This window comes from Sciurus vulgaris (assembly GCF_902686455.1).
Source record: "Sciurus vulgaris genome assembly, chromosome: 11".
Lineage (NCBI taxonomy): Eukaryota > Metazoa > Chordata > Mammalia > Rodentia > Sciuridae > Sciurus > Sciurus vulgaris.
Genome location: NC_136472.1, coordinates 23,352,587 through 23,475,933, shown reverse-complemented (window position 1 = coordinate 23,475,933; position 123,347 = coordinate 23,352,587). Strand labels below are relative to the sequence as shown.

General features: G+C 35.7%; 4 protein-coding genes and 5 pseudogenes across 10 annotated transcripts; 2 read left to right on the top strand and 7 right to left on the bottom strand.

The window, feature by feature from the left end:
* Positions 1-6,227: 6,227 nt before the first annotated feature.
* LOC306638893 (olfactory receptor 1165-like) lies at positions 6,228-7,911 on the bottom strand (annotated as a pseudogene). Its single transcript has 2 exons — positions 6,878-7,911; positions 6,228-6,476 (listed from the first exon to the last, which is right to left on the bottom strand). The product of its transcript is annotated as an olfactory receptor 1165-like (transcript).
* An 8,261-nt stretch (positions 7,912-16,172) lies between these two features.
* Positions 16,173-17,014, bottom strand: LOC306639787 (olfactory receptor 5D13-like; annotated as a pseudogene). Its single transcript has one exon. The product of its transcript is annotated as an olfactory receptor 5D13-like (transcript).
* A 7,739-nt stretch (positions 17,015-24,753) lies between these two features.
* Positions 24,754-26,106, bottom strand: LOC306639786 (olfactory receptor 5D13-like; the record flags this gene model as incomplete). Its single annotated transcript, XM_079103521.1, has 2 exons — positions 24,754-25,693; positions 26,045-26,106. The coding sequence occupies 2 exons, from the start codon at positions 26,104-26,106 to the stop codon at positions 24,754-24,756; spliced, it is 1,002 nt and encodes a 333-aa protein (XP_078959647.1).
* A 5,488-nt stretch (positions 26,107-31,594) lies between these two features.
* LOC306638886 (WW domain binding protein 1-like) lies at positions 31,595-34,135 on the top strand (annotated as a pseudogene). The gene is made up of 2 exons (XR_013766802.1): positions 31,595-31,737; positions 32,017-34,135. The product of XR_013766802.1 is annotated as a WW domain binding protein 1-like (transcript).
* Positions 34,136-47,670: 13,535 nt separating this feature from the next.
* LOC306638894 (olfactory receptor 4P4-like) lies at positions 47,671-54,450 on the top strand. 2 transcript variants are annotated; one of them, XM_079102343.1, is made up of 3 exons: positions 47,671-47,915; positions 50,593-50,698; positions 52,544-54,450. In XM_079102343.1, exons 2-3 carry the CDS (start codon positions 50,692-50,694, stop codon positions 53,533-53,535), a joined length of 999 nt encoding a protein of 332 aa, XP_078958469.1. In that variant the 5' UTR covers positions 47,671-47,915; positions 50,593-50,691; the 3' UTR covers positions 53,536-54,450. The 2 variants fall into 2 exon arrangements, with proteins under 2 accessions (XP_078958469.1, XP_078958470.1); XM_079102344.1 differs by lacking the exon at positions 50,593-50,698.
* Positions 54,451-60,500: 6,050 nt separating this feature from the next.
* Positions 60,501-61,448, bottom strand: LOC306639785 (olfactory receptor 4P4-like; the record flags this gene model as incomplete). The annotated part of the gene is made up of 1 exon (XM_079103520.1): positions 60,501-61,448. Exon 1 carries the CDS (start codon positions 61,434-61,436, stop codon positions 60,501-60,503), a length of 936 nt encoding a protein of 311 aa, XP_078959646.1. The 5' UTR covers positions 61,437-61,448.
* Positions 61,449-108,578: 47,130 nt separating this feature from the next.
* Positions 108,579-109,549, bottom strand: LOC306639144 (olfactory receptor 4C46-like; annotated as a pseudogene). The gene has a single exon. The product of its transcript is annotated as an olfactory receptor 4C46-like (transcript).
* Positions 109,550-113,177: 3,628 nt separating this feature from the next.
* LOC306639784 (olfactory receptor 4C46-like) lies at positions 113,178-114,124 on the bottom strand (annotated as a pseudogene). The gene has a single exon. The product of its transcript is annotated as an olfactory receptor 4C46-like (transcript).
* Positions 114,125-121,708: 7,584 nt separating this feature from the next.
* LOC306639071 (olfactory receptor 4C46-like) lies at positions 121,709-122,638 on the bottom strand (the record flags this gene model as incomplete). The annotated part of the gene is made up of 1 exon (XM_079102509.1): positions 121,709-122,638. The coding sequence occupies one exon, from the start codon at positions 122,636-122,638 to the stop codon at positions 121,709-121,711; it is 930 nt and encodes a 309-aa protein (XP_078958635.1).
* Positions 122,639-123,347: the final 709 nt, after the last annotated feature.

Sequence of the window (123,347 nt, the reverse complement as noted above, 5' to 3'; positions counted from 1 at the left end):
GATGTTTTAAAAAGAGTTAGCATAATTCACAAAATACATTCTAGAATCAAGGCAGTGAAGAAAAACAGTGATTCCACAGATTGACACATTAAAACACCATGAGACTGGTGACTGACCATGAAACCTTGAGAGATGCACATATTTATAAGCATTTTGAAATAAAACATGCAAATATTAATTGTACAAATTGAATCATCTGGTGCAGGTAATTTATATTATCCAGTATAGGTATGCTAAAATTAAGCATCAAAAAAATGTTTTCCGGGCTGGGGAGATAACTCAGTTGGTAGAGTGCTTGCCTTGCATGCACAAGGCCCTGGGTTCGATCCCCAGCACTGCAAAAAAAATAAATAAATAAAAATAAAAATAAAAAATGCTTTCATTAACAAGTGTGAATTTTTTAAAGACCATGGCTAGGAAAAATTAAATATTAGATTTGGATGCTTGAATACCAGACCAACACCCATACCTTTGGTCTGTATTTCAGTTGAAGCCATGGCAGAGATTACATCAATGAGAACCACCTTTAAAGTCTAAACAAAGGATTACTTTAAAACCAATCCTTAAGAAAAAACTGCATTTTATTTTCATTTTTACTTTTCTTTCTATTTAACACATTGTTTGTATGACATATAAACTAAAAGTAAAAGAACAAAGGTAGGTGGAATTTATGTGGGCAGAACAGCAATTGTACAAGTTCTATTTCTGAAATCATTATGTTATGTCCAGCAATGAATATACCACAGTGAATTTTGCTTTTATAGATAAGTGTCAATGGTACAATTTTTCCAGAATGATGTGCAGGTTTTGGTTAGGGAATCTGGGTATATGGCTTTAACTTCTTTTCATCATCCAATATATGGTTTTCTTACGGTTTTAATTCATCACTTAAATAAACTATGAGCATGCTTTTAGATTCCAAAACCCACTCACTGGCTGTATTAATATAGAAGTAGGATAGTGTGTATCACATAAACAGATGGGAAGTACAGATCTAAACTGTGGATTACATGTCCTCTGCTCAAGTTAAAATGTAGAAATATCTCAATGAGATTCCGTATAATTGATGATAAGATTTATTTAAAAGAAAGATGTCATCTGGTGAGGTGGTTCACATGCATATAACCAAATCTGGAGGCAGAGGGATGAGGATTGCACGTTGGAGTCAAGTCGTGGTAACTTCGGGTGATCCTGTCTCAAAATGAAAAATGAAAACCTCACTGTAGATTAGTAGTAGATCGCCCTTGAAAAAAGATGTCACGCAACCAATAGAAAACGGACTTGGTCATACTATGTGTTGTTTTCATTCCCACAGTAAATATAGAAAATAAGTGAGTAAATAAATAAATGACAGTTTACTAAATATATATATGTTATATAATTATATAAGTATATATTTATATTATATACATATAAATATATTATATATATATATATGTATAATGTAGCCAGATGTGGTGGCTCACACCTGTAATCCAACAGTTCAGGAGGCTGAGGCAGGAGGAGCGAGAGTTCAAAGCCAACTTTAGCAAAAGCGAGGTGCTAAGCAACTCAGTGAGACCCTGTCTCTAAATAAAATACAAAATAGGGCTGGGGATGTGGCTCAGTGGTCAAGTGCCCCTGAGTTCAATCCCAGGCCTTCCCCTCCTCCCCCCAAAATGAAGAAATATGATCCAGGAAGTATGATTCAAATTATAAGAAAGTTTAAATGGACCCAGTCTTATTGATAAAAATATTAGAACAATAGAAAACAATTTTCAAAAGGAAGAAAATATTTGTTTAAGAAGTAGATTTGCCCCCAGTGAAAAGGACTCTAATGAAATAAAATATGAAAGTAGACTTGAATAATAAATCTAGTACACTCAGTCTCAAGAACATGTGATCCATATCTTCTTGGATTTTCAATAAGTTTTCCATGACAATAATATTATCAATCAATTAGTGTTAACTTACACACCACTAAATCCAAATAGATTGAGATTGTAAAGACATGTGATATTAATATTTTCTGAAAGTATTCTTTTAAAAATATAACAGCAATCCATGTAGAAATTTCTTCAGTTAAAAAGATAAGAAGTGCCTCAATTTGATAAAGGATATTCACATGAAAACTAAAACTGTTTTCATGAAACTTCATATAATTTTGAAATTATAATGAGATATTATTATCATTTTTTTCATATTGGCTCACATAAATTTTAAGATGTATAGCTGGTAATGCATACATACATTTAAACAAATGATGTGGAGGGAGATGCTTTATAAGTAGATAAATGTATCATCATCAGAAGACATGACTTTTTACACAAAAAAAACCACATAGAATGTACAGACTAATGTTATACAAATGTTTGAAGTGGAGAATACTGTAAATGCATGAATTTGACCACTATGTTAAATACATGTGTATTGAAAAACACTACTACTCTATAAATTTGTAAAATTATACACAATTAGATATAAAAATTTCAAAAATCTTTAATAAAATATGTACACTCACCTATGTATTTTATAATCTAATACACTGGAAATTAAATTGTAATCCATGGTTGACTGAAAATTAAAATTTGAGGTGATTATTTTTAATATTGCAATATTCAATAAGTGTTGAATATACCTAAATGGTAAGTTGTATAAGGCATGTGTTTTGAGATAGTGTTATAGGAAGATTTTTTTCAAGTTTTATTTGGTTGAACAAAGAAATCTTAGGGAAAAACAGGTGTCTCCTAATAGGTTAGAGTGAACCTGTGATGTATGCGTATGTTCCCTGTTCTCTATGCTACATGGTGGTCAAGAAACAAAGACAAGAGAAGTTCTTATATTTTATCTCAATGAGCCATTAAGTGAAGGCAATCAAGTGAACTAAAAAATAATAGAAAACTTCAGTAAATCAAGTTACATTCATGGGTTATCTTTTATACATACTAAGGCATCTGGCACTATTAAGAAAGAATATGTTGAGTTATACTAATTTTCATGAATTTGGAGATATTGAGTCTAATTCCTCACTCCTACCAGTACCCTGACCGATGACATATAACTTTCTATTTCTATAAGAGGGGATATTACTTTCTCTCCACTTGATTTTTGACTTAACCATGTTATTTGTTCAGACTCATAAAATTTATCACTGGAGAGTCAATCAGCAACTTACAGTATTTTATTATTGGCAAAGTCTATTGTAACTTTTACTATGAACAAATACAAGTAGGCAAATGGTCCAAGGAAGATGACAGACAGACCTAAGTTGAAGGTGACCTGAACAAGTCAGCTCCTTCTCAAGCCAAAACAGCTCAATTCATATATTCAGAACTACCTCGGTCATTGATCTAGTAGTTAAAGACTGCATATTACACTTTTCATCTAAAAGTAGCTGATGACTGAATAATGTGTGTGTGTTACCTCAACATTCTTGTTTCACAAGAAGATTATGAAATAAATGGGGTGAAATAATTGAGATTGCTACATTTTTTTCACAAATGAAAATTCATCTAAAATTATTCTACTCAAATTTTCAAAATTGTTAGGATTTGAAAAAAGAAGAATGTTTATACATTTTTGGGGGAACTGAAAATTGGTGCAACCACTCTGGAAAGCAGGATAAAGATTCCTCAAAATCTAGGAATAAAACCACCATCTTATCAAGTTATACCACTCCTTGGTAGTATATGCAAAGAAGTTAAAATCAGCAAACTACAGTGACACAGCCACATCAATGTTCATAGCAGCTCAATTCACAATAGGTAAGCTACCAACCCAGGTGTCCAATAAATGAATGCATAAGGAAAATGTGGTGTATGTATACACAATTGAATATTATTCATTCATAAAGAAAAACGCCTTTATGACATTTGCTGGTAGATGGATGAATCTGGAGACTGTCATGCTAAGTGAATTGAGCCAATCCCAAAACCAAAGATCTAATGTTCTCTCTGATATGTGTATGCAAACACGCAACAGGATGGGGAGAGGGGGAGAATAGAAGTTCAGTGGATTAGACAAAGGGGAATGAAGGGAAGGAAAGGGGGATAGAATTAGGAAAGACTATAGGATGAATCTGACATAACTGCCCTGTATTCATATGCCACAGTGAATGTCAACATCATGTACACCCACAATACTGGAATACTAGTTAGAATAAAATATACTCTTCGTTTGTATAAATATGTCCATATAGACTTTACTGGCATGTATAACTAAAAAGAACAAAAATAAATACATAAAATGCCAAATAAAATTTGACTACTTAAAAATCTGAAGTTTTAAAGATAGGTAAGATTTTGTTTTTGTTTGCCTCCAAAAGGTTCAATGCCAACAACCCATGTGGAAATAAATGTGAATAATTTTAGAGGTTTCATCTTTTATGATAAGCAGCTCTTTGCTTACTAGTTTTGCACTATGTGGTACATGTCCTTATGCAAATTATAATTTTTGATGATATCCCCCAAAACTAATATTTCCCAAGATTTTAAATTGAACTTAATATTGACCTGACAATGACATGGTATAGTAAAACAGAAACGTTCAATATGACATCTAAATAAAAGATTTGATATAAATCTTCTGAGACTTTAAGCAAGATAATTTTAGTTTTTGAAAGTTACTGTACTAAAGAGTAGGGCGAACAGACATCAGGATCCTGCTTGGAGATTTATCACAGATTCATGTGCTGATTTTTTGTGGAACAATAGTGCTACTAGTCTCAGAAGTAATTGGTATCACTAAAGTTATGGTGTAACAATTGGGTTTTGGTAATCTTTCTGATGCCTCAATTCACATCTTGCTCCTGAGGCTATAGATGGTGGGCAGAGCATGGGATGGCCACTCTATGATAGGCAGGCCACTTTGGCAACAAGTCATTGCATTTTAGAAGTAAGAACACAGCAAAGAAAAGAACTGTGCCATGAACATAGCAATGACAGTATGATAAAGACTCATGTAGAGGAGGTTTGTAGCACCCACAGTTGAAAGCATTTTCATGATCAAAATGAAACATGGGACACACAATGATCAAAAGCCTGCATATTTCATTAGAAAAGGCAAATGCAAAAGTACTGTTCTGCATTAGGTAGGGGACAGAGCAGGAAAAGCATCAACAGGACTATGCTCACAAAGTTATATGTCGACATAGTTGCACCAAAGACAAAGCCAACCACAAGTACATGGATAATAAGGAACTGATGAAAGCCCTAGAGTATGTCACAGTCGATAGAAAGGTGAGAGCTTTAGAACATTGTAACTGTGTGGAAAGGAGGGTTACAAACTGCTACAAACCACTCCTAACACACCACTGCCAATATGACTATATCTGCCCCCAAGAGAATGCACACAAAAAATTGCTCAATGCATCCTGAGAAAGACATGATTTCTTCTTCTACAAACAAGTTTTCTAACAATTTGGAAATAACTCAATTAGATTAACAGAAATCCACAGAAGGCAGACCTCCAAAACAATGTTCATAGAAGCACAATAAGAGACTAAAAAGGAAACAATGCCAAATAAAAATAAACAGTAGTATGAATAAACTAATTTATGACTTAAACATAGTTGTGAACAAAATCCTGAAAAACAACACCAGATAAAATGGAATGTATATGTCAAGATTTAGTTTAAATGCATTTCAAATGCAGAAAAAAATAAAATGTGCATGTTCAAAACCTATATGAACAGATTGAACTGTAAAGAGAAAGGTTATGGATATCACAATATCAAGACAGAGCACACAAAGGGCGTGGGAAGGTGCTTATGTGCCAACTAAATAGTGTTGCTTGTGTTCTGCCTTCGCTTTGTTGGAGGAACACACGGAGAATCATTATTAGAAAGTTCTTGTGTGTAAGGATGCCACATTGGGAGAGAGAATGACAGAACACTGAAAATGCAGAAAGGAAATGAAGTGTGAGAAGGGGAAGAGAGTGAAGAGGAAGGGAAGGTTGAAACAAAAGATAAATACTTAAGCTCTAAAATATCGATTGTGGACATCATAGAGGACCATGGTTTAGCCTACTACATTTTAGTTGAGGCAAAAGCAGGATTACTTTTCTCTTTTTTCCCCTTCACTCATAAGTGATTTAAAGTATAACTTGATTTGACAATCAATATATATCTCAATCTCACAAATTCTCTAAACAATGTCATAGCATTATTTGAAGAGACAATTGAAAACAATGCAATGTTGAATCCAAGTTATTTTGAAGTTGGAAGAGAAACACATGTATGTGTGTAACTATCATGAGTGAGAAAGTATATTAAAGTGCACTAACTTTCTCAAGCTCTCCTTGACATCTTTATTTCTTAGGCTGTAGATAAGGGGGTTTAGCATGGGGATGACCATGCTGTACAACACCATGGAATATTTGACGAGGAGCAAGGAGCTTTTAGATTTGAGAACACAGTAGAGAAAGAGGATGACCCCATGGCAGAAGCAGATGGCAGCCAGGTGGGAGCCACAGGTGGAGAAGGCTTTTCTTAGGCCACCCTTAGAAGGGATCTTTTTTTTTTTTTTTTTTTTTTATTGTAAACAAATGGGATACATGTTGTTTCTCTGTTTGTACATGGCATAAAGAGAAATGCAAATCAAAACCACCCTAAGATTCCATCTCACCCCATTTAGAATGGCGATTATCAAGAATACGAGCAACAACAGGTGTTGGCGAGGACGTGGGGAGAAAGGTACACTCATACATTGCTGGTGGGGCTGCAAATTAGTGCAGCCACTCTGGAAAGCAGTGTGGAGATTCCTTAGAAAACTTGGAATGGACCCTCCATTTGACCCAGCTATCCCACTCCTTGGCCTATACCCAAAGGACTTAAAATCAGCATACTACAGAGATACAGCCACATCAATGTTCATAGCTGCTCAATTCACAATAGCCAGACTGTAGAAGGGATCTTGATGACTGTAATGACTATGATGACATAGGAGGTAAGGATGATCAGCAGGCTGCAAACCTCGTTGAACATACAGATGACTAAACATGCCAGCTGGCTGATGGAGGAATCCAAGCAGGATGCGGAGATGATGGCAGAGTACTCACAGCAAAAGTGATTGATGATTCCAGAGCCACAGTAAGATAGTGCCAGGAGAAAATACGTGAGCGTGGAGGAACAGATTCCACCCCATATGTAACTTCCAGCCACCAGGAGAGCGCACAGCTTTCGCGACATAGCAACCATGTAGAGCAGGGGGTTACAAACAGCCACAAACCGGTCATAGGCCATCACTGCCAAAATAAATGTTTGTGTAATGACACACGTGCAGCCAAAGAAAAACCGTGCTATGCATCCTTTGAAGGACATGCTTCTGTCCTCCACAATCAAGAGGTCCAAAAGTTTGGGTGTAATTGTGGTGGTGTAGCAAAAATCAACAAAGGATAAATGGCTGAGGAAAAAGTACATGGGAGTGTGGAGTTTGGGGTTGATCCTGATAATCAATATCATGTCGAGGTTTTCCAGCACAGAAATTGTGTAGATGATCAAGAACACCAGGGAAGGGGCACCTGGAGCTTTGGATATTCTGAGAAGCCCAAGAAGACAAAGGTGAAGACTGCACTCTGGTTCCTGTCCTGCATCCGGCTCTTGTTGGAGGAAATCTGAGAGTTCATCCTGAGCGGCTGAAAGAGCAGAGAGACTGGTGTCATGAAAGGAAAGCAGAGGAGCATGTCTCAGGACATTGCAGAGCCGAGGTGGCTAAGCACGCCTGCCAGTGGGGATCCTCGCAGAGGGTTTCGCCAGATATTCCTTGTTTTTAATCCAGTCAGGGAAGAGGGCAGATAAACATTCCTGCAGCTTCATTGGTACTGAGCAGTTCTTTATGGATATTTTAGTTTTACTATTCCTAGAAACATCCTGTAATCAAAGTTGCTTAGAATCTCCTTTGGTCATTAGAAACTGATCCATGTTCTCTAATAACATTGACACATGTTTCTCAGTGATGTTGTTACCCTTTGACCATCTGAAAAAGCTCTGGTATCTAAATGATTTCACCTCTGAGGAAAAATGTTAAGCTGTCTTTTAATTTTCAGAAAATTATCATCTTGTTTATGATGGTGTAGTACTTCATTTCACTTCATATGTCTATTTATCTGTCTTTCTGCCAGTCTTTCTCTCTCCCCCCCATATATATATATACACACATATATACTATACATTTTATTATATATATCATATATTTATTGAATATATATTTATTATATATTTTTAAAATGAAAATGATATCATATTTCCCAGAAATTCATACCAATAAAATGTGCATTAACAAAAACCATAGAAATTATATAATCTCTTGTATACAAAGAAATTATATACATAAACTACATATAAAACATTGTATACATGAGGCACAGGGTTCAATCTGCAGTACCACATAAAAATAAATTGCGGGGGCGTCTGGAATTCCATCCAGTGCTTGACAAAGATCCTCTGGAGGATGTTTGCAAAGGCTCATCCTAAAAGGAACTGCCGGATGCTTTCCTCCGGAGCATGGTGATTTTTCTGCTGTGTTTTTCTGATAATATATTACTCATTTCAGTCTGAATGGATTGCTTAAGGGGATGAGGGGAATATAACAAAAATTCCAGAAAATATTACCTACAATCTGAAAGACAATGGGTCTTTACCACTAACAAAGTTAAAAATAATTTTGCAACCGTGCAATGAGTCCCTGAAAGCCTCTGGAGAAAATAGATACAGATCTGCCTTTGTCTCCAACAAGCTGGTTAAATTCTAATGATGGTTTTGTTTATGTGTGGTGGTGAGGTAAGAGAATAAGGTTTCACAACATTCCTTCCTTCCTACAAAGAATAGGTCACCCCTATAATAAATGCTGGTACACAATAACCATTGGGACCACTGACCTCCTGTAGCCCTTAACTCAGCAATTTAGATATTAACCAGATGGACCTAGTAGAAATGGTCACCTGAGATTACTTGTCTATCCCGTTAACCGCAAGAGTAATAATAATAGTCTTAGGTCACATAGAGTTTAGATATTAAGGAAATAAACATTGTATTAGCTCATTGATGTAGTTAGATATACTTAAAACAATTGTGATTAGGTAAGGATGATCTGTAAGGTTACTGTTTTCTCATAATCTTTTAGTTCCTTGTTAAGAACAATTCCTGCCTGTGCTTTGGAAAATTTCTTTAATTTCATTAACCACAAGACTGTCATTATAGCCTGAAGAAAAATGTATATAAACCCAGCCTTTCCCAGAATAAAGTGGGATTGATTGCACCAGAACTAGAGTCTGTGTCTTTCATTCTCCATCCATCGCCGACACTGTCTCCTCATGTCCTGTTTACCTGTGTGGAACCCATGGACTCCTGCTAGGGCTGGACCCCAGCAATAAATAAAGGTACTGTGTTCATCTACAACTAAAAATAACTCTTAAAAATTCCAATTAACAAGCAACTTTTGATATTGGTTATGAAATACTATTATATAAACACATGTAATAAGGATTGAAGATTATACCAGAGTTTGGATTCACAAGCAGAAATAATTCTAACATTTTTACACATGAAAGATGGAGCACTATTTAGTCTGAACTGTAAAAAAGCAATTTCCATGGACTTTTCTCAGTTGTACAAAATCATGACCTTCTCAATATTTAACCATGGCTAATTCACCCTACAAACAGTGCACCCATATCAAGGGCATGGAGTCATTGGGTTGGCTCATTTTCAACTTCCTGTATTGCTCATGTGGTTGAACAAATAGTTCTTTTCAAATATAGAAATGATTTGCTTTGTTTGGGGAATCCTTGCAGATTTGGATTTTGAGATATAAATCACTATTTCTATCAGAAATCCCAGAAATGTAGACCAATTTATGAGATCAACACATGATGTATAACTTGAGTTTGATTTTTATGGGTGTGATGTAATAAAGCAAGTCAAGCAGTTGAAATCTGTGGAACAAGATTGGGAACCACACCAAGGTAGGTGGAAACACAATAATCCTTCTGTGTTAACATCATCAGTAATATTTTCCCTTTGTTTCTTAAAGTTCACATCTGCAGAGTTCGATTTGGGCTTTGTTCTGTCCATTGGGATGTTTTAGAAAAGACCTACACCTACACATGGTAAGTCCCCATGTATCTAATTCCAAGAGCGAGTATTTGTTGCTCTCACCTTTTCCTGGCTAAGGGTGCCTAGATTACTCAGGGGCTCCTCACAAGTCCATATCTCCAGACTCTTTCATACTAACTGTCTCTATTTCCTTTAAACTCTTAATAATGTACTGTGCTTTGACCTTTTGGAATAACAAAGCAACTCTCAAAACTAAAGATATTCTTCCTCAGTAAAGCACACTTGAAATCAACTGCGAGTATTAGATAATGTAATTAGATAGCCCTAAGCCTGTTTATTGAATTGTCTGTAAAGGGACAAATCCAGCACATATGCACCACTTTCATAATATTTTAGAGGTGAACATTTATACCCACTGTGTATAAAGCACTGTCTGAATCTTCAAATCTACCTGAACTATGTCCCCTTTGTTTCTTCAAGTATGCTTCCTTTTAGTTGGTCAAATAATCCTGACATCCTTCTGACAGATTACCAGTATTTCAAATATTGGTAATGATTTTGTTGATTAGTCAAACCTTTTTAATACGTCATTTACTGGATCTTCTTGAAAATATGTACACCTTTGTAAAAAATCTTAGACTTCAGATCAGATCCCCCTACTTGGAAATTCTGCCTCAGCAGCCTATGTGCATCTGGCTCTGAGAAGCTGTTCATGTTCTCTGCACCTCTTCTCCTTATCTATACAAACACAGAATCTACAAGCATTAGATTATCCTTATTATTATTACTACTGTCACTGCCTCATTTACATGATAAAATGATATATATGGGATATCATAAATTAGAAAATGAAGTTAAAACACCCAAGGGTGTATTCTACATTGTAGAGACTGTCCCCAGGACTCAGTTTCTTTTTTCTATTTTTGTAAAGTTGTCTTTTTAAATTTATTCATAATTTTTAATGAATGAAGAAAAATTCTATAATATAGAGCCAGATATCATTTCAGAAATCAGTGTACACCAGTAGGGAACAAGAAGTAGAAAATTTTGGCAGAGTTTTTGTAAAAGCAGTACTCTTTGTTGATTTCATTCTGAGAGCTCCTTTGGTCTTATTTACAAATTTAATCCAGGATCTCCAACCTTCATACCTAGTTTCTTATTCAATTAATAAAAATAATATTACAAAGAACAGGAAAAAAATAAACTAAGTTCTGGGGACATTCTCTAAATGTGGAATAGTCCTGGATGTTTTCACATCATTTTCTAATTTGAGATGCCCCCTATACATTATGATATCATATAAATGTAGTCATGACACTAATACTAATAATGATAATAATAATAACAAAAATATTAATAATAATTCAATGCCTGTGGGACTATTTTATTTGCATATTTAAGGAGAAGAGTTCAGAGAGCACTAATAACTTCCAGAGTCACATATGAAAAGGCAGCTGAGTCAGAATTTCCACTTAGGTTGACCTAATACAAAGTCTAATCATTATTTTCTCTTTTATTCCCCCCTCCTGTCTTTTCTCTGATTCCCTCCAGCTCCCTTTTCATCTTGGCTTCAGGCTAAGAAAAACAACTTAGCCTGAAAAGCAAATGAAAGACCTCAAAATGTGCTCTCAAGGTAATGCCTACATCACATATAATCACCTAGATAACAAGGAATCCTCAGAGGACCAGTCTACTCCCACCCTGTATGATTAAATTTCAATTTTACATTACTGTGGTGCTCAAATCCTTAAACATTTACAAAACGATCTTTTCACAAAACACCTGTAATCTAAGAACTTCTGTGTGATGACCCATAATCTCTACAGTAGCTTCACACCCATAGGCTACTGCAGTTCCTTCTTTCTACCCAACATTTTCAATCCCTGATACATGAACTTTTTTATGATTCAACATCTTCACCAAAATATTTCTTCCAAATAAGACAACAAATTTTCCCTCAAATTCTAAGAACAATCACCATCATCAGATTCCAGAGTACACTCTTCCAGAAAACATCCATAATAAATAGGAACTTCTCAGTTAAACTGTTCAAATTTGCTTCCACCCAAATGGCTTCAAAGTAAAGAAATTATACACAAAGCACATTATTTTTCTCTTCAGTGTTATAATCTTTTTAAAATCTCCATCTTAAACATTTTAAAAAATTGGGAATGGGTAATTAGCATTACATTAATATCTGTCAGAGTTATTAAACATTATTAAAGAACACAAACTAAGTTTAAGACAAGATCATGCGTAGGTCTTAAAGATGTAGGAAAGAGAGTTCAATACCTTGTATTCTTATTCTCAGTTGAAGGAAATAGATACAACTGTCACTAGGCTAAAAATGTGTTCCACTGACCAAAAAAAAAAAAAAATTATACTATTCATTTATAGAATTTCCCTCATCAAAATCATAATATAACACATAGACTAAATAATTCAATAGAATCCAGACTTATTTATTGAAGTCTTCTTTTATTTAAGAAATTACTAAAAATTATTTCTCAAAAAAGTAGCTATTTTACAAATTGTTCTAGTTTATAATTAGGCAATGAGAATTTTATTCAAAATATATACCATGGAAGGTACAAAGAATATAAAAAGTCTCTTATGATAAACAAACCTGGACATCATAGAGTCTCTAGGTGGGTGAGTCAGTCTCAGAAGTCACATTCAGGTCTCATGTTTGGTCTTTTATGAGGAACTGCCTGAGCTTGGGGGATCATACCCTAGAGAATCTTAACCAGGTGTCCTGGGGACATGGACCCTAGAGAATCCTGACTATTGTGAAGAACTAAAACTAAAAGCAGAAAAATTAGAGAAAATTCCTCTTCTATTATGTAGAGTACGATTTCTTCTAAATAGGTAATATGTTGATTGATGTGCCTTAAAAACACCTGAATTCTATATGGAGGTTAAAACTGTGACAATCACAAAAACATCAATGTAAAAGCAGGATCATAACTATTGCAATAACCCCAATATCATTATATGCTATAAGCATTTTTGGACTTAGTGTACAAGTATTTAGACAGAACTCTATTTAGTATTATACATCTTTTTATATGCAACCATAGTGTGGGGTTAATATTGTATTCTGAATATGCCTTCAGCTAGGGGGTGCACAAAATTGGCATATGTTAACTATCAGGTCTTTCACATAGACCTAGCTATATTCTTCAGAACAGCCCTGTAGATCATAGCGCTAATATTTAATCCGTCTTTTATAATTGCTGCATTTTCTCTTGTAGGGTGCATGACAGAGTAAAAAAGATAGTAGTATCAAAGACTTACCCATAGACATACCACCCACACTAATGACTAACTAAAAAATCTTGAGAAATGCACATCTGCATTGGCATTTGAAAAAAGACTTTCATTTTCCCTTTCTATTTTACTTTTATATCTCAGTATAGCATATGCAACAAAACTAAAAGAATAAAGATACCTGAAGTCAAGTGTGCACTAAAGCAATTATACAATTAGTTCTACTTTTAAAAACTATTAATTCTCTATATTATTAAGTTGACAAAAGGTACATATACTTTCCAAAATGGCATGCAGGTTTTGGTTAAGGAATCTGTGTATCTGATACTAACCATTTTATCATCTCATATGTAGTCTCCTTAGGCTTTTAAGGCATTATTTCCTGAGCTGTGGACATGATGTTTTGATCCATAAACTAAACTGTGGTTGTATCAACATAGAAGTGATATTTGCAATATATAAACAGATAAGAAGCGTACTCCTTAATTGTGGTGATGTGTACCCTTGATTTAAAACATAGATGTATCTCAATAAAAGTGTGCATAATCAAAGATAAAGTTTTAATCAAAGATAAAGTTTGTTCAGAAGAAAGATGTCAAATATTCTCAGTCATGTAAACAATGAAAAGATGGATATGGTTCTATAGCTTTTTTTCATTTTTACTACCACAGCAAATATAGCCACTATATTGTTGTATGCCAATATAAGAGAAATAAAATACCTGAGTGACTAGTTATCAGAACATAGTTTTAAAGAAAGTGTGCTGTGATGCAAATTGGGAAAGTTTATTATTTGTTTGGGACATGAGAGTTGACTGTATTTGACTGTATTTTCATCCTCAGAGGATGAAAGAAGCAATTGTCAAGGCAGCCTGGAATGGAAGAGCCAAGGGATGCAAGTTTAGGAAAGGTTTAAGCAATGTAAACTTTAGGAAAACTGTTCTATGATAGCAATAGTTAGTAACAGACTAGTGGTAGTTTAAACACTTTCAAACACTAGTTGATTTCAAGAGTAATTCACATAATGTTGTAAACATTTTTGAAGACCTATTTATTTTAAATTTTAATATCAACACATGTACATATTCTTGATCCAAGGAAATGAAAAGTGATTAACTTGATAACAGAGATTCACATAACAACTACAGAAGGAAGATACATAATGTTTAAAAAAATAAAACACATATTTCTTCCTTTAACAAGATAGTATTTTCCCAGATTTAATGTGCTTAAAATATCACTATTAAAGAAAAAACTAACTAGATTACCAAATTTAAAGATAAAAACATCAAAACGAATATGTAAATATAACATTCCAACTTATAACCTAGTAACTTGTTGAATATACAAGTGTTCTATGGTGCATGCTCAAATTTCTTAAATCTTTTTTATAAGTATCTTTATTCAACTGAAAACATACTTTTGCACACACATACATACACAGGAACTGGAATGGGGCATTTGATGATTGCCCCTCCCTTATTAATCAACAACTAAAATTAAAGTAGCATATTAATATCACTATTTAGTATGCTCCAATAGTATCCAACTGAGGAATCCAAGAATAGCAAGAAGAGTAAGTAAGACACACTTTATCAACAGAATACAGAACAAAAATCATATGGTCATCTCAATAAATGCAGAAAGGGCATTCAATAAGAGTCAACCTTCATTCATGATAAATAGCACTGAACTAATTGGTGTGGACAGAACACACAATTACATAATAAAAATCATGAGTAATAAACCCACAGCTGACATGGTTCAGAATGAGGAAAGCTGAAAGCCTTCTCTCTCAGATCTGGAAGAAGCAGGTAATATTCTCACCCTTGAATTTTGGTGTTAGCTATGTGATTTACTCTGAGTCAGAGATGTCAACACATGATAACCAGGCAAGCTTCAAGTATGTTTTATGGATAGTAAATTCAGTCATGACTCAAAAAGTTCAGGGAAGATGACAGACATGTAGGCATTGGGGCTGAAGATTAATTAGTCAAATTAATTCACTCTTGCAGCCCAAAGAGCTCAGCTGATAGTAGCAGAGATATTTAAGTCATTGACACAATTACTTAGTGCATATGACTACAGTTTATGATTGCTTCTATATCATCAGCAAATAACTGATGCCTAAATAACATCTGTTTGTTACATCCATATCAGTATCGTACATTGTATTTTCATGGGAGAAACTGGGGAAAAATAATGAGATTTCTCTATGTTGTTTTTTTACAGACAAAATGAATTTAAACTTACCTCAAATATTTAACAAAAAATATTTGAAGAAACACATGAACATGAAGTGATAGACTATAAATGATGACCAATATTTGCAAAATTTATAATTTCCTTTTGCAGATACATAATAAAATATATGTATGAATTAGGAAATAAAACTTACATACACTATATTCTAATCTTTGGAAAAATTTGCATAATTTATTTTGATCTATTTTCTTAATCTGGATGAATATGGTGCAGAGTCACATTGATAGTATAATCCTACATGTATATAGGGTGATAATGTCCATCTCATTCCACTGTCCTTCCATCCCCACACTCGCTTTTCTCCCCTCACTCCCCTCTGCACAATCCAAAGTTCCTTCATTCTTCCCTACCCACCCCTCATTATGGATTAGCATCTGCTTATCAAAGAAAATATTCAGCCTTTGGTGTTTTGTGTTTGGCTTGTTTCAAAGAGCATGATGTTCTCCAGGTCCATCTATTTACCTGTAGATGCCATAATTTCATTTAAAGTCCACTTTATTAGAGTGAACAGATGTTGAAATGTTAGGTGAAGGAAGCTTAAAGATACATGTACTGATTTATTGGTAAAAAGGAAACCAGCATGCTGAGGAACAAAAAGGGTTCTGAAATCATATTTTAGAACAAAATAATTGGGTGTTGATTAACTTCCTAATTGCCTCCTTCACATCTTTTTTCCTGAGGCTGTAGATCAGAGGGTTAAGCATAGGGAGGACCACTGTGTAAAAGATAGAGGCAACCTTGACCATGAGCCACGAATTTTTGGTGGTGGGGACAGAGTAGAGAAAAAGGTTGGTCCCATGGAAGATAGTAATGGCGGTCAGATGGGAGGCACACGTGGAGGAGACTTTGTGGCACCCCCATTTGAAAGCATTTTCATGACAGTGATGAAAATGAAAACATAGGAAGCAAGAATGATCACCAGGCTGCTTATTTCATTCAATGTGGCAAAGACGAAAAGGATCTTCTGGCTAACAGAGGGGTCAGAGCAGGACACAGAAACAATAGCAGCATGTTCACAGACAAAATTATTTATAAACTTAGTCCCACAAAAAGACAAGGTCAACAAAAAGTATGTGAATGTTAAAGAACAGACTATACTCCAAGAATATGATGTGGCCACCAACAAAGAACATAGCTTCTGGGACATTGCCACCCTGTAGAGGAGAGGATTGCACACGCCCACAAATCAGTCATAGTCCATCACTGCCAACATGAACGTCTCTGTCATCACAAAAATGCATGCAAAGAAGAACTGCAGGATGCAGCCTGGGAAGGAGATGGTTCTCTCTTCCACCACCAAGTTTTCTAAGAGTTTGGGAGTCACCACGGTAGAGTAGCAGAAATCAATGAAGGACAAGTGACTGAGGAAAAAGTACATGGGGGTGTGGAGTTTGGGGTTTACCCTGATGACCAGGATCATGCCTGTGTTGCCCAGCACAGTGACTGTGTAGATGGTCAGGAAGAGCAGGAACAGGGACACCTAGAGCTCTGGGTACTCTGAGAAACCCAGGAGGATGAATGTCACTCCAGCAGTCTGGTTTTCTTGGGTTCTGTGGATACAATGGGAAAGTTGATCCAAAGAAGTGAGACTCAATAATCACAGTTGGAAAGGTTAGGAAGAAACGTGGGGAAGTGTAATTAGTCTCGTTAAAAAGTGTTGCTGAAAACATTGGGTTAATGCTGCTACAACATTTTAAAAATCAGTGTTTACTTATATCATGTCTTCACAGCAAATTATTTTGAAATTTAAATGGTTGAAAACAAAGACAGGAAGAATGAAAATAGAATATATTCTTCTATATTCAAAAAATAAGAATAACTATTACAGTAGACAGAAGGTTTCCTGAGAACAGCTACTAAATTTTTGCCTGAATCTGTGGTTAGTAAACATAATTCAACAGGAAGAACACATGTAACAAGTTTCTATAGCTTCCTCACTGCCTTACCTCTTAATATCTGATGGAATTAGCTTAAAACTGTTCAAAAAATTATAAAGTGTTAACCTCCTTGTAAAATAATGAATTTAAAATTTTATTCTTCCTTTTGTTTTCCTCTTCACTGTCTTGTAACTCCAAGTCACTCCACATTTTAACACATTCTGGAGTTGTGCTGTGGTAATATACTAAACATTTCCATTCATGTTGAACTAGTTTTGAAAACTTCAAAAACTTCTTTTTCACAGAATTTTGTATTACTCAGTAAAATGTGATTACAGCATAATAAAATTTGTGCAGTTATAAAATAGTGAAAGTTTCAATGACTCAAAATCTATTTGTTTTCCAATATGGTAAATTTCAGAAGATGGTTAAGCGAGAAACAATAGAAACTGTGAAAATGCTAGAAATTCATATTATTTTAAGTCATGGAAAAATACATCTGCTATTTTGACTCAAGCTTAAAGCCTTGTCAAAAATAAGTATCAGAATACAGACTCATTACCAACAGGACACCATAATTATTCCTCAATGCTGCAGTCATTTCAACAACACTCAAAGGAGAAAATTAAAACTGTAATATTTAAATCACTAGGGATGAAAGTAGAAACTTGTGTAACCAATTTAAAGCATATACATCATGGTGTGATGCATAGCAGATGGGCAACACTATATTCATTACAACATGAGCAGGTAGTGTGGTTTAAAAACTGTATTGAGTTGTGAAAATCAGACCCAAGGAGTGGCAACTGTCCACAGGTGGGCACATTTGGAAATGAAATGTAGAATTATTTTTTCATCCCTGAACCCACACAACAGAAGCACTGCAGGATTTCACTTGGGCACTTAATCTAAGTACACAGCTGTCTTTCTGTCATCCTAGGTAGGTAGTTGCCCATCACACTCTCTTCACTTGCAAAGGCTCCTTCCTGTAGGAAAGATGTTTCACACAAAGTCTGATTGCTCACCAAACCTTTGCAATAAAGATATTACATCTTTGCAACAAATGCTAGTCTTATGGCTATACATCCCTGCTATAGTCCTATCAATCTAAATATTTTATGGAGCATGGTGAGAATAATTTTCCCCAATGATTTTAACCTCACGGTAGTGACTTAAAGAATTCAAATATGATTATCAATGAAAGCATAGAATTTTTTAACTAAAGTGGCTCAGATCTAGATAGCCAATCTCATAACCACTAGCTTAACACATTCTTCTCTAATGCTATACTTATCAACCTGTCAAATAGCACACATTTGTTTGCACAAAGTATGTTTTCCAATCCTGTTCTCACTTTTATAATGCATTATTGTTCCACTTTCATTGTAAACTACACTCACTTTTTCTTCTCTCCTGTGTACAGGTAAACACTAAAGTTTTTAATTGACAGTTATCAATGACTGAAACCTATCATTTATATAGGTGTTACTCTTACCTCCTCAGAGATTGTGGATATTGTAAAGGTGATTTTTTATTACTCCCTATTTACCAAAATACTGATTTCATTCATGTACAAATTCCTGAGAAAACTAGATAAATTCTGGTTATTCAGCCATGGGTTTTGTCTTAGTGAAATGAATTGGATCTGGGGGCCCTGGGACTGATAAATCACTTTGTCTCCTATGAATACTACTATAACTCAACATTTTCCCACTAATGGGAAATAAAAGAACTGAGTGAACTCGCCTATATACAGAAGCTCCTGAGTGGTGCATTTACTGAAGAATCTTTTGCTAAGACCAAGAAAATTCAAAAATCCTCCGTATTTAATTAATAGAACAGACCCTAAACAGTAGAGTCCAAAGTGTATTTCATTAAATGTTTAAAATGTTGATTTATGTCCCAACCTTTGAAGGAAACTGAGAGATACCAGAAAACTTGTTACACCAAATACTTTATCCTAGTACCAAAAGTGTTACAAATATTTATCATTAACCATGGGGATCTGGAACTAGAGAATATCACTGACGTGTTGCCAAGGAGTTCCAATTTGAGCAATTAACTATAACAATCACTGTTCCCTGTGGGATCTTGATTGTATATTACTTTTTTAAACCCCTGGGGTATTCCTGATATCAACCTAACTCATTAAACACAATAATGACTAGATCTTGACTTTATGTGAATATAAAACACAGACATGTACAAGGAGAAATAGCTATAAAAATAATTCAGAGGTTGCTATTACTAATTTATTTTGAATTTATTCTTCTATCTTTTATCACAAAGGTTTACTTATGTAGCTCTGTGTCTGCATGTAGAATTCCCTACATAATAACTTTTATTGCTAATGCTTCATTTGTTAATTAACAATTCATTTATATTCTTATCCACATCATTCATTTTATTAATAGAAAATAATTTTTGGCCAAAGATGTTTATATACACTATTTTGTCTGAAATAATTGATTTTTGTATTTCTAGTACAGGAAAATCTGCTTATGTAAAGGATAATACACTCACTAATAGACTTTAAATACACTGAATTTTATTGCCATCCCACAAGAGTTATTGAAGGAGTTTTCAGTTTTACCACATATAAGATCATATTATCATTCTCTACATTTTGAATGCATGTTATTTCTTTCTTTTCTCCAATTTCTCTGGATAGGACTTCCAGAACTATTTCGAACAAGAGTGTTGCAAGTGAGCATCTTTTTTTTTTTTTTTTTTCTATCTTAGGTAAAATGTTTTTATCTTTTCCCTATTCAGTAATATGTGGTTCTGTTATACCTATAGACTGTGTCAAGGTATGTTCCATTTATACATAATCTCTTAAGAATTTTAATAATGAAGGGATGTTGAATTTCATTGAATGCTTTTTATGCACCTGTTAAGTTATTACGGATTGTTTTCCTCACTTTATTGAGGTTATTTGTTGTAAATATTAACTTGCATATGTTGAATCATCCTCAATTCCCTGGGATAATTCCCACTTGATCAAGATAAATGATTGTAGTTTGCCATTGGATTCAGTTTGCAATTTTTGTGGAGAAATTTTGCCTCTCTATTTAGCAGGAACACCTGTTTAGTTTTGTGATTGTTGTTATACCCACTACTGATTTTGATATCAGTATAATAATGTTTCACATAATTAGTTTAAAAGAATAACTTTCCATTCAATTTATTAGAATTATTACAGAAAAATTAATGTTACTTCTTTATATCTTTGATAAATTAAGCAGTGAAGTGACCCAGTATTGGGGTTTTCTTTATGGGGTAATTTGGACTACTGACTCAATTTTCTTAGTCATTGTTGGTTTAATTAGTTTTTATATCTCTTCAAAGTTCAGTGATAGTAGGTTGTAAGTGCCTGAAGTTGTCAATTTCTTCTAGTTTTTCAAATTTTTTGGCATAAAGTTGTTCATAAGAGTTCCTAATGACCCTTTGTATTTCTATGGTATCAGTTATGTCTCTGTCTCTCTTTTTGTTAATGCCAACATTTTTTTAGGTCTTCTCTAGTTTTTTTCATAAACTAACTCTACACTTCAATTACAATAATCTGCATAACTTTTTTAATCTTTATGTATACCCTCAGAAAATATTCTGCCACACATCTTAGAAGGGGAAAAAAAACCGCTCACATTTATTCATCCTATATCCAAAAGTTTTATAGAAGAATATCAAACGTTCATTTGTAATAAAAATAGCTTATAGCCACCACTTAATCCAATGTTAATGATGTAAATTGTTACTTTAAATGCATTGAGCTTTACAGTTAAAATTTATACTCTTAACATTAAAAGTAAAATTTGAGAATTTTCTGGAAAAAAAATGTGTTTCATTTCTGTAAATAAGTTGCTCATTCCCAAGTATTTACCAAAATGAAAGTGCATCCCGCTTTAAAGGAGTTTTAATGTGTCATTTGTAGCTTTACATTTTTTTCTCGCTTGCTTTTCTTTCCCACTAAAAGACAGAAGATTAATTGGATGGCCAAATCACAAAGTATATAAGATTAACATCAATATATAAAAATTATGCATTCCAAGTTTTACCCTAGTGGCCCTATTGAATGTACCAAATGTTGTATGATGCATGCTCAAAATCTCTAAATAACTCTTTGTGTTTAAACATCTTATTGAGATTTTCTGAGAAGATATCAGATCCATATGGCAGGGTAGGTCTCCCCAACCATCACCCCTACTCAGAAACATTAATTTGAAAAAAGTATCCATGTAAAAATATACTTTAAAAAAAGCTAAAATCCCAGAATCAGAGATCATGGTATCTTCTTTTAGCAGAATAAGAAAAAAAAAATCATCGAAGAGATCTTGAAGTGCAGTCTCACCTTGCCTCCATTCTTCTCCCCCAGTCCCAGATACCATAGTATGGAGAAAGGTGCCATAGGCTTTAGGGAAGAAAGGGGAGTGGGTGGGGTACTTTGCTTTAGACCTCAGCACTAGGTCCAGAGTAAATCTTGGAACTTGTCAGAAGCTCATGTTTTCTGATTCCGAGTTGCTCCCTCTGATGGAACCCTTGCTCTAGTGACCAGCTAGAATCTGTCATCCCTATCTGGAATCCCAGAAGGTACAGCAAGGAGAGAAGCAGTGTCTCCTTGGGGGAAGAAGAGGGAAGTTGGGTGGAGGTCTTTGATTTGTAATCAAGTACTAGGGCCACAGTAGTAAAACTGACCATTGGGGAAAACACCACGGTACTTCATCTTAGGCTGCAATCTATTGGTGGAGCTCTTAGACCTGTCCCAGCATGAGAAGGACATCTGCCACTCTGGTGGGACATATTTGTGTTCTGGTGCATACAATTGCAGGGTAACTACAGAAGTCTTGGTCCCCAAATGGACCTTTGTGGCAGGCAGATGGTAATGACCTTGGGTCTACCTAATGATGCTACGTAAGGGGTATAGCATTTTCCTTTGAGGCAACAAAAGTAGTTTGGAATGAGGCAGCGTTATAAATTGCACAACACAATGTATCAGAGAAACTGAATTTTTATATTAAAATTTTTATATTTTACATTAAAATAGTTTATTTTAGGCTAAAAGAACTTTGCTTCAATAAAAAAGAAACCAGCTTTCAAAAGATGATGATATTTGCTCCTATTAAAGACTAAACCTGATTATGAAATTTTACATTTTCTTGATGTGCTGCACGTTCATCATAAGAACATTCCTCCACCAAGGCACTGCTAATACTATGTGTTCGCCCTTTAGTCTGGTGAATATTTTCACCAACAGTCTTGTCATAGGACCATAGAAACAAACCAAAAAGGTGCCCCTGTCTAAACCACTGAGAATTTGAAGAAAGAATTATAGATAATTCATACTCAGAAACAACTAACCCAACACCATTACTTTTTAGAACACACAAGGAATTTACATGCTTGAAAAACCACATCTTTATCATGCACAATGTGCATATGCAGGTTCAAATCATAACTTTGAAATTATTAGACAATTTCTGTATCATATTTGCATAATTAAATATCCACTCGTTCATAGCATTTTCAAAATAAACAGTCTATTCTAAAGGGGTTTGTAAATATCCAGTTATTTTTCTTTTGAGTTTTATCTAGCATTGAGTTTTATCGTCTTATTACTCTTCCAAAATTATAATTTACCATATAACTATCTCCTATATTTTTAAAAAATATTAGGATTTTAAATATAAGAACTTGAATAATATGTCAAACATAGTTCATTTAGTATTGCGCTCATATTCCACAGATTTTTTCTCTCTATTCAGAATGATTGCAATATCAGTTGGAACATTTAAATAATTTTGTATGATACCAGATTGACAGATCTGTAAAAGTTAGATAAATTATATGATACTACAGTTTGCTGAATTGTTATAAATATTGTTATGTACTGAAAATTGGATTAGTAGTGTAGGTTATGCAGTTTGCCACAAAAGCTTTATAGTTAAGGAAATTCTATTTTTCATTTGCAAATGAAAGGCTCACAATTCAGGAGACATGAGGAAATGAGTTTAAAAGCTGTTCTTAGATTGGAATCATATTATTTTGAAATTTTTCCAAGACTGACTTTCCTATGGAAAATCAACCATGTGACTAAGACAGTCATTTATTTTCACCAACTCAAGGATTTTATCAATTTATGGAAAACATTTACAGACCTAGGACAATTATATTTTTCTGGAACACAGAAGGATATTTTCACATTGAAAAGGTAGCAATAATGTATTAATATTGAAATATTGAGCACAATTCTTTTGTCTTCCTGTATGTGCACTACACCACATCACTTTTCAATTCCAGAATAGGCTGACACACTTGCTCCTGTTAATGATTCAACTATTAACTTTGGGTTTAACTGTGATTTCCATTGGTTAATAGTGTGTCCACAAATGTAGCAGAGGGAGATTTGGGCTAGCTTTTGTTTTAGTACCTATTTGTGATTGACACTGGGAGAAAAATATTCTTACTACTCCAATGGTTCAAAGAGAATCACAGACACTCAGCAGAATGACCCAGTCACTATGCGCATCTGCAGGAGATATAAGTTTTCCCATCAGACCAGAACATATCAAGTTAATCAAGAGAAGTTCTGACTGATGTAGGCAGGACTACCTAATCAATCAATCAAAATTATGTTATATCACTGAAATTTTTATTTTGTTATGCATGGTATATAACCTATACACAAATAAATATTGGCATGCATGACTAATTCAGATTTAGAAATACCTATTTATGAAAGGTATATTTATTTTAATTTCTGATGTCTTATATACAATTACCAAATAATATTTATGCTAACACACACCATATAACATACAAAATAAAAGTATGCACTTTTGGGGGCAGAGATATGCATTATGTTTTTATAACGTACCAATGTTCTCTATGTGAGATTGAATAAATATTCCTTTTAAATTTTGTGCCTGAGTGTTGAAGAATTCTTAGGTTACTCTATTGCACTTGATATTTCTCTATGGTAAGGTATAAAGTTACAAAAACTCTAAGTTCATTTCTCAAAAATAGCTAAAAAGGAATGGAATATTTATTTCAGAAACCAAATGGTAAAGTATTAACTTAGCATTCTTCCCTGACAAACTAGATTAGACATTTTAATTTCAATAGATAGACTTGATTACTATACTTTTTATTATTTTATAGCTTATTTTCCAAACTTCCATTTAAACAGACATTGACTTATCAATCAACTGGTGATTATATTAAACATGTACTGCTTGGTTTTTGAAAACTGAACTTTCAAGTTGATAATCATTCCAAGATATCTTGAACCATTCTGCAAGATACTCTTAAACAGACATTACAATATATGATGTAATTTGGTGTTGATTAATTTCCTGACTGTCTCCTTCACATCTTTGTTCCTGAGGCTGTAGATCAGGGGGTTCAACATGGGGATGACCACTGTATAGAAGACAGAGGCCACCTTAACCATTAGCCAGGAACTTTTGGTGACTGGAACACAATAGAGAAAAAGGATGGTCCCATGGAAGATGGTAATGGCAGTCAGATGGGAGGCACATGTGGAGAAGGCTTTGTGACGACCCCCACCTGAAGGCATCTTCATGATTGTGATAAAAATGAAAACATAGGAAGCAAGAATGATCACCAGGCTGCTTATTTCATTCAATGTAGCAGACACTAAAATGATCTTCTGGTTAATATACGGATCTGAATAGGATACAGCAACAATGGCAGCATGCTCACAAACAAAGTTATTTATGATATTATTTCCTTGGAATGATAATTTCAGTAAAAAGTAAGTAAGTGTCAAGGAACAGACTAGCCCCCAAGAGTATGATGCTCCAACTAACAAGTAACAAAGCTTCTGGGACATTGCAACCCTGTAGAGGAGAGGATTGCACACGCCCACAAATCGGTCATAGGCCATCACTGCCAACATGAACGTCTCTGTCACCACACATATGCATGCAAAGAAGAACTGCAGGATGCAGCCTGGGAAGGAGATGGTTCTGTCTTCCACCACCAAGTTTTCTAAGAGTTTCGGAGTCACCACGGTAGAGTAGCAGAAATCAATGAAGGACAAGTGACTGAGGAAAAAGTACATGGGGGTGTGGAGTTTGGGGTTTACCCTGATGACCAGGATCATGCCTGTGTTGTCCAGCACAGTGACTGTGTAGATGGTCAGGAAGAGCAGAAACAGGGGCACCTGGAGCTCTGGGTATTCTGAGAAGCCCAGGAGGATGAATGTCACTCCAGCAGTCTGGTTTTCTTGGGTTCTGTGGATACAATGGGAAAGTTGATTCAGAGAAGAAAGTAGACAAATTTGGGTAAGGCGGAATGAAATGAGAAAACACTCAGAGTCTTAGTGGTTGTCCACAATGAGTGTCATGGGAAATATATCTGACAGTTACATTTGTTTACAAGCAAGCCTTAATTAATGCCACAATTATAATGGAGTATGAAACTCATACAATGGAATAATAAGAAAGCAAGTTGAGAGGGGAGAATAGAACTGCAGTTGGCCCTGACATATCTCCAACTAGCAAACTCAACATCGCCACAGAACATTGACCTGATGGGAAGAGCCAAGTGAGCTTTTTGCATGAAATGCAAATTAGTGAACTTACTTATTTCCAAGGAAATACTCATCATGAGTTTCATCAATCTCTTCCCTGCCTCGCTTATTCATCTCTGAGAATTTAAACTCTAAAAAGAGAATTAATGACTCATCTAATTGATCAAGCTATTTTTTCCTATTGTTTCATAGTTATTTCTGAACTTGTTTTCCCAGTGTCCTTCCCATGATCAGACATCCCTTTTCTTCACTTTTTCTATAAAATAATAATTCATAGTTATAGAAAATTATAAATGCTCTTACCTCCTCTTGTTATTATCCATGTATTTAGTGCAATTTCAAGGTGAAACAAACTTAAGTGCAATAAGTTCTGACTGATTTTTTTTATGTTGAAACCTTTTTCTTTTTTAGGGGGTAGAGGGATATCAGGAATTGAACTCAGGGGCATTCAACCACTGAGCAACATCCCTAGCTCTATTTTGTATTTTATTTGAGACAGCATCTCACTGAGTTGCTTAGCTCCTCCCTTCTGCTGTGGCTTGCTTTGAACTCCAGTTCCTCCTGCCTCAATCTCCCGAGCCACTGGGATTACAGGAGTGCACCACCACACTGGACATGTTGAAACTCTCCTTCCACATCATCCTTAGGTGGTCAGTTCAGTCTACCTCAAAACCTCCAAAGATGAGATGTTGCTTCCTGAGGAATTACAGTGGATTTTGTTTGGTTCAGAAGTTTTTCTGGAATTCACTAAATTTGGTAGCCACATAGTCCTTTCAATGTTCTATTCTACTGGCTGCCACTAGTTTATTCTCTTAATCTCTAGAGAATCAACACATTTTCCTCATTTGCCATAGCCATGGTCACACCATTATCTGTCTTTATGAATAATTGTAAACCCTAAAAGTTCATGCAGTATCTATAACATAACATACTTCACTTACTTTCTTACCATGTACCATTATGTCACTGTCTGTTCCACAATAAAATAAAAATCCACAATAGCAAGGATGGAATTCTAGGACATAGCAGGTGCCCCGTAACATTTGTTGAGTAAGTGGATGTGTGGATATGAAGTGAATCAATTCTGCACTCTAGGAACATACTATATGTGCATTTAGGTAAAATCTTATAACACTCCTAAAGACTTTAAAATTGCCTATTGAATTACAACTGCACTGTAAACACACAAGTCTCTAAGGCACATCTTGAGTCCTACAAAACAAGTAGTTACAGTGAAATTCCATGGGATCTAAGCATGCTAAATTAGTATAAACCAAGAACAGTTATGGATAAAGGGTCATTGTATTATTTTATATGTCCTGTGTTCCCTTAAATCACTTCAACTATGATTTTCTATAATTTAATACAATTATTCTAATCCACATTATAACTACTTTTTGAAACCTAAAATAGAAGTAGGCACAAGGAAAAGATCATTCCACATAGAATACTTTGAGTTGCATGCTTTATTAGCTGAAATGAAATATTTCATAGTTATCTGATTTATTATCTTATTATCCAAGACAATACACACACACTTGTGTTTCCTGAATAACATCCTTGCAGATTTCCTTCTTCAACTGCTCCTTTAGATTTCCTTCAATCCAATATCCATAATTTGCCTTCCTACTACATTAATTTTTGTCCTGAATCTATTTAATATAACACAAAGCTCATTGAGTCAAAATTCCATAACTCTGCATACGTTTTCAAACGTTTCACAATATCTATTCTTTCTTTCAATCTGTTTTTACATATCCTGAGCAGTCCAAGGCTGAAAGCAAAATCATTGCCATCAAAGACAAATATATGCTGATATTTATGTATTTGGCTAACTCCTACCCTCACATCTTTTCCACCCTTCTAGATTTTGACTCACCAATATTTATGAACTTGAGGCTTCAGATTGAGGTTCACAACCTCCCATTCATTCTCAGAAAGTGTCACAATATTCAACAAACTGAAGGCTCAAGGTGCAGATTGCAAATTCTTTCCTTCCTTTCTAGTGACAGGCACCCCTGATTATTCTTTATTTATTTATTTATTTTTTGCCATGTATCCATTACTCTATTAAGAATTTTAAACCATAGAATTTAAAAAAAAATATGTCTCATCCTCTGAAATGTTTCTTCTGAGAGTCAACCAAAGAATCATGTATGTAATTGCAAACAATTCAATGTACCACAGAATTCTTATCACTTCTTAAAAATAAAGGTTTGAGCATTGAAGAAGTTGTTTGTGATAAAGAAAAACAAAATATTTCCTGGTAATGTAGGTCAGCCTTTTAGAGTGCATACAGTGAAAGAAAAGGAAACAAATATTTCTAGCCAGCAGAACTGTATGGTTATCACTGCAGCTAGATTTGTACCTGTGTTTGACACCTTAAAGATTATAGGAACACATTCTTTTCCTTCTAAAGTAAAATGAAGGAAGGATTTAATCAACCCACCTCAATGCAGAAGAATTTGACTGAATCATTTATTAAAACTTGTTTATAAAGATTAATAGCCTTCTTCAGAAAAAAGCCTTTTTCTGCTCAATCTTTTCAAAATAAACTCAGTGACGACAGAATGAAAGAGAAGATGGAAATCTTTTACCCTGCTTCAGTGTGCCACACATATATTCCACCAAGACCTTGGGGATTTTGACCCAGGAGAACAAAACTGAAGTGCTACCTCATAAGCCATACCTGGAGCAATTAGAGGAAACAAAACCCCATGTGATATTTTGTTTGAATGTAATTTCTTCCAAAGATGGAGGAATACTTTCATAATCAATTTAATCTCCATGATCTTATGAAAAATCTGGTTATTGGGCATAACACATTTTGATTCCTTTACCTATTATGTTTTAAATTTGCAACAGATAAAATCATGTTAAACAACAATATAGCGATAACTATTCTATATTTTTTTTTCTGGACTTCAATGTGGGTATATATGTACCCCTGTATATCTGGACACAAAGCTTGTACACAAAGATGAGTAGATAAAAAAATCATCATATATATAAACAATGGGATATTACTCAACCATAAAGAAGAATAACTTTATGACATTAACTGGCAAATGGATGGATCTGAAACCGAGCGAAATAGGCCGATCTCAAAAAACTAAAGGTTGAATGTTTTCTCTGATATGTACCAAACAATCTAAAAAAGAACAATTTTGAATTTCTAACACTTTCTCATTTCAAACTTACCAAAAAGCTATAGTAATCTAAATGATGAGGTACTGGAATAAAAACAGATACATGATCCATAGAATAATGTAATAGAATATAAATTTGAGATATAAACATATATATATATAGTTAATATATATATCAGAAAATGGCCAAAGATCATTTAATGTTAACAAGATAATCTTTTAAATGAATAATATTTAGGAAGCCAGGTATCTTTATGCAAATAAATTTGAGACTTGCATCATGTTAAAAAAAATACTTAAAATGTATCAAGGACTTAAAAAGACCTAAAACTGAAAATGTAGAAAAAATCTTAGAAGAAAAATTTCATGACGTAGTATGTATTAATGATTTCTTGGATATGACATCACAACAATAGGAAAAAAAAAGAAAAATGGAGGAAGGAAAGAAAAATGGAAAATAACAAATGTTAGAAAGGATGTGAAGAAATCAGTCCCTGAATTACTCATGTGAATATAAAATATTGAAGCCTCTATGGAAATATGTGTGATGGATCATCAAATAACTAAATATGGAAATACCATATGATGTAGTTATTCCACTTCCAATAAATGCCAAATTAATTAAAAGCTGATTCTCTTACAGATTTAGTACCTGATTTTCTTAGCTGCAATATTTGCAATAGCCGAAGGTGGAAAAAACCCAAATGTCCATCAACAGAAGTCAATATAGATGAGCCATGAAAATATCAGGCTAACTTGAAATAAGACACAAAAGGTAGATATTGCATGAATCCACATATATGATACTTTTGAGAGTAAAATTCATATTGACAAAAATCAGAAAAAAGAAAGTGAGAAAATATAATACAGATAGAAGAAATAAAATATGAAAATAGAAATTGAAGTAGACCTTGGAAGATGGAGACTGCCATATTCTTGTATAGACATAACGAGTCCTGTCAAAATAGTCCTACTTTGAACCTACCTTTCCTTTGTTCATATTTGAATATACTACCAGTGTAACTTCACATCATGTTCAACCACAAGAATGGGATCCTAACTAGAATTAGGTGTACTCCATATATGTATATGTCAAGATATACTCTCCTGTCATGTATATCTAAAAAGAACAAATAAAAGAGATTAAAAAATGGTCATATTTCCAAAAGTAATACATAGATTCAATGCAATTCCCATCAAAATACCATGAAAGTCTTCAGAGAATTGAAAAAAAAAAATCTAAAATTTATTTGGAAGAATAAGAGACAGAATAGTCAGAACAATCCCAATCAAGAAGTGATACTGGAGACAGAACCAGCTCCAAGTCCCTGAGCCAGCGCAGCGAGCTCCGGCCCATAGGTAGCTTCAGGGACCAGGACAGGGTAGCCAGGGACTTCCACAAACAGCTCGGCTCCCTCCAGGCGGGAGGCGCCTTTCAAGGCTAGCTTCTTGGAGCAGACCGTCCAGTGAGAGCCTTTCTACACAGAGCCAGCCACAAGTCCCCGAGCCAGCGGAGAGCTCTGACTGCAAGCAGCCTCTGAGAACAGAGCAGAGCAGCCAGAGACTTCTCCAGGTGGTCCTGCCCCCTCCAGCCTCAGGCTCTTTCCACAGGGTGATCCAAGATGGCAGACTAGAGGGTGACTGCATCTCCAGTCGCTCCAGAACCCAGTATTCAAGAAGGGGAGGCATTGAGAGACTTGGACTAAAATAGAGCCATGGGGTGAGTCTCCCCCACCAGGGGAAGCTTGGCCTGGGCGGCAGGCCCAGATAGGGGTGGCTTATCAGAATAGGCCAGGCAGCTAGATTCTTCCCCAGGCAGCCCTGCACACTCGGGCGGTAGGTTTCTCCAACACGGCAAGCTTCTCGGAGCAGGCCCCCCAGTGAGAGCCTTTCCACACAGAGCCAGCTCCAAGCCCCGGAACCAGTAGTGGGCTAGGGGTAGCTTTCTTCGGAAGCACTGCATTATCAAGTTACTCCAAGACTTCAGGCTACTGAAGGCTGGGAGGTGATACACTGGAAATCTACAGGGACATTATAAACCAATAGAGGAAATCTGCAATATATCAGAGTCCCATTGGAATCTGACCAATATGAGAAAACAAGGGAAGAAAATGTCCCAAACAAACCTAGATACTATATCAATAAAACCCAATGACAGCACAGCAGAAGAAATTTCAGAAAGGGAGTCCAGAATGTACATAATTAAAACAATCAGGGAAGCAAACGAGGAGACGAAAGAGCAAATGCAGGCATTGAAGGAGGAGATGAAAGAGCAAATGTAGGCATTAAATGATCACACCAATCAACAGTTAAAAGAGCAAATATGGAAAACAAGAGATCATTTCAATAAAGAGTTAGAGATACTGAAAAAAACAAACAAACAGAAATCCTTAAAATGAAGGAAACAATAAACCAAGTTAAAAATTCCATAGAAGCATTAACCAGAAGAAGAGAGGGAGGAGGAGGGAGGTGGCGGCGCCTGGGCGGAGGACCAGGAGCAGGAGGGGGATGGAGAGAAGGCTCCTGGGTGGTATGGCGCTCCTGCTCCTCCAGGCACTGCCCAGCCCTCCTGTCAGTCAGGGCTGAACCCCCGCAGGTAAGGGGGAGGGGGCGTCCTGGCCAGACTAGGGGCCTGAAGGTCGTCGAATCCTGGGTGGAGGGATCTGAAGGAGTGTAATTGTCAAGAGTTGAGGGGCCCCGTGAGGGGCACCACGCCTAGCGTGGACAGGAGCTAAGGGGGCGTCGCGTTTAGCTGAGGGACACCTGTGATGGTTTTGGTGGCAGGAAGGTGGCAGAGGCATGGTGCCAGGCGAATGAGGGCTCTTTGAGACAGCAGGGAGAGCCGGAGGTGGTGTGCCGTGTTCATCCATATCAGGATAAGGAAGCCCGTGTGGGTACCAACAATCAAAGTTACATCTGTGACACAGGACACTGCTGTGGACAGTCTCAGTGCTTCAACTACTACTATGAACTCTGGTGGTTCTGGCTGGTGTGGACCATCATCATCATCCTGAGCTGCTGCTGTGTCTGCCACCACCGCTGAGCCAAGCACCGCCTTCAGGCCCAGCAGCGGCAACATGAAATCAACCTGATTGCCTACCGGGAAGCCCACAATTACTCAGCGCTGCCATTTTATTTCAGGTTTTTGCCAAACTATTTACTACCTCCCTATGAGGAAGTGATGAACCGACCTCCAACTCCTCCCCCACCATACAGTGCCTTCCAGCTACAGCAGCAGCAGCAGCTGCCTCCTCAGCGTGGCCCTGCAGGTGGCAGCCCTCTGGGTGCCGATTCCACCAGGGGCTTGCAGGGGATGCAGAGAAGCCCCTTGTCTGGGCCCAGCAGAAGCAGCACAAGACCCCCAAGCATTACTGATCCTGAGCCCTTTGACGTGCCAGCTGACCAAGCAGCCACAAAAGCCCCTGGAATGGAGCCCAGTGGCTCGGTGGCCAGTCTCGGGGAGCTAGACCCAGGGGCCTTCCTGGACAAGGATTCAGAATGTAAGGAGGAGCTACTGAAAGATTCCAGCTCTGAACACGGCAGTGTACTCCCTGATAGCAAAGACAAGACGCCTGGCAGACATCGCCGATTCACAGGTGACTCGGGCATTGAGGTGTGTGTGTGCAACCGGGGCCACCATGACGATGACCTTAAGGAGTTCAACACGCTCATCGATGATGCTCTGGATGGGCCCCTGGACTTCTGTGACAGCTGCCATGTGAGGTCTCCTGGTGACGAGGAGGAAGGGCTCTGCCAGCCCCCTGAGGAGCAGGCTCAAGAGCCTGGACATGCCCACTTGTCGCGGCCACCCGCGTGCGTGCCTGCTGCTCAACACCATCAATGAGCAGGACTCACCAAACTCCCAGAGCAGCAGCTCCCCCAGCTAGAGTAGGCCCTGCCTGCACCCAGGAACTTGGCAGAGCAACCAGGGTAAGGGAGACCCACAAGAGAAGCATTAAGTGACTTTCAGAGGAAGTGGTACAGCCCCTTTTTTTTCCTCCTCCTCTCCTGCTTTTTCATAAATCTCCAAGTACAGTTTGGGGTGCGGATGCCTCTCTCCCGCAAAAGCACAGTGTTGTGGAGGGCTGAGAAGTTGGTTCCATGACTCATTCCTCATCCCCACCCCATCCCCTTCTTCCCACTTTTCAAGTCATGTCTCACCTACCTGCTTTGGTCAGAGAGATGTGTTTTAAAAGCCCCCAAAGAAGGGGACCGGGACTGTGCCCTGAGATGATTCTTGGTGATGTATTGGATTTATGCTCTGGTTTTAGTTTCAGAGAACTTTGTTGTGTCGCAGTCCAGGAGAGGCAACCCATCTTGGCCCTGGGTGAAGAAGGAAGCCCACAGAGGCCTGGGGTTTGTCAGGTGTGGCTGCCAGTGACTGTACAGCCAGGATTGAGCTAATTCTGTGGGAGGATGAGAGCTGATGGACAGGTTGGTAGGAGGCTTGTTGATCTATCAAATTCCAGGTGACAAGAACAATGTACCACTGTGCATCCTGGAGGGGCCCCTTCCTTCCCAGCAGGCTCAGGTGTGGAAGTGTAGACTGCCTTCTCTTTGGTTTTTCTTTTTAAAAACAAACAACAAAAGCCAGCTAGAAACAAGAACCTTACCACTGGACTTGCAAGAATTCTCTTCTGGACAAGGGAAGTTTGTGCTCTTTCCCAGGTTGGCCTTCCAAGAGCATGGCTGCAGTTGAGCCAGAAGGTGATATTTGTGTGTGGGCTTGGGGTGGGTTAGCTCTGAGCAAGAGGCCCTAAATCTGGGAGTGGAGATAAGTGCAGCTTCCTGCATCTCTGCCCTTGGTCTGTGCCCACACTTGACCAGTGTCCTCGTCCATCCTGAGCACATGGTCTGCAGGACTTGGTATCTCCTTGCACTCTATGAACAGATGGTCTGAGGAAGCTGTGGGTCCTGGGAAAGGCAGCTCCGTAGCCTGGCTCTCACACAGTATTTTCTCTTTGATTCTGAATAAGTCTTTTGTTGTTGTTGTTGTTGTGTGTTTGATTGTTTTAAACTGACCACTTAGAAGAAATCCTTTGGTTATCTGTGGTTCTTATGCTCTGTCCCTGTCCCTAGCCCATTGGGGTGGGGTGACTCACTTTTCTGCAACCTATGTAAGGAGTCTCTGGCCCAGGTGGGATGGTGGAGGCACCCTCCAAAAGGACCACAGGATCCTTATTACTGTTGTCTGGTTTTGGAAAACCAGTTGAGCTTTGATAGGACAACTCTGAAAGGAGAAAGCAATGAGTTGCAACTAACATTCCCCATCCATCCCTGTTCACATGATGAGTTTGGTTCTTTCCCACTTTTTAATGATGATAGACAGACTAGGCATTGATGTTATAGTAAAAAAGGAAAAAAAAAATATATATATATATATATATAAACAGACAAATCCAAGGCTGTGAGGTGAATGAGTGTCTATTTGGATTCCACAAAACCAAAATCCATGTTGAACAAAGTTAAGTCTGTACACGATGACTTTGAATGACCTGCAGAGTGTGTGTGTCTGTTGTGTGTGAGCCCCATGCCCTGTGTTCCTGTGAAGATACTTTGAATGGCAGCCATCCTGCTCACGTTAACCACATGTCAGAAGCAAACATGGCCCTCTCAAGGTAATTTATTTTATGCATTTACTGTTTATCGAACAAATGTCTGACTGTGTACTCGAGTGTATTTGGCAGCATTGTCGAAGGCGGCCCCATGTTGCCTGAGATCCTGCGCTCAAGGTAGAGGTTCCTCTCTGCTCATCACTGCAATTTGCACATTGCTCCGTGGACGCTCAGAGGCCTGTGTTCTGTTCCCTGTCAATGGAAACGTGCTGTAGACATGTTTGCCTCCCTCTGCTACTCCTTGCCTTTGGTCTCAGCCCCCAGAGGGACAGAAGGCAAAAGTGGAATTCCAGACAGAAGTTTGATTGATTCTTCAGTGACAAGCTTGGACTTGCTGTGGTCCAGACATCAGCCTGCCCAGGATCACCAGGAGGCACTGTGGTGTCTGCCAGTGTCCTTCCTTTTGAGTTCAGTGGACACAGGCAATCTGGCATGTGGCCAAAGGGGAGCCAGAGCACAGCAGCTCTCAGATACCTACCTTCTACCTTCTTTCAAAATCTCCAATAACTCACTGAAGTGTCTCCAAGGAGAACAAGTTTTACCAAAATGACCCTTCTTTATTTAACTGATCAAGTGGATGAATCTGACCCTCTCAAGTTTCTTTCCCCAGCCGGGAGCTGGTCTGAGTATTGACTATTGGCTTCACTGAAACATCTTACCCTGAAGGCCTGAGAAGAATCGCAGAGGCCAAGCTGGGCTTAACTAGTGAGCCACAGTCTGGCCACAGCTGCTGGAGGCTTCCTGCTCAGAGAGGGAGGGACTTAGTTGAGTCTGGTTTTCCAGATTAATGAGAAGGAAAGGGTTGGTGGAGGGTTTGGTGCTACAGTCAGAAGATTTGCAAATGCTAACACATTCCTGTGTGAGGCACATCACCATTTGTCAGTTATTGTGAATATGTGTATTTTAAGCAATAAGATTCAGCTGGTCAGATTTTTCTGGGCAGTCTCAGTGCCGCATTTCCTGTGCTGTGATTGTTCTGAAGACAGAGTGGCTCTAACCACTGTGAGAAGCCCAAATAAAAATTAATCCCAAAAGTTAAAAAAAAAAAAAAGAAGGAAGCATAACCAATAGGATAGAACACCTGGAAGATAGAACCTCAGACACTGAAGACAAAATATTTAATCTTGAAAACAAAGTTGACCAAATGGAGAAGATGGTAAGAAATCATGAACAGAATCTACAAGAATTATGGGATATCATGAAAAGGCCAAATTTAAGAATTATTGGGATTGAGGAAAGCTTAGAGAAACAAACAAAAGGAATGAACAATCTATTCAATGAAATAATATCACAAAATTTCCCAAATCTGAAGAATGAAAAGGAAAACCAACTACAAGAGGCTTATAGAACTCCAAATATACAAAATTACAACAGACCCACACCAAGGCACATTATTATGAAAATACCTAACATAAAAAATAAAGAAAGAATTTTAAAGACCGCGAGAGAAAAGAATCAAATTACATTCAGGGGGAAACCAATAAGAATATTAGCAGATTTTTCAATCCAGACCCTAAGAGCTAGAAGGACCTGGAACAGCATTTACCAAACCCTGAAAGAAAACAGATGCCAACCAAGAATGTTATACCCAGCAAAACTTACTTTCAGATTTGATGATGAAATAAGATCCTTCCATGATATAAAAAGCTAAACGAACTTACAAAAAGAAAGCTGGCATTACAGAACATTCTCAGCAAAATATTCCATGAGGAAGAGATGAAAAACAACGATGCAAATCAGCAACAGGAGGAACTAGCCTAAAGGAATAGCCAAATAAAGGGAAACCAAATCATGTCAAAAAACAAAAATGAGTCAAATGACTGGGAATAAAAATCATATCACAATAATAACCCTGAATGTTAATGGCCTGAACTCATCAATCAAAAGACATAGACTGGCAGATTGGATTAAAAAGAAAAATCCTACAATATGCTGCCTACAAGAGACTCATCTCATAGAAAGAGATACCCATAGACTAAAGGTGAAAGGATGGGAAAAACATACCATGCACATGGACACAGCAAAAAAGCTGGAGTATCCATCCTCATTTCAGATAATGTGGACTTCAAGCCAAAACTAGTCAGAAGGGATAAAGAAGGACATTACATACTGCTTAAGGGAAGCATAAATCGGCAAGACATAACAATCAAATATCTATGCCCCGAACATTGGTTCATCCATGTACCTCAAACAAATCCTTCTCAATTGCAGAAATTAAATAGCCACAATACAATAATACTAGGCGATTTTAACACACCTCTCTCACCGCTGGATAGATCTTCCAAACAAAAATTGAATAAAGAAACCATAGTTCTCAATAACACAATCAACAATTTAGACTTAACCGACATATATAGAATATACCATCCAACAAAGAATGAATACACTTTCTTCTCAGCAACACATGGATCCTTCTCTAAAATAGACCATGTTTTATGCCACAAAGCTACTGTTAGCAAATACAAGAAGATAGAGATACTACCTTGTACTCTATCAGATCATGATGGATTGAAATTAGAAATAAATGACAGAATAAAAAACAGAAACTTCTCCAATACCTGGGGATTAAATAATACACTATTATATGATGAATGGATAACAGAAGACATCAGGAGGGAAATAAAAAAATTCTTAGATAAACGAGAACAAAGACACATCATATCAAAATCTCTGGGACACTATGAAAGCAGTACTTAGGGGAAGATTTATTTCATGGGGCGCATTCAACAAAAGAAGTAGAAATCAACAAATAAATGACTTAACACTACAGCTCAAAGCCCTAGAAAAAGAAGAGCAGACCAACACCAAAAGTAGTAGAAGTCAGGAAATAGTTAAAATCAGAGCCGAAATCAATGAAATTGAAACAAAAGAAACAATAGGAAAAATTAACAAAATAAATAGTTGGTTCTTTGAAAAAATAAACAAAATTGATAAACCCTTAGCCACACTAACAAAGAGAAAGAGGGAGAAAACTCAAATTACTAAAATTCAGAATAAAGAAGGAAATATCACAACAGACACGAGTGAAATACAAAACATAGTTAGAAGCTATTTTGAAAATCTATACTCCAACAAAACAGAAAACCTCGAAGACATCAACAAGTTTCTAGAGACATATGAATTATCTAAACTGAATGAGGAGGACATACACAAGTTAAATAAATCAATTTCAAGCAATGAAATAAAAGAGGTCATCAAAAGCCTACCAACAAGCAAAGTCCAGGACCAGATGGGTTCTCAGCAGAGTTCTACAAAACCTTTAAAGAAGAGCTCATTCCAATACTTCTCAAAGTATTCCATGAAATAGAAGAGGAGGGAACCCTCCCAAAAGCATGCTATGAAGCCAATATCACCCTGATACCTAAACCAGACAGAGACACATCGAGAAAAGTAAATTTCAGACCAATATCCTTAATGAACATCGATGCAAAAATTCTCAACAGAATTTTAGCAAATAACATACAAAAATATATCAAAAAGATAGTGCACCACGATCAAGTGGGTTTTATCCCAGGGATGCAAGGTTTGTTCAACATCAGGAAATCAATAAATGTCATTCACCATATCAACAGACATAAAGTTAAGAATCACATGATTATTTCAATAGATGCAGAAAAAGCATTTGATAAAATACAGCATCCCTTCATGCTCAAAACACTAGAAAAAATTGGGGTAGTGGGAACATTCCTTAACATTGTAAAGGACATCTACGCTAAGCCCATGGCCATTATCATTCTAAATGGTGAAAAACTGAAAGCATTCCCCCTAAAAACTGGAACAAGGCAGGGATGCCCTCTTTTACCACTTCTATTCAACATTGTCCTTGAGACTCTAGCCAGAGCAATTAGACAAACCAAAGAAATTAAAGGGATACGAATTAGAAAAGAGGAACTCAAACTATCCCTGTTTGCTGATGACATGACTATATATTTAGAGGAACCTGGAAATTCCACCAGAAATCTCTCAGAACTCATAAGTGAATTCAGTAAAGTAGCAGGTTACACGATCAATGCTCATAAATCCAAAGCATTTTTATACTCGAGTGATGAATCTTCAGAAAGAGAAATTAGGAAAACTACCCCATTCACAATAGCATCAAAAAAAATAAAATACTTGGGAATCAATCTCACAAAAGAGGTGAAAGACCTCTACAGTGAGAACTACAGAACACTAAAGAAAGAAATTAAAGAAAACCTTAGAAGATGGAAAGATCTCCCATGTTCTTGGATAGGAAGAATTAATATTGTCAAAATGCCCATACTACCTAAAGTGCTATACAGATTAAATGCAATTTCAATTAAAATCCCAATGATGTACCTTACAGAAATAGAGCAAGCAATCATGAAATTCATTTGGAAGAATAAAAAAAACAGAATAGCTAAAGCAATCCTCAGTAGAAAGAGCAAAGCAGGGGGTATCGCAATACCAGATCTTCAACTCTATTACAAAGCAATACTAACAAAAATGGCATGGTATTGGTACCAAAATAGACAGGTAGATCAATGGTACAGAATAGAGCACATGGACACAAACCCAAATAAATGCAATTTTCTTATACTAGACAAAGGTGCCAAAAATATGTAATGGAGAAAAGATAGCCTCTTCAACAAATGGTGCTGGGAAAACTGGAAAACCATACGCAACAGAATGAAATTAAATCCTATCTGTCACCCTGCACAAAACTCAACTCAAAATGGATCAAGAACTTTGAAATCAGACTAGAGACCCTGCATCTTATAGAAGAAAAAGTAGGTCCAAACCTTCAACTTGTTGGCTTAGGATCAGACTTCCTTAACAGGACTCCCATAGCACAAGAAATAAAAACAAGAATCAACAACTGGGATAGATTCAAACTAAAAAGCTTTCTCTCAGCAAAGGAAGCTATCAGTAATGAGAAAAGAGAGCCTGCAGAGTGGGAGAATATCTTTGCCACTCATACTTCAGATAGAGCGCTAATTTCCAGAATCTATAAAGAACTCAAAAAGCTCTACACCAATAGTACAAATAATCCAATCAACAAATGGGCTAAGGAAATGAACAGACACTTCACAGAAGATGTACAGCAATCAACAGATATATGAAAAAATGTTCAACATCTCTAGTAATAAGAGAAATGCAAATCAAAACTACCCTAAGATTTCATCTCACCCCAATTAGAATGGCGATTATCAAGAACACAAGCAACAACAGTTGTTGGCGAGGATGTGGGTAAAAAGGTACACTCATACATTGCTGGTGGGTTTGCAAATTATTGCAGCCACTCTGGAAAGCAATATGGAGATTCCTTAGAAAGCTTGGAATGGAACCACTATTTGACCCAGCTATCCCACTCCTTGGCCTATACCCAAAGGACTTAAAATCACTATACTACAGAGATACAGCCACATCAATGTTCATAGCTGCTCAATTCACCATAGCCAGATTGTGGAACCAACCTATATGCCCTTCAGTTGATGAACGGATAAAGAAACTGTGGCATATATATACAATGGAATATTACTGTGCCATGAAGAATGATAAAATTATGGCATTTGCAGGCAAATGGATGAAATTGGAGAATATCATGCTAAGTGAGATAAGCCAATCTCAAAAAAACTAAAGGATGAATGTTCTCACTGATAAGCGGATGTGGACATATAATGGGGGGTAGGAGGGGTTAGCGTTAGGGTTAGGATTAGGTTTAGGGTTAGGGATAAGGAGGGTGGTAAGAATGGATGAAGGAAGGATTGTATAGAGGGAAAAGAGGGGTGAGAGGGGTGGGATGAAAGGGAAAAAAATAACAGAATCAATCAAACAACATTGCCCTATGTAAATTTATGATTACACAAATAGTATGCCTTGACTCCATGTAGAAATAGAGAAATAACATGTATCCCATTTGTTTAAATAATAAAAAAAAGGAAATAAAAGAAGAGTTATACTGGAAACATCACCACACTAGACCTCAAATTATTCTATAGAGTTATAGTACATCATGGTATTGGCACCAAAGCAGACATGAAGACCCATGGAATCAAGTAGAAGACACAGAGACAAGCCTGCTCATACACAGTCATCTGATAATTGACAAAACTGCCAGAAACATATGTTGGAGAAAAGAAAGACTTAAACAAATGATGGGGGAAACTGTATACATATATATATATATACGTATCTATATGTAGAAGAATGAAACTAGATTTCTATCTCTCGCCATGCACAAAAGTCAGCTCAAAGTGGAATAAAGACCAAGAAATTAGACCAGAAACTTTGTAACTGCTAGAAGAAAATTATGCTCAACACTCCAACATGTTTTCATCGGCAGCAATTTCATTAACAAGACCCATTCAGTGTAAAAAATAAAACCAAGAATCAATGATTGGGACAATATCAGATTAAAAAGTTCTGCACAGCAGAGGAAACAATGGCAGGCTCAAAGAGAGCTTACAGAATGGGAGGTCTGTGCTACCTACTTCTCAGGAATCCTGTAAATTTCCAGAATATATAAAGAACTCATTAACATTAAAACATTAAATGTTTAATTAAAACATTAACAACAAATAGTAAAACCCAATTAATGAATGGGCCAAAGAATTAAACAGACGTTTCTCAAAAGAAGAAATAAAAATGAACATCAAGTATATGAAAAAATGTTCAACATCTCTAGCAATTAGGGAAATGCAAATCAAAACAAGATACTAATTTAAAAACACTACAAAATAATAGAAGAAAGATAAATAGAGTAGAGGAAAGAAAACAGGTGCAGAGAAGGAGGACAGGAAAAGGAGAGGTCCTGGGGACTCTATTACAGCAAGTCATGTCCCATGTATGTGTAAATAGCATCAAAATTAACCCTAATATAATGCATAAATAAAACCAACTAATAAAAATGCAAAAAAAGAAAAGTCAAAATAATATAGAGAAAAACTAGAATACTTTTACTGGTGAATGGTGGGAGGGAGGTGAAGATTTTTTTAATTTTTAAAATTTGTTCTAATTTGTTGTATATGACAGTAGAATGCATTTATACATTTTGATATATCATACATAAATGGAGCATAACTCTGTCATTTTTAATGGGTAGAGATTCCCAGTTTTTGATGTTGGAAAAGTTCTAGAGAGGGTGGTTATGGTTGTGCAGCAATATGAGTGCATTTATTGCTCCCGATTCATTCATTCAAAAGTGTTTAAAGGGGTCAATTTTTATTTCTGGGAATTTTAAAGAAAAACAAAAGTTAATACTGGCAGTTTAAAAATGTGATAAATTCTTAAAATGGGAGATTTTTACAAAGCTAAGACTACATGAGTGGCCAGTGATGACTGAAAACATGCTCAGAATTATTGCTCATCATAGAAATTCAAACTAAAATCCTAAGAAGATATCGCTAATCAATTGGCAGGTTAGTAATGATATCCCATTAGGATTTTAAATTTCACAGTATATTTTAAGTTTTAAAACACCTATTTCTGAGAAGGAAATGAAACAACTGCAGATCAGATGTACCTGATATGAAGGTAAAGCATATAAAACATCCTATGAATATCACTACCAAAGGAAGTGAAGTCTTAAAAATCTGTACAAAATATGTGCACAAATTTTACTTCAATTTTAAAAATATGTAATGAGTGTAGTATTCCTGGATTTAGTTGGGAATTTTGTAGTGTCAATGTGTGAGTGGTCCAGTCATTAAAGGCTCCCTCTTACTCAATGTCAGTAAAGAACTGAAATCTGCAATAGTGTAATACTGGTACCTAAGAGCAATTTTTAAGACAGTCCTCCATTGCTCCACATTTGAAAGAGAAAGTGTAAAGAAAAGCAATAATTTAAATACAGATAGATAATTGATGGATGGATAGATAGGTAGATGATAGCTACAGATATACAGAAATAAAGAAAGCCAGAAACATATGGAGATTTATACACACTAAAACTACATATACATATTTACATAGATACAGAAATCATATACTGTTTTCATTTGATAGTTCACATTTTGCAAATCTGCTTTTTACTTTTAGGCTATGTAATTAGACATCATGTCTGAACATAATAATTTTTTTTAAGTATTGCAAATGAGAAAAACAACATTTGAACATTTGAATAGTTTTTCAGGGAAACATAACTAATTATATTAGAAATTAACAAATCAAACTTAGATGTCCCAAGTCCCAGTTATTATTATTCTTTCTTGTTTCAAGTGAAAAAAAAAAAAAAAGGAACTTTTTTCTTTCAAGTTTATTTTAGTTTGACCTAATGAAAATCAAAAATTGGTTTTAATATCCACAAATACTATCAAGTTGACTCCTATTTGCCATCTAATACTTAGCAAAACATTATGGCAATTGGTAAAATTTGTTTTCATATACTCTAGTGCTAGTACAAAATACACTTATAAGAGTAGCTGAGGATTTTTTTTTTTAACTTTCAAGTGGTAAAAACAGAATATCCACTAGGTGGCAGAGCCACACCATCATTTGAATAAAGAATCAAATATTTTTTTCCAATGTACTAATTTGAAAAGTTTGAAATATTCAGCTGAAACTTCATAACCCTTTTCCAATATTTTAAGGACATAGGAAAATTTAAGAACTGCGTATAGCAAGGCCTGCTTTAGTAACAGAAACACGGACACTCTCAGGAAAAGTTGATTTTGTTATTGTTATTCTTCTGTTTGGAAGATATTTTGTTTTGTTTTGCTTTTTTTTCCCTTTATGTTTCTGGTCCACAAAAATAAATCTGTTCCTTGAATTTCAGCATTTGTATATATACATAAATACATAATTTTATCAATTTCGACACAGTAGTAAGTAGAAAAACAAACTGAAATTTAAATCGTACATGGACTTTGGCTTTAAAATTGAATATAAATAGTGAAAAGAGTAACCAACATACATTTGTGGTAAGTTAAATTTTGAATTTTGTACTGCTTTTAGTTAAACTTTGACTCTGTAAAAAGAAAAGCAGGTGAAACAGCTCCAGTAGTGGGCTGGGGCATTTGCTCCATCAATTGTACCATTTCTTTTCAGCTCCACATTCTTGTGGCCCTGGTGTTCACATGATAGAAATTGGTGCACACTAGAATCAATGCTTCCTCTGACCCTTAAAGCTGATGGTTAAACGCCTGCCACAACCCCTGAATGTACCTATTTAATTTTTTCTTGTCAAAGTCAAATAATTGCTGTAAGAAAAATGCAGCTCAGTTTGGGTCCCAAGGCAGCTCAGAACCTTGAATCCAGGGGAGCAAGCACCCTGGGGTGCCCTCATCTTTGTGGCGGGCCAATGACTGCACTCAGAAAACCACTCTGGACACAGGAACTCACACCAGAGATTTTATTTGGCGGATGACCACAGTGTCCACTCTCAGGGCTGGGAGAGAGAGAAAGAGAGAACGGCAGGGGAGCTTCTCTTAAGTAGTGGAATTTCACTGGTTAAGGAAAATCAGGCCAATTGCTGACAAGGAAGTTCACGGGCTGATAAGCAGGCCAATGGTTGGCTAGGATGTTTTCAGGCTACTGATCTGGGTTATAAGATGGGAGGGGGAGAAATGGCTGGCTACAACAAAAGGACAGGGGAGCAGTAAATGATTGCAGCTTTATAATTCCTTTAGACTTCAATGTATTTAAATTGTAAACAGAAACAAATAGAAAAGAAAGTTGAAGGACTTGTAGGCATGAAAGTTAAACCTTACAACAAAATCTCATGATTAAATGCATAAATGTGACCTGACTTAGGTTAGATGTATAGACAATGAAATAGATTTTAAAGCCCAGGTAAAAACACACCACAAACAAACACTCTCTCTCTCTCTCTCTCTCTCTCTCTCTCTCTTTTATTCAATTAATTTTTGGAGAGTGTCGGAAGTCTATTCAATGAAGAAACAATACTCTCTTCAAAAAATAATGCTGAGCAATTAAATTTCCCGAAGCAAAAAAGACTGATGGTAGATCCCTACATGACACCATGCAAAATAATGAACTAAAAAGAGTACACAACCTAAAATATCTAAAAAGTTACAAAAAATCGTAGAAAAAAAAATACAGGGCTAAATCTTTGTGGTCTTTGACAATGAATTACTCAACTGTAAGAAGAAGAATGAAATTATGGCATTTGTGGGTAAATGGATGGAACTAGAAATTATCATATAAATGAATAAGCCAATCCCCCCAAAAAACAAAGGTCAGATGTTCTCTCTGATATGGGGAAGATAACCCAAAATGGGGCAATGTAAAAAAAGCAGAAATTCAGTAGATTCAACAAAGGAGAATAAAGGAAGATGAGAAAAGGAAAGGCAGTGGAATGAATCTTATATAACTTCTCTATGTACATATATGAATACAGCACAGTGAATCTCACCATCATGTACAAAGAAGTTAACGTAAAAAATAACTATGCGTAAATGGCAGAAAGATCATTTGAGGGAAGGGAGGAAAGAATGGGGAGAGGGAGTGGAAGGAGAGGTATTGGAACTGAATTACAACAAGATATATTCCATATTTTTATAATTATGTGAAAATGGATTCTACTGTCATGTATAACTAAAATGAACCAATAAATTAGAAAAAGGAAAAAGGAAATTACAATGCCAACTATTATTAATAAAACAAAGAAACAAATATTGTATGATTCCTTTTAGATAGTAATAGGGAACAGATCACATGTTCCTAGCAGTAGAATAAATGGGCAGTTATTAAATAGTTACAGAGCTTCCATTGGAGTGATGAAAAACTGTTCAAATACTTAGTGGTGATTAGTAGTGATGATTGTTTAATATTGTAAAAGCAATTTGTGCCATTAATATGTATACTATATAACCGGAAATGAAGAAAGAACAAATTTTAGGCATGTGGTCAATGGAATTAGAAGAAAATACTTTTAGACTCCATTGCTGAGGAATATATCATGAGAAAAAGGGAAATAAAACAAATGACTTAACCACAGAAAGAATGAAAGTCTGGCATTTGCAACAACTTGGACAGAACTAAAGATCATACATTAAGTGAAATAAGCCAAGCATGGTGTGGCAATTACCACATGATCTCAGTCTAGGTGAAGTCTAAAAAGTTGATGTGGTGTAAGTTAAGAGAAGAATGACATTTTACCCGAGTATGGAGAAAAGGAAGGGGGAGGGAGAGATTAATCAGTTCAGAGAAAGAAGTTCTGACCTGCAGTTGCACAGCAGATGATTATACTTTCTAATAATGCATGGTGTATTTCAAAAAGCTAGAAGAATTATTTGAATGTTCACCATAAAAATATACATGTTTGAGGATACAGATATATTTGCTTTGATATAAACATTACATAATGTATACATGTGCTGACGTGTCACATTACATCATAAATACGAACAAATTTATTTGTCATTTAAAAAGAAGACTTCATTTAAATATAAAGAAGCAGGGAAACAAAAAAACCTTAGAGCTATCTTTCATTATAAGTATGAGGTTTATGATAGAGGCTTTATATGAAATGTTGGCAGAAAAATGAGCAGCCAAGGACATGAGAAAAGGAAGGCAGTAGAAGGTGATAACTTTTTTTAATTATTTATTTTTAAATATTTTACAGACTGCAAATAAATGGATGGAATTGGAGAATATTCTGCTAAGTGAAATAAATCAATCCCAAAAAATCAAAGGCCAAATGTTTTTCCTGATAAGTGAAGAATGACATATAATGAAGGTGGGGGGTTGGGGAGTGAAAGAAGAATGAAGGAACTTTGCATTGTGTAGATGGAAATGAGATGGAGTGGGGGTGTGAAAGATGGGGGGATAAGACAGACATCATTGCCTATGTACATGTATGATTGCACGAATGGTATGAGTCTACATCATGTACAGCCATGGAGACGAAATGATGCACCCCATTAGTGTACAGTGATAACTTTTAAAAACAGTTTTATTAGATAATAAGAGATCCATGCCAAGGAGTCAACATCCTTCATGAATTACAGTTGAGACAGTGCTATCATTTCTTCTCTGGATTTTAGCAACTCATTGTCGCCTATTCTATTTTTCTCCTTTGTGAAGGGGTGGGCATTAGGTCTTTTCTTTCCAGGTCATCAGTTTTACCCCTAAACTACATCCACAGCAATGTTGCTGGCTCTTTGCGGTTCCAAAATCCATGGATATTTGTCACCGCCTGCAGCAACAACTTGCACGGGTCTTATGGGTGGTGGAGTGGAAACTGAGGCACTTCTATCTTTCTCTTTAGTGCACTGCTTTCTTGCTTATTTACTTATAGAGGATAGAGGAAATGAGGTTTACTTGCTTTGAGAGGAGAGAGAGACTTTGCTTATCAGAGAGAGAGACTTTGCTTATCAGAGAGAGAGACTTTGCTTAAGAGAGATTTTGAAAGAAGGACAGGCTTTTCTCCATTCCGCGATCTGCCTTCCGCCGCTGCTCCTACTTGCTGCTGTGTTCTTTCTTCTGCCTTTTCTACTAATGGCTGCTGTGGCGTGTCTTCTGCTACTGCTTTTCTGCTAATGGCTGCTGTCTGTGTTTTTCCCTTTGGCTGCTTCTAATGGCTGCTGTGTGTGTGTCTCGCTCCACCTACGCTTATGTCACCTCCAGGACGTGGAGAGCAGGGCCACGCCTCTTACGCAAAGATTAGGTGAGACGCTCTGAGCAGGCAGTTAGTGCTCATGAACACATGCGCATACATTGTGTGCGTGGACAAGAAAATCACCTGAGTGTGCTTATGTCAATTAACCTTCTTGCTGCCGATGTGATCAGGCGCCATCCCGGCGTCGCCAACATGGCACAGCCCCCAACACAGCAAAGGAAAGCTGATCTTATCTTAATTTCCTACATGGAGGGGGTGATTGATTGATAGAAGTAGTTTTAGACTTTGAACAAAGTCTTTTTATAGAAATGGTCACCCTTGCCTTGGTCAAATGATCCCAATGTGGATTTTCAGATCATAGAGACTGCAATAAATTTTTACAGGCTGAATGTCTCCAAGGTAAAGCTGTTTGGAACTCAAACAGAAGCCACACACTGTTCTTTTCATTTTCCCCAGAGTCTATGACAAAGGTACTATAAAAGTGCTATCTGAAGAGAGGCGAAGAATAGCTGCTCAGGTGGATGATGAAGATATCAACTTCTTCCCTTGTTGAATGTTACCATAATGCTCTTGAAGTTGCTTTAGAAACAAATGGAACCACTTTGCCTTAGAATTCAGGTAAGTTCTACCTTTAGGATTCCTCAGAATTATTTGAATAGTGGAGTTTAGTAACATGTATTCATTGAATTTATTGCTTGTTTCTGAGTTTAACTGTGGATCATTACATGCACCTTAGATTTAAATCAAGTACCTAGTGAAACAGGTAAAGGTTAAGTTTTATTTATGTAACCCACACAGTCATTTTCTGTAGGGCAGTAAGAATTAAAGTTTTATAATTTATTATTAAAATAATAACTATGATTAATTGTGACAAATATTTACTGAAACACTTTTAGACAATGTACAAAAAATTATGGATAATTTGCTCCATCTATTTGGTGATATAAAGCATTTCTGTAACTACATTTTTATACAATCAATATATGATCATTTATCCTTCAATATTATTTAAGAATTCAAACAGAGCAATGATATTTTTTCATGACTTCAAGGGAGTCAAGGGGACATTACAAGAAGAAAGTCATGATTTACATTTTGGTGAAGACTGGAGAAAATGTTATGGAAATGAAGAATATATCAGTCTTCTGAATGTGTCCTATTTGCTGTAGGCATTTCCTATTTGCATAAACATATGAACACCACTTTTTCTGTTGCAATTCAGCTAAACCTGAGCTGTCAAAAATAGGAAAATAGAAAAGATGACATGAATATTCCTCCAGGATGGGTGATGGAGTGAAGAATCAGATGCCCTCAGCTCTGTTCTGCACATTTGGGCACCACCAAGAGAGCAAGCCAGTAGGGCTTCAGGGAGAGTCACCTGGGTTTTAACATGTGAGACTACATTCCAGAGTGTGGCTGCCACCCTAAGTCAAAAGACTAGGAAAGGCAGAAGGTTGCAGTATCAGTTTCGAGTGGCCCTGTTCCTAACACAGAGGATATTGTTAGAAATCAAGACCATTTTAAATGACAATATAGCTCTGCAATACCTGACAATCATGTATTTACAGTCTTATTTTGGGAGACCAGATAAGGATTGTACTACATGAAAATTTCAGTGAAACCTCAGTAATTTCGGATTTTGTTCACTTAGCATAATACCTGCCCTCCCAAAAAAATTAGGTAATGATTAATTAGAGTTTATGCAAACCGATAAGCTATTTTTGTTTTTGTTACTTAATAGACAAAAATGTGAGTTTCAGAAAGTTTATGTAATTTGTCTGAAATTGTTTTAAGTCAAGATTCAACACAGAAATGAGTCATGAAATCTTGTTTTATTTTTTTCTCTTATGTCTACGGTTAAAGGTTAAGGCAATAAAGATGACACTGACCAAGTTATGATTCCCTTAAAGAATTAAGTTATAGCATCTGGTAAGCAACAAAAAGTAAACAATATAAAGTAAAGAAGTCAGTCTTAAGTACCAAGGAACACAGAGTTCTCAGGTATATGTTATATCATGGGGTGTGCTATTGTCAGTGAAATATTTGGAAATTGTAGGAGAGTTGGTAAGATTAAATGTGTCCTGGTTAGAAACGGCAAAATGAAATGTGCAGTCCCACTATAGCAGAGTCATAAGGAAAGCCAAGGAAAGATGTCAAGATTTAAACCATTGTGGCTATGTCGATTTCCAAGAACTTGAACAGTACAAAGGTAATATTGCTTGGGGAGTTTCAGGTGGTGTGGTAGGAAGATCCAAAGGCAGGCAGAGCCCAGGAGTTGGCTACTTCTGGAGAAAGGTCTCTTTGTCTTGTGGTTAGGATGAGAAGACTTTAGCATCAGTGATAAATAGGGAAACAACATGCGGCCATAGCTGTAAATTTATTCTGATGCATTGGAAATAAAGGTAACAACCATACTGCCAGCTGCTGGACCCCTCCTTACACATGTCAGAATAACAGGCAAGGTGAGGCCCAAGGACATTCTTAAAGGCCTACTTTAAAAAAAAAAATTAACTCCTACTGCATTTATTTTTTTAAATTAGCACATTAGAGTTACACATAATACTGTCATTCGTTTTGACATAATCACTCATGCATGGAATATAATTTGTTTCATTTCAGTCCCCAATACCTCCCTCCTGCCTCCCCTTCCCCCCTCCCATTCCTCCTCCTCTCCTGGCCTTACCTTAATCTATTTATCCTTTTCATGAATTGTTACTTTATAGGACCACATAAAGGTGGGGTTCTCAAATGCACACAGCACAGTTTGGTCCACCTCATTCCATGTTCCTCCTCTTTACTGTCCCTCCCCCTGCCCCTCAACCCTGCTCTCCATTCCTCTGATCTCTGTTCCATTTTCATGGTGCTTCCCTGCTTTTCCTCCCCCTTACTTTGCTCTCACTTCTGCATATGAGAGAAAACATCCAACCCTTGACTTTCTGAGTCTGACTCATTTCACTTACCATGATGGTCTTCCATTTCATCTACTCACTGGCAATGCCATAATTTCATTTTTCTTTGTAACTGAGTAAAACTCCATTATGCACATATGCCATATTTTCTTTACAAAAGATCTACTTTAACACTTAACATTTATTTATCATTTAATTGAAACACAAAAGGTAGTTCCCTTCCTACAGGGAGTTAGGAAGTAATACAGTCAGATGAGATTAAGATTGGTGTTGTTACCCAAATAATCCAGGTTTTTTAAGGATAGCTCATAATAACATGACATTATATGTTTTAAAAGCCTGAAAATGTGAAATTATTCTAGAATATAATTGTTATGCCTTCTTAGTTTTCTATAGAATAACTGAAAATTGAGAATGTAATACTTCCAAGTAATTACAGAGCACAGATTAAAGTTTTGGACTCATGCAACATATGGTGTTTGTATATGATTGGTAAGTATATTAAATGATAGCTCCTTCTAACATTCTCTGTTTTCTAATAAACTGGGTTGAATACATATATGTGATTATCACTTGTAAATAGTTTTGTGTTTTGTCTGAAATATCAAAAATAATAATCTGCATTATCAAAGTCCTTAGTTGTGGGGATAATTTTTTGCTTATCTGTTCTCCAGTTTGGGCCTGGAAAGATATTAGCCTAATGACATTTGCACTGAGTTTTAAAGCACACTTTTGTCTATTACTTGATAAAGAATATCAGAGAACTACAACCATTAGGTCAGGCAGAATATCGGCGTACAGGTCAGGCCAAAGACCTGAGAAAAAAGTGAATTGATCAAACTCATCAGTAAATTACACATGAGAAAAAGACTACACTGAAATGAAAAATTTAACTTGCAGTCATTTTTTACTAAACCAGAAGGATGTAACTTTGGGGAGAAGTTAGAGCTCGACTAAATTATTTTACATTTTTGTTATTAATTTTTGTTGATTTTAAAAGCTTACAGTGCAATAGTTAATTGATTGAAATGTCTCACTTGAACACTATAAGAGCCCCTCTCCTGATTATTCTGGATAAGGAATGCCAAAAAGTAATTTTCTCACAATTAATAGTGACTTTCATACTCTGGAGGGATTGATTTTTTTCGTTTATATACACAAATTTGAATGGTAAGAGTTATGGTATTGAAAGTAAAATGTAATTACACTAGTGCTGATCATTTGTCTTATATAGCTCATCTTAATGACTGATGTGATTAAGTGGATGATCAACATATTGATTTTCAATAGTTCTTCCTTAGTCCATTGATCCCATTTGAAATTCTACAAATAGTAAGCAAGTTCTTTACCCTAAGCCTTTTTATAGCCACAGAGACATGAACACACTTGAACTTGCATTAGTTTGTGACAGTGATAAGGAGGAGGTAAAAATAATGGAAGGAGCAGGAGAGAATCAGCCCAAGATTCCCCCACTAGTCATGTACGGGCTGAAAGGAGTAAGCACTGTCAGGATGGTTGATGAGGAAAAGTTGGACCACTTATGTACACCAATTAAAATAAGTTAATTTTTGTGTGAGGGGGTAAGACACCAGGTAAGATTAAAATGCAAAGTAAAACTTCTATAATTGTTTTCAAATACCTAGTTGAATGCCAAATACACATTATTATTCTAATATGCTTTGAAAATGAAGATAATATTCCTCTCTCATGATGGTTTTAGTTGAATGTTAGTTCTTTACTTATAAATTAAGTAGATCTAGAAGTTTAAACAAATTTGTAAATTAAACACAAGAGAAGTCATGTACATATTCCTCATGATCCCAAATACCCCAAATTGTTGATTTTCTATGTATATTTTTAAATAGAATATACAGAAGGGAGTTTCTCACTTAAAATATTACCTACATATGATACTTCAAATATTTGTATTTCTGTAGTATTTTAGCTCAATGTTTCATTTTGTAGATATTTTCTCAATAACAAATAGGAGAGCAAATCTCTGACCTGATTTTTCCCACTAAAAGTGTCAATTCTATCATCCTATTGGTATTTGATATCCAGTTATGTTTCATAATACATGGGGATAAAACTGTTATATGTTCTCCATTATTCGGCAATGCTAGTCTTCATCTCAGCTATCTAAGATTTTTAGTAATAATTAGTATTTTCAACAAAGTGAGAAAAGGCAATGCAGGAAATTCTTCATAAATAAAAATGAAATTTCCATTTTCTTCATTTTTAAATCATTTCCAGCATACCCTGCTTCTATCTAGAGGGCAATATGATCTATCAACATATTTAAATGTATACGAATAATCATGATTCATCTAATTACAGGTGACCACAACCTGCTCTGGATCATGGAATATGAGAATAACATCACAGAATTTATTCTTTTAGGACTTTCTCAGAAAAAGGAAATAGGCATTCTCTGCTTTTTCCTGTTTTTACTTTGCTACATTGCAATTTTGAGTGGAAACCTGCTAATCATGATCTCCATCAGTTGTAGTCAGCTCATTAACCAGCCCATGTATTTCTTCCTGAGCTACCTGTCACTCTCAGATCTTTGCTACACCTCCACTGTTACCCCCAAGCTCATCATGGACTCGCTATTGACCAAGAAGTCCATTTCCTATACTGGATGCATGACACAGCTCTTTTCCATGCACTTCTTTGGGGGCATCGAGGTCTTCATCCTCACGGGGATGGCCTATGACCGCTATGTGGCCATCTGCAAGCCCCTGCACTACACAGTCATCATGAGCAGGCAGAAGTGTGATGCCATGATCGCTGCCTCCTGTGCTGGTGGATTCCTGCATTCCTTTGGTCAGTTTCTCCTGGCTGTCTTCTTACCCTACTGTGGCCCCAATGAAATAGATCACTACTTCTGTGATGTGTATCCTTTGCTCAAACTGGCCTGCACTGACACAAGCAAGATTGGTTTCTTGGTCATCGCCAATTCTGGACTGATGGGCATGGTGATTTTTGTGGTCCTGCTGATATCTTATGCTGTGATCCTATCTACTGTCAGGTCTTACTCTGCAGAGAATCGACGCAAAGCCCTCTCTACCTGCAGTTCACATATCACTGTGGTTGTCCTGTTTTTTGCTCCTTTACTGTTTACTTATATTCGACCAGCAACTACTTTACCAGAAGACAAAGTATTTGCCCTCTTTTACACCATCATTGCCCCCATGCTCAATCCTCTGATTTACACACTAAGAAACATGGAGATGAAGAATGCCATAAAAAAAGTATGGGGCAGTATCCTGAGAAGTAAAGGAAATAGACTGAGAGACTTCCTTGCATTTCACCACCCAGCTTCTTGAAGATGTTATTGCTACCTTGAAACCTTTAAAATGCATAAAGTTTGGCTATCTGTCTTCTACCTAGCAAGCTTATGTGTAGGTTGCTATTTCAGAAAAGTTTATTGTTCTCTGGATGTATGTAGCACTCATCTCTGCTGTCCTTTTTATTACAGGGTTTTTTGTACATATTGTCTCTCTTCTGTTTAGTCTGGTGGTTGTGTGATTAACGTTGCTATTTGGCAGCAGAGTAGACAAGGCATCAGTTTGCAACCCAGATGAACACTAATGATACTTATCATCCAGTATTATGGATGACTGCATTCAATGAAACCAGTTTCAGCCTCCAAAAGTAATTTAAAAGTAACCCGCATTCATACTTCCACACTCTCATACTCAGAGAATATTCTCAAAGATCTGGGACACAACAATATATCCCAAAACACTCATCTTTTACTCTTATAACCAGCAGCATTCTTGAGATTCTCATATTTTCCAAGACCAAAGTCTTTTCAAAAGACACCAAGAAAACTCCATGTTTTGTTCTAAGGCACTTCCTCTCCTAACTCTGTTCATACTTAAGTCAATTGCACCTTTCTGGCCAATTCTAGTACCATGTATTGGTACCAGTGCATTGTTTGAATGTTCAGCTTCTGGATGCAGATCTGATTACTAACCATGCAAAAAGTGGTCAACATAATCTTATATAACACAGAGGTATAATAATGGCACAACACCTACCATCTTGTAGAGGATTGGCATGTGAAGTGTTAAAGACTGCCTATAACATAGAACTTGCTTTGTACTCATAATTTATTTCATTTCTTCATGCTCTGCTATGATCAGAAAAGTTACAGTTAGATGATGGCCTTTCTCGGCAAAAACAGGAGAATGTTCATGAAGAAAAAAAAATTAAAGAACACTCATATGTTTTCACTAGGTTTCTACTACAAGTGAAATTAGAAGTTTTCTCTTGAAGTGGCATGCAGAAAATATCACTTGAACTAGATGGGTGCAGTATTGGGTTTTGTTTTTGTCATGGTAAAAGTAAAATGCTTTGCTTGTGACAATTGAATGTCACCTGAAGCAAATTGATCTAATATAAGAGATTACTCAAAGTTGGTTGGAATTGTGGAGGAAAGAAGGTCTTACAAAATTTCAGTAATATTTAATTAATTGCCAGGAATTCATTTTCTGACAAAAACAGAAGGAACACTAAATAAAATGGCATTTGTTAAGAGTTGCTAAGATGGCTGAAGATATAAAAAGGAAAACATATACAATCCTGAGACTCCTGAATAGGCCCGAGCAGCACACAAGGCAAAGACCAGCTTCACTGCTCAAAAGGGGAGGATCACGTTCTGATGTACAATAATCATTTTGCCTTTCTTTATGAAGTTGTAACTTTATTATCACAAATAAAATTTCAAAATTAAAACATACATTTATAGCCTATTTTTATTCTTAGAATAAATGTTTTTAAAAGGTATTATTTAAAAACATGGAGCAAAAGTGGGAAGTCCAATCAATAACAGAAATTTCTGTCTTTAAGCTGTTTGTACACTGAAGTTCATCCTTTTCACCTCACGGGGACACCTGTTCATCAGTTTCCTTTCTCTGCTGGATCGTGATAGCTGCCTAAAAACTGAAGGACAAATGGTCTGAGTCTTTGCAGTTTGGGAAATGTCTTGAGTAGCTCTTCCACTGAGGTTATGCATATCCCTCTGAACTTGTGGAGATTAATCAATAATTCTATGGACACAGAAGTTAATGTATAGAATATAACAGCAGTGTCAATCAAGTCTGTCCATAGCAGTGCAGACTATTTCCAGGGAAATGCAAGTAACTGTTCCCCTGTGTGTGTGTTTACCAGTTGTGTGGGTCTTTTAGCCAGTATCAATTCATGTTGGCATTTCTTATCAGACTAAAAATGTGTGGTACTTTGTGTTCCTGCTGAACTAACCATAATATCTTATTGATGTCTACCTGAAATTCTGACTTAAGTAAACTTTTTCATATATTTTATTTGTATGTGTCATAATTTTGTTTTCTTTTTAAAATTAACTATTTTGCAAAATAAACTTCTCTGAGACAAAATATCTTTTGTCTCTACTTTGCCATCCCTCTTTCCTCACTTCTGATTTCTCCTGTTCTCACATTTTCTAATTTCTGTCATCTCATGTTTTTTTAAGGGGAAATCTTCCCCTCCACTGTTACCTCTCCTCAGTGACTGAAGCTGCTCTTCATGAAGACTATCACTGACTTTCATCTTGATATATCAAGGTTTTCATGAAAATGATCCCTCCTATTTCACAAAGGCATTTCACTTGGTATGGGGGTCCCACCATACTCTCCTAATTTTCAGGCTGAATATCCTCTCTCAATTCCCTTTCTGGGCTCTTGATCATCTCATTATGTTCTCTATGATGGAACGTTGCAGAGTGCTGTGTGCTTTAAATTTTGGGAACTGCATACACTCTCATGGTTTGAAGTACTCCCCATGTTAGAGGACTCCAGAATTCTTGTAGCTCCACTCAGATCACTTCTTCCAACTCACACACCCATCACTGCTCACTGACTATTGTAATACCTCCCGTTCATGCTCCCTTCTGAGCTTGTCTCTTTGCCTTTTGTTTTAAACTGAATAAGTTCAGTCCAATCAAGGTCTAAGCCCTAGAATGCTGCACATTGTTTGGATACCACTTACCCCTCCACTGTCTGGTCCGGCTAATTTATACCTCGTGCATTCTGACCACCATCCTTGGTCTGCTCAATTTCCTAAATGTCCTTCCTCTTTGTGGCTTGCCCTGGAAGTTTCATCTCCAGGTATATTTCATTGACTAGTCAACTCATTTGCTGAGCTTTTCACTCAAAGTCAACTTTACAATTCTATTCTGTTCAACTAATTTTAAAATTTCCAAACACATTCACATTAACACTTGTTCACCATGAACTTATGGTATCTAAATATGTTATGTGTTAAGTAGTTACCTTATTTAGTTCTGTCAATTAAAATAACAAGCTCAATGAAGGCAGAGAATCAGTGATATTTTTACTCTATAGAGTAATATTTGACATGTTGGAAACAGTCAATGAATATTCATGAATGCATAAATAGTTAAATAAATACACTGACAAAAATTCCAAACATGCAATATTACCTAAAATAATAGCTTATTCTCATATAAGACATTATATTCATATTCATTCTTTTATTTATAAAAGTAACATTTATTATAGAACATTGAGAATATAATGATAACCAGAAAATACTCATATTTATGCCCAAACCAATATTTTATGATGCAGTATTCTAAGCAAGCAAGCCCTTTTTTAGGGTTCATATTTTGCAAACTCCTATAGATGTTGTTAGCAGCTCATCCAAATTTCAACTAAATTTTTACTACTATCAGAACCCCGAGATTGTTTGTGCAGGCAATTCACCAGTCTTCCTAGACTTAGTAGCTGTCTGGCACAACTTTAAGTCAATGGAACCTAAAAAACAGTTTGTCATAGAATTTTGGGAAATTTTTACTTCATTATTAACTTCTGTTTCCTTTTCTTTTTCTTCCTTCTTTCCTGTGGTCCTCAACCCTGCAACAGTCATTTTGCAATCATAAAGACAAAAGCCTCATGAAAAACATGGTACAGCAAGAATTTAGAAGAGATCTTGATCTTGGATTGATGATTCAAACAACTCTTGCAGTGACTGTAAGTGACTGTATCATTATTTCAAATAATCCAACCATCACAGAGAGCACAGGGTCCTGTTTTGGCTACTTAAGAGATGAACCAGTCAAGAAACCCCTAGAAGCTTGGGTTATAATCAGTAATTTCCTTTAATTGAACATTTTCTCCAGCTCATGAACACTTACATAGTATGGGCAAATTACATAATCTTCAGAGTTGATAAGGTCATCAGACTGGAAGAAGAGAGAAGTATTGAATGGGCCCAGTGGAAACACTAGAGGTGAAAACTGGCTGTGAGTGACACAGTTTTACTAATACAACAACAAACCTTTTGTAGCTGGACATAAATAAAATGTTTAAATTAAAGGTATTATATTCTACCTATCTTATGTGTAATCGTGGGGCCATGAAATCATTACACCTATGTCCTTTTACACATTTATTATGGAATTCAAAATTCTTGAGGGATGAAAAGAAATACTACATGTGAAAACAGAATATTTAGAACAAAATACTAGGAGCTGCATGTTGTTATTAGGACTTGGAAATCCAAGTTGTGGGTCCACTGGCAGACTTCGATATTTAGAGAATGGAACCAGGAAAATGGGCAGAACAAACTAAAGTTTGTCAAGTGTCCTATTTCCTCCCAAAGAAAATGGTAAAACAGACACAGCCTTGCTCTCAGTAAAGAAATTTCTACCTCACACCATAGTTGCCTTCAGAGACACACAATAACATTTGTACATCCCTCTTCTCATCAATAGGTAGCCTAAATATCTAGGGAACCAAACACCTGTGCTTCTTTCACTAGGTTACTACTAAAAACAGAACTTCTCCTGCTCTTGGTAGTGGACAGGTAATGTTGCAAAGTTTTTTAAAGATTTCAGCATCAAAGTCAGAGACTTAATTACAATTTCTTATTGACCAGCCTGATTAACATCTCTGGACAAGTCCTGTAAGTTCTCTGAAATTATAATGATGAAAGCAACTACTACTACAACATATATGATATAAACCTAATCTAATCTAATCTAATCTATCTATATGTGTGTGTGTGTGTGTGTGTGTGTGTGTGTGTGTGTGTGTGTGTATACTTGGAACATTATATGAATTGTGTCCAAAGTCACACAGTTGGACTATCATTAATGGATCTTTTGTGTTGAAAAGTTAACTTCCTGACAATCACAAAGCACCAGCCACATCACATGTCCTCTGGACCACTTTCAGTGATATATTCTAATCACAGTGGCCTTAGTAAATGAGTTAGTGGAAATAAGGAGGAAAAGTGTTAGAACCTGCACCACACACACATATTCACTACACAGTATATATACAAACACACTACACAGAAAACATATATGTCCGTATATAAAATGTATATGTGCACATAATATACAGAATATACATATCTTGTACTTTCTGTGAGTGAGAGTAATGATTATTTCAATTCAAATTTGATGTTGTGAACTCAGTTCAGTTTATGGTTCATTTTATAGTTATAACAATAGACTGTGATCTAAAAATAGTAAAGATTACTCTGCTGACCACTCAGTTTTTCTTCTACATTCCTTCAAGTCTGTATATAATAAGGTTAGTAAAGAAATAAGTGTATTAACATTGAGGTAACCAATTCTCCTCTATTACAACAAATCCGTACTTCAAACTTAGTTGATTGTAGACATGAAGACTTGATGAAATCAATCTATATAATATTTACAACAAAATAGTAAGCGTTTTTTGGAAAGATTATGGAGAGCTATTAGGTACATTATGGATTTAATACAGCAATGATACTCCATATGCAGCTGATAACCCAAGCCTCTATGGGTTTCTTGATACTGGTTCATCGATTAAGCATTTGAAACAGGACCCTGTGCTTTCTGTGAGGGTGATGAAGGGATTATTTTAAATAATGATATAGATGCTTGAATGATACAGTCCCTGCAAGAGTTGTTTGAATCATCGATCCAAGATCAAGATCTCTTTCACATTCTTGCTCTACCTTGGGTTTTTTTTGTTTGTTTGTTTGTTTGTTTTGAGGCTTTTGTCTTTATGCTTGCATAATGAGTGTTGCAGGTTTCAGGACCACAGGAATGAAGGAAGAAAAGGAAAAGAAAAAAAAAAGCTAATAGGGAAGCAAATGTTTCCCAAAATTCTATGACAAACTATATTTTAGGTTTCATTGGCTCATAGTTGTGCCCAACAGCTACCCAGCTCTAAGGGAGACTGGTGAATTGCCAGCACAAACAATCTCAGGGTTCTGATAATAGTAAAAAATTAGTCGAAATTTGGATGAGGTGCTGGCAACATCTATAGTAGTTTGCAAAATATGAACCCCAAAATAGGGCTTGCCTGCTTAGTAAACAGAAGCATAAAGTGTCAGTTTGGGCCTATCCTATGAGTGATTTTTCTGGTTATTATTATTTTCTCAATGTTCTATAATAAATATTACTTTTATTAAACAAAAATATATTGGCTTACTATAAATAAAATTATGCAATTATAAGATATTTTGCATATTTTTAAAATTGTTTTGTGTGTTTATAATGCATTTTTGTCTGTTATTTTTTTTTTCTTAGATAGTAGCAGAAAAGTTTTTTGGATTTGACTGAATGTCTATCCATTTGTTTCCTTATTAGACATGAATGGGCAGGAAAACACATTTTATATAAAAAAGTTCTTGTTTTATGGGAACTCCTATTCATTCGGGACAATAGGTGCAATACACATAACAGTATTTTCAGTATTTGCAATTGACTCCTTCCTTTCGCTAGTTATTCTAGTTCTTTCAATGGAAATTCAGGATATTTGAAGTCTTGGATCTATGTTATAACAAATTCTACAGTGCTGATTTTGTTGTTGTCAAACTGATTTCTACATACCACTATATGATGTTTATGTGAATACCATAAACTTAAAAAAAGCATTTTAATAATGTTTCAACTTTCCTATTACCACAAAATATGTGTCATTTTTGTTTCTAAAACCAATGTCCATATTTTTTAAAGAAAAATACCATTTAAATCATATTTATAATATAACTTACTACTCAAGCACCACCTTATTTGCTTTGGCTCAAATGCTTTCTTATGCACACAAATATACCTATGTGATCTCAAAAATTCACAAAATCAAGATTTCAACATTTTTTTAGATTTGATTAAAATTGCATTATTCATTACTTTAAATGCCTATGTCCTATTGTTGTCATTCACTGTGTTAAAGAGTATGAGTTTCTAGCTACTTAATTGACATCTAGTCTTTTTTCTATTATAAGTAAACAGCTGATAATCTTTAAATTAACTATATGTTTCCTTTAAGAACAGAATATGAGACCAAACTTTTCTCATTGCATTTTTCATCTCAGTATTTCTCAAAGTATATATCAAGGGATTGAACATGGGAGCAATGATTGTGTAAAATAATGCAAGCACTTTATCCTCAGGGAAAGCAGTAGGAGGTCTAAGGTAGGAAAAGATTGCAGGCCCAAAAAATAGGACTACCACTGAGATATGAGATGCACAGGTAGAGAGGGCTTTGCGTCTTCCTTCAGCTGAGTGATTCCTTAAACTGAATAAAATAATAGCATAAGAGAGAAATAAAATAACAAATATGACTAATAGGATCACTCCTGAACTGACAACCACAAGGACACCGATCACGTAGGTATCTGTACAGGCAATTTTTAGCAAAGGAAAAATATCACAAAAGTAGTGATCGATTTCATTTGGACCACAGAAAGGCAAGTCCACTGTCATAGATAATTGAGGAAAAGAATGGGCAAACCCACCAACCCAGGCAGCTAAAATTAGGAAGTTGCATTTTGTCCTGCTCATGATCACCATGTAGTGGAGAGGTCTGCAGATGGCAACATAGCGATCAAAGGCCATGGTTGTAATAATGAAGATCTCAACGCTGCCAAAGAAGTGCATGGTAAAGACCTGTAACATGCAATAACCATAGGAAATGGTTTTAGTTCTCTCTAGCAGGTCTCCAATCAATTTGGGTGTAACACTGGAAGTATAGCAGATATCCAGAAATGATAACTGGCTAAGGAAATAGTACATGGGTTGGTGGAAAAGAGGGCTACATAGAATGGAAATGAGAATCAGAGAGTTTCCTACCAGCAGGGCAACAAAACAGAGTAAGAACAGCATGAAGCAAAATATTTGCACATCCTTGTCATCAGAAAGTCCCAGAAGAATGAATTCTGAGATGTTTCTCTGGATTTCCATATGTTAATTTCAGTATGTATATTGAAAAAATAAATTTATTATCTGTGAAAATAAAGAAACCAGAAATTTAAGTGAGAAATGAAAAACCTGATCACCATACTATAAAATGCACTAATTAACTTAACATATAGAATCATAATATTAAGTAGTATTGATTTACTGAAAATACATTGTTTCTTATTTATTATGTCTCATTTTACAAACTTTTTTGTGAAAATTTAAAATGGGTGGTCAGAACTAATTGTGCATTTTACTCATTTTTACTTGTGGTTATTTAAAAATATTTCAATCCTATCCTGAAAATTAAAACCATGACTGTCATTCACATAACTAGATAATATAAAAGCTAAATTTGTCTAAGACAAGGTATTTTTTAAATGATGTGACATTCTTATTCAAAAGGGAAAATAGCAACTATAGTGAGAAGTATTATTATAGTTAAAACAAATGATTTTCTTGCCAGTGATGATGGTAAACAAAGCTCTTAAGAAACTTTAAACCATAAAATGAAGAAATAAAGGATATTAAGCAGTCACTGAACAAGAAGTCAGGACAGTGGCAGTGAAGAGAACTACATACCAGGAAGAATGAAAAATGAGCTGACCAATGTGATCCTCCAGCTGATTGTCAGACCCTCCAGGCCTCGTTTTCCTCATCTGCACCAAGATAACATTGCAGAATTCAGAATGCAATGATGAATCCATGGAGCACAGTGAAATACCCGAGTGTCATGTGAAGGTGATGACTGGTAGGTATTCAATTCCTACACTTTTTCCTCTTTAAGTTCATAGTTCAGCAGCAAATGAACTTGGGATGCACACACATACTCCAGTGAAGAAATCAATAGAAAATCGCACAGTGTTAACACACTGTGAATTTAATGAATGTGATTAGGTAAACTACAATATTGATATAGTGTTTGTAAATAATAGTAAGATAGACTACTGAGAGTTATGTTACTTTAGGTCCTTTCTTAAAACTAATCATAATTATGTTTCATTCATTCTTTTTCATTCTTTCTCTTTTTCTCTTTCCTCTTTCTCTCTCTCTTCATTTTTTTTTTTTTTTTTTTTACTTTTTTACTTACTTCATATTTTTTTTTTTTACTTGCCTTTAAACCTATAGGCAAACAATTTCTTTGTTTGGGGGAGCATTAAATAAAAGTTCTGCAAGAGTAGTTATTTGGTTATACAACATTATACATGATCTTACATTTAAAGTACTGTTTCCTCCATATATTTAAATATTGTTAATGTATCAGAATGTGACATGTTTAAGCTTACCTCAATCAGATCAGATGAAAGTAGTCTATCATAGGATAGAAAGTATATTGAAAAATGAGACATTTTTCATTGTGTAAATATTTAATCAGCTCTTCCTTGATATGAATATGGAAGAGTACAGGTAAGCCTGAGAAAGGAACAGAGCAAAAACCATGGCCATCTTAAAAATGTCATTTCACTCCACTGTTCCTAACTGAAATTGTGCTTATAATAAGGCTCAATTAAAAATTAAGAAGATGAAAACATTTTATAATAACCCAATTATCACATACTACAAAAACATTAATAACATTGAGAATGAAATTGTATAGAACAATTTAAAGAGTATATAATCAACCTAGAATTTTGTTGGTGGAACTCTCCACAAATCTAGTTTCAGGGCTAATTCATGAACCATCAGGTCTGAGTGAGTGTAGGTTAGATGCAGGCTTCATCAAACACAGTTCCTCCCTCAAATACTCACCTTCCAATTCTTGTCCTTCATGAAAATCTGGTATAAAGGGCAGAAAGTTGCAAGGGAGGCATTCAAACACACCAACATCGATTCTCTGAAAATATTTTGGAAATCTTAGCATGTCAAACTCTCTGTAAGTTTGCAAAAGAAATATACTACACTTGTTAGCTAAATCCATCTGCAATGTAAATGGTAGAATTTTATCCTCCAGAAAAGCAGATGAGAATTCTGAATACCTACTCAACTTCAGATTAAAGAAAAATAAAAAATTACTTTGAAATTTTTAAAAATATTGACACACATATTAAGAACAAAGGGTCATTGGTTTTTTGCCCCTGACTGTAGGGGGTAGTTTAGGAAGAGTAGGATATAAACTTTTAAGCATCAATGCAATAATTAATAGGTCTTTGAAAACCATAAGATCATTCCCTCAGGCATTTCTGAACAGACCCTAGCCAAATACTGCCAAGACTCTGCTCATGGCAATGTCCTTGGTGCCTTTCAGCATTAACTTTCCCCTTCTGGGTTTGTTTGGCTCATGCACTATTTCCCCTAAGACACTAAAATGCTACATCAGGGCAGTGCAGCAGACTGCCCTCTCTGTGCTCCTCCAGGTTTCTGATGGTTCTGAGAGAAATAATGTAGCCTATAATAGTATGAGTCTAACTTACATGAAATCTGAGATGAGGAGAACCAAAGTCAGGCATTCAACTTTTAAATCTGGATAATTATTAAAATCCTAGGTGTCAAAATAGATCAATAAGCTCAGTGATTCACAAGATCCTAACTGGCACCAAGTCATTTGTTGCTAGGAAAAAGCTTTGCTGGAATGGATGACTGTGAAATGAGCAACAAAGTAAAGGAAAAATAAAATATTAAGCATTGTTTATGCATGTGCTATGCACTGAAGAAAATAATATATCAAATAAAAATATCCAAACCATCAGAAGAATGCTGAGTAATATATATTCTTATCATTCAGTTTTCTATATCTATTTTGTGTTCACTGTGCTTTAACATTAGCTTCACCCACACACAATGATGTTCAATTTTCTCACCCTGCGTACCATAAGCAAATTCACAGATTAAAAGTTTCCTCATAAATATAAGACTTAATAAAATAAAATTATATGGCATAATATCTGGTTAGGATTAAACCACTTAGGAAGTTAATGAAAAAGAGTTTATGAAGAGATTATTGGGTGGTTTAAATTCTTTATTTTACACTATAATGTGCCTGGTGACATGAGAAAGATTTTTATTTTTCATATGGTATATAACATTATTTTCCTAATCAAAGACTGCATAGTTCTTCTTTTTCCTTACATAATATGCATATGTACGTAAATCTATTTTTAATTAAAGTTTTATGAAATGTTACATATAACAGAGAATTTTTCTGTGTGTTTTTTTATTGTGGTTGTCATTTTGCTTTTATGTTTTTGATCCCCCACCATATGTTGAAAGGACTTTCTTTTCTCTTCCTGTATGTCTTATAAACTTTCATCACTAATTATTTCACCATATATCACTTTTCTAATTTTGGGTTTCTTACCCTGCTTCATATATATATATATATATAATCACATCCACACTTTTTAAAATAATTTAACCTTTATTTTCTTTCTTTGTTTTTATGTGGTGCTGAGGTTGAACCCAGCACCTCACACATGGCAGGAAAGCACTTTACCACTGAGCTACAATCCCAACCCAGTTTGTTCCATTTTTTCATATTTGTATATTGTTAATAAAATACTACAATGCTTTCAACATAGAAACTTCACATTATACCTTGGAGTAAGGTTATAAAATTCTACTAATTTGTTCATCTTCTAAATTATAGGAGGTAACAGTTCTTTTGTATTTCCATATTAATGTAAGAATTGGGAAAATTCAGAACAAATCACCTCAGAAAAGTTTCATAAATTATATGTAGGTATAAAATTATTAAAGACAGAATCTCATCTGATCAGGAACAACAAAATAAATCAGAATATGGTTTACACATCTATCATGGCAGAGCTCATTTGTAGCAATTTCCAACACCAGAAGAGCAAAACAATCTCAATTGGGAAATGTAAATTTCATTAGACATGATAACATATGTCTACAAAAATACTGGCAAGTGTCCTTCACAGCTAATTTTAGCCTCCAGTGTTCCTTGTCCCATTAAAAACATCTAATATTCATCCATCTTATTTTTATTTGACAATTTTTTGGCTTATGTCATGCACTTGTGCAATGAGTGGAACTCAGCTGAGTTACAGTATCCCTTTAATACAATAAAATAATGATACTTTTTCAATTACCAATCAACTTCTGTAAAACAGAACAGAATTGCTCAAATACCCATTTACAACAACAAAACTATCTTAAATATTGTGTATATAGTCACATTCTGAGAATTACATTTTATCAATTAGTTTTATATATATACTTTGCAGATATTTTTGGAGACATTGGACATCATGCTACAAACTATAATGCGATGGAAAGCAAGTTCTGGAAAGAACACCTAGCCAGAGGCTATTCAAGATGGTGGGCTAGAGAAAGGCTACTTTCCTACTTGCTCTATGGTTCAGGTTCAAATAGCAGGAGTACTGCTTCTTTGTGAGGTGGATAAAAGAGGGATTTTACTAAAACTCAATATTGGACACTCAGTGTGTCTTAGACCTAAAATTTGGGTACATTAAACAAAGGAGAAAGACTACATTGGAGCTAAGCTAGTTGGGGCACCAACAGCAGCAGTGGTAGTGGCACTGGTACAGCAAATAGGGAGGGAGAACACTGAGAAACTGAATGAACAGATTTTATATGGAAAAATCTGAGATTAGAAAGAACTAAGCCCCACCTGCTTCACCTTCACTCATAGAACTCTGCAGCAGCCACGCCCTGGGAAAGCATTGATTTGGTCTGTGAAAACAAAACTCCAATTGCTACTTTTTTCCATCCCATTCTACTTCAGACTGGGTAAAAGTTAAGCTAAGAATTTTCTAAATTAGCCTCAATCTTAGGCCACTCAAAGACAGTATGGTGGACAAAACAAAACGAGGGAGAGATTAACAATCCAGCTCTTGTCCTCACTCTGAGAACATAGTCCAGAAAGAAATGATAATAAAGACAGTTGGGCATAAAGAGTGTAGAGGTTCAGGTCATGACAAAGTACCTAGGAGCATAAGTCCTTTGAGTGAGCACACTCCTCAGGACAATAAAGGTCTTCTGTTTATCTGGTTTAGAAACATTCTGCAACTCCTCTGTCCTTGTGGCCTGGGGAAATTATCTTATTTTAAAATCATTTGCAGTAGTTGACTCTGAGAAGCAAGCAATTATATGATCTGCACATGTGCAAAGCTAACTGTAATAAAGCAACCTGATATGACCTTGAAGTAGATAATAAAATTGAACTGGCTTTCCCACAAGATCCACCTCTTACTGTATGCCATTCTGTGTGCTTACCTCTTTATTTGCTCTCCTCATACCTTTATAGCTGGACACTCTTAAGATTTACAGCTGGTGCCCTGAGGAGGTGCCTTTCTGGAAATGTTGATGGGAGAAGGGGATAGCTTACTGCCTGGAACAGGCTTTTAAGTGCATCTCTCATTGGCTGATACCCATCCCACTGGTAAGCTAGGGGGTATTCCCTTTCTGATACTCAAAGCCATCATTTGACTGAACTTTCTTATTTGCTTAGTAAGGCTAAACATACTGTAAGTAATGCTGATCTTTCTGCTTTGTTGTCTGAAATAGATTCTTGCTGTTCATGGTATCCAGAGAGTAGGTCCTTAAGACCAAAATATTGGGAAGATATAGGTAAAAAATTACATGAGGAACCATGGGCTCCTATACCTGTGTTACATGCTTGGTATTTGTGCCATTATGCTATCTCAAAAAGAGCCTGGACAGCACCACTCTGATAGTCTCTATGACTCTATGACTGAAGTTTTCCTCCTCTCCCCTGCCTCCTCCTCCTTCTCCCTCAGTTCCTTCTCATTTATCTGAATGTCTCAGACAGCTGCTGAGGGAGAAACTCATACATTGACTATCAGTCCCATTAGATTAAATAACACTAAACCCAATTATGGGTTGCCTCCCTGACCCAGGATCAAAGGACGGGGTACACTTTCACCTGCACATGCAGATTCACCATTGCAAATGTTTCCAATTCAAACAGAAGTTCCTTCCAAAAGTACCTTCATGCAACTAGAGGGAGTACTGGAATAGATTTGATTACTACTGAGAATGTTCAAGTATGTCTCCCTGTGAAAGTTTGTAATGAAAGAGGAAATGCAGGATTTGCTTCCACTATCGGAGCATATTTACCTATTACTGAAAATACACCAAAGTTAACCCTCAATTTAAATGAGCAGCCAATCACAGAGCTATTGGACACCTGTACTGATGTTACAGTTATACCCCTCTCAGTATAGCCTTGTGCATGGCACTTACAAAGAGCCACCCAGGTTTGGGGCATAGGAAGCAATAATGAACAGGTTTCTAAAAGCTCTGTTTGCCAGGCTCCACCCCTTCCAATGCACAGCAACTTATTACTCATATTCAACCATACCTATGATGATACCCTTTGCTATTTGAGGCAGAGGCATCTTACACAAGTTACAAATGTCTGTGGAATTCTGTTTTTTGTAGGGGCTTCTGCAGTTCTGACCACCTTGCCATTAAAATGGAAGGTCACCACTCCTGTCTGGGTAGAACAATGACCATTGACTAAGAAAAAGGTGACAGCTACAGATGACCTCATCAAGAACAGTTACAATCGGGACATATTGAACATTCTACCAGTCCATGGAATATGACTTTTATCATAAAAAAGAAATCAGGGAAATGGAGATTATTATAAAATTTAAGAGAAATTAATAATTGTATACAACCTATGGGTTCACTTCAATGTGGATTGCCTTACCCTAACCTAATTCCTCAGGATTTTTCCTTATATATAGTAGACCTAAAAGACTGTCTTTTTACCATTCCTCTCTTTCCTGATGATCAAGAAAAATTTGCCTTGACAGTTCCTGTTTTCAGTCATCATGAGCCTGCTGATAAATATCAGTGGAAAGTTCTTCAAGCTGTGTTAAATAGCCCCACATTATGTCAACATTTTTGTGAATAAGTCTCTTCAGCCTTTCTCACAATTATCCCCACATATTCTTGTTTGTCATTATGGATGATATTTTGATTGCTGGGCCAATACTTACAGAAGATACTTTAACTAAATTATAACACATGCTATTACAATCTGGCCTCCATGTGGCCACAGAAAAAAATTCAATGACAACTCTCTGTTAAAGATTTAGGACATAAAATACTCCAAGATTATTCCATTCCTCATGTTCCAAAATTGACTCTTCCTTCCAAATTTTCCTTAATTCATTTGCAACAATTTTTAGGACATTTAATTGGGCCCAACAACATATTTCTTTAACTACTGATATGCTCTCACCCTTTCTTCAGCTGTTAAAAATGCAATAAAATCCCACCAGTTTTTTTTCAGTTAACTCCTACACTGACTACAGTTCTTCTGTGTGTTAATGAAAAATTATCTGTAGTTTTTATAGATAGACTACCAACACTCAATGTTCCTTTATCTCGAATAATTTTTACTGGAAAGCCTTATGCCTTTGCTACAGTTGTTGCCATTTATAACCAATTTTTGTATATAATTAATGGTTATATTCTCCTCACACTTCAGAAAGAAATGTTCTACCATATGGGTTATAAGTATGCTCAATTGATCTCAGAGGGTTGCAATTGTATTTTCTCTTTTAGGAACTGATGTTAATGTACTTTATCTTACTCATCAAAAAACTTTACATTTACAATATTTACAATTTTCTTCATATTTTCAAGCTATCTTAACTTATTTTTTAGCTCCTGTTGTTTTCCACGCACTTCCAGATGAACACCTTTCCTTTTTGTGTCAAGTATCTCCTGCTTCTTCTTCTATAATTTCCTCTATTCTGTGTTCCAATGGGATTACTGTTTGTACTGATGGAGTAAAACAATGGGGTGTGGTATCTATGTTCACTGACAAAAAGTGGACTGATTATTACACATTGCCTCAAGCTTCTCCTCAGCAAGCAGAATTAGCTGCAATTATTTTGGCTCTTCATGTTTCTCACTGCCTTAAACATCATTACAGATTCTCTGTATGTATATAGTTAAACTGATGCCTCATATTTCCTCTGCAATATGGTCACCTCATTTGAACTCTAATTTGTTATCACTGTTTATCACTCTTCAATCTCTTTCACAGGATAAGTCATCTCCAGTATTTCTTGCTGACATACATAGCCTCACTAAAATTCCTGGACCACTCCCTGAAAGAAATGCTCATACTGATGATACTATAAATTCACTTTCTCCTCTCTTTTCAGATGCTGTGTAATCACACAATTTTTTTTTTCGCCAAGATGCTCACTCTTTAAAGAAACCTTTTCTATTTCCTCTCAACAGGCACATTTCATCATTAATAATTGCACTCATTGCACACCCTTTCTTTGCCTTCTTGGAAGATCATGAACCCTGAAGGTTTACATTCTAATGCTCTGTGGCAGATGAATGGAACCTCTTTTCCTCCCTTCTACCCATGTTCTTTCTTACATGCTACACAGATACATTCTCAGGCCTTATAAGGGTCAGTGCACATCATTCAGAGAATGTCTCAGACTGTATCTCTCATTTGCTCTTCTGCATTGCCACCATGGGTAAACCTCATCATTTGAAAATTGACAATGTCCCTGCTTCTATTTCTAGCTCAATTTTGTAATCAATGAAATATAATTCTAACCTATGGATTTCCCTCAGTCCTACCAGACAGGCCTTAGTTGAACATGCACACCACATGCTTAAAATTTGCCTTTTAAAATAAAAACAAAGAAGGGGATTTAGCCTTGCTCATGTTCTTAATGCTCTCAATATTTTCTTGTTCACTATGAATGATCTTAATGTACAATATGAAGACAATACTTGTTCCTGGTCCTCGACCTTGGACAGACACTTTACCCCTAAGGAACCACTATCAAATATTTATGAAAAATACTAGATTCTACCAAACTCTACATGGCGAGACCCTGCACCTTTAATTACATGGAGGACAAGATATGTTGCTATTCTTAGTTCTACTGGCCCTGTCTGGATTCCTGCCAGGTCTATCAATCATCATGAGTTGGCACCAATGACTTCACAATCCAATTTTCAAGTTCCGCTTGACCCTGGATGAAGAGGACCTTGATTCAAAGAAGGAACCTCTGACAAGAACAAGAGGCCCAAGGAATCCCCAGACTTCTAATCATCTAGTGACTTGAGGGGAAAAAAAAGCATTTAACCACATCTGCTCAACAATTGCTAGCCTGATAGATTTAGAATGTACCCGGAAAAATTTGGTTACAGTTCTGTTTGCAAAACTTACCAACTTCCACAAGTATCTTGGTTATTATTGTGTTATTTCTCTGTTGTTGTATCCCTGTGGGTGGTGCCCCCATAGGGAAATCTGTTCCATCTTTGACTTTCTAGACTCATAATATTTGTGTCCACTTAGCAGAAATTGTTGATTCTTTTGAAAATTTGTGTCCATGAAGTTATTCTTGATAATAGAGCATCTATTGCTTATTTGCTGTTGTTTCATCATAAGTGATGCTATAAATTTAATATATGTTGTTTCAATTTAACTGACAACATTAATCCCATTCAAAAGGAATTAGATCTTCTTGAAGACATTGTAATGAAGGTGCAAGAAGATGATGGAGGTTGGATTTATTAGATTGGTTAACCTCATGGTTTCCAAATTTTATATGGATCAAACAGCTTTTTACTGGAGGATGTTATTGATACTTGCCTTATTATTCTGTGCTCGTTTTTTCTTAATATCTGCCTTGCTTTCTCCCTCCACATTCCTTAAACAAAAGACATGTCATGTCTATTCAAAAGGCCATACAAAAAAAAAAAAAAAAAGGCAAGTTGTAAAGGTTCAGGCCATGACAAAGTACAGAGAAGTGTAAGTCCTTTGAGTGAGCACACTCCTTGGGACAATAAAGGTCTCCTGTTTACCTGGCTTAGAATCACTGCAACTCCTCTGACATTATTTATTATAAAAAACATTGGTACTAGTTGACTCTGAGAAGCAAGCAAGTTAAGTGATCTGCACATTCACAAAGCTCACTGTACTAACATTTCAGGTTAACCTGATATAATCCTAGAATAGGTAACACAATTGAACTGGCTTTCCCACCAGAGTGACTTCTCATTTTCATTGAATCTTTTTTTCTTTCTTCTTTTTTTTTTTTTGTTTTTACCATTTTGATTGATTCATAGACATGTATGCATACACACATATATATTTTGTCATTTTTAGAATTTTTCAAATTTAGCTTTTTTTTTTTTAATCTTGTCTTCCGAAGATTAGGAATTTTAATGAGCCTATATTTTGTATTGTTTCTCATTTGTCAGTTTATTTTTCTTTCTTCCTCTCTTTTCTTTTGCTTATGATACCGCCGTTTACTGGTGATGATTCCTACTTCCTCAGGTGTTGAAGTATAATTCCAGAGAAGCATGTGGAGGCAAGTGTAGAGTAGAAAGTAAGAAGTTTTATTAAAGAAAAGTAAAAGTAAACTTCTCCCGGGTGGAAGAAGGGGACCAGAAGGTAGAATCCATAGAATGAACAAAAATCTTGTCCTTTTTATAGATTTTTTTCTCCTGTTCTTCCGCCTTATCTCTTTCCTTTCTGCCTAGTGACTAGGCCTGGCTTTACAGGTGAGATGCATAAAGTGAGAAGTGATGGGCAGGGGAGGGCCAAAGTGATTCAGCCAGGCAAGTGCCCAGGGTACATCAATTAGCATCTCCTTGTCTGTAGTCCCTGACAAGGGCAGGTAAATTTGGTAATCAATGGGCTCTGCAGATCTTGATATTCCATTCTCCCAGGGGCAGTCTCCAAATTCTTGGGTCTGATGGCTTTGATGGCCTCCATTTCCTCTATTTGAACCGATCCCCTATTTCTACACTAACTGCAATTCTGGCTTCACTTATGCCAAATTCTATTGTTCTTTCTTTCACTCTCCTTTATTTTGTTTCTTGTATTATTTCTCCTCCTTCCTCATAATCATCATGTTATATCTCTTCTACAATTCTCTGTTCAGTTTTTGAAATTGTGAATGTTTTGCTACCTTCCTATCACCTTTTCTTTTCAGTTAATCAACTATACTACTATTAACTTTTAGCACTAATTAGTTTCATAACTCCCGCTTCTACAATTGATGCTGTTGCAATTATTACTGCTGTGGATTACATAGTTTACATCTGTCTTTTGCATTAATGCCAGATATAGTTGATAAGTCACTTACAGATTTTGCTGTTGGCAATTGCCTACTCTAACATTTCTGGATTTTTGATGTTGTTGTTGTTCTTGTTTTCTGTGGATCTGAGCATTGTAGGTGTCATAGTAGGAACCAAATATTTAGTTTAATGCTGTATTTTTTTTTTTGCACTTGTCTTTGCTATTGTTTGTTTCCCCCCTGTTCTTTAATAGAAAACCTGTAGGGACACTATAAATTCACAGGGTAAAAATAGCTGCTTAACTAAATTTAACCAAAAGAAAGCACACCTTACTCCACACACAAATAAATAGCACTCAGCTATACTTTAATACAAAGAATAGAGGAGACAAAATCCCAAACTAATGAAAAGGCCCCAAGTAAAAACAGGGGTGGGACCAGAGGCCCCACGTAAGAACATCCATTGATAGAGAAAACACAGAGAGGAATAACACAAAGGTTGTGGATACCACACTTACAAGGGGATCTCAATCCAGATTATTGTAGGACACTTGGCATGTAAAGACTGCATCCTACAAGGGTCTACATATAGGAGTATAGAGAAATATCTCCCAACTGATGTATAAATCCCAACACATGAGTACAAAAATTATGAAAAAGCAAGTTAAAATAATGTCACCTAATGTTCATACTTCATCAGCAAATAACTCACTAAATATTGAAATGGATGAAATACCAGAAAAGAAATTCAATTAAATCATAAAAATGATGAATAAAGTCCAAGAGAACATATAAAAACAACTGAATAAATAAAGAATTCACTATATAATATAAATAAGAAATTCAATAAGGAGATAGAAATATTAAAAAAAAAACAGAAATCTTCAAAATAAAAAACTCAATAAATCAAAGAAAATGTGAGTTGAAAGTTTCTCTAATTCCATAGATCATGCTAAACTAGAATTTCAGAGCTAAAAGACAAAGTGATCATTCATGGATATTCAGAGTATTTTAAAAATTAAAAAAAAAAATAAGTAACCATGAACATGAACAGAATATACAAAAACTCTGAGACATTATGAAGAGATCAAATTAAAGAACCATTGGAATTTGGGAGGACTAAAAATTGTGGAATAATGGAATGGATAAATTCTTCAGGGAAATAATAACAGAACATTTCCCAGACCTTCAGAATGAGAAAGAAATCCAGAAGAAGGGGGAACTCAAAATCCCAAATAGTCAAAATCAAAAGAGAACCTGTTCATGACACATTATACTAAAAATGCTTACCATACAGAATAACGGCAGAATTTTAAAAGCCTCAGGAGAAAAAAATATGGTCACATTTAGAGTCAAACCAATCAGAATCATTTCTGATATCTCAGCACAAACACCATAAGACAGGAGGGTTTAGAACAATGTGTTCCTAGTCATAAATGAAAATAACAGTCAAGTAAGACTGCTATACCAAGCAATGGTATCATTCAAAACGTATGAAATTAAGTCTTCCAACATAAGCAGAAACTGAAGAAAAAAATCATGATTACTAAACTGGCACTACAGAACTTATTAAAGGAAATACTGCACAAAGAAGAAATAAAGAACAAACCTAAGAACTCACAAAAGGCAAATACCATTTGAAGAGTAGCTAAGCAAATTATAACCCCAACCAAATTAAACATGATAAATACATAAAACTGGCAGAAATAAATAAACATCTTTTTCTAATGACATTGAATAAATGGTCTCAACTTTCTAATTAAAAAACATTAACTGACAGAAAGCTTTGAAAACAAGATTCACCAATATTTTGTTTCCAAAAGATTCAACTTACAGGCAGAGATCCACAGGATGAAAGTGAAAAGATGGAAAGTGATATACCTGAAAAGAAGCAGGAGTTGCTAGTCTCATATTGACAAAGTAGATTTCACATCAAAACTAACTAGTAGATACAAAGACCACTTCATACCAGTAAAGTGAACAATTCAACAATACGTTAAAACAATAATTAATATTTAGGCCCCAAAAGAGACACCACTCAAGTTGAAAACCCAAATAGACACCAGTACAATAAAATTAGGATATTTCACCACAATTCTGTCACCATTAGATAGGTCATCCCAGAAATATACTCAGTAGAGACAATTTGGACCTAAAAAATATTATATATCAAATGGATCTAACACATATCTATGGAATATTTCATCCAACAAAAGCTAAATACATTTTTCATGAAAGCTTCTCCAATGTAGAATATACTTCAGGCCACAACACAACTCTTAGCAAGTACAAAAATCTTGACATTATTTCTTGCATCTTATTGGATCATAATAGAATGAAATTAGAAATCAGTATACCCAAACCCTATAGAAACTATATAAACAGATGCAAATTGAACAATTTCTTTTGAATAATGAATGGGTGATAGAAGAAATCAAGGGACAATTTTTTAAAAAAATACTTAGACTCAAAAGAGAATAGTGATACAATCAAACTACTGGATAAAAGAAGGCAGAAGAAACTTTAGAGCTATGAGTACCTACATAAGAAAATCAGAAAGAACCAAAATAAACAGCTTGAAGATGTATATGAAGGCCCTAACAAAAGAAGAACAATTCCAAAACAAGCAAAAGGGAGAAAATAATTAAGATATGTAAAAAAAAAAAAAAGACAACAAAGAATCAATGAAAACAAGAGTTGATTCTTTGAGAGTTTAAACAAGATTGATAAGCCCTTAGCCAAACTAACCTAAAGAAAAAGGGAGAAAAATAAAATTAATAAAATAAGAGGTGAAAAAGAATTGCTCACCACAGACATCTCAGAAATCCAGCAAATCATTGGAGACCATTTTGAAAATTACACTCAAATGAATTGGAAAACCTAAAAGAAATGGATACATTTGTAGACAAATCCAATCTACCAAAACTGAATCAAGAGGAGATATAAAACCTAAGCAGACCAATAACAACTTGTAATGAGATACAAGCAGAAATGGAAAAAAAAAAGCCCTTCAACAAAGAAAAACCCAGGATCAGATGGATTCTCAGCTAAATTCTACCAAACCTTTAAAGACAAACTCATACCAATTTTACTAAACTAATCCATGAAAAAGAAAGTGATGGAAAGTGATACAATATCACGTATATATCAAAGCCAGATAAGAATGCATCATGAAAAGAAAAGTAGAGCTGGGCGAGGTGGTTCACGCCTGTAATTCCAACAGCTTGGGAGGTTGAGGCAGGAGGATCACAAGTTCAAAGTCAGCCACAGCAAAAGTGAGCTGCTAAGAAACTCAGTAACACTCTGTCCCTGAGAAAAAATACAAATAATAGGTTCTGGATGTTGCTCAGTAGTTGAGTGCCCCTGAGCTCAATCCCTGGTACACAAACCCCCCCACAAAAAAAGAAAAAAAGATAATGAAAGCAAACTAGAGGCAAATATCCCTGATGAATTTTGATGCAAAAATACTTAATAAAATATTAGTGAGTAATTTTAACAACATATTATGGAGATTATACACCATGACCAAGTTAGTTTTATTCCAGAGATACAAGGAAGATTTAATATATGCAAATCAATAAATGTAATCCATCACATTAACAGAATTAAGGTCAAAAATCACTTTTTATCCCAATAGATGCAAAGAAAGCCTTTCATAAAATTCTGCATCCATTCATGATTAAAAAAACACTGATGAAACTAGAGATAGAACGACCCTATCTCGACATTGTAAAGGCTTTATATGGAAAAAAAAAAAAAAAAAAAAAAAAAAAACAATGTTAACCTTATAGTGAATGGGAAAAACTCAAAACTCAAAGAAAAACCTTTAAAATCTGGTGGGATAACACAAGGCTGTCCACACTCACCACTCCTGTTTAATATAGTGCTAAAGAAGCAAGCCAGAGCAATTAAACATCAGAAGGGGGGAAAAAAAAAGAGTTAAATACAGGAAAGGAATAAGCAAATTAGCACTGTTTGCAAATGATATGATTTTTTATGTTGTTTTGTAATTAACTATGTTTTGATTCATTGTACACAAATGAGATACAACTATTATTTCTCTGGTTTTACACGAAGTAGAGTCATATCATTTGCATAATCATATATGTACGTAGGGTAATGAAGTTTGTCTCATTCTATTACTTTTCCTTCGCCCACCGCCTCCCCACCCCTCATTTTCCTCTATACAATCCATCCTTCCTCCATTCTTGCCTCCTTCCCACCCCCTGTTATGTATCATCATTCACTTATCAAAAAATCATTCAACCTTTGGTTTTATGGAATTGGCTTATTTCACTTAGCATGATACTCTCCAACTCTAATCATTTACCTGAAAATGCCATAATTTTATTCTACTTTTTGGCTGAATAATATTTCATTGTGATCATCAAGATAATATGAGTTTACACCTAACTTATCCAAAAATCTCTGCCAACAGACTGATCGAACTAATAAACAAATCTGGCAAAGTCGTAAGTTACAAAATCAATACATATAAATCAATAGCTTTCCTATATTACAACAAGGCATCTTCGAAGTGAGAAAAAAATCAGAAAAACAATTCCATTCACAAAAGCCTAATAAAGAAAAAGATAACCCAGGCATAATCTAACAATGGAGGTGAAACTCCTCTATAATAACAACTATAGAACACTGAAGAAAGAAATTGAGGAAGACCACAGAAGATGGAAAAACCTTCAATGTCCATGAATAGGCAAAAGTAATATTGTTAAAACAGCTATTCTGCCAAAAGCAATATAAAAATTCAATGCAATCCCCATCAAAATATCAATGACATTCTTCACAGAACTAAAAAAAAAAAAAAAAAAAAAAAAAAACAGTTCTAAAGTTCATTTGGAAGAATAGAATACCCAGAATAGTCAAAGCAATTTAAAATCAAAAAAGCAATGCTGGAGATATCACAGTACCTGATTGGCAAATATACAGTAGAGCTATAGTAGCAAAAACTACATGGTATTGGTGTAAACACAGACACGTACATGAATGCTATAGGGTTGAAAACACAGAGACAAGCCCACACAAATGCAGTCATCTGATCCTTGACAAAGGTGCCAGAAACATATATTGGAGGAAAGACAGCCTTTTTAACAGATGGTAGTGGGACAACTGGTTAGCCATATGTAGAAAATGAAACTAGATTCTTATCTCTAACTGTAAAATAATTAACTCAAAATTTGATCAAAGACATCAGAATTTGACCAGAATCTATGCAACTCCTAAAAGAAAATGTAGGGTCCAACTCCAATTTTTAGGCACAAGCAACAACTTTCTCAATAGGACTCCTTAGAACTCAAGAAATAATGCCAAGACTGAATAAACAAGACAGCCTCAAATTAAAATCTGCTATACAGCATAAGAAACAGTTTGGAATATAAAGAAGGAACCCAGAGAATGGAAGAAAAATCTTTGTTTGTTAGCTAGTTACACTTCTAATAGAGGATTAATATCTACTGAAAACCGTCGCTTCTTTGCTGCTTCTCTTAAGGAAAACCCTGGCTGAACTGATTATCATACAGCCAATGGTAAACACTTTCTGCCCTTCTCCATACATAATCAGGACACCATTTGTTCTCTGCCAGTCGCCATCTTTAGATGCATGTGGTGTAACCCTGGGCCCCAGGGTTTTGCCGGCCACAATATCTAGAATATATAAAGAATGCAAAATCTTTACACCAAAAACTCAAATCATCCCAATAATAATTGACATTGGCAAATTATATGAATCAAACAGACACTTCTCAAAAGAAAAAAATACAAATGGTCAAGAAATAAATGTAAAAATGTTTAACATCATTCACAATTAAGGAAAGGCAAATCAAAACTGCACTGAGATTTCAGTTTAGTCAGAATGGCAGTCATGAAGAATACAAATAATCATAAATGCTTGAAAGGATGTGGATTAAAGGCAACACTTTTACACTCTTGGTGAATCTGTAAATTAGTCTGCCTTTTAACCTAGGTATACCACTTTTTGGTATGTATCCTGAAAAATTAAAGTCATCTTATTACAGTGATACATGCCTACCCATGATTTTAGCAGCATAGTTTACAATAGCCAATCTCTAAACAATCCTAGGTGTCCATCAATGGATTAATAAGGAAAATACAGTATATATACACCATGGAGTTTTATTTAGCCATAAAGAAAAATGGAGTTAGGGTATTTGCAGGGAAAAAGGCTAAACTAGAGACCATCATGTTAGGTGAAATAAGTCAAGTTCAGAAGGTTAAGTCATATCTTTTCTCTCATATGCAGAAGCTAGAGAGGAAAAAGGGAAAAATGTTGGGGGTGGATCTCATGGAAATCATAAGGAGATCAGTAGAGGAAAGGGACCAAGAGCTGGAAGGCAGGGAACAAGGGGGAAGTCCTGGGGAATGCCTTTGGCCAAATTATATTGTTATAGTGTGTGCATTTATGTATATGTAAGAACAAATCCCAACCATATGTACAACTACAATTGACCAATAAAAATGTGGGAAAAATAGAAAGATTCCCTAGACAATAAATATTTACTTCATAAGTTTATAGGCTTATAATATGGTAGCATAATATATTTTAACTAATCAAATACAGTTGTCACTTAAGAAAAGAATATGAATCCAGACGACAGTATGATAACTCATTCCTCAGAGATCACTTCTGAACACAATGCTTTTCCTCAATATTCCAGAGGTTCACATGACTCCAGGAGGAAGGAAAGCGATTTCAGAGGTAAGAAAAATTCTAAGAGTTCCACTATCACAAGGGAAAGTTGGAGAGAGAGATAATGAAATAGCACGGTTCAGGTTATTATACCAAAATGTAAGATATTATGTAACAGAACTGACATTTTAACCTATATCTGATCCCCTATTATACCCTCCTAATGGCTATTCTACTTTATCCAGTAAAATAGAAATCCAGGTGTTTTCGAAACAGAGTCTTTCTCCATCTGTATAATTAACTATTGTAAAACTTTGACCAAGTCTCTTCTCTTCTCTGAGCAGAATATATTTGCACAGAGAGTCCCAGTCTCACAGAGACATTCCACAGATCCAAATATTTATTATTATTATTTTTTAAACCAGGGTCCTAATTAGAGTAGAGAATAAGCCTGAATTAATTGGTAAAGTTTCAGTGACTTTTTCCCAACGCGTTTGTTGAGGTTCAGGATATGAAGACGCAGCAAATAGGGAACTGGGGACAAGGGTTGTTGGGCATATAAATATAATAATACTAATGCTGAGGGTCATACAAAGAGCAATAAACCACTTCAGGCAGAAGGAGAAGCCAAGGCAAGAACAAAGGGACCCAAATTCCATAAAAGACCAGACCCTGTGTGAGCTGTGCCATTCTCTCCATGAGGATCTACTCAGTGTCTGTCCTGTGCACCTATCTCTCTGTCTCTAATGAACTCCTAACTGTTACTCTGTGTGATTCATTTGAAATCCTCCCTGCAGGATCACAAAAACTGTGGTTGCAGATCCCCATCATCACTTCAGTCTCAGGAGAGGAACTTGGTGTAAGTATTAGCCTGCTCTGGATTCAAAACACAGCTTATGTTCTTTATGTATACATTCAGAATATCAACATCTAGTTTTTATTTGTGTGTAAGAATCTGAGGAGGCAAAAGACAAAAAGGAATTTAGAGAACAATTCATTGAAATTGTGAAACAAATTTCACTATAGAACAACTAGAGGATTAAAACTACAGAAAGCACAGTAGTGTTATGAATGTACCCTAACATTGGTGCAGACTTAAATCTCAAGCTTCAACTCAACAAATGGGCCCAGTCCTGCTGTACTTACTGAACCTCAGTTAGGCAAATAGAGAGATCCATGAAGAGAAAGATGCTTCCAAGCATTGACCTTAGAATCTCTACTAGGAATCTGGTGTATACCACATTGAAATACCAACCAGTTCCATCATATCCTTTCTTTTCTCTTAATCTTAAACCATATATATGGATATGAAGTAATTATTTTATGGTTAAGAATTTTAAACTCATCTTTTTGTTTAAAATATAACTTTCAGTTAAAGATGATCTTCTGAAAGTCTTCATTCCATATTTAAATCCCTAAAGAAAGATGCAGGTGAGGAATGGTTTGCAAAGGAATAATAACTACAGTTTGAAAGAAAAAACAATGACACCATCTTTACATCAATATTGTTGAGAAATGGGATTTAGTTTTAGGAATATTAGAACACATGGAGAATATAAGAATTCTTCCATGGCAATTCAATGTGGATTGGTTATTTAGAATTACATCATACTTATAATAAATAAGATTTTGAAATAAAAGCAATGGGTTTAACTCTGTGAAATGGTTAGTATAATACATTTAAATATCATATATTGAACAATACCATTTGCTAAGCACTGTACTACATACTATTCAGATATCTACCCATTTCATCTTCTCCATAACCTGTTCTTTATGTTGTCTTCAAATCAGGAAACTGTAATATAAGATCACATATGAACATATCAGAACACATATCTCAAACTATGTCTGTATAATGGGACATTCATACTTTTTCCACTATGCTTAAATGTTTTCTCACAAATATAAATAAAAGTTTACAATCCAAATTTTGCTTTCAGTTACCATCCAGATTTTCAGAAATATCCTCTTTTGAGAATATACACCTGCAAAAATGTTCAGAACTCAAAATATTGAATTTATCAAGATCATACTTCTCTAAAAATATCAATTATTTATTCCACTTAAAATTATTTTAATAATATAAAGAAATTTGCTTAGTACTAAAGGTATAACAGTTCCCCGTTATCCAGGAGAAATATGAACCAATACTCCCAGTTCATTCCTGAAACCTCAATTAGCACCAAATCCATATGTATCATCTTTGCTATAAATACACAAATTTAATGCCTTTTACATTTTAACTTAAATCTTGTCATCCATTATGATTACATCTTTTACAATTAGAGTTGAGGCAAGAACAATAGAGAAATTTGTTTTTTCCTTTTCACAAATTTCATAGAATTGCCATTCATTTTTACCCTGGAGCTGAGTAACCTCAGCTAATTTTTTTTCCTTAAGTTGAGAATTTTCAAATTTTCCAAAAAAGGAATAACTTTACTACTTCTGTTGGCATATTCAAATTGCCAGGGTCACTACTCTAGCATGTTCTGGCCAGTATTAAATAAAACAGGTAATACTTGCACACAAACATGTGATACTAGGCCAGTTGAGCTGATAACCAAGACATTTGGCAGAGCACATACACCGTGTCAATTCCTGGAAGAGGATGATTCATTCCCTGAACTGAACAGAGAGGAAGGACATGAGAGTTCATTGTGCTGTTCATTACAGTGTGCAATTTATATCATGAATCATTTATTTCTGGAATTTTCCTTTTAATCTTTTTAAATTACATTTGACTATGAGCAACCGAAACCACAGAAAAAAAGGACTTCCATAGTATTTAATAATAAAGCTACAGAAAATATTATCCTGAAGGAAATACGTTAAACTAATTCCTCTTTAAAATAAATAGGGACACAACATGCTCAATCTTATTACCATTTTCTTTCAACCTAATTCAGCCCTCCACCAGCACAAAGGGTGAATAAAAACCTCAAATGTAAAAATTAGAAATGGCGGTATTTGAGGAGGGCATGCTATTGTGCACAGAAAACCTAAAGAATTTATAGATATTATTAGAAGTAGCACAGCAGGATAGTGACTGACCATGAGATTAATATGCAGAAGTCAATTGATTATTTCAATATTTCATATTTCCTCTACCTTGATAATAATTTTCATGTGTGAAGTCTGCCTTTTCATAAATTACTTTCTGTAGCTTACTTTTTTTAGTGTCTTTGTGGTACGTTTCTTCATCACTTTACTTTGAATCATGAATCTCATGTTTCCCACACTTAGAATAATTATTCATATGTTCATGTTAAAATATGCCATCTTCCTAATCTTTATTTAACATATTTGTTCTTGATACTTGAATTATTTTAATCTGCTTTCTCTGATATTAATACCTTTTTTCTGTTATCTAAGAACTATATTTTATCAATCTTTTTAAAGATTTTTGGTGGAATACATAGAAATTACAACATACTTCTAAATTAAATGATGAAGCTATCTTAACGATCAGGTAATGCCTTTGCTACCCACTTAGTTGAAGAACCTGATAAGTGATGACTGCCAGGTCTTTTTTCTCTGTCCCTATGTCATGATAATCCATTGACTACGAGCAAACATTATGACATTACACTTTTAGATCAATTATAGATAAGAAACAAAGTAGTGGATTGTAGGAATAATGACTAGAACTGACCCAGGAGTAGTGAACTTGAAACAGAGATTATGGACTGTGTATCTGTAGTGCGAACTGTGTGTCCTTTTCTCACTGTCCCTAATAAACTTTCCCCTATTAGTTGAGAGACTCCCCTGAAATTTTTTCCTGTGGGATCATAAGAATCTGTTGCTGTGAATTCTAGAGGTTGATTTGCTTCTGACATCTCCTTCTCTGCATCCAGGAAGACATCCAGAATTAGCTATAGAAACTGTTGTATTACTATGGTTTAAAGGTTTGATTTTCTCTATGATTAATGATTCCATGCATCTTAAGAACAATGCAGATGTCTTTTATGAAGACATAAAAGTGTAAAAATACTTTATATTGAAAGTATAAAGATACTTTATACTGAAAATATAAAAATAATACTTTCAATTTCATATGCTATCAACATTACTATATTGAAAGTTTGAGTTATAGATGGAAAATCTACAGACCCCAAAGGTTAATTGATGTGGTCATGTTAAGACAGCAAACAAGGGGTAAAGCTGAAGCTTCTTTGTTCTCTGAAAAACTATTCTTCTTGAAGGGGGTTAGTCTGGGAGTCCTTGGAGATAAAGACAGAAAAGCATGCATCCCTCTGACCCCAGATGTCCCCACTTGGTGTAGATCCTTTTGTTTCATTTCTTGGATTAGCTGTTTTAAAGGCTTTATTTTTTAGAATATTTTAAAAACAGTCATACGAGTGCTTTAGTTGAAAATATTTTTAAATGAGATTTTATTTTTCCCTAAATGATAAAATACAAATTTTCTTATAATCAAAGTTGTGATTTTTAAAATATTCCCTTTATATATCTTGACTTTGCCAAACGCCTTGTGATGTTTACACAGAAAAGAAATTTAAATTTGGTAATTTTTCTGCTGTACAGTAAGTTGCCAAATAATAACTTGCCCGATTCTGCTCTGCTTTAAGAACTTTATTCAGGAACATCTCCCTCATTATATTTTCCCCTTTTATTCTTCTGTGTATAGAAATTCTACACTAGATTATAATTTTTATTTTGCATTTATTCTCTAAAATCCTTGTTGCATTTATACTCTGAAAGCCTTGTAATTTAATTATCATCTGACTCATACACATCTTTTTTACCCAATCTTCTCTCTCATGGGAATTACTGTGTTTCCTTAGAACTCTTGGAAATGTAAGTAGACAGCTTTTACAAACTTTCTTCTGCTTTCTCTAGGAAAAATATCTCAGAAGTTCTCTTTTCATGACAATGAGATAATTGAGTATGCCACATATTTTCATGATTTGTCACCATGGTTTTGAATAGTGGTTTAAAAAACAAACCATTACTGTTTGCATGTTCATTTCACCTCCAAGATGTTTTTCATGTAAACATGGTTCCCAACCCGATAACTAATAATTTTTAACTGAATTTTTCAATTTTATGATTCAGTTCCTCTGCTGATTTAAAAAATATGTATTCAACTGGGTGTGGTGATGACTGCCTGTAATCCCAGCAGCTTGGGAGGCTGAGACTGGAGGATGGAGAGTTCAAAGCCAGCCTCACCAAAAGTGAGACACCAAGCAACTCAGTGAGACCCTTTCTCTAAATAAAATACAAAATAGGACTGGTAATGTGGTTCCATGTTTAAGTTCACCTGAGTTCAAACCCTAGTACCAAAAAATAATAATAATAATAAAAATATATTTCTGATCAATAAATAATGAATAGGAGCAATAGTAATGAATGTTTTTCGATTTTTTAATTGATTTCACACTATTATCACAATTTATTTGTTTTCACTTTTGCCAATTCAGGGTAGTTAACATTCAGAACCTCTTTAAGTCAGATTGTAGCATACCAACTTCTAGTTGCACAGTTAATTTAAATGCTATTTGGGTCATGAGGAGATCACCCTATCATAAATTAAAACAATGTTTAACTTACAGATTGTAGCTACACCAGTGCATGAAAAATATTTCACTTTATGGTCATGATAAAATCTGAATTTTAAAAATAAAATTATTAAAATTTTCTTTTTTGCTTTTAGTAATTCACATTTCCGTATAGTAGCGTCTTAATTGCTATGGACCAGATTCATTTGATACATGTAATCCTACTTATGCCATCTCAGTATTACATAAAATTGACTAAATTCCAACACATTTTTGTCCAATAGAATTAGCATATCAAATATCAATTACTTCAAAATTTCTGATAACTGTTTTCTCATTAATAATGTTAGGTAGATGTCATAATTAATCTGAAAGATAATTTTCATTCTTTAACTCTACATCTGTCTGATTCCACATAATTCCTCCATATATATATATATATATATATATATATATATAATTTTTTTTTAATTTAGCATGATGATTAACACCACGCTTTTCTCATGGCATTTTTCAGTATATGTCAAAGGATAGATTAAGGAAGGAGTTGAACATAGAAGCAATGATAGTGTAAAATAGTGCAAACACTCATCTTCAGGAAATGTAGTTGAAGGTCTAAGGTAAGAAAAGATTGCAGGTCCAAAAAGGATAACTATCATCGTGACATGAGACCCACATGTAGAGAGGGTTTTATGTCTTCCATCAGTGGAATGATTTCTTAATGTGAATAATATCACGGCATAAGAAAGAAATAACACCACAAATGTCACTAAGGTATCCACTCCTGAACTGGCAAGCACAAACACACCAGTGACGTAGGTGTCAGGACAGGCAACTTTCAACAAAGGAAATATAACACAAAAGTAGTGATGGGTGTCATTAGGACCCCAGAAGGGCAATAGGATTGCAATAGAAACCTGAGGAAAGGAGTGGGTAGCCCCAACAGCCCAAGCAGCTAAAACCAGGAAATTGTGTTTTGTCCTGTTCATGATAATAATGTAGTGGAGAGGTTTGCAGATGGCTATGTTGGTGTGGACAACTGACCCAGGCTTGGATATAAAGTAAACTAAGGATGCTGTCGGTAAAAATTAGGGCCTGGGAAAGGGAGAGAGTTGCCCCCTTCATTCCCATCAGCTGATTTTCTGGGAACCTAATTAGCACCATTTTTGGATTGTAAAGGAATTTCCCTAGGATCTAACTACTTTTTTGAAATGTAAATGCCCCTGTGAAGGCTCCTGGTCCAAGGCTAGAGATTTACAGAACTAAGAGGAGCCAGTATCAGTTATAGGGCTCTGCTTTTGTAAATACACTTCCAGCTTGAAAACCCTTACCCGCAATCATATATCATGTTTTTTTTTTTTTAAAAACCTTGTGTACAACTATGTATTGTTTTAGACTAGAAAATTTATGACACTAGATAGTCTATAAATGTGAAAAACTGGTAAGGGGGCACTCAGAATTTGGAGTGCCAATCTCCTCTGGGCTCACCAGAGTAAAATAAAGTTTAGTTTCTCCCACTTTTCCAATGCCATTTGCAAATTCTTGCAGGATTCCCAAAACAATATAACAAAGGCTGTATCTGTAAGGATTAGGACTTCAGTCATTCCTAAGAAGTGCATGGCCAAGAACTATAACATGCAGTTGACATATAGGAGATGAATTTCCTCTCACTATTAGGTCACCAATTAATTTGGAAGTCACACAGGAGGTAAAGCAGATATCCATAAAAGGCAGGTGGCTGAGGAAATAGAACTTTGGTGGGAATAAAGAGGGCTGCATTTAATAGAGACAAGAATCAGAAGGTTTCTCTCCAAAAGTGCAACATAACAGATTAAGAAGAGGACAAAGCAAAATATTTGTATGTTTGGGTCATAAGAACTTCCAAACAGAAAGAATTCACAAATATTTCCCCAGGTCTCCAGATATTATTATAAGCCCATGAGTTAAATATCTGAAAATAAAATAAATACAATTTTTATAAATAGATAACATAATAATGAGATTAAATTTATAAAAATTGGATTGTGACACATTGAATACAACTCTTAATTATTCCTGCTATATAGAATTAAACTTTAAAAAGTATTTCTCTGATGTCGAAGCCTATTCTGAAAATGTTTTGTAATGAGAATAATGAAATTTTTCAAGTTGCCAGAAGTTATTAAGGGTATTTTGCCAGGTGTGATGGTACCTGCCTGGAATCCCAGAGGCTTGAATAGCTGAGTCAGGAGGATTGCATGTTCAAAACCATTCTCAGTAACTTAGTGAAACCATAAGCACCTTGATGAGATCCTGTCTCAAAATAAAAATAAAATAAAATAAAACAAAATAGAGAGGGTTGTGGCTCAGAGATTGAGTGCCACTAGGTTCAATAAATGGAACCCCCCCCCAAAAAAAAAAGAATATTTAAAATGTGCCAGGCATGGTGCCTGTACTCCCTGCAGCTCAGAGGTGGAGACAGGAGGATCACAAGTTCAAGAACAGCCTCAATAACTTAGTGAGACTGTCTTAAATTTAAATAAATAAAATGGCTTAAGGATATGGCTCAGAGATAAATTGCCCCTGCACATTAAATATATACACTATACCTATAGGTTCAATTGTCTTCCACTCCAATGATTTGGAGGAATTTCCTCAATTTTCAGTGAATTTATCCACAGAAATGCAGATTTATTTAAAATAAGTCAGAATGAATTGTTTAATATGTGTAGGAACAAACACGACATTTGGGCATTTAAAACTAATGTACTGTATGATACAAATAAGCAAATAAGAGTCGAAAACTACACACCAAAATACAGAATGTAAGTTGGTTGAGTTGTGAAAAATAATAAGTAAATTCTTTCATTTTCTACTTATGTTTTACAAAGTAATTTTTTAAAATTGAAATACCATTGGAATTCACTATGGAAAAAAATGTAAAGAAAATATAAAACAATTTACCAAACATATATGAATTATTCATATTTTATGATGATTCCTAAGAATTCCATGAGTTTCATATTCAATGTAGAAAACAAAGTTCAATAAAAATGATTCAGGATGTAGCTCTCAGAGAGAGTGCTGTCTGCATTCAGTGATTTTCTTTTATTTGTTACATTAAATGTGTGGTCAAAGATTCACAATTTTGAATCTTTTGTATGATGTTGAGTCCTTAGTTGAGACAGTGTACTTACAGTGGGCATTATATCCCAGGATGTGGAATTAATTCACACTCAATGGTAATGCAGACTCTATAGCACACTATCTTGTTTGCATCTGATGTGGCCACTGTATTCAGTTCTTCAAATAACTAAAAATACAGAATGCTTTTATAGGAAAGTTATTTAGAAGCCATCATCAACTAGTGATTCACAAATACAAAATCTGTCTTTAGGAATATTTTTGATAATGCTTCAATCATCAGTATGGCATTAAACATGAACAAATTGTGAAAAAATATTAAATTCAATATTCAGCTCTAATTTCACCTAGGAGTAAAAGTTCCATGTGCTTCTATTCCGACTCATACATTGCTGAAAATTTCTTAATCTATATTTGTTTTGTTATTTTTGTTTTACAAAACAAAAATAATTATCAGGTTCATAGTGCTCAGAAATGAATAGTACCTAAACAAAGTTTCATAAGTGCTTCAATGACTAATTTTTTCCTTACCTCATTACAACTAATGCTGAGTCTCTGTTTAGGAGATGCCATAAGGCTCATTTGTTTGATACACATAGTTATTTCATGGCCTCATGCTCTGCTCTGATCAGAAAAAATTACAATTATATGATGGCTTTCCTTAGTAGAAACAAGGGAATTTGCTGTAAGCTCGAGGGCAAGGGCTGGTGGCCAAACATAAGCGACTGAAGCAAGCTTTATTGGAATTGGCTCTTGGGCAAAATTCCCAGCTCCCCCATACAGGTCAGGGTAGGGACCCAGAGATAATTGCATGTGGCCTGGCATGCCTGGGGTCTTTATAGGCTGGAATAGGCAGGGGTCCTGCTGAGTGATAGGTGAAAGTAAGGGTCAGTGGAGTTTATCTGCCCCTGTTGGATTGGTTGCTGTTTGGCTTGCTGCCCGCTGCCTCAGTCCTTTTGCTCTCTCTCATATAGCTGCTCAAATTCCGACCTAACACTTGCATGATGAAAAAAAAATCAAGGAGCACTCACATGTTTTCACTAGGTTTCTATTAGAGGTGAAATTAGAATTTTTCTCTTGGGATGACATGCAGAAAATATCACTTGAACTAGATGGGTGCAGTGTTTGGTTTTGTTTTTGGTATGGTAAAAGTGAAACATTTTGCATGTGACAATTGAATGTCACCCTGGAGCCAATTCATCTAATGTAAGAGATGGCTTAGAGCAAAATTGGTTAGGATTGTGAAGGAAGGAAGTCAAAGTTCTTAAAAAACTCCAGTGGCATCGAATGAATTGGAAGAAATTTATTTTCAGACAAATTCTGAAGGAACACTAAATAAAATGGGAGTTTTGAGAGTTGCTAAGATGAATGAAGCATATAAAAGGTAAAACAGCATACTATCCTGAGACTCCTAAGCAGGCCCTGAGCAGCACACATGGCAAAGACCAGATCCCAGACCAAAGGAGTAGATCTCATTCTGGTGTACATTAAGCATTTGCCTTTATTTATGAAGTGGTACTTTTATTACTAAAAATAAAATTTCAAAATTAAAACATACATTTCTTAATTTTATTCATAGAATAAATGTTTTAAAGAGGCTTTATTAAAATATATGAAGCATAAGTGGGAGCCCAATCAATAACAGAAATTTCTATCTTTAAGCTGTTTGTGCACAGGAGCTCATCCCTGTCACCTACAGGGACATCTCTTCATAGTTTTAATCTTTCTGCTAGATCACTAATATCAACCTAAAACCTGCAGCAATAACATTCTGAGTTCTTACAGTTTGGGAAATGTCCTGAGTAGCTCTTCCACTGGGGTTATTTATATCTCACTGTCCTTGTAGAGAGCAGTTTACAATTTTGTAGACACAGAAGTTAATGTGTACAAAATAATAGCAGTGGCAATCAAGTCTGTTCGTAGCAATGCAGACTATTTCCAGGGAAATGCAATTGATCGTTCCCCTGTGTGTGTTTACCAATTGTGTCAGTGCTCTAGCCAGTCTGGATTCATGTGGGCATTTCTGATCAGACCAAAACTGTGTGGTGCTTTGTGTTCCTTCTAAACTAACCACCATATCCTATTAATGTCTACCTGAAATTCTGACTTAAATACCCTGTTCCATATATTTTATTTGTATGAATCATCATTATGTTATCTTTTTAAAATTTATTATTTTGGAAAATAAACTTTTCTGAGACAAAATATCTTTTGTCTTTACATTGCCTTCCCTATTTTCTCACGTTTGATTTCTCGTCTTCTGTTCTCACAGTTTCTAATTTCTGTCACCCCAGTTTTGTTTTAAAGGGAAATCTTCCCCTCCACTGTTACTTCTTCTCAGTGACTGAAACTGCTCTTATGAAGACTGTGACTGACTTTCATCTTGATACCTCTAGGATTTCAACAAAATGATCCCTCCTTTTTCACCAAGACATCCTTTTTCACCAAGACATTTACATTTTCATGTGATTTGGAGGTCACACCGTACTCTCCTAGTTTTCTTGCTACACTTCCAAAACCCTCTCTCAATTCCCTTTCTGGGTTCTTGATCATCTCATCACATTCTCTATAATGGAAAGTTGCAGAGTGCTGTGTCCTTTAAGTTTTGGATACCACATACACTCTCATGGTTTGAGGTACTCCCCATGGGAGAGGATTCCAGAATTCTTGTAGCTCCACTCAGATCACTTTTTCCAACTCACACATCAATCACTGCTCACTGATTACTTTAATACCTCCTGTCCCTGCTCCCTTGTGAACTTGTCTTTCCCCTTTTGTTTTAAACTGAACAAGGTCATTCCAATCAAGGTCTAAGCCCCAGAATGCTGCACATTGTATGGAAGCCCCCTGCCTCTCCAATGACCCACAACTTGGATTTCCAAGTCCTAATAACAACGAGCAGCTCCAAATATTTTGTTTTAAATGCATTGTTTTCACAAGTAGTATTTCTTTTCATCCCTCAAAAATTTTGCTCTAGTCATCAGGATTTCAGAGAACTCACTTGTTTTGTCCAGAGAAGTTAATCAGGTATTGGATTGGCCAATAAGGTATTGTATCTAGGCCTCCGATTTTGACATTCAAATCTTCAAAACTTTGCCATATTACCTGTCCACTTTTGCAGTAATGTTTGAATAAAAGAACATGTCAAAACCTTATTTTTGCCAGCCACTAGGATGCATACATGCAATTCCAGAAACATGGGAGGCTAAGGCTAAGTTTGAGGTCAGCCTTAGTAACTATACAAGATGGTCAACATCTTGGTGAATCTTTGTTTCCAAATTAAAAATGGAAAGTACTGGGGATGTAGCTCAGTGGTAAATCACCTCTGGGTTCAATCCAAAATTACAAATAATTATAAATAATAAAATAAACATAATAGTAAATAATAGTAACATAAAATTAAATATTAAAGAAAGGAAATAAAAATAAAACTCATTTATGACAATTAGTAGAGCAATCTAAATTATTTTATACAGTTTTCTTAACTTCAGATTTTTTTTAATTTCTTTTTTTAGTTTGTTTTAATTAGAACTACATGACAATAGAATGCATCATACCTCATTCTTCTGGTTGTATATGATGCAGAATAACACTGGTCATGTAGATATATATATATATATATATACACATACATAGGGTAATAATTTTTGATCCATTCTATTATCCTTCCTACCCCCATTATCCCCTCCCCTTCCTTTACTCCCCTCTATCTAATCCAAAGTATATCTATTCATCCCGAGCCCTACCACCCTTATTGTGAATTAGAATCCACATATCAGAGAAAACATTTGGCCTTTGATTCTTTGGGATTGGTTTATTTTGCTTAGTATGATTTTTTCTAGCTCCATCAATTTACCAGCAAATGCCATAACTTCATTCTTCTTTAAGGCTGAGTAATATTTCATTGCATATATATGTGCCACATTTTCTTTATACATTAATCTCTTGAAGGACCCATAGGTTGGTTGCATAGTTTGGATATTGTGCATTGAGCTGTTATAAACGTTAATGTGGCTGCATCACAGTATGCTGATTTTAAGTCCTTGGGTATAAACCAAGGAGTGGATCAAATGGTGGTTCTATTCCAAGTTGACTGACGAACTTCCATAATGCTTTCCATAATGGTTGCACCAATTTGCAGTGCCACCAGAAGTTTGAGTGTACATTTTCCTCACATCCTTGGCAACACTTATTTTTGCTTGTATGATTTATAATTGCCTTTCTGACTGGAGTAAGATGAAATCTTAGAGTAGTTTTGATTTGCACTTCTCTAATTGCTAGAAATGACATGCATTTTTTATATGTTTGCTGAAGGACTGTATTTATCTTTCTGTGAAGTGTCTGTTCAGTTCCTTAACTATTTATTCATTGGGATATTTGTTTTTTTTGCTGTTGAGTGTTTTGAGTTCTTTATATACCCTGGAGATTAATGCTGTATCTGAAGTTCAGGTGCTAGAGATTTTCTCCCAATCTATAGCCTCTCTTCTCAAATTATTGTTTCCTTGGCAAGAAGAAGCTTTTTAGTTTGAATCCATCCCATTTATTTTTGTAAATTTTTTAAAAGTTTGTTCTAATTTGTTGTACATGAAAGAAAAATGCATTATACATTTTCATAGATCATACATAAATGGAGTGTAATTTCTCATTTTTCTGATTATGCTTATTGTAGGATCACATCAGTCATGCAGTGATATGTGTACACAAGGTAATAATTTCCTTTTCACTCTACTATCCTTTCTACCATCCCATTTATTGATTCCTAATTTTACTACTTCTTGCACTTTACAAGCCTTGTTAAGAAAATCAGTTCCTAAGCTGACATGGTAAAGATTTGGGCCTATGTTTTCTTTCGTTAGGCAAAGGGTTTTGATTCCAGTGCCTGTCTTTGGTCCACTTTGAGTTGATTTCATGCAGGTAAGAGAAAATGTTTTAATTTTATTTTGCTACATATGGATTTCCAGTTTTCCCAGCACCATTTGTTGAAGAGGCTATCTTTTCTCTAATGTATGTGTATGGTGCCTTTGTCTAGTATGAGGTAACTGTATGCATGTGGATTTTTCTCTGTGTCTTCTATACTGTACCATTGGTCTACATGTTTGTTTTGGTGCCAATACCATGCTGTTTTTGTTACTATGGCTCCGTGGTATAGTTTAATGTCTGGTATTGGGAGGCCTTCTCTTTCAGTCTATTTTCTAAGGATTGCTTTGGCTATTCTGGGTCTCTTATTTTTCCAAATAATTTTGTGACTTATTTTCCTAACCTCTATCTCTTTATTGAATTTTCTTTCACCTCCTGACATTTATATTTGACTTCATTCCTTAAATCATCCTTTATGTCACAGACCAGTTTCAGTAAATAGGTTTAATACTCCTTCTCTGACATTTCTTCTACTGTGTTTTTGATGGATTCTATTATCTGAGAATTTTGGTTTGTTTGCTGTGATTTGTTCCCTTGTTTTTTTCATGTTTTTCATGTGTCTTCCCATCTAGCAGTGTGGATCTGATGCAGTATAATTTCTACTATAGACTTATAGTGTCTCTGAAGATTTCCAATACCCTGCCTTTAAGTGATAGACCAATATTAACAACACCCACTGCAAACAATGTATAGCCTTAAATCAAATAGCTCTTATTAAGATGTCTATAGCTTTGTCTCAATGAACAATGGTGTGTTCAATTATTTCCTATGATATATACAGTAAATTTGCAAAAGGGTTTACAATTCCAAATGGTGGACAGAGAGAGAAAACAAAAGTGACATAGGATGTGATTTTTGTGAAGCATGAGGAGAGAAGATAGAAACAAAAAATTATAGGAGGAATGAAAAAGGAATTAATTGAGGTTGGCTGTCAGCAGGAGAAAAGAGAGAAAGAGAACCCAGGGAAACAGATAAGTGACAAGTAAAATATTTACATATATATATATATATATATATATATAAAGTTAATAGTAATAGTAATACCAATAATAATAAAATAAAAAGAAAACAAGGTAAAAATAAAAGAATACACAACAAATCTGTAATATACTATTCAGACATCCCAGTCTCAATAAAGTGATGCATGAAGAATATCAGGTTTCAAAAATAGTAGAGATGTTATACATAAAAGAAAATTAAAAGAGGATCTCAATGGAAAGTTGAATTGTTTCCACTGGAGTTCAAAAGTTTTTCAACTTCCCTTCTAAGTTGAAGGGTGGGATTATCTAGGGTTTGAGGCTAGCTCCACTATCATGTTGATTGTGGTTGCTATGGTGATAGACTTAGTCCCTGAAGGTAGAACTACTGGAGGTAGGGTGTAGGCTGCTCTCTGCTTGGAGCCTATTGGTCTGGAGATTTTAAGTGCACTTCAAAGAACCTGCAGTTGCTGGTCCACATTGAAAGAAGGTACTCTATGAATCTATTTTGGCACCTGCTGTGTGGTGTTTGAACTTATTCTTAGCCCACTACCATGCCTACAGACCCCAGGATTCCTGATCTCTGATTCATTTTCTGAAGTCCTTTTCTCCAGCCCCTGCCCTTTCCAATTACCATTCAGACACTTGTCTCTCCACTGGTGCTACCAGCAGTCAAGTTGGAAGAGGAGGAAAATGTCAGGTGGGTTTCTATGACATGTATTCTACTGTGTAAATCTCTTTCCCTGCTTGATTTTCTCCTGTTCACTTAGGCATAATCTTTGTCATGCAGGATGGCTTTGCCTGGCTAGTTTTTTGAGACAGACTTGGGTCTGCCAATAACTTGCTCCCCCAGTTTCTGGACCATGGGCCAGGGCTGCTAAATTGTCCCCTCCACTATCCTCCATGTATGCTGAGACAGAGGTGGCAGCTTCCCTCCAGTAGGTGGATACTGTGCAGCACAGTATTTTTTCTTTTCTTTTTTTTTTTTGGGCATTGTCTCTGATTTCTAAGCTCTCTGTACCCTGACAGGCCTCAATCTTCCCAAAAATTAAGCCTCCTTTAATTTTTTATTTTTTTATTTTTTTATTTTTTTATTTTTTATTTTTTTAGTGGTGCTGGGCATTGAACCCAGGCCTTGTACTCTACCAACTGAGCTATATTCCCAGCCCCCTTTGATTTTTTTAAATTACTTTTATATATTCATGTAGGAGCTGTTCTGGTTTGTGTCTCCAGTTGCTGCCACAGCTGTGGAGCTGGAGATCTTTTCCGCTTATTTTATTATACAAGATCTCCTGAGTCCCTGATCTGTTTTGAGTGCCCAGTATTAAATTCCAATAAAGTCTCCCCTAAATCTTGATTGCTCACTCACTTTGTTGAAAAGCTGCCTGCTGACTTTTCCTGGTTAACTGCATGGATCTACCGGAAAGTTACTCTTCTTCCACCATCTTACCCCTTCTGGTTCATTAGTAATATTTTAATAGATACAGATAACTCCATACAGTTTTGTGTGATAAAATTAGGAAATAACAACAATAACAAAAAGAATCAGACATATGTTAAGTCCTCGACTTCTTATTCAAGTGAAAGGACAGTTGGAATTCTTAGTTTTAGTTGTATTGATATGAGAGACCTGGTCACTAATTCATTGGATGTGTGTGGTAGCATAGATTTTTTTTTTTTTATTTCACTTCGCTTTATCAAGTTTTTGTTTTGTTTCTCACTTTTTAAAATGACAAATAATAATAATACATATATGGTGCTTTGAATCACATAAAACCATTCAAGTTTTCTTACCTATAGAGCTATTTCTTATTGTTTAATCTTCTGTTCAGTTTTCCTGTATATTTTTAGCTACATTTTAATAATTTTATTTTATTCTATATCTCTGATCTTGATTTATTATTTTAAAATGCCAAGCTCTATAAATGCTATGGTGTGTGTGTGTATGCGCACACGCGTGTGTACTTGAGTGTGTGTATGTGGTTTGTATTACATGGGAGTGAATTAGGTAAGTGTAGTGGGCAGTGAGTAAGAGAAGAATCAAGTTTGGTTCCAACAAGTGGATTTTATCCAAGCAATGCACATTCAACTTAACATTCCTAATAGTAGCAAGTCACAAATACATTGAAGATTCACTCTCTTGTTCACCTACAGTCCAATCCCCATGAACTTACTCAATGCAAAGTCTCTTAGCCGAGAAGTCAGTCAGCAAGACTGAGGGGATTCTTCTCAGCTGTAGCCTCTCTCAGCTCCTCAGATGTCTTTGGATATCCCCAGGTGTCCAGTAAGCTGGAGGCTGGTTGGCAGTCATCGCTGTGGGAGTCAGACTTCTGGCCTCAGTGACAAAGTCAATCAGCAGTCAGCAATAGTGTGGACAGCAGCCAGGGCAGTCAAGAGACAGAGTGACATGGAGTCCTCTGGTCACGGTGCTGCTGACAGTTTGCTCCAAAAGTCCAGGAGTTTAAGTAGTGATTTTCAGCCCAGTCATGCTCTGGTCTTCATTGATAAAGACCAGAACATGACTATACTATGAGCCACCACTCAAATCATAGATAAAGGTTCATATCGGCATTGTTCAGGAGTGTCATCCTGCCACACTGCAAGTTTGTCACCAGGCAACTTTATTTTAGTTTTACAAGTTCAGGCAAATACTAAATACAGCTTAGTATTATTACATAACACACAACTATAGTGATTCCTATTATTTCCTTGTCTCATTACAGTCACGTATACTCTTCAAATAATAGCACAATCAAAAGCAAAATTAACTCTGAAATGGAAAAAAGTACATTTAAAGATTTCTTGCTAGAAGAAAGTGAAGCCAGAATTGGGGACAGGCAGTTAGTATGTTCACTTCTTGGAACTTTAGAACATCAGCCATGGCCCCCTCCTCTCTCCTGAGATAAATCTGTATTATCACCTTTAAATGAAACCTGCTTCATATGCTTGCCTTGACGTGCTTCTCTGATGTTATACTTCAACACCTGAGGAAGCGGAACTCACTGTTCCAGTTGCTGTCCACTACATAACTGATTGCTGAACAACCATTGTCACTGAGGCCAGATGACTGACCACCTCTCCCGCGGCCACCACTGCCACCCAGCCTCCCACTTATCGGACACCCAAGGACATCCAAAGATATCTGAGGAGCTGAGAGAGGATATGGCTGAGAAGAATCCCTTCAGTCTTGCTGACTGAATTCTTAGCTAAGAGACCTTGCATTGAGTAAGTCCATGGGGATTGAACTCTAGGTGAACAAGGGAGTGAATCTTCAATGTTTTTGTGACTTGCTAATATTAGGAATGTTGAGTTGAGTGTGCTTTGCTTGGATAAAATCCACTTGTTGGAACCAGACTTGATTCTTCTCTTACTCACTGCTCATGACAACTTGTCACTAGTAAACAGCAGCATCATAAATAAAATTATTTATAATAAATATGTAAAATATATTTTTTATAAAAATATGTAGCTACCCATGGTCACAAAGAGATTCCTAATAACCCTTCAGTCTCAGTGAGATTGAATAAATCAGGAATGATTCTTTTATGAGACCATTAAAAATTATGCATACACATGGGCCTTTAAAATATATTCTAAGTTAAAATTTTAGAACAGTAGTGTAGAAGGAGGTTGGCATTTTTCTCATCAGAAGGATTTTTCTATATTGCAGATTCACTAAAATTTTTATTCCTATAGTTGTATTGAAGGAAGAATTAAAGACAGGTGGTCAGTGTAGGTAAGTAATTGGGCTGGATATAGAGAAGATGGAGACTTACTCCAGGAAATTGCAATGTTAATGCCTCCAGGGCCCTTCCTTCACCCTTACTCCTGCTTCAACCTGTTGCTAAGGTAACCTGTCCAGGAATTGTTCCTCCCTGCAGTGAGTTGTAGAAGTTGTTAATTAGCCTCACGGGCTGCTCCTTTCCTGCCTGGATCACTCCACCTTTGACCCTTCCTCCTTGCCCATTTGCTTTTCACCTTTTGGCGATCTGCTGACATCTCCTGGGCCTAGTTATATATACAGTAAGGAGAATGATAAGGGAGAAGAGAGCAGGAGAACAAAGAAAATCTAAAATGTATAAAAGGACAGGCGCTCCCACTTTTTGGGGTACCAGGACACCAGCTATGACTCCCTTCTTCCTCCTAGGGGAAGTCTGTATTACTATTTTTTTAAATAAACTTGTTTTCTACACTTGCCTTGGCGCTTCTCAGGTGTTTAATGGTCACGTCTGGGAAGCAGAACTCCTCACAGATAACCAGTAGTATCAGTATCACAGGAAAGACAATATATGATGAAACTCCAAGTTTTAAATATTAAATAACATATACAGCATTCCAAATATGCATTTTCAATGAGATATTGCAATGCAAGTATAAAATGTACTTTTGCTGTGACGATAAAAAAAAGAAAAAGAAAAGAAATCAGATATGTGTGCTTCGGATGGTAACATTTTTTGTTTACAGTAGATTATATGCTATATACATATAATTTGGTACCTATTACTATATGCATACCCTATTAGAAAGGGATCAAAAAATAACAAAGTGCTCATAATATCTGAGTTGGACAGGAGATTGGAGGAAGATCTAGTTTAAAAAAGTATTTCGGTAAAATTTGAAAACGTCTTATATTCTTTTTCTTTTAGGCTTTATAGTTATACATTGTAGTTGGGTTCATGACAACATTACTCCTACATACATTAACATTAATTTCAGTTCAAAATTTCCCCTCCCTCTCTTCACCCCATAACTCCCTCCCCTTTCCCATTCTCTTTCTTGTACTTTATTCTGTCTTCTTTTTGATCATCTATTAACTTATATTTGATTGGTTCTTTATGTTCTTCTATCCTTCCCTCCCCCTTTCCTTTATTTTCCTGCATGGGAGAGAAAACACTTGACCTCTGAGTTTCTAAGTTTGGCTAATTTCACTTAGCATGATATTCTCCACTTTCATAAAAAAAAGTGTTATGTTCTTGATGCATTAAAAATAAAGTTCTGAAAATCCTTACCTTACTAGAAGGTCTATTCACAATGGCATAAAATTTGGCCTTAACAATTGTGTTCTGGTGTAGGCAGGAGGCACTGTCATATTCCCAGGGCAGCATTGTGATCTAGATACTTGATGGAGATGGTGAGTCAGTTGCAGGGGTATCTTAGAAATGCAGTGTTCTTTGAATAATCACACACCACCACATTGCCATTACCTAAATGTTCACTTGCCTTCATGAGATTTTCCACATGTACTTAAACAAAAGTCAAAATCAAATAAATAAACTAAATTTCATAGATACATAAGAAAGATGTACATTAGAATGAAGCAACATAAGGGGGCTGTTTTAATCAGCCTTTTCACTACTGTGACTAAAAGATCTAACCAGAACAATTTCAGAAGAGGAAAAGTTTATTAGAGGGCTCACAGTTTCAGATGTCTCAGTCCATAGAAGGCCAGCTCCATTCCTCAGGGCTTGAGGTGATGCAGAACATCGTGGTGGAAACGTGTGGTAGAGGGAGCCCACTCACATGATGATCAGGAAATAAAAGAACTCCACTCACCAGATGCAAATATATACTCCAAGGCCTCACCTCTTCCAGTTACCACTCAGGCAATCCCATCAGGGGATTAATTCACTGATTGGGTTAAGGCTTTCACAACCCAATCATTTCTTCTCTGAACTTTCTTGCTTTGTCTCATATGTGAGCTTTTAGGGGACACCTCACATTCAAACCATACCAGGGCTTCATCGCTTCGTCATCTCTATATTTCTTATAGATATAATGCAATGGTGTTCCATACCCTTCTATGCTCAATAACCACTGAGGAGAGAGGATGTTTGAATTCTACTGTATCCATGGCAACATCATCACCACTGTGAACCATGAAGTATTTTCCTGGAACACCCCAATAGGTACTATTTTCATTTACTTCTCATCTCCCTCTCTACCAGTATTCCTTACCCATGGAGTGGTGCCCATGTCCATCTGCCACTGCTGTGCATGTTTCTTATTTCCATCTCCTTCTCTTAGATTGTAGTGCTCTCAGAGGAGTCTTTCAAATTTCTGTCTTCCATAAAGTCCTGCTGTTCATTAGATACTGACTGTGGCATTGATACAACTAATTTCCTGCAACTATTATGAATACCTATGTTATTTCCAAGTGCAATTCTTTCTTGCTTTGCTAAATCTTGTACAAATTAGGTATATTCATTTGCCCATTTTTCTTCTCTAGGCATTTTGGATGTCACTTATTTAAATGAGAATTAAAAATCCTACTCTAATTCTGTCTGAACCAGAATCACTTTAAACTTGCAATTAGAAGCTTTGGTTCTCATATACATTTTAGAAGAGAAGATAAGTCAGTTCCAGATTTACCCATTTCCTTAAACCCATAATTACACAGGATTCTGGATGTGAAGACTTCTCTTTTGTCATCCTGGGAGGAGTCTTTATACACAAATTGATGCTGAACATAGGAATCTGGAGGAAGGCTGTTCTTTAGAGCGTCCCTTCCCTCCCAATTAATAAACATAAACAAATGTGATAATGAATTAAACTTCAATTTGTCTTAGATTGTGGGAAAAAAAAGGTGGCCTATTGTATTTAATGGTGCTAAAGTTATCTGTGCCATTATTAATACAGTAAGAAATAATAGTTGTAGAATCCTGGTTATTATTTTTAGTACCATTCTTCAATAGAAATCTAAGGGCTTCTTGATGAAATGAGTGATTTTAAGTCTGGGGTACAAATTATAAGATCTATTGAACCGTATGTGGTAGCACAAAGTAGGGAGTTATAAAATGCACGTACATTAATGAACATATGCAAAAAGGAAACTGGAATCAATGGATAGAATCCATCAAAATCAAACCATAAGTGAGTAACACAATATTGAAATAGAGCCTAAACCAAAAAATAAATATCCATGAGTGCCCAAGTATATAAAATATTGAGTAACTAACTAAATAAGAAAACATAAAACACCTCCCATGAAAAACTTCCAAATGATTTTACAAGTTTTACTACTTTAGGTACTTCATATAAATAGAATCATACAGCATTAGGCTTTTTGTGAATGGCTAATTTTTCTTAACATAACGTTCTCAAGCTTTACCCATGTGGTAGCAAGTATTGGGACATCCTTTTAATACTGGATAGCATTCCATAGTATGTGTATATCACATTTTTAAATTCATTCATTTGCTGTAGAATACTTGAATTGTTTGTGTGTGTTGGCTATTGAAAATAATGTGACTAAATGTACATGATTGTACATATATATCTCTTAAAGTCCATGAGTTCAATTCTTCTGTGTTTACACATAAAAATGGAATGGTGGATCATCTAGTAGTTCTAATTTTTTAAGAAGAAATGTCTTTCATATAAGTCAAACATTTTATATACCTAGGAACAGGGCACAAATGTTTCTATTTTTACACAACTTTTCCAATTCTTCTTATTCCTTATTTTAAATAGTAGCCACGTGAATGGGTTCAATGTTCTATTTCTCTATACATTTGATTTACATCTCCCTATGAACAGAGATGTTGAGCATTATTTCTTCTGCTTATTAGCAATTTTTTTTATCTTCTTTGGAGAAGTGTCTACCTAGTACTTGGCTTATTTTTAAAAATTGAATTTTATTTGATGTTTAGTCATAGGTGTTTACATATGTGTGTGTGTATGTATATATATTTCTGGATATTATCTATGATCATGTATGACTGCATGCATTTCTCCCATTCCATGAGTTCCCTTTTCATTTTATTGATTATACCCTTTGTTGTAAAGAAGTTCAATATTTAGATGCAAACCAATTTATCTATTTTTCTTCTGTTACCTGTATTTTGGTGTTTTATATGAGAAATTATATGAGGGGGATAGCGGTCCTGCGGTGGCGCTTCATTATGATCTTTTTGATATTTTTAGAGTTTTAATTCTGACATTTTTTATCTATTTCAAGTTGATTTTGTGTGGTATAAAATAATGGTCCAGCTTTCATGTTTGACATGAGGAAATTTAATTTTCCCAACATCATATATGGAAAATTCTCCCATTCCCATCCAATGATCTTAACACTTTGATGGAAATGATTTGGTGATATCTGACTGGTGTTATTTCTGAGCTCTTTATTTTTTACATTGGTAATATGTCTCTTTTGTGTTGTGATACATTGTTTTGAATACTATAGTTTCAATTTCTTCTCATTAACATATATTAAATTATAAAAATTTGTGAAATCCACTATGGTATTTCTACAAAAACAACATTGTGATTGACAGTAATCACATACCCTCCCTTCACCCTCATCCGCCAGTGTCACCTCCACTGACCCCCATCTTGTTCCTAAGGTAACATCTTTTAGGATATATAATTTTTTTCTAGATAAAATATACATATTTAGTTTCCACATATGAGAGAGAACATACAGTATTTGTCTTTCTATGTGTGGATTATTATTTGTTGGTTTGTTTTTGTTTTTGGCCCTGGGGATTGAATGCAGGGGCACCTAACCATTGACCTACATCCCCAGCCCTTCTTATTTATTTTTTATTTTGAGATAGGATCTTACGTAGGGCCTCACTAAATTACTGAGTCTGGTCTTCAACTTGGAATACTCATGCCTCAGTCTCTCAAGTCACTGGAATGATAGGTATGAGATTCCAGTCTAGCCTGTCTGGATAATTTTACTTTTGCTTAATTGAAAATCTTCTTTTTCAATTCACTTTTCCTCCAACTGAAAGGATTTAATTTTTTTTTTTTTTTTATTTCAGAATAGCACTCCACAGTGTATATGTACCACATTTCTTTTATCCTTTCACCTGGTTATGGAAATGGAGGATGACTCTAAACATTAACTACTGCAAATAGTGCTGAAATAAGCATGCATGTGCAGGTATCACTTTTGTATGCTGACCTCATTTTCTTTGAATACACACCCAGGAGGGGGAGAGTGGTATCCTGCAGTGGCTCTATTTCTAGTTTTTTGATGAGCCTCCATACTTTTCTCCATAGTGCCCACAACAATTTACCTTCTCACAAACAATATGTGAGGGTTCCTTTTTCTCTATATCCTTAGTAGAATTTGTTATTTTTTTGTGTGTGCTAATAATGTTGACCCTACTAGGAATAAAATAGTATTTCACTGGAGTTTTCATTTGCACCTCCCCAATGCCTAATGATACTGAGTATTTTCCCTATATTTATTATAACTTGTTTTCTAGATTTACTGTAGTTCCTCCTTTTCTTTCTCTCCCTTACAGTCTTATTTTTTAGTTAAGTGATTTACTGCAAGTCTTTTTATTTCTTTCCTATTCTTTTTTATTTATCTGTTATGGATTTTTGCTTTGTGGCTACCATAAGGGCTGAGAAATAATCTTTTGATGATACCAAGGTATTTGAAATAATGTAAACAAAACAAGATCATAAAGACAAGATTAGAAATAAAAACAAGAGAAAATACACTAATAAAATACTAAATATTTGTACTCTGTTCCTAAATATTTGTACTCTGATCAGTACTCATGAAGTACTGATGTCCTCTTTAATATCTTTATATTATTATTGTATTTTGGTTTTGCCCATTTCTAACATACTATCATTATTTATTTTATTGCTTTTTCTTCATACTAAAGATATGAATGACTAATGCAGCATATTTAAAATAATGTAGCTTTGGGAATTTGTACAGTTACTCTTGCTCTTGAATTTTGTACCTTCTGGTTGCTTCTTTTAAAGCACTGACTTATTTTCCTTTCAGTTCGAGAAACTCCTTGAACTCCAATTAGCATTTCTGGTAGAACACGTGTGATGGGAATATATTCTCCCAACTTCTGTTTGCCTGGGATTGTCTTTATTTCTTGTTCATTTTTAAAGGATAGTCTTGCTGGGTACAGTGTTCTGGATTGACAGCTTTTTGCTGTTGTTTTTCTGTGTGCTTTTTTTTTTTAAAGATCTCTCCTGGCCTTGAAAGACCTGCTGATAAGTCTTCTATTAGGTCAATTTCGGCACTTTTAGGAGTTTTGTTTCTTCCCTCTTGCTGCCTTGAACCTTCTTATCTTTCGTCTTCAAGAACTTGATTGTATGATATCACAGATTAGATATGGTTGAATTAAGTCTGCCTGGTGAACTTTGGTCTTCCTGTACCTGTGTATTTGTATCCTTCTCTACTTTGGATGGTTTTCCTTGAGTAAGCTGTCTACCATCTGGCATTCTCAAGTTTGTCTTGAACCCTAATAGCTCAAATATTGGCTCTTTTACCTTTGGCTCAAAGGTTCCATAAACTTTGTTCCTTCCTCTCCATTCTGTTTTCCCCTTTGCTCCTCTGAATGTATATTTTCAAATAGTCTCTCTTTGATCTTATAATACTTTGTTCTGTTTGATATATCTGCTATTGATGCTATCATATTTTTATTTTCACATGGTATATTTTTAGCTAAAGGATTTTTATTGCTTTTAAGTTGCTTTAATCTGTGGTATAGTATTGAAACATTTTTCTATGTTCTCTTGAAGCTTGATGGGATTTCCTCTCGATGCAGTGTTCCTTGGTGTTGGGATAGGGGTAATGTGGAAAACTTTCTTTCCTGATTTAAGAAATGTGTCATTTCTTATTATACTACAATCAAGCACTGTGGTCTTCACTTGACTTTGTTATCTGTTTTCTGTTTTTTAGATACTTCACAGACAGGGGCCGATGTCCTCTATTTGTCCATGTTTAGCATGTATATGCTGTGAAACCATCAGTAATCAGGCTCAAGTTGTTTTTCCACCTCATAGGAAATTCTCCTTGAGTCCACAAATGGACCAGGAAAGAGAAAGCAATGTAGCAAGAGAGTACTTTCTTACTCACTACATCTATTTCAAGACTGGTGGAATTGACTTTCTTCATGTTCAACAACTGAGACTTGGAGGACAAAAACAAGAAAATAAAAGATTTTTAAAAACCACCAATATTTTGGTCATTGTCCCCCAGGGTCATCCAGGACCTAAAGAACAATGGGACCCCTCTCAGGTCCTGCAAATCTGGTGAGCCTCCCAACTCCCTCATCAGGGGAATCTAGAGAAACCTAGAAAACAGGAAGCCAACTGCTGCATATTCTGCAAAGAGAAGGTTCACTAGGAAGGGAAATGTTTCCAATGCTTCCAAGTTAATTCATATGTGGTCAGCAAGACCACTGTTACCCATCCTGGCAGATATTAGAATTGGTAGAAAAAAATGGAAGGAACCAAGAGTTTTCTCACAAATTTCTAAAAGTGACTCCTGAGAAGTTTCAGCTGACCTTCACATGAAAAAGAGGGGGGTTACTTTGGGGCCAAGAAAGGATCACCAGTCAGTAGGAAATGATAGTCAAAGAGAAATACATTAATGTGAGGGTAAAAGAAAAGAAAAGTAAGAGAAGAGTCATATATGGGCATTTAAAAGGGAAAGCAAATGATCCTTTCAAATGTAACTTGAGATGTTCACATTTGATAGCCAAAAGTTAAATGGGATTTTATGCATAAAAGTCTAATAGAAACTCTCAATGAGTCTTGAATCCCATTTCTATGCATAAATATAATGTACCAAATAATAAAGTAAAAAATAAAAAGTGGAAAAGTAGAATCTGTTAAAATCATTTTTGTCTTAAATAATTTGATTCTGACCTAACAGATCTGTCTTTTAAAAATCCAAATCTTGAGACACCATTGAAGCTTACATACCTAACCTCACTGCACTGTTACCAATATTAAAACCCATGGCGGTATACTTCTTAATCTCCTAAAAAAAATGTGTATTTTCCAAATGACAAAAATTCCATGATTAAGTCCTAGAGCTCTTCTCAAGAACCAAGGGGCACCAAAGGCTTAGCCACTTTTAAAATGTCACTGGGCAGATAGTTCCTATACACTGGTCAGGTCATTCTATCCAGGTTGCAGGTAGCCTGTGCGCCATGGTCAAGGCTTACACTAACTTGCAGTGGTTGACTCCCTGGCCGCCATGGTGCTACAGAACAGGGGAGCCTGGCTGCCTCAGGAGAGGCATTATAGTTTCCTCAGGCAGTGTAAGAGCAATCCTAAAACAGGGCTGGAGAGACAATCCTCAGGTAGAGGGAGGGCATTTCTACAGGAAATGGACAGACCTTTTTCACTTTGCAAAAGTTCTTATTTCTTTTACTTCAGTTTTCTCAATTCCTTCATCCATGTGGTGATGGAAACTTGGATCTCACCCATGATTCTTCTCTTTCTAATCTTCCTTCTTATATCAGTGTTATCTGCAGCTTTTAAAAATATTTGGAGAACAATTCCTCTTTCTGTGTGTGTCAGTTTGTGTTCCACAGAACACAGAACTGGAGATGAAGATTTTTACCAAGTGGCATATGGAAGTCAGGGAAGCCAATATGGTAGGGAAGAAAGTATGTTGTCTCAAGTGAAGTCTGGCTTTAGCTTTGGCCTCTGCAGCTCTACAGTACTCCTTGTACTGAATAAAGTGGTCTGCCTGGAGGCCAGGGGACACAAACCTTTTGTAGTCTTTTGATAGTCTGTTATTGTCCCCTTGATTCATAAAACAAGGTTCTAACTACATCACTTGCTAGATTTGAAATGCTTTCAATGTTTGACCCACAGTCCTTAACATTAAGCTTTAACAGTATTATGAGACGTTTCCTGATCTTGGCCTTCTCTGTCTCTCAAATATCAGAAGTTACAATTTACCTTTATACTAAGTTAGTATGCAGCGAATGCCTGGCACTAGTGGGGTTTTGATGAAAATAATGTTGAATGAATGGATCATTTAATAACTATAACTAAGTTGAATTGAAGTTTTTCTGCAGTTCTTGTTTTTTTAAATCTGTGTGTCCACTACCTGTCCTAGGAATGATTTGACCTCATATCTTTACTATTCACGCTACTGATCCCACCCTAACCCTGGGGTGTCATTTTTTTATGTTTTTCCATCTATGAATCCTTTTTCTTTCCCTGTCAAATTTATTTTATTTAATTTTAATTTTTTATTTTTACAAGCTGCATTTTGATTCATTGTATGTAAATGGGGTACAAATTTTGATTTCTAAGGTTGTACGCAATGTAGATTCACACCATTCATGTAATCATACGTATACATAGGGTGATATTGTCTGTCTCATTCTACTATCTTTTCTTCCCCTAACCCCTACTACCCCATTTTCCTCTAAACCCTCCAAAGTTTTCTCATTCTTCTTTTCCCCCCTGCCACCTGCCCCCTTCATTATGTTATCGTCATCCACTATCAGAGAAAATATTCTATCTTTGGTTTTTTGGACTTGTTCTATATAACTTAGCATGATATTCTCTAACTCTATCCATTTACCAGCAAGTGACATAATTTTATTCTTTATGGCAGAGTAATATTCCTTTGTGTACATATAGCACAATTTCTTTATCCATTCATCAATTGAAGGGCATCTTGGTTGGTTCTACAATCTAGCTATTGTGAATTGAGCAACTTCTTGACTCATGCCCCAGATCTCTGTTTGGTACCTATCATGTATCATTTCATAGCACCCTTTCTGTCTTACTCTTTCTAATACTCAGCAGTAATTTTCTACTCCTTTCTGAGAGTCTCTCGATTGATTTTAAGTTTAGAAAGGAAGAAGCTAATTGTACTTTAAGTCACACCAGAAACCCATCAATATATATTCCTTGGAAGCAAAATAATGTTTATTAATGAGTGAAGGAAGAATTGCATTAAAAGTACTTAATACTGTAATTTCTTTGTGTGCAGAAAGATCTATGTGTTATGAAAAACAACTTTTCATAATGAAATATAACCACAAAGAAAAAAGAAAATTATAAGCAGCTCACATTTGTAGAATAATAAGGTCCTCCTGAGGGAATATCAAGGTAAACACTTTTCATATATTGTGAAACTCAGTTCCATATTCATTCCCATTCCTCAGTTTAAGTGAAGGTTAGACAAATTTTTGTTTTCATTTAGAGGACAATTGAGAATTCTCTTCAGAAGAAAGAAAATATATATATTCTGAAGAAAATAAAGGCAGAAAAATTTCCTGTAATCTCATGTAATCATTTTTAGTGTACATTTTATTGAATTCACTTCTGTGATTTATACTTTTTAAAATTTATTCAATATGTAATCAGGTTCCAAACATTGTGCAACTTGTGAAAAATATTGGCAGCCAGCAGGCAAGTGCTTTATGGATTATAACTGCACTTTTAGTAAATAGGAATTCCGAAGTGACATTAAAGCACTCTTATTTAACTCATCACTCTTTCTAATGGGTTATCAGCAGGCAATGATATGAACAATACCCTGTTTCTAAAGACTAAAAGGAAACTTAGAAACATAGGTGAATCTTTCTTACCACTTGTAAAGTATATGAATGACCCAAAGAATTTAGATACCATAATATTAAAAATATATGACCATCCATTCTGACTTATAAAATAGTAATGAATAATGATAAAATATCTTAATTTTAATAATAGATAATCAAAGAGTATTATAATATGCTAAGTACAGTCCTCTTCTCAAAAATTGTAACAAGCAAAATTATTGCTGTCAGTATATGACTGGAGCTAAGTGGATGGTCCAGAAAATCAGTCATATTCTGGTTACTGGGTCATCAGTACATCTGTTCTGATAACTCCCCGTTTCTGTCAGGAACAATAGCAGTGTTTACATGATTTAGTGTGACAGACATAATTGATCAATACCAGTGTTTTTTTGACATCTTCGCTTTTATTAGAAGGAAACACTATAAATCCATATAAACAGATAAAGTTAGGAGAAACAGGACCAGAATTGGTAGAAACTTGTAATGTGTGTAAATTGTCCGGGGTTAGCTTGTCTCCATTTTCTGTAACTATTTCTACTTCTTTCAAAGCAGAGTTTATGAATAACAATTTTTATTTTCATGGCCTTCCAACATATTTTGCTGAGATATTAGAAAATGTTCATTCATCCTTTCCTCTCTTGAATCAATGTTGGGATTTAAGCACATTCATTTATCAAATAATTTTCCTGCTGAACAATTTTCTAATGGCACTTTCCATTTGAGCATTTCTCAAAGTGTAAATCACAGGATTTAACATGGGAGTTATCATGGTATAGAATACAGCAACTGCTTTATCAATGGATAAATTAAATGGAGGTCTCATGTACATAAATATGCAGGGAAAAAAGAATAAAATGACCACTGTAATGTGGGAGACCCAGGTGGACAGGGCCTTGCGCCTGCTCCCCATGCTCTGTGTCCTCAGGGAGTGCAGGATGACCACATAGGAGAACAGCAGGAGGAGGAAGTTTAACAGGCACATGAACCCACTGTTGGCAGCAACGAAGAACCCCAGAGTGTGGATATCAGTGCAGGCCAGATTGAGCAAAGGGTTCAGATCACCATAAAGTGATCGATGACATTAGGGCCACAGAAGGGTAGTGGGAAGATGAAGAGCAGCTGGATGGTTGCATGGAAAAGCCTCCCACCCACGACACTCCCACTAGCAGGATGCACACTCTCCAGTTCATGATGGTTGCATAGTGCAAGGGCTTGCAGATGGCCACATAGCGGTCATAGGCCATCACTGTGAGCAGAATTATCTCAGCACCTGCAAAGAAATGTTCCCCAAAGATTTGGGCCATGCATTCATTGAAAAGCATGGTCTTCTTTTCAAGGAGTGAATCCACGATCAGTTTAGGAGTATTGACAGAGGCATAGCAGGCATCAATAAAGGAGAGATAAGCCAGGAAAAAGTACATGGGGGACCCCAAGAGTGAGCTAGCAATGATGGTTATCACTATAAGCAAATTTCCTGATATAGAGATGATGTAGATGAGAAAAAACACAACAAATATAATTTTCTGCATCTTTGGGTTTTGTGTAAGTCCCAGAAGAATAACCTCTGTCACATTGTTTGTAGACTCCATGTGTTTCACGTGGCAGTTTATTATATTACCTGGAATGGTTGACAGAACCTTGAATTTATTCATCTCTTCCATTCTAATAAATATTAAATGCCTGAATTCCTCTGAGTTGTGAAATCTTAAGATATTTGTATGTTTTTGTGGTATCATTTATGTTTTTAGATGGAACAAAGGACTTTGAATTCTTGAGGATTTCTCAAATTGCTCCTGGATGAATAGTATGAAAAAAGTACCTTATACTTTTGTAAACTGGATAATAGGTATCTTAGTACACTTACATATCTGGAATGAGTTTCATCCTGAATTGAAATAATGGATTTCATACACCAGTAGTAGCTTAGCCCAAAAAGGGAGGTAGAAGATGAATGTACTAGATATCTATTTAAATGCAAAAAAATTTACACCTTATTATTAGGAAATGGAGAATGACAAATGAGAATAGAGAATGAAAGGATCACAAGGATGTTGAGTAAGGGGAATCTTGGCTACTAGTCTCATGTGTCCAGGATGAAGCTGAGTGAGGTTCAGAGGAGTAGAAGCCAGAGGCAGGAGCCCCAGGTAGAAATGTATTATATTTAATATAAATAATTTTGGAAATGTAATAAAATATAAAAAGATACTACAAAATAACCTATATTTGGTGACTAATTTCAAGAACCTACTAATAGTTGATAATGAAATATTTTAATGTGAATTCTGTGTTTTCCAAGGTACAAAATATTATGCACACAATTCATTTTAATAATTAGAATAGCATTGTGTTTGGCATTATTTTGTACATTTAACAGGTAAGAAAATGATGTCAGAAACTAATGTTTACTGTTCTAAAAACAGTGACAATATTTTCTGAATATTTCTGAACATTTCATGTGTTTTAAGCAATTTAATGGATTCGTGTTGCGGATTCTCTTACTTGGGGTGCATTTCCTGCCAATTCACACAACTACATCATCATCTATAAAATGAGAATAACAATACCTCCTCACCATTTGTTAGGAGAATTGATTGTTATGTGAACAGATCCACCCCAGAGCTGGGGATACACATAGGAACTTTCACTCATATTTATCACTGTGTGTGCACTCAGCAGAGAGCAGAATTGACGGTTTGAGAAATCACACTGAGAAAGTTTTGACCCTACAACAATCTAAGGAGGAATGATTTCCAAAATTACTTTTAAAGATGTCAGAGACACCTGTATTATCCAGTATTTGACACCAGAAAGAGTCCCACTTGTCTATGTTTAGACCAAAAAGTGATGATTTGTGTCCATTAATATTCATATTTAGGTCTTTTGTGTGTGAGTGGTGTATTAAATTTTGTTTTCAAAATTAACCCCAGTTATTAATTTATATGTCTATTCACTAAATAATGGTCCCTGGTGCTAGACAGCTGGGTTTTAGAAAGTGCTTCATCTTTATCAGTAACAAATTGTTTAAAGCTAAATTAGGTTAATATTATATTGCAAATGAGCTTTGAAAATTTGGGGTACAGATGAGATTTTCTATGATTGTATTTGACAAATATAGAAAAGTAATGCTACCTGTATATAAAAAATAACACTATTTTATAAACATCACCACTGTTGAAAACCTACTTTTGCAGATGTAGATGATTTTAGTGACATTTCGGTGTGTTCAGGCACAAATCCATCATCAAATGAGTTCCTCTTGCAATAAGAATATTTCAATATGAAAGATAAAATGGAGTTGAGAAAAAAACACACTCAATTCAGTATCAAATCAAACATTTTTAACCATGTGTCTTTTTAAGTTTAAATCTTTCAGTCTCACATAAGAGACTAAAGTGATTTCACAGAAATCCAGAGGTTTTAATTTAGAATGGATTCACTTGATTCACAGTGGAGAAATGATCTTCATTACCTGGTTCTGGTCCATCAGGGCAGGATGTAGGAAGTGCAAAGGAAAAGCATTTCAGTGGGTAACTGCACACACAAGGTGTCTGCTCTACAACAAGGAACATTTACATCTCACACTCTCCAGATATTTAAAGTGGTTCCCATAAAACCTCAGGTACCTTGCTTGCAGCTGTGCATCCTCTCTCAGGAATGAGTTATCTGCTTGTTGGAAAGGCTTTGTTTTAGAAGTGATTGTCTTGGCATTATGTCTGAGTGTCACCCACTCTTGAACACAGATGGTATTCCCTGCACTTTGAAGGTAAACAAGTGGGGATTGATAGGAAAGCTGAATGCCATGTAAACAGCATGGTGGCCTAAGTCCAGCCTGGAGACCAGTGGTGCAGGCTCCCTGATGATACTTGTCACAGAGGAACTTTTTAATTCTTACCATTTTTAAACCACTTATGAAAACCCATTCTTGATTGCTTGGGAGCTAAAGCAGTGAAGACATAACTTTAATGAGAGACATTTTAAGTAGATAACTCCAAAGCTGCTTTTCCTAATTTTCATAGTCTTTTGGAAATAGTCAGAATCCCCAGATGACTCTAAATTAGTAATCCCCAGTCTCAGGGTCTGATCAGTTTGGAATAATAAGCAGCATGACAAATTTGGAAAGATATTTGAAACACAGGAAGAAAGTTTAAATCTCTCCATATTTTGTCACTTGGCATTGTTTATTGTTTTCCATTCTGTCATTCTTTGAAGTATATAGGTATAAATTGTTTTGGTTTTAAATTAAAATTTCCTGATGACTAACTACAGGAATTTTTTCATATTCATATTTTTCATTAATGATACTATTTTGTGAAAATTCTATTTATATAATTGCATAATTTAAAAGTATTTTTTCCTGATTTCTTCCTATTTCATTATAAGTGCTCAGCATATTACAGATATAGTCTTTGTCAAGTCCAGTGTGTGTAAACGCATACACAATTTACTCAAAGCCTGTGGATTCTGTTATCATTTCTCAAATAACACTTGTTTGAGGTATAATTTACACACAAAAAATGTACAGAAATATTATATTAAACTTGCTGTTGGGAGATAGATATAAGTATATGAAACTGTTCCCACAATCTAAATCATAAAACCATTCAATCACCTATCTTATCCTCTTCAGAATTGTTCCTCACCTCTTGTTTGTTACTATTGCTGTGATAAGAACATCTAACATATGATCTACCATCTTAGCAAAATTTTAAGTATGGAAGGAAGTACAGATAAGCATAAGAACTAAGGTGCATAGACTTCTAGAACTTATTCATGTCATGCAACCAAGCTTTTGCATTCTTCGATTAATATCTTCTCTTTCCCTCTTTCCTCATTTCATGACTATGGATATTCCACTCTATGAATCTATGAGTTAGACTCTTATACATTTATCCTATAAATGTTGCCATGTCATATTTGTCCTTCTGTTCCAGACCTTATTTTTTTGTCTTTTTCATATTGTCTTCTGGGTTCATCCATTCGGTTGTAAATGAAAGGATTTTCCTTTTGTAAGTCTGAATAATGTTCTGTTATTTACATATGTTGGATATTCTTTATGCAATATACATGCCATGGTCCTATGTTAGGTTGACTCAATTTTTTAAATCAACTTCAACTTTCTCAATGCAAAGTTCATGAATAAAATCTTTTTAATATTTGTCTTATAATTATACTTTGCTGATACATTCCAAAACTTCTTGCATCTTTTACTGAGCCGAATCACTGCTGAGTTTTAGGCACATTTATTTGTGACCGGAAATACCTGATAAATAATTTCCTCATTGCATCTTTCCTCTGAGCATTTCTGAAACTATAGACAAAGGAATTTACCATGGGATTTATCCTGGTATAGAATACAGCAAATGCTTTATCAAGGGTTAAAGTAACTGATGATCTAATGTACACAAAAATGCCAGCAACAAAGACTAGGACAACCACTGTGATGTTGGAGGCACAGGTAGACAGGGCTATGCACCTGCCCTCCAAGCTGTGGGTTCTCAGGAAGCGCAGGAACACCACATAGGAGACCAACAGTAGGAGAAAGTTTAATAAGCAGATGAACCCATTGTTGGAAGCAATGAAGAGCCCCAGAGTGTGGGTGTCAGTGCAGGCCAGATTGAGCAAAGGATTCAGATCACACATAAAGTGATCGATGACATCAGGACCACGAAAGCGTAGTGGGAAGATGAAGAGGATCTGGATGCTTGCGTGGAGAAAGCCTCCCACCCATGACACTCCCACTAACAGTCGACATACTCTCCAATTCATGATGGTTGTGTAGTTGCAAGGGCTTGCAGATGGCCACATAGTGGTTATAAGCCTTCTCTGTTAGCAGAATAATCTCAGCACCTCCAAAGAAATGTTCCCCAAAGACTTGGGCCATACCTCCATTGAAAAGGATGGCCTTTTTTTCATGGAGTAAATCCACCAATTGGTTTAGGAGTATTGACAGAGGAATAGCAGGCATCAAAAAAGAAGTGATAGGCCAGGAAAAATTACATGGGGGAGCCCTAGAGTGAGCGGGCAATGATGGTTATCACAATGAGCAAATTTCCTGCCATAGGGATGATGTAGATGAACAAAAACACAACAGATATAATTTTCTGCATCTTTGAGTTTTCAGTAAATCTCAGAACAAACTCAGTCAAATTTTTCTTATTCTCCATGAACTTTATGTGAAAGTTAATTACATAACCTGAAAATGTTGACATGACCTTTGTTTAATTAAACTTCTATATCCTAATAAATAATATGTGCCTGAATACTTCCGAGATGTGGGAACATATGTTTAATTTTTTTTTTTGCATGTGTTTTTTACTTCTTCAAGTGGGACAAAGAACTCTGAATTGTTAAAGACTACTCAAATAGTTTCCTGTGTAGAGTTTTTTCAAATATATAGATGAAGAAGTTTTGTAAACAGACTAGGTTATCTGCCATCTAAGCATACTTAATTTTCTGAAATGATGTGTAGCATGAATAGATTACACTGTTGCAGTTTAGTCCAAAAAGGGAGGTAAAAGACAGATGTAATAGATTTCTCAACACAGGTAAAGAATTTTGTTCTTTATTGTTATAAAATGAAGAATAATAAAAGATAATTGATAATGAATGGAAGGATGACAGGAATTTGAAGAAGGGGGAATCTTGGCTACTATTCTCACAAATGACTTTGTAGATGTAGCTGAGTGGGGTTCCGTAGTAAGTGGAAGTCAGAGATAGGAAGCACAGGCAAAGTACTTATAATAGTTGATATAGAGAATGATGGGAATCAACGAAAGTATAAAAGAGATACTATATAATAATCTACAATCCTTATTGACTAAATCTCATTACTATATAATTGTTGATATTCAAATATTTAAGGTGTATTTTGTGCATTCCAAGGTACCAAGGGCTATGCACACTTGATTCATTTTAATAGTTAGAATGGCCTTTGTGTTTGTTATTATTTTATTCATTTAACAGGTAAGGAAATGATGTCAGAGACTAATGTTTACAGTTGTAGAAACAATGATAATGCTATCTAAAGCTTTCTGAACATTTCCTGTCTTTGAAATGATTTTATAGATCCTTCCTGCAGATACTCTTACTTGGGGTAAGATTCTCTTACTTCTGACCCTACAAAAATCTAAGGAGGAATGATTTCCAAAATTACTATATTTATTAAATATATTACTATTTTTCATTACCTGAATACATCACAAACTCTCCTCTAGTTATCTGTCAATTGAAATGTAGGTGTCTTCCATATTTTATGTACTGTGAATAGCATAAAAAGAATTTGGGGACACACATAATTGAGATTCTGATTGAAATTCCTTAGGTTATTAGTATTAGTATTAGTTTTATTTTTTGAATGTTTTAAAAATGATACTCTTTCATACTCTTCCATAGAGGCTGAATCAATTTACACTGCCACCAGCAGTGACATGTTTTACCTTTCCCCACACCCTTGCTACCATTTGTGATCTTTTTTTTTATTAATTCCCATCCTGTCAGGTTGAGTTGCTATCTCATGATTCTGATATGCATTTTTTCTAATGATTATTGGTAGAAATGACATTTGTATAAAAATGTTGGCAATCATTATGTCTTCTTTGAAGAGACATCCATTCTAGGCCATTTTGTTTATTTGCTTATTTTCTGTTTATTTTAAAACAATACATAAAAGCATATATTTGTACATGTTAATGGGGCACCATGTTATATTTTGGTGCATATACACACATTGCATAAAGTTTAAAGCAGTTAAGTCATATTTAAGTCTTAAAAATTAGCATTTCCCTATGGCACAAACTCTCAAAATAATTTTTTTTAGTGTTTTGAAGTGTGTGAAAAATTATTGTTAACGGTACCCACTCACTCTTTCTCTCTAATTGTTACTCTGTATCCATTTATCACTGTCTCTCTCTCACCTGCCCCCCTACTCTCTCTAACCTTTGGTATCCACCATTGTACCCTCAACTTCCATGAGTGCAAATTCTTTTATTTCTCATATGAGTGAAATCATATGGTATTCGTCTTTTCTGCACCTGACTATATCATTCAACATAGTGATTTCTACACACTTTTATCTATTTTGTTGCAGAAAACAGGATTTCTTTCTTCTGTATATGTACCATAATCTCATCTTTCATTTCTTGAAGGGCAACTAAGCTGATCCTATACCATAGTTGTAATTAATTGTGCTACAATAATTTCTTAAGCCTAAGCATTCCTCTGTCTTTAAATGTTTGCCCTGTAATACATCTTAGTCACTAGAAGTAATAAGTTATCCATTGTAAAGAGACAACATGTAAGTCATACCAAAATTTTTAATGCCTTTCATTTTTATGATACTCTATCATACAAACATGGAGTATATCTTATTCTAGTTAGGATCCCAGTAGTCTTATGGTTGTACATGATTTAGAGATTCACTGTGATGTATAGGAAAGTTATGTCAGAATCAATCCACTGTCTTTCCTATTCCTTAATTTCCTTTTGATATGTATCCAGGAATGGGATAGCTTAACCATTTCAAAGATCTATTTTTACACTTTTGAGGAACCTCTATGCTCTTTTCCATCGTGGCTGTACTCACTTATGTTCCCAAAAACAGTGAATAAGCATTCTTTTTCTCCACTTTATTTATCATCATTTATTATTGTGTTTGTATAATAATAGTTTTCCTGGGAATGTCTTTGTTTCTTCTTTTTTTTTTTTGAGGGAAGGGGAGTGTACTGGGGATTGAACTCAGGGGCACTCAAACACTGAGCCACATCCCAGCCCTATTTTGTATTTTATTTAGAGACAGGATCTCACTGAGTTGCTTAGCACCTCACTGTTGCTGAGTCTGGCTTTGAACTCTGGATCCACTTGTCTCAGCCTCCAGAGCTCCTGTGAATACAGGCATGTGCAACCATGCAACCAAGTTTCTCTCCTTAATTACTAAAGCACAGCTTTGGTCCTGACAGTATTCTTGACTAACAGGTTTGCATTTTTTTGTGTGTTTGTTTGCTGTGATTTTGTGTGTTTGAAATCATTTTAGAGATTCTTGGTCATGTAAAGTTTTGAAGTTGAATGAAGGTGCATGACTTTCTGATTTAGTGATTCAGTTTTGACATTCTTTCACTTAAAATAAAACTTCTTAGCTTGAACATATCGAGAATTTATTAGGAATACATCTCATTTCTGGGAATACTGAAACTACCCAAGGGGATAGGTGTTTTCTGGTCATATTTTCTGGTCAGATTTTTCTGATTTCTTATTCACTGTGCTGTTTGTCATTATAACTATAATGCTTTTGAAGGTTAAGGGATGCCACTGGGCCCTGGCTACCCCTGCATAAAACTACTCTCTTTACATTTAGATTTCTTACTTCAGGGACCATAGTTCCCATTATAAAGTATTTTGTGTGTGTGTGTGTGTGTGTGTGTGTGTGTGTGGTGTTTGGAATTAAACCCAGGGCCTTGTGCATGCAAGGCAAGCACTCTACCAACTGAGCTATATCCCCAGCACCCACTGTAGGGTCTTAACCACAAAGGAAGAGCAATCACAGAATTCTTCAAGGATGTCAGGGCTCCCTTCAGAAATTTATTTCTCATAGGAGTGATTAAATATGTGTCTTCTGAACCTTTCCAGGGTGGTCAAGTAGGTCCTAAATGACAAATAATGCTACATTCCACTTTTTCTAAGCCTTTGAGTCCCTTTCTCACTGTTAGACCAGGGAAAGTTCAGAATTTCTAGTTTACTCATGAGCACTATTTTAGTGTCTTTTTTTTTTTTTTTTTCTTTCTTTCTTTCTTTTTTTTTTTTTTTTTTAGAGAGGAAAGATTTATTTTGGCTCACAGTTTCAGAGGTTTCAATCCATGCTTCACTGGCTCCATTGTTTGTGGGCCTGTGGTAAGGCAGTACAACATGGTGGAAAGGCATGCAGAGCAAAACTGTTCACATCATGGAGGCCAGGAAGCAGAAAGCAGTTGGGGTTCTAAAACAAAATACACCCTTCAAAGGCACACCCCAGTGACTGACTTCCTTCAACTTTGTCCACCTGCTACTAGCCCACTCAGGTACGAACTTATTAAGGAATTACTCCATTGATGAGATTAGTGCCTTCCCGATCTAAACACTTCCCAAGGGTTCTATCACTGATCATTGCTGCTTTGGAGATGAAGCCTTCAGCCAATGTGACTTTGGGGTACATTCTAGATGCTTTAAAAAGAAAAACAGGTTTTCTTAATAGGGTCTTTTTTGTTGCAACCAACTAACTAAACCAAGCTCTTCTCTACTTCCCTGAGATAAAATACTGAAAAAAGAATTTTTGCTAAATAAACCTGTATCATTTGGCCTCATCCAATCATCCAACTTTATGTTTGTTCCACTGTTACCCCATCTTCATAATATGTACTACCACACATGTTCCTATGAATGTTACAAATTTTATGTAGCCCATTGGATTCCAGTGTATCTATTCATGAGTCACACTTTGTAGCTTTTTTAGGTTTCTTTTTTAATTTGAGTCTAGATGTAGGTCTAGGAGCCAAAGGGTGTGATGGATGTTAATCCAGAGTCAGAATTATCTTGCAGAGCAACTGCCTCAGGGGAGATGATGAGTTTCTTTAGGAGTGGGTATAACACCTACTGGTGTAGGGATGCACTTCTACTGGAGTTGGAGAAACCCCTTCCATGTAGGAAGACTCATAGTTCTGTGTTCCATCTTCTCAGTTCCCTCATCCATCTAGTGACAGAAGAGTCATGATTAAGTCATGACTCTTCTTTCACTCTTCCTCAGTTGTTTCTTTTTTATGACTTATAAATATTTGGGGAACTATCTCTTTTTTTCCAAATCAGTTTGTGTTCTATAGATGCAGAACAAGAGGTGAGAACTTTTATGAAGGTGATGTATGGAGGCAAAGACTTAGAGAAGCTGATGAGGTAGGGAAGGGAAGTGCATTGTGTACGTGAAGTCTGGTTTCAGCTGGGAAACCTGGCAGCTCTGGACTGTTCACTGTACTATACTGCTGACTCCACATGGAGGCAGGAACCCAACTTTCATGGTCTTCTAATAGTCCTTTATTGTGAGCTTTGGGTTCCAAACATGGGGGGGACATAATCCCTGGGTTGTAGCTTCCCTTTCATTTTGTTAAATTACCTGGAAAAGATTAAGACTGTGAACTGTTAGCATCCCAGACTCATGCTAGCTGTGTGGGGCCCTCAGGCCTTGTAAGAGGAGATCTGAAGTGCTTTCAACAGTCCACTATACTCCCTTCACAGCAGGACCAGTGTTGAGTCCACAGTCTTTCACACTCTCCTCATTACAATTGTCCTCTGTTAACCTGCTGTCAATCTTTTTCTCCTTCAAGTTGTTTCTCTTACTATATCTTGAGTTATCATTGTGGAACTAAAATCAAACCATGTCACTCACTGGTTTAAAAGTACTTTCAATGTTTTCTCCATGGTCTTCATCATTAGGGTTTGACAGGATTATAGGAGCCTTCATGATCTTGCCTATGATTTCCTCTCCAATATTAGGAGTCATAATTTACCTTCATAGTAGCTTAGTGAGCAACTATAATAGCTTAGTGGCTCACACCTATGGTGTTTCAATGAATAATTTTTTACTTAATAATCCCAATCATGTGGAGTTGATTAGTGTTCTTGAATGGTCTTTTATGCCTCCTGACTCTTGTTGTCTATTACCTGTCCTAGGAATGCTTTGACTCAATTTCTTGTCTTTGTACTCTACTGATCCCGTTCTATTCTATGGGTGCCATTTTTTATGTGTTTCCATCTAGGAATACTTTCCTGACCCTCCTCTTCAGATCATTGTTCAGTGGTCCTCCAATGTGCTTTCACAACATCCTTTCCCTTTTACCATATATAACTCTCAAAAGTAAGGTTCTGTACTCTCCTTGGAGGCTCTCAATATATCCTTAGCTCTGTGAAGGAGGTAGCTCTCTTGTAGGTATCTTGTCATTCACCTGCAAAGCTTTCAAAATATCAATATTCCTTTGGCTCAAACCTATGTATGGCAAGAAGTAAATGTGAAATATTTTTGAAATCGCTTTTTGTATAAGCAGAGTTACTTAAATTTAAAAATAGCATTTAATAATAAAATGTGACCACCACATAACAGAAAAATCATGAAAACCCCACACCCATAGGAGAATGAAATCTTGTTGAGAGATATTGAAGTAAAATACATGTTCCTAAGATGAGAAACACATTTAAAAATTTCTCATTCCTCATATTAAGTAAAAGTAAATATGCAATGAGGTTCCTCTAAGAGGTCTATCTGGGATTCTCCTCAGTCTAAGTGAGATGAAGGCAGAAAAAAAAAAAAAAAATCCCTTGTCTCTCTTACTCTTTCCTACAGTGTATTTAATTTATTTATGTTATTTTATACATTTAATCTTTCATTCAATACTTATTGGGTGTCAGACTTTGGTATGTTCTGGAGATAATTTTTAGCAAGTAAGCAAGATTTTAACTGGGTATTTAGTAAGTAGAGTTCCTTCCTGACATTCAAGTTTTTTATATTTTTAATAGTTCTTTTTGATAGGTTATGAGCTTAGGGTGACCTTAGCACTACACAACCCCTCTGAAGATCACAAAAAATGTAGGAATATCATTGAATCTTTGTTATTCACGACACAGAGGTTAAATATTCCATGTGTTTTCAAGCTCTAAAATCCTTAGATACCATAATATTACTGGAAAAATAGGAACATCAGTTGTGATATGCATATTAATAAAAATATTAAAGAAAGCTGTTTGATTATTAGTTATGATCACTTAGTATATATAATGTGCATGGCACAGTTTTGTCTGCATTGAAACATGTGTACTTATATGATCTTTTTCTCATCATTTCCTGGGAGTATATCATAGGAATTTAGAGCATGCTTTGGAAAATCAGGAGCTTTCTGGTTATGGGATCATTACTGTATCTATGTTGACAGCTTCCTCATTCGCCAGTATCTGCACAGGTAAAATGGAGATAATAACAGTTGTTTTAGTCAGCTTTAGCATGGCTATGACCAGAGTACTTGACAAAAACAATTTAGGGGGGGAATGTTTCTACTGCAGGCTCATGGTTTGAGAGGTCTCCCTCTGTAGGCATCTGACACTACTGATCTTGGCCCAAGGCAGCACAGCATGAGGGAAGGGCCCATGGGAGGAAAGCTCAGCTCATGGCTGAGTGGGGAGGAGATAGGGAGAGGAAGGGCTGCAGGGAAGAGAGCCTTCCAGGGCACATCCTCAGCGACCTCCTCCAGCCATGCTCCTCCTGCCTACAATTACTACCCAGTCAGTCCATTCAAACTAGGATAGCCTATCAGTTCACTGCCCTCATAATCTAATCACTTATCTCTGATATTTCTACATTAACAGGTGCTTTGGGGACACACCTTGAATCCAAATTATAACAGCAGTGTATATATCTCATAAGTGTTATAGAGATTATTACCCAATAACACTATTTGTAATTATTTCTTTTTTAAATTTTTATTAGAAGGATAGCATATGAATGTATATACATGATTGAAGCTAGCGATACAAAGCCCTGATTAAGAAGAATTTTACAAATATGAGAGAATCATCCTGGATTAGGTGTTCTCCACTATTTTGCAACCATGTATGGTTGTATCAATGAAGAATTTACGAAAGACATTATGGTTTTTCTATATCCTTTAGGCATTCCTTGCTGAGATTGTTCAATATCTTTTGATCCTTTCTTCAGTTAAATCAATATTGGACTTGAGGTATCTTCATTTGTCATCTGAAATGGCTTTGCTGCTAAACAATTTCTTAATGGTATTTTTCATCTGAGCATTTCTTAAGGTATAGATTAACGGATTTAACATAGGAGTAATCATAGTATAGAATACAGCAATGGCTTTATCAATGGGTAAAGTAGCTGCAGGTCTCATGTACACAAATATGCAGGGAACAAAGAACAGGACAACCACTGTGATGTGGGAAACACAGGTGGACAGGGCTTTGCGCCTACCCTCCAGGCTGTGAGTTCTCAGGGAACGCAGGATGACCACATAGGAGACCAGCAAGAGGAGGAAGTTTAACAGGCAGATGAACCCACTGTTGGCAGCAACAAAGAGCCCCAGAGTGTGGGTATCAGTGCAGGCCAGATTGAGCAAAGGATTCAGATCACACATAAAGTGATCTATGACATTAGGGCCACAGAAGGGTAGTCGGACAATAAAGAGGAGCTGGATGGTTGCATGGAGAAAGCCTCCCACCCATGACATTCCCACTAATAGGCGACATAATCTTCGGTTCATGATGGTTGCATAGTGCAAGGGCTTGCAGATGGCCACATAGCGGTCATAGGCCATCACTGTAAGTAGAATGACCTCAGCACCTCCAAAGAAATGTTCCCCAAAGATTTGAGTCATGCATGCATGGAACAAGATGGTTTTTCTTTTTTGCAGTGAATCCACCATTGGTTTAGGGGTATTGACAGATGCATAGCAGGCATCAATAAAGGAGAGATAGGCCAGGAAAAAATACATAGGGGACCCTAACAATGAGCTGGCCATGATGGTGATCACAATAAGCATATTTCCCATCATGCAGATGATGTAAATGAGCAAGAACATAGCAAATACAATTTTCTGCAACTCTGGATTTTCAGTAAGGCCCAGAAGAACGAACTCCGTCACATTATTCCTATTCTCCATGTACTTGATGTAAAAGTTACTCACATACCTGCAAAAAACAATCCAACCTTGAATTTGTTAAACTTCTCCATTCTAATAAGTAAATAAAGGATAGATTCTATTGACTTGTAGGAATATATGTGCAGATTTTTGTATTCATATTTTTGAGTGAGGTGAAAAAAATGTTCTCAGTCTTGAGGATTACTGCCCCTCCCAGTGCAGATTCTGCAAAGACTGTATATGGGAGAAAGGCCAGAGGCTGAGCATTCTTAATTGTCTGAGATGACTGAGAGACTAATTTGAATTCAGAGGCTACATTCATAGTGTCATGTAAACCCCAAATCAGAGGTAGGAGCGGGATGTGACTGCCTTCAAGGTATAACTAATGAATGTTGCCCTTTTTTCCTTAGGAAATGGGGAAGTGTGAGAGCTTAATAAGAATAGGAGTCAAGGATGATGAGAGCTTAAGGAAGGGGAAATGAGATGTTGCTGTTGTAATCATCATTTTGTGTCCTGGATGAAGCAGAGTGGGGTTAAGTAAGGGGTGAAAGCCAGAGATCATAATTCATGTAGCAGATTAATTAATGATAACAACTGATGTAAAGAGAGGAGGATGACACTTAGGAAAATGTAACCAATGTACAAAAGAGCAACTATAAAATAATTCATAACATTTGTTGAATGAATCTAATAACTGTATGACACCTAATTATAAAGCAAGTAATATTTG